Genomic DNA, 124,451 nt, shown 5'->3' on the forward strand with positions numbered 1-124,451 from the left:
GCCCTTCCAGGCTGGGGGTGATCCTGGCCTGGAAGGGACTGTGGTCTGGGGATCACATGAGGCTTCTTGATGGGATGAGAAACACACCAAAAAGTCCTTCTCAGCTGCCTCTGTCATTAAAGCAGTTTTGTATGAATCAGAAACCAGCTTGTTTCTCCTTAAATGACCTGTCACCTGCCTTCTGTGCCCACCACCCAGGCTAGTGCTGCTCTTGGGGTGATGGCTGCTTGGTGCCCCCCAAGGCTGGTGCTCAAGGTGGCTGGTGTGGGGCACCAGCATCCCTGGGAGCAGAGCAGGACAGCGCTCTGGCCCCTGTCACAGCTCTGCAGCAGGTGGCAGGGGACATCCACCACCATGCAGCCGTGGTGGCTGGGGGCTCCAGCTTCCTCCAGGAGCTTCCTTCCCCTAAGATCCAGCTCACTGCTTCAGCCTGGTCTTGGCTGACTCCCCCAGGGTCATCCTTGCTCTGAGGTCTGGGCTCCCTCTCCTTTGGGAAGGAGGGCAGCTGCTCGTTAGCAGTTAACGATGGGGGCTGACCAAGGGGGGGTTTGTGTAGCATTAGAAGGGACAATCCTGCTGGTGGCAGCTTGGGAAGGTGCTGGGGTGAGCAGGAGGAGCTGGTGGGTGGCTGCAGGTGGGCTCCAGGCAGTGAGAGGGTGAGGAGGTGGGATGGGAGGGCAGAGGATGGTGGCATGGAGTGGGGTCTACAACCAAAACACCTTCTCCTCTGGCCTGAGGGATGCTTGAGACTTCTCCTGGAGCTGGAGCCAGACCTGGCAGTGTCCTGTCCCAATCCTGGTGGGGAGGCAGATGTGTTTGGCTCCTCTTCCTCCATCAGCTGCTGAATCCTTTCCCTCTCCCTTTGGGAAGTCCCTGGCAGAGGGGGTAACGCTCCCCCTGCCCTTGAGTGGGATGTTGCCCAGGGGGAGATGAGGAGCCCTTAAAACAGAGGAACTTGGGCATCACCTGGGCTGGAGGTGAGCACAGGGAGGAGCTGGAGTGAGGAGAGCCTGGAGTCATCTATCCTTCAAGCTTCTGCCACTGTGAAGCTTCTGTCATCAAACAGCTCAATAGGCAGCAGCACCAACTCCCAGCTCCTTGTGAAGGTCTCAACACCATGAGTAACTCTTTAGGAAGAGCAGTAGTATATTTAAGTAGCCTCCAAGATCAGGAATCTGCTTGATCAGAGATCCAGGCTCTGCCAGTTTCCACAGTGCCCTGGGGATGAGGAGGGATGCTCCTTGAAGTTGGGAAGAACCAGCACGTGGATGACCAGCCTGGCCCAGGATAAAGGTCTCAACAGAACTGGAGGCCAAAAGGCCAAGAGTTAAGTGCAGAACTTCAGCCTCTGCCAGAAGAGAGACACAGACCTGAGGCCAGGAGAGGGAGCTGGAGAAAAGCCCTTGATGAGGACACCACAGCTGAAACCCAGGTGAGCCAGGAGCAGTGGGGTGCTGCAGGAGTAGCCATGGAGGAGGAGGAAGAAGAGGATGATCTCCAGGAGCAAAGGGTTTCTGCTCCCCAAGCTCTCAGCTGGAAGCCCAAAGTTGGGGGGTTGGGGGGCTGTAAAACCTGCACAGCCAAGGGTCCCAGCTTTATGTACTAAGGGGAAGGAACACCAGCACTACAACCAGCTGCCACCACCACCTTTTGTGGTCCAAAGCATCAGAGAAGGCTTCAGCTACACTACCCAAGCTTTATTTGTAATGGGTTTTGGAAAAAAGGAAAAAACACCCCAAAAAAACCCTCCCAGCAACTGAAGTTGGGGGACAGTGAAGGGGGGGGACACCTTACCCTTGAGGCAAGTGGTACCATGTCACCTGAACAGCTCCTGGAGCTGGGGTAACAGTGACTCAATCAGCTGGTGGCTGGTCAGATGAACAAGGTGAGGACGACGTTGTGGTTTATTTAGAACAGAAATTAAACCTCTATAAGAGAAACTAAACCTCTGTAAAAGAAACTAAACCTCTTAAAAGAAACTAAACCTCTTAAAAGAAACTAAACCTCTGGTGGAGCAGGGAAAAGATGATCAGGCAATAGGAAAATAATCATCAAGGCACTTAAACCCAGAAAAGGATCCTGCAGGAACCTCCTGCCAGCCCTGTGGAGCTGCTCAGTTTGGTGGCTGCTCCCCCATGGTCCTGATTTCCCAGCAGAGACAAGAGGCAGCTCCCCCCCCTCCCTTCCTCTGCTGCCAGGGCAGAGCTGGCTGAACGACATTCCTGCCTTCTCCCTTTTTTTAATTGACCTTGATTGCTGATGAGCAATCCACAAGCTCCCAAGGACCTGCAGTACAAACCACCCACCCCCAGCAGTAACATCCCCCATCCCCACCAGGACCACGAAGCCACCACAGAGCCAGGCCAGCATGTGATGTGTGGGAGGGAGCCAAACAAGCAGCTCACAGGCAGCATCAGGTGCTGATAACCAGGGCTGAGCCAGCACTGGTGTCTCCCACCCAAGCACACACTTGTGAGGGTTAAAAAGCAGCAGAAAGGGGTTAAAAAAACACCTGAAAAGGGTTAAAAAGCAGCTGAAAAGGGTTGAAAACCAGCTGAAAAGGGTTAAAGCACAGCTGGAAGGGGTTAAAAACCAGCTGAAAGGGGTTAAAAAGCAGCTGCTAAAAGGGGTTAGAAACCAGCTGCTGAAAGGGGTTAGAAACCAGCTGCTGAAAGGGGTTAGAAACCAGCTGAAAGGGGTTAAAAATACCTGAAAGGGGTTGAAAACCAGGTGAAAGGGGTTAAAAACCAGCTAATAGGGTTAAAAACCACCTGAAAGGGGTTAAAAATACCTGAAAGGGGTTGAAAACCAGCTAATGGGGTTAAAAACCTTCCCCAACCCCTTTTCCCTCCCCTCCCCACCACCCCCCTCCCCAGTAAACTACACAGTAGTCCATTAAAAGTGGTAACTTTTAACCAGTCTTCCAGGAGAACCTTTCAATATGAAAAGGTGAGGGACACAGACATGTGGGATGCTTCAAATCACTGCACACTGCACTGGGAAAAGCTGTACAGGCAAAGAAAGCTTCGCTCCCCCCCCTGACCCCAGGGGACGTTCCAGACGTCTCCTGAAGCTCAAAGAGGTGGGGAACGTGCCCACAAAACACATGCAAAGCCTTCAAGCAGAAGTTCTTAGGGGGGGGGCTGTTATTTTTTAGAGGGAGAGCTCAGCCAAGGTGGTTTTGGGGTGGTTGGGGGATGAGTCTCATCCAAAGAGGGGTTGGCTGTTGGTCTCTGTTCAGATACACCCCATGAAAGCTGAATGCAGCACGTGGGAGCTCAGGTGGGCTCTAAGCTCCCCACCCATCCCTCCAAGTCCTAAGCATGATGACAGTGCTGGTTATGGATTAGTCCTAGAGAGGAGTTTGGATTAATGGTGTCATTTAGAGCTCCATAAATAAGAAGCAGGGGGGGGGTTGTTTTTCCTCCAACTTAAAAGTAGAAAGTTCTAGAAAGGCATCGATGTATTTGCTGAGTAAGGCATTGAGCAGGTTCCTCCACGTTCTTAGCAAGACCATCTGTGGTGTATCCATAAATAAAGGGGGGTGGTAGGGGGGGGAGGGTGTGGGGGAGAAGGGGGGGGGGAAGAGGGGGGTGCTGCTTGCACAATAGTGTGTTTTGGCTGGAAGCAACGGGAGATCTTCTCATTTTAGTCGCTCCACGAGTCCCTGTGTCAGTCCAAGGTGCAAAAGTTGAGATCTGGAAAGAGTTGCTAGATGAGGGAAATAGCCCAGGAGCTTCTCCCAGGAGAGTTCCAGCAGGCTGGGTACCACCAGCCACATTTTAAAGAGGGAGCCAGTCCGTTTGTTTTCGTGGATGTTCACCACCCCTCCGTGAACGTACATGCAGCCAGCCTAGAGAGGGGGGCAAAGGTTGGGGGTAGGGGGAGGAAAAAGGGGAGTTACACTGGGAGGAAAAGCAAGATTGGACTCTCCAGCTTCCCCAGCTGGTGATTCCAGGGGTGAGATTCATCTCCCACACCTTTACGTGCTGGGGAGAGGTGGTGCTGCCTCAGCCAGTCACCCCCAGGCTCCTCTTGTAGCCAAGGGGAGGAAATTATGGTGCTGGAGGAGACATCCCATCCTAAAGCACATTATCTGCTCCTCTTGTAACCACCAAGGGGAGGAAATGATGGTGCTGGAGGAGACATCCCATCCTAAAGCACGTTACCTGCTCCTCTTGTAACCACCAAGGGGAGGAAATTATGGTGCTGGAGGAGACATCCCATCCTAAAGCACATTACCTGCTAGATTAGGGTGCTTTCCTCTGTGTTTATGGTGAGTTCTACCCCATAAAGCAAGTTATCTGCTAGATTAGGGTGCTTTCCTCTGTGTTTATGGTGAGTTCTACCCCAAGAAACCCATCTGAGGAGCACGGCAGAGCATTATTAAAGTAGCATAGAAATATTTGGGGTTTCAGCTAAAAATAATAAGGTTTTGGGTTTTTTGAAGCAAACCCCACACCACACAAAGTCACGCTGCTGGCTCAGCACATCCCTGCTCTGGGAATGACATGGGAGTGGAGAGACAGGGAGAGCTCAGCCTCTGGCCCAGTCTGAGAGTGGTTTTCATGTGGTATAGAGAAAAAGAAGAGGCATTCCTGCTGTCCAGACACCCTCCTGCAGACATCAAGCTCCCCAGGAACCACCTCTATCAGGCCCTCAGGTTTTTGGGGAAGAGCTGCATTTATGGTGATCCTCAAACTAGGTGACACCTTCTTGTGACCAAAGAACCCCAATTCCTGCCCTCACAAGTGATGAGCAGCTGAAGGAGGCTGAAGCCACAGCTCAAGGCATTTCTTGCTGCTTATTCACCAGAGGTCTGAAAGGTTCTAGACCTGGCAAAAAGCCTCCAGCCATTTTAGGAGATGAGGGGCTGGAGAGCAGCCCTGAGGGAAAGGACTTGGGGGGATTGGTGGGGGAGAAGCTGGACATGAGCTGACAATGAGCTCTCACAGCCCAGAAGGGCAACCCCATCCTGGGCTGCACCCCAGGAGTGTGGGCAGCAGATGGAGAGGGGATTCTGCCCCTCTGCTCTGCTCTGGGGAGACCCCACCTGCAGTGCTGGGTCCAGCCCTGGAGCCCTCAGCACAAGAAGGACATGGAGCTGTTTGGGCACATCCAGAGGAGCCACAAACATGACCCAAGGGCTGGAGCAGCTCTGCTGTGAAGCCAGGCTGGGAGAGCTGGGCTGGGTCAGCCTGGAGAAGAGCCCCTACAGGGACTTTCCAGTCCCTGAAAGGTGCCTGTAGGAAGCTGTTCCCAGGGCAGGGAGTGATGGGAGAAGGGGTGATGGTTTAAACTGGGAAAGGGGAGATTGAGGTTGGGGATTAGGGAAAAGTTCTTCCCTCTGAGGGGGGTGGGTCACTGGATGCCCAGAGACGTGGGGGAGGCCCCATCCCTGGAGACACCCAAGGTCAGGGTGGGTGGGGCTCTGAGCACTCTGCTCTAGTGAAGATGTCCCTGCTCCCTGCAGGCTGGGATGAGGTGGCTTTGGAAGGTCCCTTCCCACCCAACACATCCTGTGATTCCAGGGGTCTATACCCACCTTCCCATGAGCAGTGGTGTGCTGGGAGCAGCCAGTGGTGGGAGCAAAAAGAGTCCATGAGGTGACCTCACACCAGCCCTCAGCCTCCCTAAAGATTCTGTATCCAGTGGAGATCACCTCCTTGGAAACATGGGTCTGGCAGCCCCCCAAAATGTGTTTGGACAACTGGGATGAGCTTCAGCTATGTAAGAAAGATCTCAGCTGAGGCACTTACTGGTGTGACAGCAGCACAGTGGAAATACACTGGTTCTGGCATGGCAGCTGGGAGCTTGACCCACTGGAAGGTCTGCAGATTCAGCTTCCAGACGTCCCCCAGGATCACTTCTCCGTTGTAGCCTCCACAAACAAACACATCTGGAAGAGAGGAAACCCACAGGGATCACAGGCCCAGCCACCAGTCACTCAGCAGCTGCAGAACCTGCTCTGACTGAAGGACACCCTCCTCTCTGCAGGAGACAGTCTTGGGATCAACACCCACCCCACCTCAGCACGAGCTCTCAGCACCTCCCAACCCAGTTTCAGCTCCCTGTTCATCATCACAGAGGCCCAAACTCCAGACTGGTTTGGGTTGGAAGGGAGCTCAGAGCCCACCCAGTCCCACCCTGGCAGGGACACCCCCCACCATCTGACTCTCCCCACGGCATGTCCCTTCCCTGAGCACACATGGGGACAGCAGAGCAGGTCACAGCTCTGCAGCTCACAGCAAGCACAGGGCACAGCACCACAGAATGCTTTGGGTTGGAAGAGATCTCAAAGATCATCTGGTTCCAACCCCCCTGCCATGGGCAGGGACACCCCCACCAGCCCAGGGTGCCCCCAGCCCCATCCAGCCTGGTCTTGAACCCTGCCAGGGATGCAGGGACAGCCAGAGCTTCTCTGGCACCTCTCTACCCTCCTCATAAAACTTGTATTGATGATGTCAAATCTCAACACTGAGATGAACTCTTTCAGTTTAGAGCCCTTACCCATGTCCTGTCCCTACAGGCCTTGGGAAGAAGCCTCCCTCCAGCTTTCCCAGTAGCTTCTGCTGTGTACTGAGAGGCCACACTAAGGACCACGGGTGCCATACAGCTCAGTGAGAACCACAGAAGCACCAGGTTAGAAGAGACCTTTGAGATCATTGTGTCCAACCACCCTCTGATAACCCAGATCCCTGAGCTGACCCTGCCCTGGGGCAGCTTGAGCCCATTGCCCCTTGGCCCAGCTCCTGGCCCCTGGCTGCAGAGACCATCGCCCACCTCTCTGCACCCTCCTGGCAGGGCAGGGGAGGTGGGGAGAAGGTCTCCCCTCAGCCTCCTCTTCTCCAGGCTCAACACCCCCAGCTCCCTCAGCTGCTCCTCACAGGATTTGCCCTCCAGCCCTGGAGGCTGGAGCCAGCACTGCTGGCTCCTGGTCAGTCAGCTAAGAACTTCAAGAACATCTGGAGGATCAAAGTGAAGCCCAAGAAACTCCACTAAGCTCCTTGCAGCTCCTGACACACGTAACAGCCCTCACTTTACCCCAGAGCAGAAAGCCTCAGGTACTCACTCTGCTCCTGCCTCAGTGCATCTGCTCCTCCCTACGAGCATCTCGGATTTACTACACCACAAAAAGACCCATTATGAAAGGAAACCTCAAATAAACTCGTCCATGAAGGACTTGGCTTCCAGGATTTGGCCCCACAGCACACTAAAGCTCACAGGTTAGTGAGTGAGATGCAGCAGGAGCAGCATTCATACCTGTTTGTGAGCTTGCAACCAGTAAGGTGCAAAGTACCAAGGCCAGAGTCACAGAGCTGTAGGGGCTGGAAGGGACCCCCAGAGATCATCAGGTCCAACCCCCTGCCAGAGCAGGGTCCCTAGGACAGGGCACACAGGTTGGTGTCCAGATGGGGCTGGAATCTCTCCAGAGAAGGAGACTCCACACCCCCTGGGCAGCCTGTCCCAGGGCTCCCTCACCCTCACTGGCAAGAAGTTCTGCCCCACATTGGGGGGAACTCCCTGTGCTCCAACTTGAGCCCATCGCCCCTTGTCCTGTCCCCACAGACACTGAGCAGAGGCTGCCCATGGCCCCCTGGGTCCCACCCTTCAGCTCTTGAGAACCAGTGATCAGATCCCCTCTCAGGCTTCTTCTCTCCAGGCTGAACAGCCCCAGCTCCCTCAGCCTTTCCTCCCAGGGGAGATGCTCCAGGCCTTTCAGCATCTCTGTCCCTCCTCTGGACTCTCTCCAGGAGATCCCTGGCTTTTTTATCCCAGGGAGCCCAGCACTGGACACAACACTCCAGGTGGGGCCTGAGCAGGGCAGAGCAGAGGGGGAGGATCCCCTCCTGTCACCTGCTGCCCACACTCCTCCTGATGCCCCCCAGGATCCCATTGTCTCTCTCAGCCCCAGGGCACACTGCTGGCTCATGGCCACCCTGTCACCCACCAGGACCCCCAGGTCCTTCACAGAGCTCCTCTCCAACAGGCCATGGCTGAATAACATGGTACTTCACACCACAGCAGCCACATGAGATTCACACATTGCATAAAACACTGTGGAATTCCAGAGAGCTCCAGGACCCTGCAGTGCAGAAGGAAATCTGCCTACAGCAGCAAGATCCCTCAGACCAAGAGTGTTACCAAGTGGGCAGCTTAAGGCCTGTTAAGGAGAAAAGAAATCCTCTCCCAGAAGAGACATGTGTGCCCTGCAGTCCTCTCAGGCATGGTTTGGAGGCTGGCATCTCTCAGGCTGAAGGATGAGGGTGTCACTGCTGGGTTGTGTAATGATACCCCAATTTTCCAGAGAGAGATCTTACCATTCCTTATCTGGACGCAGCTGTGGCACCTTCTGGCTGCTGGGAAGCCTGAGAATTAAGGAAAAAATGTATCAAGCATAAAATACATAAAATGGTTGTTTGGGCAAGTGGTGATGAGATCTCAGCATCTAATCATGGAGACAAGTCATCTGTTTTCATTTACAAGGGGCTTCTGCTTTCCTACCATCACAGGGATGACATCCCCAGTTCAGCAACAAGTTGTTCATAGAATCCCAAACTGGTCTGGGTTGGGAGGGACCCCAAGGGTCACAGAGCTCCAATCCCCCTGCCACAGGCAGGGACACCAACCTCCAGGCCTGGAGCTACACAAGGCTGCCCAGGGCCCCAGCCAACCTGGCCTTGAACACCCCCAGGGATGGGGCACCCACCCCCTCTCTGGGCAGCCCCTTCCAGCCCCTCACCACTCTCTCTGCAAAGAACTTTCCCCTAAAGGGTCTGACTCCCTTTTGTTCTGGTCTGACTCCTCCTTGTTCTCCAGGGAAAGAAGAAATGTGCTGGAATCTCATCCCCCACAGCCTCCAGCTCTCATCTCAGGCTTGCAGTGAAAAGCAGAAGCCAAGGGCCTCCAAGGCTCCAGGGAATCCCCTGCTGTGAACCAGGTCAGCACGTGGTCCTCTGAGGGAGCAGAGGTGATGAGTATCTTCTTGTGGGAGGAGAGCCAACCACTATCACCTTTCCCAGCCAAGGGAAGGAGAGAAGCCAGACTGCTACATGTGCTTCAGATGGGTTAGTCCTCACTGCCAAAGCTCTGAAGAGGGGTCCTGAGGCCAGTGTTAAGATCCACATAGTGTAAGGTTGGGAAGAAGGCTCTCAGCCCACCAGCAAAGGGCATCTTTGAGCCTCTCAGCTACTCTGGCTGACAGAGGACACATGAAATTCCAGACTCACCAACTTTTTCATGAGGTTTTGTGGCAATTTCCTCCCAGGTGTTGGTTTCAAGGTTGTAAGCATGGATCTGAAGGGACAAAGAGGAGCCATTAGTTGCTCCTGGCTCTCAGCACTGATACAGTCACAGACCCAGGGAGCCACTATAAAAAACCCTTCTTTTTCATTAAGTGTGAAAACAAAACATGCTAATCACAGCCAGTGAGTAAGCAGGTAGAAAATCACCCCCAAAGCATGGCAGCTTACTAAAGCTTTCAGCTCAGGCTTTGCTATCTGAGCCCTGCAGCTGAAGAGAAAGACCATTGGCTTTAAAAAACCTGGACCAATTCATATCCAGACCCTCTGGTTCCCCAGGTTAGAAACACCCATCTCCTACTGCATGTGAGGAGAAAAGAAATGCTGAGCATGGAGAGGCAGAGGGTCATGTTAACTGCTGTGGTTCCAGTGTTTCTGGAAGCAGAGGATTAGGTAAACTCTCCTCATTTAACATTTTTGGAATTCAAGATGAATTTGTTGTTCCCTCCCCAATTTGTGGTGGAGAAAAGGAAAGAAGAAAGGAAACTAAACCATAGGATTAAGGGAGAAGACAAGAAGAGTTCCCACACCAATATCTGCATTTAATGTCAAGGAATTCCTCCCCTTGGTACCTTTCTGTTTTGGCACAACTACAGCATGTGGGAAGATGTTGGAAGGGTTTTTACATGAGATTCTTTGGTAACAGGTTGACAGAGATGAAGTTGTTTCACAGACCAGGATGGTCACTGGGTACCACAGATCACAGAGCCACCAGGTTGGAAAAGACCTTTAAGATCATCAAGTCCAACCAATCCCATCCTGTGCTAAACCAGATCCCTGAGCACCTCATCTCCCCTCTGTTCAACACCCCCAGGGCTGGGGACTCAGCCCCCTCCCTGGGCAGCCTGTGCCACAGCCCCACAACTCTGCCAGGGAAGAACTTTGCCCTCCCAGCTGAGCTGACCCTGCCCTGGGGCAGCTTGAGCCCATTGCCCCTTGGCCCAGCTCCTGGCCCCTGGCTGCAGAGACCATCGCCCACCTCTCTGCACCCTCCTGGCAGGGCAGGGGAGGTGGGGAGAAGGGCTCCCCTCAGCCTCCTCTTCTCCAGGCTCAACACCCCCAGCTCCCTCAGCTGCTCCTCACAGGATTTGCCCTCCAGCCCCTTCCCCAGCCTGGTTGCCCTTCTCTGCACTCACTCCAGGACCCCCATGTCCTTCTGGTGCTGAGGAGCCCAGAACTGGACCCAGCACTCCAGCTGCAGCCTCCCCAGTGCCCAGCCCAGGGGCACAATCCCCTCCCCAGCCCTCCTGGCCACGCTGGCTCTGACACAAGCCAGGCTGCCCTTGGCCTTCCTGGCCCCCCGGGCACACTGCTGGCTCCTGCTCAGGCTGAGCTCACCCCACACCCCCAGCTCCTTCTCCCAGCAGCTCTCCAGCCGCTCTGCCCCAGCCTGTAGCTCTACTGGGGGTTGTCATGTCCCATGGGCAGCACTCTGCCCTTGGCCTTGTTAAACCTCAACCCCTTGGTCTCAGATCCATCCTCTGCACGTCAAGAGGACGTGTGTGTGACCACATGAGATGTCACAGAGACAGGAGAACAATCTGCTCCCATTAATGCATTCTGCTTTCCAGCCAAGGCCAGATGAAGAGACTCTGCTGGTTACACTTTGCTGTAGAAAAGCTCCTCCCCAGAGAAACACTCCCAAGGCCTGTGATCTCCTCACCTTATCTAAGGAATAAGCTGTCCAGGAAGTTCCACCTCCCAAGATATAAATCCTTTGACCATCATGTGCGATTTCATGTCTGTACCTGCAGAGAAATGACATTTAACAGCACAAGAAATCAGTGCAGCAGCAAAAAGCTTTCTGGAAATGCTGGTAAATGTGAGAGGTTCAGGCAGACCCCCCCTAGGTGTGGCTATGCTGTTCCAGTCCCCCAGACTGGGAGCATTTGGAAGATGTGGGAGCTTCCCTGAGCAATCTAAGCAGCACCCCAGAAGAGTGAAAGGTATTTATTGAGAGCAGAGCAGCACAGAACTTAAATACCAAGGTTTATGGAGCACTGTGATGGCTGTCAATATTCCAGCCCCTTCTCTCACCAAGGTGGCTTCTGATTGATCTCCCAGTTTTTCTTCCTCCATGCTTTGCCACCAAATAGGACAAGGGACAGGAATAAACCACATCATCTTGCCCTCCTCAGTACTCACCAGCTGCCCCATGTTCCCAGCTCTGTCCTGGCATCCCAGATTCCAAATCAGCATCCCAACAAAGGCTTCACACCTCCTTCCTACATCCCTCCCTCACACCAGACAGCTGGAGCACCGACTGCACAAGGTTCACAGCCAAAACCCCAACTCTAAGTGTCCTGCCTGTGCCCTCTCAGCTTCTCACTCCCAGTAAAGGTGGTGACTTCCCACTGCAAAAGCCCTCTGAGACCACCCAGCTTCTCACCTCTCCTCTGGCATGTCACAGGACATGTTGTTTGGTTTCAGCTGGATCCACTCTCTAGTGTTGAGGTCTAGTTTATGTAGGTCTGTGCTGTAAATGTAACCAGTGGTTCCTCCAAACACGTAGAGACAACCATTGATGATGGCCATGGCCTGGAAGGAAACAGAGGGAAAACAGTTGGAAAGGATGTGAGACATCAGAGACTGAAAAAGGGAGAATTCCTACTCTCCCAAGCAAGACACAGCTTGCAAAGCTCAACCAACAGCTACAAAACACGTTCAGGAGGAAGGTGAAGGATAAACAAGGATGATACACAAAAGATGGGGGGCAGGGGTGTCTGTAGGTAACTCCAGTCATAAGATGAGGACCTAGAAGTGGAGCTGCTGCATTTCAGAGATCAGGCAGAATCACAGGGTTGCAAAAAGACCTTTAAGATCACCAAGTCCAACCATCCCTGTCCTGTGCTAAACCAGATCCCTGAGCACCTCATCTCCCCCCTGTTAAACACCCCCAGGGCTGGGGACTCAGCCCCCTCCCTGGGCAGCCTGTGCCACAGCCCCACAACTCTGCCAGGGAAGAACTTTGCCCTCCCAGCTGAGCTGACCCTGCCCTGGGGCAGCTTGAGCCCATTGCCCCTTGGCCCAGCTCCTGGCCCCTGGCTGCAGAGACCATCGCCCACCTCTCTGCACCCTCCTGGCAGGGCAGGGGAGGTGGGGAGAAGGGCTCCCCTCAGCCTCCTCTTCTCCAGGCTCAACACCCCCAGCTCCCTCAGCTGCTCCTCAGAGGATTTGCCCTCCAGCCCCTTCCCCAGCCTGGTTGCCCTTCTCTGCACTCGCTCCAGGACCCCCATGTCCTTCTGGTGCTGAGGAGCCCAGAACTGGACCCAGCACTCCAGCTGCAGCCTCCCCAGTGCCCAGCCCAGGGGCACAATCCCCTCCCCAGCCCTCCTGGCCACGCTGGCTCTGGCACAAGCCAGGCTGCCCTTGACCTTCCTGGCCCCCCGGGCACACTGCTGGCTCCTGCTCAGGCTGAGCTCACCCCACACCCCCAGGTCCTTCTCCCAGCAGCTCTCCAGCCAGTGTCCCCCAGCCTGCAGCTCTGCTGGGGTTGTCCTGTCCTTGTACCTGGCCATAGATGCGGTTGGGTTTCTTGCCCCGGCAGCTGAGCAGGGCCCATCTCTTGTACTTGACGTTGCAGACGTGGACGTCGTTGCCGTTGCTCTCCCCAAAGGGGATCCCAGTGCCCCCAAAAACAAGCAGGTTGTTGCCATGCAGTACAACTAGAAGAGAGAGAGAGAGAGAGCAGATATGGATGTTGCTGTGAGACATGGTAAACCAGAAGGACTCCCAGCCCTGGAGCCAGCAGGCAGCGAGTGTTTGATAATGTCTGAATATCCTACAATCCACACGGTGAGTTTATGGCTTTGAAATGCTCTAGAAGAGAAAGAATGCAAGCTAAAACCATGGTAACCAAAAGCCTACTTTTAAAAAGGACTAGTGAACAAAGGGATCTATTTTTGGAGGCTTTTAAAGACATCTGATTGCACTGAGCACCTCGCTGCTCAGGTACCTTCACAGAATCCCAAGGTTGGAGAAGACCTTTATGATCATCAAGTCCAACCATCCTGTGCTAAACCAGATCCCTGAGCACCTCATCTCCCCTCTGTTCAACACCCCCAGGGCTGGGGACTCTGCCCCCTCCCTGGGCAGCCTGTGCCACAGCCCCACAACTCTGCCAGGGAAGAACTTTGCCCTCCCAGCTGAGCTGACCCTGCCCTGGGGCAGCTTGAGCCCATTGCCCCTTGGCCCAGCTCCTGGCCCCTGGCTGCAGAGACCATCGCCCACCTCTCTGCACCCTCCTGGCAGGGCAGGGGAGGTGGGGAGAAGAGCTCCCCTCAGCCTCCTCTTCCCCAGTCTCAACACTCCCAGCTCCCTCAGCTCCCTTTGCCCTCCAGCCCATTCCCCAGCCTGGCTGCCCTTCCAACTACCAAACTAAATACCTGAAGATCACCTCTTACAGTTGACATTTCTTTCCCTCTGCCTCAACCCAAGGAAAAAGGGGCAAGAAAAAGCACAAAAACCAACCCAAAGCCAAGGCCCACTTAGAGAAGAGTTGGCAACAGGATCCAGATTTCCCAGGTCTTGCCCTGTTTCACATTCCAGCAGGGACAGTGATTAAAATAGCTTCAGGAGTGGGCGCACAGGAATTGAGTTTCCATACGTACGTGACATGGAAGCAAGCTCCCTGGGCATGTAGCCTTCAGTGCCCATCTGATGCCAGGTGTCTGTAGCAAAGTTATACCTCCAGAGTTCCCTGAAGAGTGGGTAGTCTTCATTCTCTGGCCCACCAGACTCATCATAGTCAGGGTTGTAACCTCCAAAGACGTACAAGTTGGAGTTATCCGCCACGCAGCGATGGCCACTTCTTGCTGGTGGAGATCTGTGGCCTGCAGCAAAAAGAGAAGGTGGAACAGCTTCAGAGGAGAGGAGCTTGGCTCTGAGGGTCAGGACTACACCTGCTGTTGTGGTTCTCCAAGGAGAGCAGCTGGTGTTTAGCTGTAGAGAAGCACCATCTGTAGCCAGGGGGAAGCAGCTCCACCTCTTCAGGCAGGAACGGGGTGAGTCTCTGTGTGTCACCACCTCATTCAGGTCCATCCCAGCCCCCTGACCCCCAGCTGCCTTCCTGCAGGTAGACACAGGACAATCCTTTCACAGGACAATCCTTCTGTAAAAGCTACTTCTGAGATACCTCACAACCCCCCCCATCTGTCAGTCTGTCCAGCAGATTTCACTCAGGAAACTGTTTCAAAATGTTTATATTTAAAGCTGCCCCGTGGGAACAAAGATGAGAAGTAATGATTTGTCCTCCCTCCTACACAAACCTTCTCCTTGTTTCTCCTCTTTTGCTCCTGGTGCCTTTTACCTCAAGTGGGATCTTTCACCTTGGACACCCCTGGACTTCCCAAACGTTAAGCAAGGCAGGTCTGGTGCACCAAGTACCAATGAGCCTTTATTCACAGGTAAAGGCATTCACACCAGGAGGGAACACAGCAGTGAACCCACCTGAGATCCTACAGGTTGAGCTTGGCAATTGGCAGAAGCAGCCCTTCTGCAAAAGAAACCCTCTGCCTACCCACCTTCCTCCCAAAAAGCCAATGGAAATCAAAGCAGGGAGGATAATTCAAGCTGAGACCTCAACTGGAATAGACAAAAAGACAGACTCAGTCCAGGGAAACCCAAACAGAAGTGTTCTTGCTGGTCAACAACTTGAAGTCTCAGCTGGTAAGTGATCAGAAAGTCATTCCAAGCTTGCTTGAATATGATGCATGGCAAGAGTCAAGCACAGTGCCAGAGGTGAATGTTCTTCTTCAAGGAGACAGGAAGCCAGGTAATGACTGAGACAGATGGATGGAACAGAAAACAATCAGGTCCCTGAACAAAGGAGCTGGTTGCAAGAGATGTGTAGAACATCTCAAGATGACTAACCCAGGAAATCAATTTATTATTGCAATGCAACAGTGTTTTGGTGAGAAGAACTCTTGAGCTTCCTCTTGAGAAGGAGGATACACAGCAGTTCCCTAAAATGTAGAATTTCAACACAAAACCATCCCCTCCCTTCAAGCACATCCTCTGCTTGTTGCACCTCAAGACAGGTCCTCTTTAGACCAGCTGCCAAGGAAGAGCTACACAAAAAGCACATTGGAAGAAGACCCACAAAGACCTTCACCCAAACAACCTGGAGATCACAGAATCACAGGGGTGGGAAGGGACCTCCAGAGATCATGGGGTCCAACCCCCTGCCCAAGCAGGGTCCCTAGGACAGGGCACACAGGTCGGTGTCCAGAGGGGGCTGGAATCTCTCCAGAGAAGGAGACTCCACACCCCCTGGGCAGCCTGTCCCAGGGCTCCCTCACCCTCACTGGGAAGAAGTTCTTCCCCACATTGGGGGGGAACTCCCTGTGCTCCAACTTGAGCCCATCGCCCCTTGTCCTGTCCCCACAGACACTGAGCAGAGGCTGCCCATGGCCCCCTGTGTCCCACCCTTCAGCTCTTGAGAACCAGTGATCAGATCCCCTCTCAGGCTTCTTCTCTCCAGGCTGAACAGCCCCAGCTCCCTCAGCCTTTCCTCACAGGGGAGATGCTCCAGGCCTTTCAGCATCTCTGTCCCTCCTCTGGACTCTCTCCAGGAGATCCCTGGCTTTTTGATCCCAGGGAGCCCAGCACTGGACACAACACTCCAGGTGGGGCCTGAGCAGGGCAGAGCAGAGGGGGAGGATCCCCTCCTGTCACCTGCTGCCCACACTCCTCCTGATGCCCCCCAGGATCCCATTGTCTCTCTCAGCCCCCAGGGCACACTGCTGGCTCATGGCCACCCTGTCACCCACCAGGACCCACCACACGCTATTACAACCCTTCTATGGACTTTATGGGACCTGGTGAAGCATCTAATTAAGACACATCACATTTACTTCTTCAAGCCTGTTACAATTACCAGCGGTGAATCAGATGTGTGGACCAACAACAAATGAGACATTGAGCATCTTCCTGACAGGAAAGGTGAAAGAAATCATTTCTCCAGACTGAATAATGAATTTAAACTCAGCACAAGCAGCTCTGCTTAATCACGTTCCCTGTTTGCTCCTGCTTTAAGCACCAACCCTTGTCCAAAATTAAGCTGCTCTACAGGGTTCAGACAAACTCTTTCTGGGTAAGTTTTGACAGATTTGGGTTGTTTCATGTAATAATTGTGCCTTGACACAGTCACAGAATCCCAGCCTGGTCTGGGTTGGGAGGGACCCCAAGGATCACAGAGCTCCAACCCCCTGCCACAGGCAGGGACACCAACCTCCAGGCCTGGAGCTACACAAGGTTGCCCAGGGCCCCAGCCAACCTGGCCCTGAACACCCCCAGGGATGGGGCACCCACCCCCTCTCTGGGCAGCCCCTTCCAGCCCCTCACCACTCTCTCTGCAAAGAACTTCCCCCCAATATCTCATCTCACCCTTCCCTCCTCCAGCTTTAGGCCTGGAGCATCTCCCCTGGGAGGAAAGGCTGAGGGAGCTGGGGCTGTTCAGCCTGCAGAGAAGAAGCCTGAGAGGGGATCTGATCAATGGTTCTCAAGAGCTGAAGGGTGGGACCCAGGGGGCCATGGGCAGCCTCTGCTCAGTGTCTGTGGGGACAGGACAAGGGGCGATGGGCTCAAGCTGGAGCACAGGGAGTTCCCCCCCAATGTGGGGAAGAACTTCTTGCCAGTGAGGGTGAGGGAGCCCTGGGACAGGCTGCCCAGGGGTGTGGAGTCTCCTTCTCTGGAGAGATTCCAGCCCCATCTGGACACCGACCTGTGTGACCTGTCCTAGGGACCCTGCTTTGGCAGGGGGTTGGACCCCATGATCCCTGGAGGTCCCTCCCCACCCCTACCATTCTGTGAGTCTGTGAGACTCTGTCTCGTATCCTTAAAATTATTTTTTTCAGGATATTTTCAAGACACAGAAGCAAGAGGTGGTGTTCAAACAGGTACTTGCAGTCCCCAACTGAGATGGCCCAACCAGATCACCCTTCCCACACAGCCATTCCTGCTACAAACCACTTCTGCCACCAGTTCCCTGCCTGTTCCCACTACTCTCACCAACAACTCAAAGGGTTCTGTGAATAGAGGAACAATTTTGTTTAATTAAACACTCATTCTGTCCTTTTTTGGAAGCTAGAGATGCTCACAGCAGAGCTAGGAGGAGAAATCAAGCCTTTCCCTGGGCACACATTCACAACTCAGCTGCTCAGGGGAAATCCAGCGTTGGGTTGAACACCAAATTATGGAGAAGAGGAGCCAAAATGCTTCTTCCCACTGTGCCCACTAAAGAGCAGTGACTCCCAGGGAAAGGAGGGTTGGAAATGCCAACCAGGGCAAGGTTTCCAAAAGCTCAGGGCCAACCCCTGGAGCTACACAAACACCAGCAATTTCATGGCACTTGTTTCAAGAAGAGCTGATTTTCTGCTCTATTCAAGCAGAGCACAGCTGTGCTCACTCACACCCTGCTCCAGATGTGAGGATGACTTCCCTCCAAAGGCTTCTGTCAGGCAGACAAGGACCTGGGGGTGTTGGGTGAGCTCAGATTGACCATGAGCCAGCAGTGTGCCTGGGTGGCACAAAGCAGGTATCAAAAATAGTGTGGCCATTAGGTCTGAGGAGGGGATGGTGCCCCTGGACTGGTCCAGTTCTGGGCTCCTCAGCATCAGAAGGACATGGGGGTCCTGGAGCGAGTGCAGAGAAGGGCAACCAGGCTGGGGAAGGGGCTGGAGGGCAAATCCTCTGAGGAGCAGCTGAAGGAGCTGGGGGTGCTGAGCCTGGAGAAGAGGAGGCTGAGGGGAGCCCTTCTCCCCACCTCCCCTGCCCTGCCAGGAGGGTGCAGAGAGGTGGGCGATGGTCTCTGCAGCCAGGGGCCAGGAGCTGGGCCAAGGGGCAATGGGCTCAAGCTGCCCCAGGGCAGGGTCAGCTCAGCTGGGAGGGCAAAGTTCTTCCCTGGCAGAGTTGTGGGGCTGTGGCACAGGCTGCCCAGGGAGGGGGCTGAGTCCCCAGCCCTGGGGGGTGTTTAACAGAGGGGAGATGAGGTGCTCAGGGATCTGGTTGAGCACAGGACAGGGACGATTGGACCTGATGATCTCAAAGGTCTTTTCCAACCTTGTGACTCTGTGATTCACATTTCCACCCTGCTGGTTTTACACTTCACTCTTCACTTACCCCTTTGTCCCAAAGGACTTAGATCCTCCTGCTCACAGAGGCTCAGAGATGACAAATCTACCCATAAAACAGAGGAAAATAAGCTATCTCCCACATCTTCCTGGTCACCTCTGCAAACTCATCAATGAACTTAGGGGTACAATGTTAAACTGAGTTAAACCAAAACTCTTCTTTTCAGAATTGAAGTGACCTCAATTCACTTTAAGACTCCTCTAGTTCTGCCTTTCTAAAGAAGGGCTCAGAAGCCGAATCTATTCAAGAGTTAACTCAGCTTAGTTTCTCCAGGAGACAAAATCCAGGACTTGCACCTCCACTAAAAGAGCTGAATTCTGTTTGATCAGAGGATTCAGATCTCCTCCTTAAACTCTTAAGGCCAGTTTCAGTTTTGATTCTGCTCCAGTGATGTGCAGTGAGCCTATCAGACACGTGCAACGTTGAGATGGTGCAGGAAGATGGAAACACCCAAGGCTTTGCTAACTTCCTCCCCTAGTTAGCCAAGCCCAGATGCCAAAGATCTGAACCTGCCTGAGATGAAAGAAGAGCCCAGCATGAAGTGAAGCCCCATCACCATGAAAAGCTGGAAGTCACCAGGCCTTACTATGAATTTTGGAGGGGGGACATGGAATGTAGCAGCACGATGTACTGAGTCAAGAGAGACCTGTGGGAAAGAGGTGGAAAAGGTAGTTATTAGAAAAGGGCTTTAAAGTGGATGGATATGATTTGGAAAGCACTTGTTTTCCCCAATTTAAAGACTCTAAAGTGGAGCAGGAAGGAAGGTGCATTCACAAGGAGACTCCCTTTTCCTTAGTCCTGAGGGTAGAAATGGGAAGAATAAACCATAAGGAGAGTAAGAAGCTCCACAAACAGAATGAAGCTGAAACATCACAACAGGGACATGATTAAAGTCCTAATTTAGGATTAAGCTGATTGAAGCTTGCTTGTCCTCTGTCGTTACACACTGACCTGTTTACACCCTGTTAAGTTCACCCTGCTCAAGTGATTCATGAAGTGACTTCAGAGGAAGCTGGGATGGCCCAGATTGACTTTATTAGCACGGGCTCCTAATTGAATGCCTCTCCTGCAAGAGGTGTTATTAGCACAGAAGGGGAGTAAGCAAAAAGGCAGCAGAAATATCTATTCACAGAATCACGAGGTTGGAAGAGACCTTAGAAGATCATCAAGTCCAACCAATCCCATCCTGTACAAAACCAGATCCCTAAGTACCTCATCAACCCTTTTTTTGAACACATCCAGGGAAGGGGACTCAACCCCCTCCCTGGGCAGCCTGTTCCAGCCCTGACAACTCTTTCAGTAAAATTTTTTTTCTAATATCCAATCTGACCCTGCCCTGGGGCAGCTTGAGCCCATTGCCCCTTGGCCCAGCTCCTGGCCCCTGGCTGAAGAAACCATCACCCACCTCTCTGCACCCTCCTGGCAGGGCAGGGCAGGGCAGGTGGGGAGAAGGGCTCCCCTCAGCCTCCTCTTCTTCAGGCTCAACACCCCCAGCTCCCTCAGCTGCTCCTCAGAGGATTTGCCCTCCAGCCCCTTCCCCAGCCTGGTTGCCCTTCTCTGCACTCGCTCCAGGACCCCCATGTCCTTCTGATGCTGAGGAGCCCAGAACTGGACCCAGCACTCCAGCTGCAGCCTCCCCAGTGCCCAGCCCAGGGGCACAATCCCCTCCCCAGCCCTCCTGGCCACGCTGGCTCTGACACAAGCCAGGCTGCCCTTGGCCTTCCTGGCCCCCCGGGCACACTGCTGGCTCCTGCTCAGGCTGAGCTCACCCCACACCCCCAGGTCCTTCCCCCAGCAGCTCTCCAGTCACTCTGCCCCAGCCTGGAGCTCTGCTGGGGGTTTGTCATGTCCCATGGGCAGGACTCTGCCCTTGGCCCTGTTGAACCTCATCCCCTTGGGCTCAGCCCATGGCTCCAGCCTGGCCAGACCCCTCTCTAGACCCTCCCCACCCCCAGGCAGACCCACACATCCTCCCAGCTCAGTGTCACCCCCAAAATGACTGAGGGAACATCAGATCCCCTCACCCAGGTCACTGATAAAGATGTTGAACAGAACTGGCCCCAGGACTGAGCCCTGGGGGTGCCACTGGTGAGCAGCCTCCAGCTGGATGTGGTTCCATTCCCCACCCCCTTTGGGCTCAGCCATCCAGCCAGTTTGTAACCCAGCTGAGGGTCCCGCTGTCCAGGCCAGTGGCAGCCAGTTCCTCAGTCAGAACCCTGTGAGAAACTGTTTCAAAGGCTTTCCTGAAGTCCAGGTAGTCCACATCCACAGCCAACATTCCCAACATTTGATTCCTTCCTCTCCAAAAATCTTGATTACCAACTAGATTTAGGGTGAGGAGAGGACAGAGATGTTGAAGAGACCCTTTGTTTTAGAGGAGGAAAGTGTACTGGTCTTGAACAGCATCCAAAAATCCCACTCAGAACGTCCCTCTTGCTGGGACAACAAAGCCAAATTGCACCTGTTAATCCATAAAGGTTGTTCCTATTCTGACTGAGACAAAAGTTCTATTAAATTCCAAGTCTGACAGCTAGAGAAATCTAGGGAAAGCCTGGAGATAAATAAATAAAGCCAACACAAAAATCCCTTGGCATCAGCAGATTTCAAATAATCAAATAATACAGAGCAGATGAAATGCTACCAAGCATGCCCAGAACCCCAGCATGTGTCACATGCTTAAGTCTACTGGATTTATCTACTGGTTTTTCAATAGCTCTGTAATAAAATTACAGAGAAAGCAAATGAAACTGTGAAGTACCAAGTGGCTGGGCTGAATCACATGTTAAGGAGAGAGCTGCTTCAAACAGAGAGGCACAAAGACAGGTTTTGAAGAACAAGGGTGTTTTCTTTCCATTCAGTTATTCTGCCTTTCATGGCTGGAGGAAAAAGTCCCAGCCCCACTGGCATCATCTCCCTGGGTAGGTTAAACAAGAGGGGAGTACCTTGCTACTCCAGTTGGTAAGGCAGCCAGCTGGCCCTTTTCCTCTCTTTCTTGCACAAGAGGGGAGAGAAAGTTCTCATTAGCTGAATGCATTTGTTAAGAATACAAATAAACAATGAAGGAGTGGAATATGAAGCTGTTTTGGGAGGCTGCCTGTAACTGTCCTTTTCTTACTGTGATCACACTGCCAGGAAAGGAAAAAAACCACCATGAACAAACACTCAGCAGAGTACTGGGCACTGGGGAGGCTGCACCTTGAGTGCTGGGTCCAGTTCTGGGCTCCTCACCATAAGAAGGATGTTGTGGCCCTGGAATGAGTCCAGAGAATTCCATGAGTGCAGACTATTCCATGATTCCATAATCCTGTGCTCCTCAAGTAACCTGAAATAGGTCAGTGTTATGGACCTATGTGGGAGCAAAATAAAAGCAAGGCTGCCATCCTGCCAGGGAAACTCAGTCAGAATCACTTGCTAGAATGAAAAATCAGGTCCCTGGGCTGCAATCAAAGCACTGGTGGTTTTAATACTCTGGATTTTCATTCTAGTTAAAGACTTACAGCTAGAGAGATGTTCCTCCTAGAACTACAGGACCATTTGCTCCTGGCATGTGTACTGGTGAGAACTAATTGTGGGTATGCCCATGAATCCTCTTCATTTTCTATGTGGCTCCAGTTGGGATTTGATGACTATGGTGAAGTATTTTATATCAAACCCCTCTTTCCCCCCTCCACCAGACAGCCTGGCACAAAGCATTGTTTTATTTAGTCTATGGGCATAACCACCAAATGCCCAGGTGTAGCCTCAAACAGCTCCCAGAACAGCATCCCCAGCACCACCCTTTATAAGGTGCCTTTTTTCTCAGTCTGTCTGAACCCTGATATCCACCTGAGGGTCATTTGCACATGAAGGGTGCAAGAAGGTGGTGTGACAGAGCTCAGGGTGAGATCTTGCTGAAGAGGAGGGTGATTTTATCACAGAATGACCAGGTTGGAAAAGACCTTTGAGATCATCAAGTCCAACCAATCCCACCCTGTGCTCAACCAGCTCCCTGAGCACCTCATCTCCCCCCTGTTCAACACCCCCAGGGCTGGGGACTCAGCCCCCTCCCTGGGCAGCCTGTGCCACAGCCCCACAACTCTGCCAGGGAAGAACTTTGCCCTCCCAGCTGAGCTGACCCTGCCCTGGGGCAGCTTGAGCCCATTGCCCCTTGGCCCAGCTCCTGGCCCCTGGCTGCAGAGACCATCGCCCACCTCTCTGCACCCTCCTGGCAGGGCAGGGGAGGTGGGGAGAAGGGCTCCCCTCAGCCTCCTCTTCTCCAGGATCAGCACCCCCAGCTCCCTCAGCTGCTCCTCAGAGGATTTGCCCTCCAGCCCCTTCCCCAGCCTGGTTGCCCTTCTCTGAACACACTTCAGGACCCCCATGTCCTTCTGGTGCTGAGGAGCCCAGAACTGGACCCAGCACTCCAGCTGCAGCCTCCCCAGTGCCCAGCCCAGGGGCACCATCCCCTCCCCAGCCCTCCTGGCCACGCTGGCTCTGACACAAGCCAGGCTGCCCCTGGCCTTCCTGGCCCCCTGGGCACACTGCTGGCTCCTGCTCAGGCTGAGCTCACCCCACACCCCCAGGTCCTTCTGAGAGCTGTCCAGCCATTCTCCCCCAGGCCTGTAGCACTGCATGGGGTTAAGGCTTTATAAAGGTGGTTTTGATATTATTTTCCCTCCTCACCTAGTGTTTCAGCACAGCAAGTTTCAGTATCTCCTTTCTCATTCAGGATTTCAGCAAAACTTCTGAAGGACACTTGGGTCAAGGGCTGGAGCCAAAGCACTGCTAGCTCGTGAGAGAGAGAACAGCACAAGTCAATATTGACTTTGACTCCAGTCTTCAAAGCTTCATCTCTTTCATACCAGCCAGACAAAATAAGTTTGTCATTCATGTAATTAGAGCCCCTTACAGAAGTTTAGGTGCTCAGGAGAGTCAAGGAGAACAAGGTTTAAAACCAGTTCATCATCCAGCTGTGTTCAGCATCTCCAGATCATGAAGTTCCCTTCCATGGCAAGCTGCCCATGCCTGAAAAACACCCAGGAGAGAAAGCAGCTGCTCCCAGGTCCCTGACACTTGGATAATGACTCTGCCCAAGGCCAGTGGCTGCTGGAAGAAGCCAGAGGATACAGCCAAAGAATCCAAACACAACCCACAGGCCACTGGCCAAGAGCCTTTCAAATGCCTGAAGTCTCTAGAGCAGGGTTTCTAGGAGAATGAGCATCTTCCCATCCAGCCATGAGAGCTTTTGAGTTTGGATCTACTTCACAGAATCACAGGGGCTGGAAGGGACCTCCAGAGATCATCAGGTCCAACCCCCTGCCAAAGCAGGGTCCCTAGGACAGGTCACACAGGTCGGTGTCCAGATGGGGCTGGAATCTCTCCAGAGAAGGAGACTCCACACCCCCTGGGCAGCCTGTCCCAGGGCTCCCTCACCCTCACTGGGAAGAAGTTCTGCCCCACATTGGGGGGGAACTCCCTGTGCTCCAACTTGAGCCCATCGCCCCTTGTCCTGTCCCCACAGACACTGAGCAGAGGCTGCCCATGGCCCCCTGGGTCCCACCCTTCAGCTCTTGAGAACCAGTGATCAGATCCCCTCTCAGGCTTCTTCTCTCCAGGCTGAACAGCCCCAGCTCCCTCAGCCTTTCCTCACAGGGGAGATGCTCCAGGCCTTTCAGCATCTCTGTCCCTCCTCTGGACTCTCTCCAGGAGACCCCTGGCTTTTTTATCCCAGGGAGCCCAGCACTGGACACAACACTCCAGGTGGGGCCTGAGCAGGGCAGAGCAGAGGGGGAGGATCCCCTCCTGATGCCCCCCAGGATCCCATTGTCTCTCTCAGCCCCCAGGTCACACTGCTGGCTCATGGCCACCCTGTCACCCACCAGGACCCCCAGGTCCTTCTCCTCAGAGCTCCTCTCTAACAGAACAGTTTTGCTTCTTTATCCTACTCCTCAGAGTTTTTTGTTTTCAAACTCCTCTGTAACAATCACATCTCTGACACACTCCTGCAGGCATGGAACTGATGTTCAATATGTTTGGGGGTTGGATTCAATGATCTCTTGAGGTCCCTTCCAACCCCTACAATCCTGTGATTGATTCTACCACCAGTAGTAAGACAGGAACAGGATTGTAAGAGAGGAGGCAGCATCCCAGAGCAGAGAATGAAATAAGGAGCCCTAAGTTATGAGCTGTCCTTATTGAGAAACCAGAGCAAAAGGGGGAGATGTTTGCCCCAGAAGCAGAGGCTGTGGTGGGCTTCTCCACCACTGAGTGTTCCATGGATTGATTGGTTTGGGGGGATTTTATGTGCAAGGAAAAGAAGGAAAGGAGTTCTGGAAAATGAGAGCCAGTGGCTGCTCTCACTGGAAAAAGCATCAGTCTTTCCCCAAGATGAAACATCCCTTGTTTGTCTTCTTCATGTAGCTCCTTGTGAAGAGAGAACCTCCAGCTTCCTTGTAGCTGGAAAACCCTGGTGAGGTCTCCCCTGATCCTTCAGTTCTGCAGGGAGAAGAGACTTGACTCCTCCACCTCCTGTTGCTGACAACCACCACAGCTTCACTGAGGGCAAACTGTGCCTGAGAAACCTGGTGACTTTCTGTGAGGGGGTAACAGAGCTGGTGGACAAGGGATGGGTGACAGACACCATCATCCTGGAGCTGTGCAAGCCACCTGACACTGTCCCACATCCCATCCTTGTCCCTACATTGGAGAGACACAGATCCAATGGCTGGACCACTCAGTGGAGAAGGAACTGGCTGGCTGGGTGTAGGCAGAGTTGTGGTTGGTGGTACAATGTCCACGTGGAGATCCATGATGAGAGGGGTGTTCCTCAGGGGTTGGTACTACAACTGGCACTGTTCAGCACCCTTGGCAGTGACACAGAGGGATCCTGTGCACCCTCTGCACGTTTCCTGGTGATACTGAGCTGTGTGGTGAGGGTGACATGCTGGAGGGAAGGGATGTTGTGCAGAGGGACCTGGACAGGCTGGAGAGGTGGGACCTTGAGAGCTGCATGAAGTTCAACAAGGCCAAGGGCAAGGTCCTGCCCATGGGTTAGGGCAACCCCCAGCACAACACCAGGCCAGGGAGGGGAGGGATGGAAGGAAGGATGGAGGGATGGAGGGAGAGCAGCCCTGAGAAGGGCTTGGGGGTGCTGGGGGATGAGAAGCTCAACCTGACCCAGCAGTGTGGGCTGGCAGCCCAGAAAGCCCCCCATGTCCTGGGCTGCATCCCCAGCAGGGCTGGGAAAGGGGGATTCTGCCCCTCTGCTCCACTCTGGGACACAGAACCCCCTGCTGCTGCCTCCAGGAAACACATAAGAGCTGTTGGAGCAAGTCCAGAGGAGACTGTGAAGATGACCAGGGGCTGGAGCATCTCTCCTATGAAGCCAGGCTGAGAGAGTTGGTCTCCTTCAGCCTGGAGAAGAGAAGGCTCCAAGGAGACCTAATTGTGGGGCACCAACACTTAGAGGGGTCCTGCAGGAAGGTGGGAGAGGGGCTGGTCCCCAGGGGGTGCAGGGACAGGACACAGGGTGATGGCTTCAAGCTGAATGAGGGCAGGGTCAGGTCAGACATCAGGAAGGAATTCTGTACTCTGAGGGGGGGAGAGGCCCTGGCACAGGGTGCCCAGAGGAGCTGGGGCTGCCCTGGGACCCCTGGCAGGGCTCAAGGTTGGGTTGGATGGGGCTGAGGGCACCCTGTGCTGGTGGGGGGTGTCCCTGTCCATGGCAGAGGGTTGGAACCAGATGATCTTTGAGTTCCCTTCCAACCCAAACCACTCTGTGATTCTATGACTCAGCCTTTCCACATGGGGCAGGTTCTCCCACCTTCCAAGCAGCTCCTTTGGACCCTCTCCAGTCTGCCAACATCTTCTTTGATTTGCAGGGCCCAGAGCTGGACACAGCACCCCAGGGGCAGCCTGACTAACACTGAGTAGAGCAGGACTATCCAACCTCTCTCCCTACTAGCAATGCATCCCTGGAGATGCAGCTCAGGGTCTAATTTGGCTTCAGGTTTGCTCCCCCAGATTAGAACCTCTCAACCTGCACACACACACACACCCAGAACCCCTCTACTATCACCAGTACACTGGGGAAATTAGAGCTCAAGGCCAAGAGCATAACTGCTGAGGGTGCAGGAGGCACCCTCAAGGTCTCCAGACTGTTTCTATCCATTTAACCCCAAGATTCTGATGAAAACACTGAAAAAAAAAAAAGAAGATGCAGACAGGGAGATTTCCAGTGAGGAGGAGAAGAAACCACACACCACCTATCATTGGCATTTTTCATCTTTCTAAAGCTTAACACCTAAAAACCAGCTCCTTCCTTTCCCTTACCCCACACAAACACAGTTTTACCCCTCAAGAGGCAGCAAAACCACAAACAAAATAAGTAGGTTTTAAAATATATATATATTTAGCTTTTAAGACATCTATTGGGAAAGCCTCCCTAGAAATACTCCACTTGGGAAAGGAAAGAGAGCAACACAACCCTGGCAGCAGCTCCTGCTAACCTCCTGCTTGCTTTTCACAATCATTTCCCCAGACAAATTAAATCCTCCAGAGGGCAAAAGATGATGAAAGCTGAAAAAATCCCTTCTACAAGCAGGTGGAAAGGGAGGAGATGGCAACAGCAGCACCTAAACCAAGGCAGGTGCTCTCATTTTTAACCAAGAGAGGGATCAGATCTATGTCAGGCAACACAGAGCTTAGCAGGAGCAGAAGAGCTCAGCAGGGAGGGATGGAGCAGACACATCCAATGTGTGCTCCAAGCTCTCTGCACGCTCTGACAACAGTAATTAGTTAGAAGAACAGGATTAAAAGGGAACAGCAAGCTTTACAGAAGCAGTTCAGGGTGCTGAGGGGTGGGAGGGAAACGAAGGAACACCTCCTGAAGACTCTCAAAGGGAATTGGGAGGTGAGAAAACAAAGCTGGTTGGAGGAAATGAGAGAAAAGAGGGGGAAATATTCCTTTCTCTCTCAGCAGTTGCATAAGGGGATCTATAAATAGGATGTTAACAGGTGTGAAATGGGGAGAATACTCCAGAAATCAAGTCCAAGGGGATTTTTTTTCCATCAGGTAGATTGTTAGCAACAGTGATAGTCAGGTGTAGGGTTGTTAAAGCCAGGCTTAAAACACTAAGGCTGGGCTGAACAGGGGTAGTTTGCCACAGAACCTGCTCCATCAGAGGTGGCAGAGAGAAGGATTCCACATCTGGACATAACCCACAGCCAGAAGGATGGTTATGAGCCTGTCAGGGGGATGTGCTACCAGTTAGCTCAAGCCAACCATTAAAATTCAGGAACAAAGTTAATCAGATCTGGTGTTAACCAACAGAAAAACAAACCACCCCTGATCACAGAAGGAAGGAAGGAACCACATTTGAGACTCTGCCCAAAAATAGAAGGTGTGGAGCCACTCAGCAAATTTGCAGCAGCCTTGGGTGAGGCTCAGTGGTGTCCCTGCTGCAGAGCCAGGTCAGGACAAGTGTCACAGGGATGGGAACACAGACCCTGCTCTGAAAGGCCATTCCCAGCTGCTGCTGTCACCATCCTGGGATGGGGCTGACCCCCCACCCCTCCTCCTCCACCAGAGACTGTGGGGTACCCTGTCCTCCCCAACACCCTGCATCCATGGGGATGGGGATGTGCTGCCCATGAGGGATGCAAGCATCCCCAAAGAGCTGAGCCCAGCAGGATGGGGAGGGGAGAACCACCATCCCTGCAGGGTGTAGGAGGTGGGGAGCAGGGTTGAGCCCCCACCTCTGAGCCTGTGGGTCCCCATCAACCCCCAAAGAGCTTCAGGAAAGAGGTAACAGCCTCACATCCTGGAGCTGTTTAGGTGGGAACATCCCTGCTCTCCCCACACGCCCTCCTGGAGCCTTAACACACACCACCCCCACCATACCCCGGGTACAGGGGGTAGCCTAGCCCCCCCCTCCAAAAAAAGCCCCCCAACCAGAGGCAGGGGGGTGCAGGCAGCCCCCAACAGCAGGTTATTCATCCCCTCAGGGCCTTGGGGACCCAGCTTCCCACAGGCTGAGGCCTTCAGGCAGAGATCGCACCACAGACATGCAGCCCACCTCAGCCCCCCCCCCAAAACAAAGCCCCCCAACCAGAGGCAGGGAGACACAGGCAGCCCCCAACAGCAGGTTATTCATCCCTTCAGGGTCTTGGGGATGGGGGGCGACCCAGCTTCCCACAGGCTGAGGCCTTCAGGCTGGGATAGCACCTCACACACACAGCCCCCCCACCCCCTCAGCACCCCCCCCTCCAAAAAAGAGCCCCTCAACCAGAGCCGGGGGGGCACAGGCAGCCCCCAACAGCAGGTTATTCATCCCCTCAGGGCCTTGGGGATGGGGGGGGCGACCCAGCTTCCCACAGGCTGAGGCCTTCAGGCAGGGATGGCACCTCACACACACACAGCCCCCTACCCTTCCCTCAGCCCCCCCCCAAAAGAAAGCCCCTCAACCAGAGGCAGGGGGGCACAGGCAGCCCCCAACAGCAGATTATTCATCCCTTCAGGGCCTTGGGGATGGGGGGCACACGGCTTCCCACAGGCTGAGGCCTTCAGGCCGGGCTGGCACCTCACACACACAGTTCCTCTCAGGCCCCCCCAAAAGAAAGCCCCTCAACCAGAGCCGGGGGGTGCAGGCAGCCCCCAACAGCAGGTTATTCATCCCTTCAGGGCCTTGGGGACATGGGTTCCCACAGGCCGAGGCCTTCAGGCAGAGATCGCACCTCACTCACACAGCCACCCTCAGCCCCCCCAAAAAGAAAGCCCCTCAACCAGAGGCAGGGGGGTGCAGGCAGCCCCCAACGGCAGGTTATTCATCCCCTCAGGGCCTTGGAGACCCGGCTTCCCACAGGCTGAGGCCTTCAGGCAGGGATGGCACCTCACACACACAGCCCACCCCCCAAAAAAAACCAGCCCCCCAACCAGAGGCGGGGGACACAGGCAGCCCCCAGCAGCAGGTTATTCATCCCCTCAGGGCCTTAGGGATGGGGGGCGACCCGGCTTCCCACAGGCCGAGGCCTTCAGGCCGGGCTGGCACCTCACACACACACACAGCCCCCCCCCCCCCAGCCCCCCCTTCACCCCCGGGACCGGCCGCCACTCACCGGCCGCGCGCGGCCTGCACGGCAGCAGCACGAAGCGGTTGAGAAGGCCGCCGCCAGCACCCACCGCGCCTCCCGGCCCTTCCTTGAGGCCCTCCCGGGCACCGCCAGCCGCCGACATGACCCCCCCACCCCCGTCCGCTCCTCCTCAGGGCGAGCCGCCGCAGACACCCGCCCTCCCCCCGCCTTCCCCGCCGCCGCCCAATCAGCGCTCAGCTTCTAGGGCGGCGGCCTATGAGACGCGAGCTTCTTAGCAGGTCAGGGAAGGCCGCGGCGAGAGCGTTGTTGCTGTGAGCGCCGAGCGATCGCTCGCTTTGCCCGCCGCGCCTGCGCCTCGCCAGGCCGGAGCAATAGAGCGCCGAGCGCGGGGAGGGGGGGTGTCTGTGTGCGGGGGTTTGGGGAGGGGTTTGGAGCCCCGCGGTGGGACCGGCGGGTGTCGTTGACCCTCCGTGGGGAGGAGGGGGCTGTGCGGGACTTGCGTAGGGTCATGGTCAGCCTCATCGCCGGGCCGGAACGGTGCTGCGAGGCCGCGTTTCCCTCCCCCCCCCCCCCCCCAATCCCCATCCCCCCGGGGCCGTGACGGGCTGAGGGACCAAGATGGCGGCGCCCAGTCCCGGGACAGTGGGGGGGGCCCGGGGGAGGCCGCCCCCCGTCACCCCGCAGCAGATCCGCGACCTCATCGACGGTGGCATCGCCAACGAGGGCTCCAGCCCCGAAGGGTGAGCGGGGCCCGCGGGGGAGAGGCGGGGGGCGGCTGGGGAGGGCGGGGGAGGGCGGGGGAGGGGCCCTCGGTGCTGTCGGGGGGTCACTGGGAGGCGCCGAGGGGCTCTGGGAGGTGCCGAGGGGCTCTGGGAGGCGCCGAGGGGCTCTGGGAGGTGACAGGAGTTGTTGGGGAGGGGCTGGAAGGTGTTAGGAGCTAATGTGGGGGTGGGATGCTGGGAAAAAAGGGTGCTGGGAGGGACTGGGAAGCACTGGGGGGCACTGGGAGGGTATCCCCGCTGCCTAAGCCAGCTGGGTGGGTCACATACTGGGGGTCTGCCCCAGAAAGAGGAGGGGGTTGTACCCCAGGGGGAGGCACTGGGAGTCCCAGGACTGGTGTTGGGCTCTTCTCCCAGCGACTGGCAGCAGGAGGAGAGGGAACGGCCTCAGGCTGGGCCAGGGGAGGCTGTGATGGGAGATGAGGGGAAAATCCCTTCCCTGGGGGACTGGTGAAGCTGGACTGGGCTGCCCAGGGAGCTGCTGGAGCTGCCATCTCTGGGGCTGCTCACACAAGGAGTAGACGAGGCCATCTGGGGGATGGGTTAGTGCTTGTGGTGCTGTCGGGCTGACTCGATGATCCTGAAGGTCTTTTCCAACCTTGATGACTCTGTGGGGGTGATGAGGAGCCTGGAAAGTGCTGGGAGCACTGGGGGGCTGAGCTTTGGGAGTGTCTGGCTGGAGCCAAGCAACTGCAGTCAGCCCTGAAGGTGCTGCATGTCCTTGATCCAACCTCCCCCCCCCCAGATTTTGGGGTGCTGGGGAGAGGCTGAAGGACAGCAGAAACCAGCGCTGGGAGCTGGTGTTCCAGGTGCTGCCAGAAAAAACCAGTGCTGGGAGCTGGTGTTCCAGGTGCTGCCAGCAGAAACCAGTGCTGGGAGCTGGTGTTCCAGGTGCTGCCAGCACAAACCAGCGCTGGGAGCTGGTGTTCCAGGTGCAGCCAGCACAAACCAGTGCTGGGAGCTGGTGTTCCAGGTGCTGCCAGCAGAAACCAGTGCTGGGACCTGGTGTTCCAGGTGCTGCCAGCAGAAACCAGTGCTGGGAGCTGGTGTTCCAGGTGCTGCCAGCAGAAACCAGTGCTGGGACCTGGTGTTCCAGGTGCTGGGAGCTGGTGTTCCAGGTGCTGCCAGCAGAAACCAGTGCTGGGAGCTGGTGTTCCAGGTGCTGCCAGCAGAAACCAGTGCTGGGACCTGGTGTTCCAGGTGCTGGGAGCTGGTGTTCCAGGTGGTGCCAGCAGAAACCAGCGCTGGGAGCTGGTGTTCCAGGTGCTGCCAGCAGAAACCAGCGCTGGGAGCTGGTGTTCCAGGTGCTGCCAGCAGAAACCAGTGCTGGGAGCTGGTGTTCCAGGTGCTGGGAGCTGGTGTTCCAGGTGCTGCCAGCAGAAACCAGCGCTGGGAGCTGGTGTTCCAGGTGCTGCCAGCAGAAACCAGTGCTGGGAGCTGGTGTTGCAGGTGCTGCCAGCAGAAACCAGCGCTGGGAGCTGGTGTTCCAGGTGCTGCCAGCGGAAACCAGTGCTGGGAGCTGGTGTTCCAGGTGCTGCCAGCACAAACCAGTGCTGGGAGCTGGTGTTCCAGGTGCTGGGAGCTGGTGTTGCAGGTGCTGCCAGCAGAAACCAGCGCTGGGAGCTGGTGTTCCAGGTGCTGCCAGCAGAAACCAGTGCTGGGAGCTGGTGTTCCAGGTGCTGCCAGCAGAAACCAGTGCTGGGAGCTGGTGTTCCAGGTGCTGGGACCTGGTGTTCCAGGTGCTGCCAGCAGAAACCAGCGCTGGGAGCTGGTGTTCCAGGTGCTGCCAGCAGAAACCAGTGCTGGGAGCTGGTGTTCCAGGTGCTGGGAGCTGGTGTTCCAGGTGCTGCCAGCAGAAACCAGTGCTGGGACCTGGTGTTCCAGGTGCTGCCAGCAGAAACCAGTGCTGGGAGCTGGTGTTCCAGGTGCTGCCAGCAGAAACCAGTGCTGGGACCTGGTGTTCCAGGTGCTGCCAGCAGAAACCAGTGCTGGGACCTGGTGTTCCAGGTGGTGCCAGCAGAAACCACTTCTGGGACCTGGTGTTCCAGGTGGTGCCAGCAGAAACCAGTGCTGGGAGCTGGTTTTCCAGGTGCTGCCATCAGAAACCAGTGCTGGGAGCTGGTGTTCCAGGTGCTGCCAGCAGAAACCAGTGCTGGGACCTGGTGTTCCAGCTGTGGCTGCATGCCTGACTTCATAGATGTGCCATGATCATGGATCTGGTTTCTCTGGGCTTGGAAAAGGGGCTCCCATCTCCTGCTTGTCACATCAAACCACCACCTGCCACTGGTGTTGGTCATCCTGAAATGTTTAATGTTTTATTTAATTGATTCATTTAGTAAATTAATTAAAGCCAGGGCTTTGGAGCTCTGCTGAAAGGGCTCTTGTGAGGGTGAGCCTGAAGGATGAGGAGGTAGGAGGTGGCCTGGGTGGGTTTTGTTAAGGAAAAGCTTTCTGGGAAGGGACAGATGCTTCTCTGGCTGACTTGCTGTTCCTTTTAGGAAGGACAAATCAGACTGGTCAGAATCAGCTAATGGAGCTTTGCAAATGGATGCTCTGTCCTTGGAGTCTGCCAGCAAGGAAGCCTACTTCAGCAGAGTGGAGACATTCACCATATCCTTTCTGGTGCTGAGCTTCCAGCTGTGTCCCCCCACCCACCCACACACCCTATTTTACCCTCCCTGTGGCTTCCCCACGAGCTCAGTCTTCTCCCAAGCTTTTCTTCTTTGGCCAGACTAAATCTAGCTCAAGTTTCCCCTGGTTAACCCAGAGTTTCTTGGTTTTTAGCCTTAACACAAGCACCCCCTGAAGTGGGCAGGCAAACCCCATGAGCTCTCACCCCTGGTTTGTGCCAAGTATGGCTGGACCAACGTGGAGTGTGACATGCTGAAGTGTTCCAGCTGCCAGGCCTTCCTCTGTGTCAGCCTGCAGCTCGCCTTTGACTTCAACAAGTGTATGTGTGCTGGGGTTCTGGGGGGGCAGGGGGGGAACTGTAAGGTTTGGGGGGGGTTGGGTTTGCCTTGTCTTGTGTGTAAACAGCTCCTGCTGTCTTCTTCTGGGTGGTGCTGAGACTGAGCCCAAGGGGATGAGGTTTAACAAGGCCAAGGGCAGAGTCCTGCCCATGGGACACAACAACCCCCAGCAGAGCTCCAGGCTGGGGCAGAGTGACTGGAGAGCTGCTGGGAGAAGGACCTGGGGGTGTGGGGTGAGCTCAGCCTGAGCAGGAGCCAGCAGTGTGCCCGGGGGGGCAGGAAGGCCAAGGGCAGCCTGGCTTGTGTCAGAGCCAGCGTGGCCAGGAGGGCTGGGGAGGGGATTGTGCCCCTGGGCTGGGCACTGGGGAGGCTGCAGCTGGAGTGCTGGGTCCAGTTCTGGGCTCCTCAGCACCAGAAGGACATGGGGGTCCTGGAGCGAGTGCAGAGAAGGGCAACCAGGCTGGGGAAGGGGCTGGAGGGCAAATCCTCTGAGGAGCAGCTGAGGGAGCTGGGGGTGTTGAGCCTGGAGAAGAGGAGGCTGAGGGGAGCCCTTCTCCCCACCTCCCCTGCCCTGGCAGGAGGGTGCAGAGAGGTGGGCGATGGTCTCTGCAGCCAGGGGCCAGGAGCTGGGCCAAGGGGCAATGGGCTCAAGCTGCCCCAGGGCAGGGTCAGCTCAGCTGGGAGGGCAAAGTTCTTCCCTGGCAGAGTTGTGGGGCTGTGGCACAGGCTGCCCAGGGAGGGGGCTGAGTCCCCAGCCCTGGGGGTGTTGAACAGAGGGGAGATGAGGTGCTCAGGGAGCTGGGGCAGCACAGGATGGGATTGGTTGGACTTGATGATCTCAAAGGTCTTTTCCCAACCTTGTGATTCTGTGCTGGGTTTTTGCCTCTGAAAAGAAAGGGCCAGTTGAATAAATTTCCTCTGGGTTGTGAGAATGTGGTAAAACCTTCTGCTTCTGTTGTCAGAGAGGAGTTGGAATCAAACAGTTCCAGTTGGAGGGGATCTTTGGTAATCATCCAGTCCCACTGCCTGACCTCTTCAGGGCTGGCCTGGAGTTGAAGGGTGTTACAAAGGGCATGATCCAAATCCCTCTTGAGCACTGATGGGCTTGGGACATGGATGACCTCTTGAGGAAGCCTGTTCCAGCATTTGACCATCCTCTTGGTGAAGAAACACTTCCTCATGCCCAGTCTGACCCTCCCCTGGGGCAGCTCTGAGCCGTTCCCACACGTTCTATCCCTGGATCCCAGGAAGAAGAGCTCAGCACCTCCCTCTGCTTCCCCTCCTCAGGAAGCTGTAGGGAGGAATGAGGTGGCCCCACAGCCTCCTTTTCTCCACATAAGCCAAGCCTGAAGTCCTCAGCTGCTCCTCACAGGGCATTCATAGAATCACAGGGGTTGGAAGGGACCTCAAGAGGTCATGGGGTCCAACCCCCAAATTCCAGCCCCTCTGCCAGCTCTGTTGCCCTCCCCAGGGTGCATCCCTGGACCTCTTTAAAGTCTTCCCAGTTTCCAGTTGCTCAGTCTGCTGCCCAGATCCTCCACTAAATTTGAATGTGGGCTGCTGCTCACCAGTTTGTTCTGTTTAGATGATCCCAGAATCACAGGGGTTGGAAGGGACCTCCAGAGATCATGGGGTCCAACCCCCTGCCAAAGCAGGGTCCCTAGGACAGGGCACACAGGTCGGTGTCCAGATGGGGCTGGAATCTCTCCAGAGAAGGAGACTCCACACCCCCTGGGCAGCCTGTCCCAGGGCTCCCTCACCCTCACTGGGAAGAAGTTCTGCCCCACATTGGGGGGGAACTCCCTGTGCTCCAACTTGAGCCCATCACCCCTTGTCCTGTCCCCACAGACACTGAGCAGAGGCTGCCCATGGCCCCCTGTGTCCCACCCTTCAGCTCTTGAGAACCAGTGATCAGATCCCCTCTCAGGCTTCTTCTCTCCAGGCTGAACAGCCCCAGCTCCCTCAGCCTTTCCTCACAGGGGAGATGCTCCAGGCCCTGCAGCATCTCTCCAGCCCTCTGCTGAACTCTCTCCAGGACATGGCTGTGATTTGGCTCCCACAGCCAGGATGGAGGAGCCAGAGTTAGCCAGGGCTGAGTTTTACCCAGGAGGTAAAACTGGTAAGAGCAGCTGGTCCCTGCACCCATGCTTGGCTTGAGCTGTGTTTCCTCTGCACCACCTTCCCTCTGCAGGATCTGCTGCCCTGGGGGGGTTGTCCCCAGGGATGCTGGAGGTGCAGCAGCTCCTTTTGCTGGGCAGGGAGATGAGTCTGAGGTGAGAACTTCAGGCTGTGAGACCTGCAGCCTCAGGTGGCACCCCTCACTCCAGCCACACCGACTGGGAGGAGCAGGGAAACCCTCTTAGCATGGGGTCTTCCCCTTTATGCTCTGGGTTTTCCCAGCTGTTCCCTTGAGGAGGTGGCTCTGCAGGGGAGTAAGAGAGTGAACTTTGCCTTTGCAGATAAGGAGCACTGCCTGGAGCTGAAGAAGGCCTTGTGCACTGCTCATGAGAAATTCTGCTTCTGGCCAGACAACCCCTGCCCAGGTTGGTGTCTCAGAGCCTGGCTGATCCCCATCTGCCATTATTCCCTTTTACCCTTCACTTTTATACCCCTTCTCTTGTCTCAAGCTTCAGGAATTGTGGTTTCTCTTCCAAGTTCTCACAGCCTGTGGTGGCATCCCAGATCCCTTTCTCCCTGCTGGGGATGAGGAAGCACACAGTGGCAAAGCAATGTCTCTGAGCAAATAAACACCTGAGCAGTGGCTGGAGCCCCAGGCTGGGCTGCACACAGCCTCTCTCCATCCTTGAGTGCCTCAAGGGCAGTTAAAAAGCTTTTTTGGGGTGGAAATGGGAGGGGATGGGAAGCTGGACCACATGGAATGCTCAGAGAGTGATGGATTTCATCTCCAGAGCTGTGTTGCACGCTGGTGCTTGCAAAGCAAAAACACTGCTGAGGTGGTTTCTTCCACTCCAAAGCTGAGACTGTTGTGGGGAGGTGTTGGCTGGACTGGTGTCCTCTTGCCCCAGGGGATAAGGAGGGGGTGGGAATGGTGGTAGCACAGCTCAGGCCTCCCTTGTTTGCTTTCACCAGATCGTTTTGCCATGTTGCTGGTGGATGAGCCCAGAGTCCTTCTCCAGGATTTCCTGGACCGTTTCCAGAGCCTGTGTCAGCTGGAGCTGCAGCTGCCCTCCCTCAGGCCAGAAGACATGAAAACCATGGTGAGTTCCCATCTGTCCCCAAAATCAGGTCCCCAGCCACGGTGGGAAGCAGGTCTGTGCAAACCCTGAGTGAAACAGGCTCCAGCTTGCCAGGTTGGGTAAAGCTGAGTCCTGGTTGTGTTTGAGAGTGATCTGTCATCACCTTGGCTTTCTCCTCCAACGCTCCCTGCTTGGTGATTTCATCTGGTGCTTTTGGAAGCAGGTGAAAAGGAGTTGGGAAAAGCCTGGCTTGACCAGCACAGGCACAACTGGCTCATGTCACCGTGATGTTGCCAGTGGGAAGTGTCTGATTTCCCCTCTGTACCTTTGCTGGTGTGTGTGGTGCTTTCTGGTGCCTGGCAGAAGCGATTTGGGGGTCCCACAGACCCCTTTAGGAGCTTTCCCACCTCTATTTCTTACTTCCAAGCACTCCCTGAGATGCAGAAGGCTGTGGATTGTCCCTCTGAGCAGCCAGGATCCCACCACAGACAGTCATTGCTCTAAGGGGGACAGGAATTTGGGGTGCCAGTGGCTGTCCCACAGCAGAGGTTGAGGCAGAGGCTGTGAAGCTGAGGAACCCCAAGGAATGCAGTTGAGGGGGGGCTTCCTCTCATGTGAGGCAGGAGGGAAGAGCAGGAGCTGCAGCCAGGAGCAAGTGTGGGATTGCCTCCTCCCAGGGACCTGGCCAGGCCCTGCTCTACTTCAGCCAAGTCTGGCTTGCTGGGCACTCTCTTGCCAGGAAACAGATGGCTCTGGGCAGGGAGAAGCCGTGTGGGAACCAGGGAACTCTTCATCCATTCAGCAGAAGTCACAGACGGGCTTTCTGGTGGCTGCCATGGGCTGGCTGAGCTGTGAAACCCAGCAGAGCCTCCCTGAGAGGCCATAAAGCCAAGGGATGTGTTGTAGCTGCACTTTGAACTCCCCAGCTTGTCCCACTAGGTTGGGACCATCAGAAGGACATGGGGGTCCTGGAGCGAGTGCAGAGAAGGGCAACCAGGCTGGGGAAGGGGCTGGAGGGCAAATCCTCTGAGGAGCAGCTGAGGGAGCTGGGGGTGTTGAGCCTGGAGAAGAGGAGGCTGAGGGGAGCCCTTCTCCCCACCTGCCCTGCCCTGCCAGGAGGGTGCAGAGAGGTGGGTGATGGTCTCTGCAGCCAGGGGCCAGGAGCTGGGCCAAGGGGCAATGGGCTCAAGCTGCCCCAGGGCAGGGTCAGCTCAGCTGGGAGGGCAAAGTTCTTCCCTGGCAGAGTTGTGGGGCTGTGGCACAGGCTGCCCAGGGAGGGGGCTGAGTCCCCAGCCCTGGGGGTGTTTAACAGGGGGGAGATGAGGTGCTCAGGGAGCTGGTTCAGCACAGGACAGGGACGGTTGGACTTGATCTTAAAGGTCTTTTCCAACCTTGTGACTCTGTGAGGGTCTGGAGCCTGGCTGACAGGCTTTGGGGACTTTCTCTTCTCACTGTGCCTCAGTGGTGACCCCAGAAGTGCTTGTGGTTTGCAGAGACAGACACAACCCCTGCTGCTTCCCAGGGATCAGAGGGGTGAGTTTGGACCCAAGCATAACTCCAGGCTGTGTGGAGAATGGATGGAGAGCAGCCCTGGGGAGAAGGACTTGGAGGTGCTGGGGGATGATGACAAGCTCAGTGTGAGCTGGCAGTGTATACAGGCAGCTCAGAAGGTCACCCAGGTCCTGGGCTGCAGCAAGATGAGTGTGGCCAGCAGGTCAAGGAGGGGGATTCTGCCCCTCTGCTCTCATGAGACCCCCCTGCAGCTGCCTCCAGCTCTGGAGTCCCCAGTACAGGGAAGATGTAGAGCTGTTGGAGTGAGTCCAGAGGAGGCTGTGAAGATGATCAGGGGCTGGAGCATCTCTCCTATGAAGCCAGGCTGAGAGAGTTGGTCTCCTTCAGCCTGGAGAAGAGAAGGCTCCAAGGAGACCTAATTGTGGGGCACCAACACTTAGAGGGGTCCCACAGGAAGGTGGGAGAGGGGCTGGTCCCCAGGGGGTGCAGGGACAGGACACAGGGTGATGCCTTCAGGCTGAATGAGGGCAGGGTCAGGTCAGACATCAGGAAGGAATTCTGTACTCTGAGGGGGGGAGGCCCTGGCACAGGGTGCCCAGAGGAGCTGGGGCTGCCCTGGGACCCCTGGCAGGGCTCAAGGTTGGGTTGGATGGGGCTGGGGGCACCCTGGGCTGGTGGGGGGTGTCCCTGCCCATGGCAGGGGGGTTGGAACCAGATGATCTTTGAGATCTCTTCCAACCCAAAGCATTCTGTGGTGCTGTGCCTTGTGCTTGCTGTGAGCTGCAGAGCTGTGACCTGCTCTGCTGTCCCCATGTGTGCTCAGGGAAGGGACATGCAGTGGGGAGAGTCAGAGGGGCACAAGGCAGGAGGAAGCCTTTGCTCTGTGTGGCTTCTGCCTGTTAACCAGGAGTGCTGAGAGCTCTGACTTGGGCACCCAGCCCATTCAGCAATTGAAAAGGGACTTTTTACTCCATGTGGGATGCAGTTTGTGAGTAGAAGCAGTGTTATTTTACCAGATTCTGCTCTCTTTCTCTCTCTCCTGCAGTCCCTGACAGAGGAGAAGATCACCCACCTTCTCCAGCTGATCGGGGAGGAACTGGAGCACAAAACTGAGGGAGAGAAACCACCCATGAAATCTGCCACAGAAATCCTCCAAGTCCATGTTCCTGCCTGTGTCCTGGCTCTGTGTGGCTGGACTTGCAGGTGTGTAGTGCTGAAGGACCAATACCAAGGGGTCTGCTGCATTTCATGGCTGGAGTGGAACCTGCCAGAGGCTGGAGGAATGTGGAAACATCCAGGATCCCCATTTCACTCCAGCCATTAAATTTGACAGGGAACACCAGCACAAAGCTACCTACATCTAAAATAGATTCTCCCTGAGATGGCAAAGCATCTGGAACTCAGCTTGTTGCTGCTTTTAGATGTTCCAAGTCCTGAAATGTCATCCTCTGTAACGTTTTCATTGCTCATTGAGCCTGTGGGAAGGGAGGGAAGGTTTGTGACCTGAAGGTTCATGGCTTCCCAAAGCTCCTCCTGCTGTGAGCAGAGGCAGCTGAGCTCTTTGTGCCTGAGGCAGCTTGCTGAAGGTGAAGTGATCTCTTATGGAAAAGGGGCTTATGGTGGGGAAGAGCAGAGAGGCTGCTGCTGTGGTTTGGGCAGTTTGGTGATTGATGCAGGCAACACTCTCAGCTGATAAGCTGTTAACAGAGTGTCCTTCTGCTTGATGTCAAGCCAAAATGTACCTGAGGATGTTTAAATCAACAACCCACGTGGGTTTGAATGGGTTTGTTTTACTACCTAGTACAAAAAGGTACAGAAATGGTATGTCTGTGCCTCAGCCCAGGGTTCTAATGTCTTGAAACAGTCTGAATATGAGCCAGCAGTGTGCCTAGGTGGCCAGGAAGTCTAATGGCATCCTGGCTTGTATCAAAACCAGTGTGGCCAGTAGGTCTGGGGAGGGGATTGTGCCCCTGGGCTGGGCACTGGGGAGGCTGCAGCTGGAGTGCTGGGTCCAGTTCTGGGCTCCTCAGCATCAGAAGGACATGGGGGTCCTGGAGCGAGTGCAGAGAAGGGCAACCAGGCTGGGGAAGGGGCTGGAGGGCAAATCCTCTGAGGAGCAGCTGAGGGAGCTGGGGGTGTTGAGCCTGGAGAAGAGGAGGCTGAGGGGAGCCCTTCTCCCCACCTCCCCTGCCCTGCCAGGAGGGTGCAGAGAGGTGGGTGATGGTCTCTGCAGCCAGGGGCCAGGAGCTGGGCCAAGGGGCAATGGGCTGAAGCTGCCCCAGGGCAGGGTCAGCTCAGCTGGGAGGGCAAAGTTCTTCCCTGGCAGAGTTGTGGGGCTGTGGCACAGGCTGCCCAGGGAGGGGGCTGAGTCCCCAGCCCTGGGGGTGTTGAACAGAGGGGAGATGAGGTGCTCAGGGAGCTGGATCAGCACAGGATGGGATTGGACTTGATGATCTTAAAGGTCTTTCCCAACCTGGGGATTCTGCGAAATGTCCCAGGCTCATCCTTGACCTTCTCCCCTGGTTTGGCTCTGTCTCCACAGCCCTGCTCCTGGCTCCCTGCACCTCTCAGTGATCACCTGCTCCCGCTGCATGAGGAAGGTGGGACTGTGGGGCTTTCACCAGCTGGAGTCTGCGGGGCCAGAGCTGGATTCCTGTGGGCTGAGCAGCACCCTGGCAGCGCCCGCTGAGCGCTCGCCGCTCCTCGCCACGTCTCCGCGCAGGATGCTCACGCGCAGCCAGGACAATCTCCCTCCAGGCTCTGAGCAGGTATGGCCCAGCTCAGCCAGCCTGGGAGGGAGCTTGGGGTGTTGGGGTGATAAAGGGGCACAGGGGAGCCAAGGCTTGAGGTAGTTTGGGTGTTGAAAGGTGATTTCAAGGTGAAAGAGGCTCAGGCTGGTGCTGGGTCTGGGGGCAGCGTCCAGCAGATGTGGGTTGGTGCTGCCTGTGCCCTTTGCAGCTCTCTGTCCTCCACCCTAACTTGGCTTTTCTGTAGGAGGACACAAAAAAGGGCCTTTCCAGACAGCATCCTGGGGCTTTCTAACTGGAGGTGCTGCCTCTGCTCATGGCAGGATGGCAGGACAAGGGGGAATAGACTAAAGCTGGAGGAGGGAAGGGTGAGATGAGATATTAGGGGGAAGCTATTTCCAGGCAGAGTGGTGAGGGGCTGGAACAGGCTGCCCAGAGAGGGGGTGGGTGCCCCATCCCTGGGGGTGTTCAAGGCCAGGTTGGCTGGGGCCCTGGGCAGCCTTGTGTAGCTCCAGGCCTGGAGGTTGGTGTCCCTGCCTGTGGCAGGGGGGTTGGAGTTCTGTGACCCTTGGGGTCCCTTCCAACCCAGCCCAGTCTGGGATTCTGTGTCCAACCAGCTGCATCAGAGATGCCTCTGGTGTGCAGGGAAGACGACATATCTCCTGCCAGGATAGCTGGGAAGGCTTTGATCTCCTGTTTGAGCTGGGCAGGGCCCCCTCACCTCATTCCCTTCAGTCAAGAGGCCTTGCTGGTGACCAGAGGAGCTCTGTTTAATTCCTTCTCTTTTCCCTTCTGGCAGTTTGACAAGAGCCAGTCCCCAGCAGTCTCTCACCCACGGGGTTGGGACTCTCCCATCCCAACGGATCGGGCTGAACTGGAGCTGAGCAGCCCCAGTCTGAGGAGCCGTCCTGTCACCCGCAGCATGGGGCAGGGGGAAAACATGGAGGTGCCATCGAGTCCCCTGCGCAAAGCCAAGAGGGCACGGCTCTGCTCTTCCAGCACCTCGGTGAGTCACGTGCTGGGATAGCCTGGGTGGGAAGGAGAAGGCTCTGGGCAGGCTGCTTCTGATCCAGGGACCAGTGTTGTCCAGTTCAGTGCTGGTGTTTTAGGGTTTTAATGGACAAGGGGAAGGCTGTGGATGTGTCGACCTGGACTTCAGGAAAGCCTTTGACATGGTTTCTCACAGGGTTCTGACTGAGAAACTGGCTGCCACTGGCCTGGACTGGGGGACCCTCAGCTGGGTTAAAAACTGGCTGGCTGGATGGGCCCAAAGGGGGGTGGTGAATGGAACCACATCCAGCTGGAGGCTGCTCAACAGTGGCACCCCCAGGGCTCAGTCCTGGGGCCAGTTCTGTTCAACATCTTAATCAGTGACCTGGGTGAAGGGATTGGATGTTCCCTCAGTCAGTTTGGGGGTGACACTGAGCTGGGAGGAAGTGTTGATCTGATTGAGGGTGGGGAGGGTCTTCAGAGGGGTCTGGCCAGGCTGGAGCCATGGGCTGAGCCCAAGGGGATGAGGTTCAACAAGGCCAAGGGCAGAGTGCTGCCCATGGGACACAACAACCCCCAGCAGAGCTCCAGGCTGGGGCAGAGCGGCTGGAGAGCTGCTGGGAGAAGGAGCTGGGGGTGTGGGGTGAGCTCAGCCTGCCCAGGAGCCAGCAGTGTGCCCAGGTGGCCAAGAAGGCCAAGGGCAGCCTGGCTTGTGTCAGAGCCAGCGTGGCCAGGAGGGCTGGGGAGGGGATTGTGCCCCTGGGCTGGGCACTGGGGAGGCTGCAGCTGGAGTGCTGGGTCCAGTTCTGGGCTCCTCAGCACCAGAAGGACATGGGGGTCCTGGAGCGAGTGCAGAGAAGGGCAACCAGGCTGGGGAAGGGGCTGGAGGGCAAATCCTCTGAGGAGCAGCTGAGGGAGCTGGGGGTGTTGAGGCTGGAGAAGAGGAGGCTGAGGGGAGCCCTTCTCCCCACCTCCCCTGCCCTGCCAGGAGGGTGCAGAGAGGTGGGCGATGGTCTCTTCAGTCAGGGGACAGGAGATAGAACAAGGGGCAATGGGCTCAAGCTGCCCCAGGGCAGGTTTGATTGGATATTTGAAACAATTTTTTTACTGAAAGAGTTGTCAGGGGCTGGCACAGGCTGCCCAGGGAGGGGGTTGAGTCACCTTCCCTGGATGTGTTCAAAAAAGGGTTGATGAGGTACTTAGGGATCTGGTTTAGCTCAGGATGGGAATGGTTGGACTCGATGATCTTCAAAGGTCTCTTCCAACCTGGTGATTCTGTGATTCTGTTTTATCATGTCATCAGAGTCTGTTTCTAAACCCTGGTGTCACTGTCCTTCTCTGTCACCCTCCTCCCTTACCCAGGACACTTCTTTGAGGAGCTTCTTTGACCCCAGCTCTCAGCATCGTGACTGGTGTCCCTGGGTCAATGCAGTGGAGGGAGGAGAAGCTGTGGAGGATCCAGAGGAGCAGCCTAGGAAGGCAGAGCCTGGCTGGAGGGTGGTACTGAACACGCTCCTCACCACCAGGAAGTGTGACAGAGTGCCTGAGACAGAGCCTGTGGTGAGTCTGTGGGAGCCCAAAACCCAGTGAGTGCTTAAACCCCACTGCCTCCAGCCTTGCCTAGGACTGGAAAGCCTTTGGTGCACAACTTGGGGAAGGTGGGGGTTTTGTTCAGGCTGAATCCAAACCCAGCAGGGTGGCAGGGACCAAGAGTGAGTGTGCAGAGTCACAGCTTCCCCTCCAGCTGCACTGGAAGCCTCTGGGCCAGGTCTCCTCTGTTACCATGACATGTTGTTGTGCACAGATCTGCTCAGGGGCTGCTATAAATAACAGCCTTTCCCAAGCAGCTCAGCGCTGCCCGAGATCCAGTTTCACTCCACGTCCTGACAGAGCTCCCAGCCCTCCCTCCCTCACATCCTGACCACTGGCTCCAGTACCCACCAGCCCCACGCTGGTGGTTTGCTGAGCTGAGGCCACAGCCTCCCTCTCCAAAGAGCTGTGGGGCAGCCAGGACCTGTCCCTGCCTCCTCAGACCCCTCCCTGGGTCCTGTTACCTGCTTGGATTCCTCATGCCTGCTCCCCCCTGCTTTGCTTGGGGCTGAGCTGCTGTGACTGATGGAGCACACTCCTTGTCTTGGGGACTTTGTGTTGTGACCCCAGCAGGCTGATCCCTTCTGGCTGTGCCCCATCAGCAGGGCTAAGGATAGAGGAGGAGTAAATCGATGTCCTGGCAGCTAATGAGGAGATTTTAAATGGGAGTTTGGTGGGGTTTGGCTGTAGTTTCTCCTCACAAGCTTCAGAGGCAGGTTGGTGGTGGTTGTAGGTCCTGAGACAAGTGCCTTAACCCCTGGTTGTTGCTTTGCTCCCCTCTCTGCAGAGTCTCTCTGAGAAGTCCTCCAAGGTGTTCCGCATTTTCCGGCAGTGGGAGTCCATGAATCCCTCCTGAACCACAGGGACCAGCAGCATGTCAGCCTGGCAGGGATCTGCTTCATGGCTGCTCCCATGGCAGCTCCATGCCAAGGAGGAAAGGGGAAAGCAGGGGTGAAATGCAGCCCCCCCCCAGCAGTATTTGGGACCCCCTCCTCCTTGACAGCTTCCCTTGAAGCCCCCTCCCTTCACCACTTGCTGCTGTGGCCCTTGGCTCCAAGGGCTTTGATACCTCTGGAGCTGCTGGGATGTGCTGTGGGTGCTCTGGGGGGGGAGAAATGAGGTGGTCACAGGGGTGACCACCTTGTCCAGCTGTGACCTGCCACCCTTGGCATAGGGAAGTGATGCCAGGTGGAAATAAACATTTCATTTTTGGGGTTTTTTTTTATAATTAGTGCTGGTCTGGTGCTTCTTCCCAGCTTGGGGTAAAGCTGCTTTATCCCTCAGGATGCTTGGCACTCTGGGATCAGTGTCTGGCTCCTTCCCAGTCCTTGTTTCACACTCTCCTGACACAGGGGGTTTTTTTGCCCCTGTACCCAGAGAGATGCCCCCAGCCTCATACCCTGATGCCCCCCAGCATCTGACCTGGTACTCAGCTGCCTGAAGCAGATTGAATTTGGGGGTTGGTGTCCTCCCCAGGGTGACAAATCACCTGGGCCAGAGTATGGAACCCTGGAAGATGGGGGTTAGTGCTTCCCATGGCTCGAGGCAGTGAGGTTGGGTGCTGGGCAGGGGCTGGTCTCTCTGAAAGGGGGTGAAGAAGCCAAAGAAGGGGAGATCTGTCACCCTAGGACTGAGGAAAGGGGCCATGAGGAGGCTTAGACACCCCCCCCAGCCAATGCTGACACTCAGATCTCAGCTCTGGGTGAAGGCACAGGGACATGTCATTCCCTTTTTGCTTGCTTTTTTGGAGCAGGAGGAGCCCCTGCCTCAGTTTCCCCAGCCCCAGTTCTGGGGTTTCTTCTACATTTCATCTTGCCCCATCCTTTTTGGGGTGTTTTCTGGCCACCCTGTTTCTGGGAAGGCAGGGGTTGCCTTAGGACTGACCCCTGCTCTTTCTGCACCCCAAAACTTGTGGGTGCCCCATCTGGGCTCCTGCAGGAGCCACCCTTTACCTACCAGCTTCTTGGGGGGGTGTTGGCAGGAACCCCCTGGGGAGAAGGGCTGGAGTTCAGGTGGGTCACCCTTCTTTTCTCAAGGGGGTTCTAATTTTGTGGTCCTGATGCTGAGCTGCTTCACCCCATGGCCAGGACAGGGGTTGGGGGTCGAGATGGGGGTGTCACCCTCTGGCTACCCTCAGACCCATATCACCCCTTGTCCCCACCAGTCCTCCCCCAGCTTCTCCTGGCTCTGAGGAGGGACTTCCCCCTTAGGCAGCTTGCTCTGCCTCCCTGTGCCCCCCTAAACTCCTCTGGTTTTCCCCAGCTCCCCATATTCCCCAATCCTCAGGGGTCCCAACATGCCTTAAGGCACCCCAAAGGGACAGGTCGCTGGCATCACCCCCGTTTTGCTGCATAACCCTACACTCTTATACAGATTAAATTGAAGAATTTAAAGAAATTAAGATAAAAACCCCCTGATTTTTCATTTTTTCCCCCCATCTCCTGTTCTCCCAGTTACCTGGAACTGGTCAGGGAGTATTGAAGATGGGGAAATGAGACGACCTCTACCCCCCATCTCACCCTGTCCTTAAATATAACCCAGTTCCCCATTTATCTCCCCAAATTCTTCCCAGCACAGCTCACTGCCCCCCTCTCCCCTCAGGTGTGTTACCCCCTCCTCCAACCAGGCCTGAGGGGTGTGTTGTGTCATTAAATGGAGGAAATAACCCCCCCACACACACCCTGACACACACACACACCCCTGTGGGGTGAGGTAACCTTTTCCTGGGCCTTTTTGGGGTTGGTCAGCTGTGTCTCCTCCCTTGTGTGGGGAGGAAGCGTCGAGGCAAAGTTTTGGGGGGGGTGATGGCTGGGGTGAGGAATGCGGGGTGTCCACCTGCCACGCCAGAGCCTCCTCGTCAGCTCCGAGACACCCCCCGGGGCACCATCGTCATCATCATCATCACCACGTGTTGTGCTGTCACACACGGGGGGGTGCCCGCCCTGGCCTGTTGGGGAAACTGAGGCAGGGGGAGATGCTTTCCCCCTGGCGCAGCGGAAGGCAGGCCGGTGACTCGTGAGGCCTGGCTGGCTGCCATGAGCCTGTTGTCATCTGGGGGGTGGTGGGAGGGAGGGAGAGGAGCTGTTTAATGGTGGCTGCTCCGCCGTGACGCTGCCTACACACACCCCCCCCCCTCCCCTCCACCACCCGCCATGAGCAGCCGGGGCGCTAGGCCGCCGGGGTGGGGTCTCGAACCCGCGACCCACCCCCCTCCCCACACACATAGATCCACCTTCCCCCCCCAACCATTCACCCCAGACTACAACTCCCAGCATGCCGCGGGGCGGCGGGCGGGGCGTACGCGGCGTTCCCCGCGCAGCCAATAGCGGCGGGTGCGGGGCGGTGAGGTCACTGTGGGTGACGTCAGGGGCCCAGAGAGAGGCTCCGTCAGAGGCGGCCGGAGCGGGGCTCGCGGCGGAGGGAGCGCGAGGCGGCGGCGGTAGGGAGGGAGGAGGAAGGTGGGGGTGGGGGGGGCGGCCCGGGCGGCGGCGGCGGCACCACCGGAGGAGGAGGAGGAGGAGGGCGGCGGCGGCGGCGGGGGGGGTCCCAGCGTCTCCGGAGCCCGGCGCCCCCCCGCTCCCCTCGGTACCGGGCGTCCCCGGTCCGTGGCGGCGGCGGCGGCGGCGCTGACAGCCCGCCCGGAGCAGCGGGGGCGGCCGCGGCCACCATGTCCTCCCCCAGCCCGGGCAAGAGGCGGATGGACACCGACGTGGTCAAGCTGTATCCTTCCCGTACCGCCTTCCCTTCCCCCCCCTCCCTTCGCTGGCAGACCCCCGGGGTTTGGGGGGGGATGGATGGGGGGGGGGGGCTCCTCGCTTAGGCCTGCGCCGGGGTGGGGGGTGGCGGGGGACAGCGGGGACCCCCCCTTTGGTGTCGTTCCCCTCACCCCCCCCCCATCCCGGGCGGCAGCAGCGCCTCTTCCTGAGGCCGGGCCTAGGCCTCAGAGCTGCGGCTTGGACCTTCCCCCGCGGGGTGAGGGCTCCCCCCCCCCCCCCCACCTTCCCTCACAGGCCTTGGGGGGGCTTTTCCCCCCTTTGTGGCTTGACAGCCACCACCCGGGGTGCCCCTTCAGCCCCCCCCTCAACCCCCTTGTTCGCTCCAGCCCCCCCCCCCCCCACCCCCTTGGGCTGGGTGCCCTGCACCCCCCACCCCTTTGCCCACCCCGACTTTCAGCCCAGCCGCCGGGGATGGGGTGGTGGGGAGGGGGTGCTGAGGAGGGGGAGCACAGCCCCATCGGCCACAGCCCAAAGAAAGGCTTTTGTGGTGTTTATTATTACTATTTACCCCCTGATTTCAGCCTGTGGTTCACGAAGCTTCTGGTGCTGGCTTAGGGATTTAATTTGGGGGGGGGTTAACTAGGGTGGGGAGGGGTCCCTATGGGGACTGGCTCCCAGCAGACCCGTGTTTGGGAAATGGGGGGGGGGGTGGGTGAAAGGCTCTGGGCAGCGGGGCCGGGGCCTAGAGCTCCTCTCAGAAGCAGTTCTGTTTATGTAACGCTCTGGGCTCGCTTGGGCTTTATTATCTTTGATTTTTTTCCCCTTTCCCTGCTCGATCCGTGTCTGTTTTTCCTCCTTGTTTTTATTCCTGGCCCTTTATGGGGTTGGGGGGGGGGGGGGGAGCATGGAGGAGGTGGAGGGAAGGAGGGAGGGAGTGGGGGGGGGACACACACGACACACGAATCCTCTTTTCTCTCTGTCTGGAGTGTGGGTGGTGGTGGAAAAAAAACCCATCCTTGGGAATTTGGGATTGTTTTATTAATATTTCTCTGTTGTTTACGAGGCGGCTGCGTGTGCCCAGAGAGGGGTAGGAACAGGAGTGGTTGAAACAGGGGGTGTGGGGAAGAAAAGAGGGGGGGGGGGTTCATTTCTGTTGACTCAACGTGCCTGACGTCCCTCAGCAGGACTTGGGGAGGGGGGGCGGTTCTGGTGGCTCTAACTTGGTGGTGTTGAGGGGCTGAGAAATAGGTTTGATGTCGTTTCCAGAGAGAGATAAACAAACTTAGTTGGATTTTGTGGGTTTTTTTTCTTTTGGAAAGGGGGGGTGAGGGGTTGGGGGGGGGGAAGAAGAGGGGGAGGGAGGAGCAGCAGCTCCTGTTTGTGGCGTGAAGGTGGCTTATCGAAGGAAACTTCTGTTTGACGTTCAGCCTGTGTGTTTCTCTCTACAAAGCAGCTCTTTCTTTATATATATATATATATTTCTGGTTTTTCACCTTGTTTTTGAAGCAGATAGGAAATGACTACCGATTGGGGAGCTATTTTTATCCCAGGGGTTTAAAGTTACACGCATGTCATGCTCTTCCCCGACGCCCATGGCGATCGATGGGTGATCACACAGGGAAGGAAGGGTCGGGAATCCCCCTCTATTTTATGTGTAAAAAATACAACCCCCTTTCCTAGGGATAGTCCAGAAAGAGATCTGAGCCAGAGAAGGGGCTGAGGCCCAACCTGATCATCTGCTGCTGCTCTCCTTTCCCTTCTTCCCCACCCCCCCGCACCTCTTTCTTTTATATTTTTTTTTTCCCCTTTTTTTGTTTGATTTGTAGCCAGAATCTCACAGCATTTTAAGAGACAAAGAGGAGGTTTTCCTGAAGTGGCTTCACTCTGTATTTCTACCGTGTGCCTGGTAGGTAGAAAGCCCTGAATATCTGGCATTCCTCCCAACGCTGGGTAGTTTCCGCTCTGCTCTCTTTCTCTCTCTTCCCCCCCCTCCACCCCACTCCTCATTCCCCTACAAAAGAAAACCCAAATTCTTTTTACCAACAACAACAGAAACAAGAAAAATCCCCCCCCCCCCTCTCCCAAAGCTCTTGTTATTGTGGGAACAGCCTTTCCTGGTGGTTTAGAGGGGTGAGGGTGAGAGCGGTCGGTCTCCTGCGGACAACAAACTTAGGAAGTTGGATGTGTCAGATGACTCCTCTCACCACTCCTCCCTCCCCAGCCTTGGGTGGGTGGTGGTGGTTTGTTTTTTTTTTGTTTGTCTGCCTGACTTGCCTCTCCTTCCCCTGGGTGAGCTGCAGCTCACTAGGCCTCTGGCTCCCTGGGACGCTTCCCTAGGGAATTCACCCTCTCTCTAGGAGCTGGGTTTGAACTAAGGGTCTGCTTTTCAGACCTGTGGGTATCAAGAGAGTCGTGGTGGTGACCAAAGGAAGACAGGGCTGCTCTGAAGGAATGTGCTTTGAAGGCTGCTCCTCCCTGGGGCTTTTGAGGGTTTTGTTGTGTTGGTTTAGGGTTGGGTTTTTGGGGAGGGGGGTGTGTGTGTATTTTTTCCCCTTTTTGCTGCCGTTTTTCTTCCAGTTTCCCCTTTTTTCAGCCCCTTTTCCTGGCTGGGATGGAGAATAATGGTGTGGATTTATGGCCTGCCAAGGGCTACCTTTTCGTGTAGGGAGGTGTGGGGTGTGTGTGGGGGGACAACACCATGGCCAGAGTGAATAACACCGCTGCCTTCTCCTGCTCTGACAGGTTTAGGAGCTGAGTGGGGTCTCTTTCTCCTTCCTATTCTCAATCCTAACACGTCCGTGTCCTTTTGTGGACGCCTCTTTGTGAGCCGGGAAGGGGAGAGGTTGTTCAGCTCTCTGGGGCTGGAGGAGGAGGAGGAGGAGTAGAGGAGGGGGGAGTGGAAGGGGCTATGTGTGTGTGTGGAGGGAAGGGGGGGGTGTTGAAGCTCTGTGTGTGCACGTTAATGTGTTGGAACCGATGTTTAATAATCGCCTGGCCGAGGATGTGCTGAAACTCTGAGTCACTCATTGTTTCCCTCCTGATCGTGCTCGCAACGTTGTGCAAAGGCTGGGGAAGGGCCTGCAGTGGGGAGACATGCTGCCTTCCTGCCCCCCACCACCCCTTTTTTGGGGGGATAGGGGGGATTCTGACCCCCTTTACCCCATGCTTGCTGAGGTTTCCTGCCTGCTGTGTGTCCCCGCAGAGTAGGGGGCACTGCACCCCAACCTGCCAGCGTGGCTTTGTGGGGAGGCTCTATGCCACCCCCCACCCCCAAAAAAGCCTCAGCACCCCTTGCCAGTGCCCTGGAAGCGATGGATGTCCTGTGGGTCTGCTGGGAAGTGCTCAAGCTGGGAGCTAGCCCCTTCCTGGTAGCCCCTAGCCCAGGTACCCCCCCCACCCCACACCCCAGGGACTTCAGGGTTTTTCGGGGAGAGGGGATCCCATGGCTGGTTCCCCCCAGGTTTGTGGCGAGCTGCCGGCCTTTGGAGCTGTGTTTGCAGGGAAGAGGCCTCGGGCAGAGCTCACAACTCCATGGATTGGCTGCTCTGTTACTACCCGGAAACCGGGGCCGGGGCGGAGCGAGCCGGCAGCTGATGGGGGTGCCCCAACCAGGGTGTTTACACCCATGGAGAGATGCACCCCAACACCCCACACCCCTTTTCCTTCCAGACCGTGGGGCTCTTTGCTACCGGCAGCGGCTCTTCCAAGCCTGGAGTTTATTGTTCTGAGCCGGAGAGCAGCCCGGAGGCTCCAGGCTGAGAGCTGTTTGCAGCCTCCCCTCTGCCTGGAGTTTATTTTGTGCTGATTTATTTCCCTCCTTTTGTGGATAAGATGCTTCTGGCTGGGTCGTAGTTCCCCCCCAGCTCTATTTTTAAAGCGTCAGGAGCTGGAAAAAGGGGAAGTGTCACCCCTGTTCTCTGCATGAAAGGAATTATAAATAGCACCCAGCACTCAGCTGCATCTCCCCGTTCTGACCAGTTTACAGAGCCCAAGGTTTGCAATTCCCCTCCCAAGCTACCAGGGAAGGTAACACATGGAGCGTTGCACCTCCCTTCTAATTTTAGGCTTGTCCTGAGTCAAGGAGAATAAAAGGTCCAAAGCTCCTTTAGTTTACCTGCAGAGTGTTTTGTAACCACCAGCCCTCTCCCCGTGTTTGCTTCGCCCGGGATCGGCTGAGGCAAAGGGTAGGACAGAGTTTACATTTGGGTTGGATTCCTTTTCATGTTCGTTACGGGCTTGGGCTGCACTTATCATCCTACTTGAACACCTTCCAAGAGGCCTGTTGAGCAATAGGGCTCTGTCACGTGGCTTTGTTCTCTTTGGCCTGTCCCCAGGGGAAGAGCGTGTGCGCTGGAATGTCTTGTTTTGGTAGGGTTTTGGTGTGTTTTCTGCTTGTTTGGGGGGTGGTTTTTTTGTTGGTTGGTTGGGGTTTTGTGTTTGGGTTTTTTTTTTTTTGTGTTTGGATTTTGTTATATGTTTTTTTTTGTTGTTGTTGTTTTTTTTTAAAGGATAGATATTTCTGGAAACTTTGACCAGTTGGAATATAGATTTGAGGATGTCACGCTCGGCTTCTTTCTGCTCTACTTCTGGGGCTGGGATTTAATGAGGTCTCCAGGGAGGAGGGGAAATTGCCTGGTGGTACTTCAAAAAAAGAAATGCACAAAGAGGTGGCAACAACCCCCGTTTTAGAACTGGGAGAGAGCCTACCCCCCTCTCCCCTTCACCCCCCTCTGCCTCCCCAGCCCTCCTTTCCCCCCACCACCCCAGAGCAGCCAGAAATGCTGGCACAGGTTGTGGGATACAATGAAAAGCCAGTGAAATGCCACACAGGATGTATGGAGCTACCTACTGGTAGGAGAACTTCACATCCACAGGTCGCTCTGCCAACAAAACCCAACCAGAGGAAAAGAACTAACATAAATCATCCCTGTGACCTAAATGACAACATCCAAGGGGATCATCTTGCTGCTTTTAGAGCTGAATGCAATGGCTTTGCTGGTGGCTGGATGTTTCCCCCCCCCCCCCCTTCTCCTTCCTCTCCCCAAAAGGACGGGCTCTTGGCTGGAACTGTAAGTTCACTCTCCCATTGTTGCCTTGTCAGTTTGATGGTGGAGCCTATTGAGGCTCAGGCTTGTTGAACAGACCTGAAAGCTCCATGCACCTGCTTAATCATATAATTGCTGTGGTCATTGAGAGGAAAACTGGAGATTATGAATTTGGTTGAGGCAGCTTGGAGGAGAGAGCCTGTTCTAGCTTCATCCCAGCCCTGTTTGCAATAAGAAAGGCTTTGTATCACTCTGCCTTTGGGTGATTTTTAACTCTTCCTCTGTCTCATTCCTTAGGCTCAAAGTGGTGATTTTGTGGTGTTCTGGATAGCGTGGTGGTCATCTTTTAGGATCTTCACAGAATCACAAGGTTGGAAAAGCCCTTTAAGATCATCAAAAGCTAAAGGAGGGAAGGTTTAGATGAGATATTAGGGGGAAGTTTTTTACAGAAAGAGTGGTGAGGTGCTGGAACAGGCTGCCCAGAGAGGTAGTGGATTCCTCATCCCTGGAGGTGTTCAAGGCCAGGTTGGCTGGGGCCCTGGGCAGCCTTGTGTAGCTCCAGGCCTGGAGGTTGGTGTCCCTGCCTGTGGCAGGGGGGTTGGAGCTCTATGATCCTTGGGGTCCCTTCCAACCCAGACCATTCTATGATTCTATGATCAAGTCCAACCACACCTGTCCTGTGCTAAACCAGCTCCCTGAGCACCTCATCTCCCCTCTGTTAAACACCCCCAGGGCTGGGGACTCAGCCCCCTTCCTGGGCAGCCTGTGCCACAGCCCCACAACTCTGCCAGGGAAGAACTTTGCCCTCCCAGCTGAGCTGACCCTGCCCTGGGGCAGCTTGAGCCCATTGCCCCTTGGCCCAGCTCCTGGCCCCTGGCTGCAGAGACCATCACCCACCTCTCTGCACCCTCCTGGCAGGGCAGGGGAGGTGGGGAGAAGGGCTCCCCTCAGCCTCCTCTTCTCCAGGCTCAACACCCCCAGCTCCCTCAGCTGCTCCTCAGAGGATTTGCCCTCATATGATTCCCTGCTTTGGCAGGGGGTTTGGACCTGGTGCTATCTTGGAGTCCCTTCCAACCCCTGTGATTCTATGATTCTGTGATTACAGTACCCAGTTCTGAAGTCTGAACTGGCATTACATTACCCAACACTCATTGACTGAATCGTGGAGCTTGTTACTTTGTAGTAAAGGGTTTGTAAACCAACAAGCACCTGCAGGGTTTCAGTGAAACAAGTGGTTTGCCTTGTAAAATGGTGTCCTGCTCTCCTTTCTGCTGCTCCACCTGGCAGGGTGTGCTCAGTGTTCCTTCCCTCCTTCCTAGCGATCCGGTCGGGCTTGGATTTGTAGTAGGTGATGGGTGTGAAGTGTCATCCTGACTCTCTCCCAGTCCCAGCAAGCTTTTGGGAACACATCTTGCTGAGAGCACTCCCACGGGTTCAGCATCTCTCTAGCAGTGCCAGCCAATAGATATTAGCAGTGAGCGTGGCTGTGGATCTCACAAACCCTGTTAAAAGTCTTAATATGTGGGATTAAGCAGAAGATCCTCCCCCTGATGGGGCTCTGCATTGTTTCCTTTGCTGGGGAAATTTCACATTTAATCTTCCACGTGCAGCTTGTGTTTTGTCCTGGGTCTGGTTATGGCTGTGTGCTGGCATTAAAATTAGGTTTGTGGGTTTTATTTTTTCTAATATAAAACCATAAAACCAGTATTATGAAAAGCTTGTAAGCCAAGCCTTTGGGTTGCTGGGCTGTTGCTTTGTTGATACCTGTATCAACCTGTGTATATACCAATATCCCTGTACTGAGCACTGGGGAGGCTGCAGCTGGAGTGCTGGGTCCAGTTCTGGGCTCCTCAGCACCAGAAGGACATGGGGGTCCTGGAGCGAGTGCAGAGAAGGGCAACCAGGCTGGGGAAGGGGCTGGAGGGCAAATCCTCTGAGAAGCAGCTGAGGGAGCTGGGGGTGCTGAGCCTGGAGAAGAGGAGGCTGAGGGGAGCCCTTCTCCCCACCTCCCCTGCCCTGCCAGGAGGGTGCAGAGAGGTGGGCGATGGTCTCTGCAGCCAGGGGCCAGGAGCTGGGCCAAGGGGCAATGGGCTCAAGCTGCCCCAGGGCAGGGTCAGCTCAGCTGAGAGGGCAAAGTTCTTCCCTGGCAGAGTTGTGGGGCTGTGGCACAGGCTGCCCAGGGAGGGGGCTGAGTCCCCAGCCCTGGGGGTGTTGAACAGAGGGGAGATGAGGTGCTCAGGGAGCTGGGGCAGCACAGGATGGGATTGATTGGACTTGATGATTTTAAAGGTCTTCTCCAACTTTGTGATTCTGTGATACCTGAGCAGAAAGGGGCTGCCCTGTGTTGTGCTGCTGCCATCCTCTCTTGAGCTCCCAGGAATCAGAGGGGTGCTCCTTCCAGAGTGTTTTCTCCCTTTTATTTTTAGAAATACATCCCTTAAGCCTGTGTTTGAAGGAGTGGTCAATTGCTGCCTCACCTTGTGCCCACCTGTTGGACCTGGACCCGGCTTGAGCAGACTGTTGAATTTGGAGGCTGAGGAAATCAATCCTGCATGGTGCTGAGGGCCTCCTTCAGCACCTCCTGCCTCACTGCTGCGTCCCTCTGGGAGAAGGTGGTGGTGACTTGCTCCTTGGAGGCTCCAGGTTTGCTGCCAGAGGCGAGGAGAGGGGATGCCCAAGGACAAGGGGGGGCTGCTGGAGGGCTGAGGTGCTGGTTGGCAATCCTGCCCTCCTCCCAAAGGGGCAACACACTGCACAGGCGTTTACTTCTTGGGCAGGATCCCGTTCTTGGATCCCTCTGTCCTTCTCTGTATCACCTTACAAGCAAAGAAGCACTTAGGAGGGCTGATAAACTTCTGTTTGGTGGGTTTCTTTTCCTTCAGGCCAGTCCAAGCAGCAAGGAATCCCTCTGTTCAGAAGGGAAGGGTGCATCTGAACCCACCCCAGTGCAGACTGATTGCTGGTTGTGCTGTAACTGAACGTTCTCAGCACCTGTTGGTGCTTGGTGCCCTTCTTAAACTGTGATTTAATCAGAGTCATACCCAGGATAAACACAGAGCAGGTTGTTGTTAGGGGAGGAAGGTGCCTGCAGTTAAAGCAACAGGCTCCCTTACAGAGTGGATTCCCAGATAAATACCTATCTGGTTTACTGTCTGCTTAAATTAGAGGTGACGTGGTGCTGAGAGGGAACTGCCTGCTTCACTCTCCTGCCATTCTGGACGTTGATCTGGCAGCAAAGCTGAGAGCTTGCTGAATAATCATAGAATAGAATCATAGAGCCATAGAATGGCATGGGTTGGAAGGGACCCCAAGGGTCCCAGAGCTCCAACCCCCCTGCCACAAGCAGGGACACCAACCTCCAGGCCTGGATCTCCACAAGGTTGCCCAGGGCCCCAGCCAACCTGGCCTTGATAACCTGTTTTTTTTAATGATAATTAACACTTTTAAACATCAAATACACATTACACAGGTGGGTGTGCATATAGGAGTTCAGGGCTCCATTGTGTGTCTTACTGTGTGCATTCAGCCTCCCCTCCTTTCACTCCCTCCCATTTCCCTGTGGATTTGGTCTGTGGGTTTCTGGAATCAGGAACGTGGAGCGTTGCTCTTTGTTTTTCCTCACCAAAACAGAGCTCCCGTGACTGAAGGATCGTACGACCTTCCCATCTCTGGTTTCTACTAGGTCACACAGCCTGTGTGCCTGGTGATTCTAGCAGGGAGCTTGTGAACAAACTGCCCTCACTGTTTGAAAATGCCCTGTCTGATGGACCTTCTACAGCATCCCAGGGACAGGGTCTGAGTGAGTTCTGTTGCTGGTGGAACTCTGTGGGTCTCACTTCCCCCCAGTTTTTATTTTATCTTTTATTTTTTCCCCATTCTTGTGGTGTTTGGAGTTATTACCTCTCCTGCCAAGAGAGGCTGGGATTGTCCCACTCTGCTCTGCCCTGTGAGGCCCCAGCTGGAGTCCTGTGTCCAGAGCTGGGGCCCCAGTACAAGAAAGATGTGGGACTGTTGGAGAGGGGTCAGAGGAGCCACAGAGATGCTCAGGGGGCTGGAGCAGCTCCCCTATGGAGAGAGGCTGAGGGAGCTGGGCTGGGTCAGCCTGGAGAAGAGAAGGCTGTGGGGGGACCTCATTGCACCTTCCAGTCCCTGAAGGGAGCAGAGGAACAGGAGGGGAATGGGCTTGTTAGAGGGCAGAGACTGGGCAGGACAAGGGGGCTGGAGTGAAGCTGGAGGAGGGAAGGGGGAGAGGAGATATTGGGGGGAAGTTCTTTGCAGAGAGAGTGGTGAGGGGCTGGAAGGGGCTGCCCAGAGAGGGGGTGGGTGCCCCATCCCTGGGGGTGTCCAAGGCCAGGTTGGCTGGGGCCCTGGGCAACCTTGTGTAGCTCCAGGCCTGGAGGTTGGTGTCCCTGCCTGTGTCAGGGGGGTTGGAGCTCTGTGACCCTTGGGGTCCCTCCCAACTCATCCCAGTCTGGGATTCTGTGATTTGCTCTTGGTTACTCAACACAAAGGCGATTGGGGGGTTGGACCTGATGCTCTCTTGAGGCCCCTTCCAACCCTTGCGATGCTGTGATGGTGATTTCTCTTCCCCATCCTGTCCCAGCTCCCCCACCCCTCAGTGCTATCTCCTCATCTTCCATCTCCATCTTCTTCCCATGTCCCTCAGCCCCTCTCATAACAATCTGTCTGAGGTTGAGGGTGGATTTGGTGTCTGGGAAGAAGGTGATTTCGCTGCCTCTTGGCCTTGTGGCGCCGCTAACGATTCTCCCCAAACTGGGTCTGGTGCTGGATTCAGGACCAAGGTGTTAATATGAACCAGTTGCAGCTTCCAAGAGCTTCCTCCAGTCTTAAATCGTTTGATTTACTCCCCAGAGCAAATGGATTCAGCCTTCCAACAGAAGCCACATCACTCACAGAGCCTTTTCTTGGTGTTAAAGTGTTTGAAACCAGGTAGAGGGGTGGATCTGCCTGTGTCAGATTTGAAGTGAGGTGGTGGTGGTGGTCTGCCAACCCTCACCCCATTTAAAACTGGGAATTACAGCTGGATATTCAGCACAATCCACATACAGGGAAGTGTGGGGGGGTGCTGTGGACTCCTGGATATTAGTGGGTGTGTGAGGAAGGGGTTATTTTTTAGGATAGGCCTTTTCAGTGGCTTTTCAGAGGGTCAGCTGCTGTTTCCTGGGAAGGATTGCATTTTGCTGATGCATACTTCCCTCATCCTCAATGCTAGAAGAAAGAAACATAAAATACTTTCCTTGAGATTGTACAGACAGAGCATCTGGGTGGATTATTCTGAAACATTTTACACCATCCAGTTATATCTGGCTGGAATTTTTATCTCTCTTTTTTTTTGTGTGTGTGATGCTCCCTTAAAAATGAATGGTTTAAATTTGGCTTAATGTTTTCATTAGGAAAAAAATCTGCAGTTTATGACAGTTGCTGCCCTTTAGGAGGGAGCTTAACCCTGGAGGCATTTGTCCTCCCCTGTGAAAGGTTGAGGTTAAAAGCTGATGGCTGATTGTTAGATAAATTTTGCATTATTCCCAGATTCCAGAGGGCTTTTCACCTGGCCTGGAGCGCTCTCTCCTGTGAGAGCAGCAAGGTGGGGGACTTGGTATGTAAATTGGAGATGGGCAAATCATTGCTGCCTTCCTGAGTGTCAGGGTTCTCTGTGTGTAGCAGCTGATGGTTTCTGGTCAGGTATCTGTGGACCTGCTATTAATGACTGGGTTGGGATGGGCTGTATTCAAAGGGAGGTGGTGTGCAGCATGAACAAGGGGTACTGAGAGAGGGTGAGTAGTGTGGCCTGCTCCCAGCCCCTGAGCAAGGTATGGCACTACAGGCAGGATGTGGAGATGCTGGAGTGCATCCAGAGAAGGGCAACGAAGCTGGGGAAGGGTCTGGAGCACAAGTGCTGTGAGGAGCTGCTGAGGGAGCTGAGGGTGTTTAGTCTTGAGAGAAGGAGGCTGAGGGGAGACCTTCTCACTGCCTGCACTGACCTGATGGGTCACCAGGGGAGATTTGGGTTGGATATCAGGAGGAATTTCCTCACTGAAAGGGTTGCCAGGCACTGGGACAGGCTGCCCAGGGAGGTGGTGGAGTCACCATCCCTGGAGGGGTTTCCCAGGCGTGTGGATGAAGTGCTTAAGGACACGATCTAGAGATGGGCTGGGCAGGGTTAGGCTGTGGTTAGACTTGATGCTCTAGAGGGTCTCTTCCAACCCAGGTGGTTCTACAATTGAAAGGTCAGCTTCATCTGCAGAGACCCCAGTGGTCCATAAAGTCTGGGATTTGACCAAAACCTGACCTGATTTAGGACAGGATCAGGCACTTAATGCAGATACCAAGCACGCGCCCTGGTAAAGATAAAACCCAGCCTGTAATACTAAAGCCAGGCTTGTGTGGCCCTGGTTGGCCTCTGGTGTGGTAGATGAATAGATGCAAAGTTGAAAACACTGATAAATGATTAACTGCAGCTCATTAACGTTTCTTGGTGGGCTGTGGTACTTTGTTTTGTCTTGATGTCTTCTTCTCTCCAGGCTGAACAGCCCCAGCTCCCTCAGCCTTTCCTCCCAGGGGAGATGCTCCAGGCCTTTCAGCATCTCTGTCCCTCCTCTGGACTCTCTCCAGGAGATCCCTGGCTTTTTGATCCCAGGGAGCCCAGCACTGGACACAACACTCCAGGTGGGGCCTGACCAGGGCAGAGCAGAGGGGGAGGATCCCCTCCTGTCACCTGCTGCCCACACTCCTCCTGATGCCCCCAGGATCCCATTGTCTCTCTCAGCCCCCAGGGCACACTGCTGGCTCATGGCCACCCTGTCACCCACCAGCACCCCCAGGTCCTTCTCCTCAGAGCTCCTCTCCAGCAGCTCCCCCCAGCCTGTCCTGATTCCAGCCCTTATTCCTTCCCAGGTGCCAGACTCTCCACTTGCTCTTGTTGAACCTCATCTGGTTTCTCCCTGCCCAGCTCTGCAGCCTGTGTCGGGGTAGGGGTGAGTTCTGTTGCACGATGACAACATAAACTCAGAGGTCTGATGGGAGCCTGAATCTAATCTTGTTCTTCCAGGTGTCTCTGGACCTAAACATTGTTTTGAAACCGGGCTGTGAAGCTGTTGTTTGGCTTCTGATCACTGTCAAGGAGGTGGCTGCAGAGCTAAAACTAAACGTGGTTTTAGGGGCAAATGAAGCTGCTCTTTTGAGTTGTGGTCAAGTGGTAATGGTTTGGAGCCAGATCTTTATTTTTATTTTGCAGATAAACCAGGTTTTGTTTTTAAATATTTTGAGGGGGGGGGAGGGGGCTGTTGACTTTTCTTAAACCCAGTTTCAGCCTTGGGACATCTGCAGTGAGAGGAACAAGGTGCTTTTGAAACCTGAAGGAACAGAACGTGGTGTGGAGTTGGTGATGGGTGAAGTTCAAAATGTGCTGTTGTGTCCTGGTTGTTCCCAAGCTCTTTTGTTTGGGAGAAGTCCCTTTATTTTTTTACTTTTAGAGTGGGGAGAGTTGGGGTTTTGTTTTTCTCCCTAATGTTCAATCAGAGCATCTTCATCAGATGGTCTCTTCAGCCAGGGGCCAGGAGCTGGGCCAAGGGGCAATGGGCTCAAGCTGCCCCAGGGCAGGGTCAGCTCAGCTGGGAGGGCAAAGTTCTTCCCTGGCAGAGTTGTGGGGCTGTGGCACAGGCTGCCCAGGGAGGGGGCTGAGTCCCCAGCCCTGGGGGTGTTTAACAGAGGGGAGATGAGGTGCCTAGGGAGCTGGTTCAAGCACAGGACAGGGATGGTTGGACTTGGTGATCTTAAAGGTCTTTTCCAACCTGGTTATTCTGTGATACTCACTCCTTGGTCCCACTGAAGCCATCTCCTACTTCATCTTCTTAGGCTTCTAACCTGCTGCTCTGTTGGTTGTGAAATGAGGGAAGAGAGGTGAAAATAAGGAAGGTTAAATGATCAGGGTTTTGTTTTAACTGGTCTGGCATCATAGGTAACTTAATACTTCTGGCCCAGGGGAGCAATCTGTGAATCTGTGTGTGGTTATTGGGGTGAGCTTGGATCCCAGGAGGAGAATGTGGCTTTGAGAGGCTGCAATCAGATCCTTGTAACTCAGTACCAGAGTCCCCCATTCCTTGAAAGGGAAGGTATGTGAGGAGGTGTTAACTCCCCCTTCTCATGGTGGACAGGAGCTGCTGCTCCCTGCAAGTGAGCTCATGGCTGGTGCTGCTGCTTCGTGCTGGTTGAAAACTTCTGGGCACTGTAAGGAGCTCCTGTGTCTTGTGTAGAGCTCTGAGATCTTGGATTTAAACAGATTCTGGTGGGCTTCAAGTGCTGAGAAAGTTATTACTTGGTCATAATCCAGGGTTTTGTTGGGTTTTTTTTATTACTTGATGGTTTCTGCCTTGATTTCTTTGGTTTGATGTTGGCAGAGTGACCAGAAGGTGGCCCTGAAAAGGTAAGCTTAAATCCTTGCCTTGTTAGGATTAAGGAGGAGGAGATTTCACCAGGAAATAGCCACTTTCTGCTAACTCTGTCGTAGGCAAAAGAAGCATGTTTTGCCTGTGGAGGAGACCCATGGTGGCAGCAGTGACTGGGATGAGGAATCTCAGAACACTAGTTGAGGTTAAGCACAAGGCCAGGCCCCACCTGGAGTGTTGTGTCCAGTGCTGGGCTCCCTGGGATAAAAAAGCCAGGGATCTCCTGGAGAGAGTCCAGAGGAGGGACAGAGATGCTGAAAGGCCTGGAGCATCTCCCCTGTGAGGAAAGGCTGAGGGAGCTGGGGCTGTTCAGCCTGGAGAGAAGAAGCCTGAGAGGGGATCTGATCAATGGTTCTCAAGAGCTAAAGGGTGGGACCCAGGGGGCCATGGGCAGCCTCTGCTCAGTGTCTGTGGGGACAGGACAAGGGGCGATGGGCTCAAGTTGGAGCACAGGGAGTTCCCCCCCAATGTGGGGCAGAACTTCTTGCCAGTGAGGGTGAGGGAGCCCTGGGAGAGGCTGCCCAGGGGGTGTGGAGTCTCCTTCTCTGGAGAGATTCCAGCCCCATCTGGACACCGACCTGTGTGACTTGTCCTAGGGACCCTGCTTTGGCAGGGGGGTTGGACATGATGATCTCTGGGGGTCCCTTCCCACCCCTGTGATTCTGTGGTCTGTGATACTGTGAATAGACTCTCCTGTGGCTTCAGTGAGTTATTTAAACTGTGAACCCCATTTTAATTACTGGCTGCTGCTTGAATTTCCCCAGCATAATGTTGAAACTTGTGTCGTGCCAAACGAAACCCACAATGACAAAACCCCCCTGAAGTGATTAGCAATAACATGCTTGTGATACTAACCCCCCACAGCCCTGAGAAGTTGGTGCTTTGCCTTCAAACACAGACCACAAATGGGCTTCTGCTCTGAAATGAGAAAATTTGCTGACCTCTTGAATCTCAGAGTGTTGGGAGTTGGAAGGGACCTTGAAAGTTCATGTAGTCCAACCCCCCTACCAGAGCAGGGTCACCCAGACTAAATCACACAGGAACATGTCCAGGACCATGGGGTTTGAATATCTCCAGAGAAGGAGACTCCACACCCTCTCTGGGCAGCCTGTCCCAGGGCTCCATCATCCTCATTGGGAAAAAGTTTCTCCTTATGTTCTCATGGAACTTCCTCTGTTCCAGCTGCACCCATTGCCCCTTGTCCTGTCACTGCCATCCCTGAGCAGAGCCTGGCTCCATCCTCCTGACTCTCACCCGTTACATATTGATAAACATTACTGAGCTCACCCCTCAGTCTCCTCTTCTCCAGGCTGAAGAGCCCCAGCTCCCTCAGCCTCTCCTCATAAGGAAGGGGTTCCACTTTCCTCATCACCTTAGTGGTCCAGCACTGGGCTCTTCCAAGGAGTTCTGTGTCCTTCTTGAGCTGAGGGGCCCAGAACTGGACACAATATTCCAGGGGTGGTCTCACAAGGGCAGAGCAGAGGGGGAGAAGAACCTCTCTTCACCTCCTAACCACCCTCCAGAATGCCATCAGCCTTCTTAGACACAAAGGCACGTTGCTGGTCATGGTCACCCTGCTGTCCCCCAGGATCCCCAGGTCCCTCTCCCCTACGCTGCTCTCCAGCAGGCCAGTCCCTGACCTATACTGGTCCCTGGGGTTGTTCTTCCCCAGATGCCAGACCCTCTGCTTGCTCTTGTTAGTGAGATATAAACTTCTCCTCACCCAGCTCTCCAGCCTGTCTCAGTCTTGCTGAGTGGCAGCCACCCCTCCCAGCTCTGTGTCGTCAGATGAACTTGATCTTCAGCCCTGCAAAGCTTATTGACCACTGGACAGTTAAACCATCTGCCCATCCTCCATTGCTCAACTGGGTTTTAGAGATCTAGAGGGCAGATGGTTTGGGCTCAGGGTGTGTTTGGTTCTCTGCATACACTGAAACTGGAGGACCAGACTCTTTGAGTTAGGATTTGGAGTGATGCTTCATACTGGTTCCTCTGAGCACATGTTGGTTTGTGCAGGTCCTTGGGTACAGTCTCTGGACTCACCTTGACAGTGACTTCTTCATGCTGAAAATTTGTACCCTCCATGCTGACCTGCTGCAGCTTTTAAATGTCACTTCTCTGGAAAAAAGAAGAGCAAAAATCCCCTTTGTCACTTCAGCTCAGTGTGTGGAAAGAAGATTCAGGGTTAAGCAAAGAAAATTTGCCTGTTGCACCCGTTTAGTCATAGCAAGAAAGGTGTTTGGTGGGGTTATTGTCTGTGTGGGGATTCCAGAGAAGCCCATTCCAGGCTGTCCTGCCAAGTTGTGTGCTGGGTGTGTAAGCAGAGATTGGGGATGAGATCAGCTTACGTTGGAACCGGCTGGTTTGAGCCTGAACCAGCTTCTCTGTCCTGGCAGAGCCAAAAGCTTTAGTCCTCTGCTGCTGAATAGTGCATTTCATAGAATCCCAGCCTGGTCTGGGTTGGAAGGGACCCCAAGGGTCCCAGAGTTCCAACCCCCCTGCCACAGGCAGGGACACCAACCTCCAGGCCTGGAGCTACACAAGGTTGCCCAGGGCCCCAGCCAACCTGGCCTTGAACACCCCCAGACACGGGGCACCCACCCCCTCTCTGGGCAGCCCCTTCCAGCCCCTCACCACTCTCTCTGCAAAGAACTTCCCCCTAATATCTCATCTCCCCCTTCCCTCCTCCAGCTTCACTCCATCCCCCTTGGCCTTTATTTTTGGCCTTTGGTGTATTTCTTTGCCAGGGCTTCCTGCTCGGGGTGGCTGGGGTGCAGTGGAGCTTCATCAGGGTCAGGAGTTGAATCAGTCAGAAGTTGTGGGGGTTGTTTTTCTTTGTAAAAGGGTCCTTAAATTGTCCTCTGTGCCTTTTGGACACTTCCAAAGCAGCAGGTTTCTTCGCTGCTGACTGAAGTTCGCTGCAATTAGGATGCTCAGAATATCCTCCAGGCCTGGAGGTTGGTAGCCCTGCCTGTGTCAGGGGGGTTGGAGCTCTGTGACCCTTGGGGTCCCTTCCAACCCAGACCAGGCTGGGATTCTGTCATTCTATAATCCTGCGGGCAGCTCACTCACTCTCGCTGATTTTCTGCAGACTAGGAAGGTGCAAGAAGTGAGTTGCAGGGTAGGTGAACTTCATAATCCTCTGTAGGTTGTGTTTTATTTCAAATAGCAGCTGGGGATCGGTTCCTGGGCACCCAGGGAAAGGCTGCCTGCTTGTGTGCTGTGATGCTCAAGGCTTTTACTCTCCTTATTGAGGCGCTTCAAGCAGCAGAAAAACCCTTCCAGAGGTCCTGGAGTGCAGAGAAGGGCAACCAGGCTGGGGAAGGGGCTGGAGGGCAAATCCTGTGAGGAGCAGCTGAGGGAGCTGGGGGTGTTGAGCCTGGAGAAGAGGAGGCTGAGGGGAGCCCTTCTCCCCACCTCCCCTGCCCTGCCCTGCCAGGAGGGTGCAGAGAGGTGGGCGATGGTCTCTGCAGCCAGGGGCCAGGAGCTGGGCCAAGGGGCAATGGGCTCAAGCTGCCCCAGGGCAGGGTCAGCTCAGCTGGGAGGGCAAAGTTCTTCCCTGGCAGAGTTGTGGGGCTGTGGCACAGGCTGCCCAGGGAGGGGGCTGAGTCCCCAGCCCTGGGGGTGTTGAACAGAGGGGAGATGAGGTGCTCAGGGAGCTGGGGCAGCACAGGATGGGTATGGTTGGACTGGATGATCTTAAAGGTGTTTTCCAACCTTGTGATTCTGTGAGCTGGCAGCACGTGTCTGCTGAAGTGTGTGCACTGGTCACTGGTGTGAGTTCCTTAATACACAAAAACTGTGGTCAGGAGCATGTAAAATACCTTGGGGGGGGGGGGGGGGTGGAGTGTTCCCCCAGCTCCTCAGCAAGACAGCGCGTGGGTCAGACCTTGAAACTGCTTGGCTTCCTCAGAGCTGTTGTATATAGGTGTATATATCACCGTTGGTTCTCCCCAAGTCACCCAAAAGGCATCAGGACTTGGCAGTGTTGCAGAGTCTCCTCTTAAGAGCTGAATGGAGCTGACTGGGCTGCCACGCGCGTCGCAGGAACCCACATCAACTGTGTTTAGGTCATTACCAAACTGAGCTAAATTTAGTGGATGAGCCAGAAGTGTGAGGCTTTGGATCCAGCCTCCTGCCCAGTCCCTATTCCTGCTCTGTCTGTTTGCACTGTGCCATGTAACTGGTTGTACATCACCCTGTCAGGAGGCAGGGGGTGAATTCATGGAATCCCAGCATCTCCTGAGCTGGAAGGGACCTGCAAGGACCACCCAGTCCCACTCCTGGCTCCACACAGCCCCAGCCCAGTCAGAGGTGGCACTGAGGGCATCGGCCAGGCGCTTCTTGCCCTCAGCCCAGCTCGGGGCTGGGACCCCTTCCCTGGGGAGCCTGTGCCAGTGCCTGACCCCCCTCTCAGCACAGAACCTCTTCCTAACAGCCACCCTGACCCTCCCCTGGGGCAGCTTCACGCCGGCCCCTCGGGTTCCAGCCCTGGGCCCCAGAGAGAGGAGAGAGATCGGCGCTGCCCCTTCGCTCCCCTGGGCAGGAAGCCACAGACCCCAGGAGGTCTCCCCTCAGCCTCCTCTTCTCCAGGCTGGACAACCCCAGGGCCTTCAGCCTCTGCTGGGGAGACTTCCCCTCCAGCCCCTTCCCCATCCTGGCTGCCTCCTCTGGACACTCCAGTTCCCTGGCTGCTTTTTAATCACACAGATTAGGTACTTTGCTGAGGTGTGTTTGCAGAGTTCCTGAATAACACCAATCCTGTCTGGCTTGACAGCAGCTCTAGATGGCCAAGAGAACCTGGATGAGGTTTTTGGTCCCCCAATGTGACTGGGTGGCTGCCTCTGCAGCCCAAAAGCCAGTTTGGGGATTGGAACAGCTCATGCTCGGAGTGAAGGGGGAAACACTTTTCTCATTAACCTTAAAATACATCTGCTCCCTCCCCCTTTTCTTTTGACCCCCTCATCTCTGCTAAAATTGTCAAGATGAGTAAGGGAGGGTGGGGAGAAATAAGTCACCCTGACAGTACAAGGGAAGATTCCAAGGCCTCTGGGAGTGATGTGCTGGTTCTGCAGCTCCAACATTCCCTTTGTTTTAACTTCCTCTCCTGTCTCAGGATTCTGGTTTTATTTTCAGTAGGATGCTGGTTAACTGGGGGGGTTTTCTATGGATTAGTAATATTGTCAGCCAAAATGGCTTAAAGCATAGTCAGGCCTGCTTAATTCTGCTTTATTAAGGCAGGCTGTGGTAAATAATGTGTCTTTGAAACTCTTGCTGGGTCTGCTGGAGGTCACCTGTAATTCAGAGCATCTGGTGGGGGTCAGTGCCAGGCTTTTTGTTCTGTGGAGGGGGTGGGGGGGTGTAAGCTTTGGGTTTGGTTGTGATTTTTTTTTTTCAGCTCATCTCTGAAGGAGGAGACACTTGAACCTCCCTGACAAAATCCCACTTCTCAGGCAGCTGCACTCACTAACGACTAAACCCTGTTAATTAGTTTTTAGTGCAGGGCTTGTGGGAGTGTTCTTTTGTCCCTTCCAGAATGGTGATCCGAGCAGATGATGTCAAGGAATCTTGTGTTTTGGCTGAATTCAACTCATTATAAGAAAGCTCTGCCTTCCCTTGCCAAAGCCCAGTCCTAAAAGCTGGGACTAGCAGTGGTCTGGCAATAGTGTTTATATTGACAGTGTGGCTTGTCTTACAGTGATGGGTGTGAAACTCCATTACAAAGCTCAGTTTTAAATTGGCTGGGGGGGGGGTTGAGGGTATTTTGGGGGGTGGTTTTCTTTGATCCACATGACAGATTTCAGGTATTGTTATTCCTGCAGGAAACCTTGAGGCAAGTGCACTCCCTGCAGCTATCAGAAAGAGGTGGATGGAGATTGGGATGGCTAATTTGTAAAACTCCCTTGGGCTCTGTCGTCTGGATAACTGATGTGCCTCTCGTTAGGGAGCTGAGAGGGAAGGGAAGGGGAGGGGGGGTAATTAAGCCTGAGCAGATGTGCTAGAACAAGCTCTATGGATCAGAAGTGGCATCAGAAGGGTTGGGTGATGAGCTTTTCGGATCATAAGGGTTGGGTGATGAGCTTTTTGGATCAGAAGGGTTGGGTGATGAGCTCTTTGGATCAGAAGGGTTGGGTGATGAGGAGCTACCTGGCTCTGGCAGGTGCAAACTTGCTCCTCTGTCCTTGTTCCCCTCTCAGAGTGGATTTGGTGCTTCTGCAAGGTAGGAGCTTTGCTTCAGAGAGCTTTTAAAATGACCAGTCATGAGAGCACCATCCAAACCTTTCCAGGGGGACTTCCCAGTCTCTCTCCAGCCCTTCTGTGTGTATGGATTGCTCCAGAGGACACCAGCCACAACAATGAGGACTACATCTGCTTGTGTTTTACCAACACCTGCTGGTTGTCTTCTAAAACCCCCCACTTATTTTATCCCTTCCCCTGCCTGTAGCTTGTGCCAGGGTGGCTTTAACGATGCTGTGGCTTTAATGACTCTCTGCCTTCCCACAAGATGCTGAGGCTGGAGGTTTTTATCCCCACAGCCCTTGAGAAATCCCCCTGAGCGACTTTGCTTTTCCTTCTGGTACAGCTGCTGAGCGAAGGCCTGCTCTTCAAAACCTGGAAACCACCAGAAAAAGAAAAGAAAAGGCAAAAAGAAGGTATTTGGCAGAGCTGAATGCAGCATGGCAGGTGTCCCAGGGTGAGGGCACCCTCCGTTCCGGGCACTGCAGCCACCCTGGCTCTGCTTTGCTGTGGGTTTGTTGGTGTCTGGCAGGCTGAGGGCTGCTGGTGCTTTCACAGCTGAAACAAAGCCCCAGATGCTTTGTTAAGGCTCCTTCCTTGGCAGGCTTTCCTCTGCCTCCCCAAAGCTTGCCTTTCTCTCTTGCCCAAGGAAGCTCGTGTGGGGATTGGTGTTAGTCTCCCAAGCAGGGCTCTTTCACGTCTTCCTCTCTTTATACCTCCAGCTTCAGGACAATCCTGTGCAGTTAATCCTTTGGGAAAGGCCAAACCCCCCTCGGAAGCGCTCAAGACTCTTAATAATACTCATTAGTGGGCAAGTATTTTAACTTCTTGGTGCCAAAGCCAGTGGTAGGAACCAGATGAAAGAGGAATCATTGAGGGATCGTTGAGACTTAACGGAAGCACCAGCCTGGTTTCTTAAGTTTTGGCTGATAAAGCAGTGAACTCCTTACAGATGGTTTGGGGATGGCCTGACAAAGCTGTGCTGGGGCTGTGGTTAGAGTCAGCAACTTGATAGATGGGAAACAGCACATGAACTGGGGGGAAGTGTTGACCTGCCTGAGGGTAGGGAAGCTCTTCAGAGGGATCTGAGCAGACTACACTGATGGGCTGAGACCAGTGGGATGAAGTTTAACAAGGCCAAGGGCAGAGTGCTGCACATGGGACAGAACAACCCCATGCAGTGCTACAGGCTTGGGGAGACTGGCTGGAGAGCTGCTGGGAGAAGGACCTGGGGGTGTTGGGTGAGCTCAGCCTGAGCAGGAGCCAGCAGTGTGCCCGGGGGGCCAGGAAGGCCAAGGGCAGCCTGGCTTGTGTCAGAGCCAGCGTGGCCAGGAGGGCTGGGGAGGGGATTGTGCCCCTGGGCTGGGCACTGGGGAGGCTGCAGCTGGAGTGCTGGGTCCAGTTCTGGGCTCCTCAGCACCAGAAGGACATGGGGGTCCTGGAGCGAGTGCAGAGAAGGGCAACCAGGCTGGGGAAGGGGCTGGAGGGCAAATCCTGTGAGGAGCAGCTGAGGGAGCTGGGGGTGTTGAGCCTGGAGAAGAGGAGGCTGAGGGGAGCCCTTCTCCCCACCTCCCCTGCCCTGCCAGGAGGGTGCAGAGAGGTGGGCGATGGTCTCTGCAGCCAGGGGCCAGGAGCTGGGCCAAGGGGCAATGGGCTCAAGCTGCCCCAGGGCAGGGTCAGCTCAGCTGGGAGGGCAAAGTTCTTCCCTGGCAGAGTTGTGGGGCTGTGGCACAGGCTGCCCAGGGAGGGGGCTGAGTCCCCAGCCCTGGGGGTGTTGAACAGAGGGGAGATGAGGTGCTCAGGGAGCTGGTTTAGCACAGGACAGGGACAGTTGAACTTGATGATCTTAAAGGTCTTTTCCAACCTGGTCATTCTGTGATTCTGTTGGTTTTTTTTAAACCCAGCATTGTGTGTAACACCCTCCCTGAACTGCTCCTTTAAAACATCATTCCTGAGGTGCCTTTTAACAAAAAGGAGGGAGGGAGGAAGCAAATCTGATCCCTCCAGAAGTTCTGGCAGGCTCCAGGACTCTTTGCTGCAGCACAGAGAAGAGGACAAATCTGATCCTCCTGGTTTTGCAAGCGATCTATAGAAGTCATAGTGCCCTCAGATTCCCCATCCCTGGTGTCAGATGTGCCCTTACACTGTGGCTGATGTATCAACAGGCTGGTTAATGACAGGAGTTCGTTAACAAATGTATCAGTGCAGCTCCCTCTGCATAGGGGAGAGGTAGGTGATGTTCACCCTGATCATTTGTCCTCCTGGTCTGCTCGTTGTGTGCTGAACCTGAGAAGCAGCAGAAGAGCAGAACTGAACTTGTTCTTGAAAAACCCCACCCCCTAACCACCAAAATAATTCTGATAAAGTGACCTGAAAGGAACAGAGAGTCACAGGTGCCTCAGGGTCCACCTTGAAACCACAGGTCCACCTTGAAACCAACACCTGTATCTGGTAGAGCATCGTGTGTTACTACTTCTTGGGCTCTTGGACTTGGTGGGGAAGACTAGATTGAAGCCACACAATAACTTATCCCCTGTGTTCCTTGATGTCCTGAGAATTGTGCTAAGCTCTAGCTTAATTTCCAGGAGGGCTTTGCTTTTATTTCCTACACCCATGCTGTAGCAATAGTTCTTCTGAGATTTGATTTTTAAAGCTCATTTCTTTGAGGGCTGGCAGGTGATAGTCCTTCTCCTCCAGGAAGGCTCAGGAATAACTGGAGCTTCTGGCTCAAGTTGCAAAGTATTCAGGTGACAAAGAAATCAGAGTTGTGCCCTGTTCTTCAGAGGGAGAAGTCGTTTCCAAAATGTCTTTGAGAGACCTTCTCACCTTTCTGGTTGGTACAGAAACCCCCTGGATGGGTGACAGGTCTGAACTAGGATTCTGGCTGTCAAGCATGTAAGCTCAGGAGGTTAATCCTTGTAGAAGAAGCTTCATGAGGACCAGTGCTGCTTAATTTTCACCAGCACTGTCCATTTCAATGCTTCCTCTGAGTCTTACTCACAGTTTAAGCACAGCTTGTTCTGGTTGGCATCTCAAAGAGTTGTTGCTGTCTCAATTCTGAAGATCATGGTTTGCAGATCCCTTTAAAAAAAACCCTAAATAACCAAAACCTCAGTGCAGGTGTGACCTCAGTGAGCAAGAAATACGTCATTGAGTAGTTCCAGGTACTCTCACATCTGCTGGTGTGGGCTTGGAAGTAGCTCTGCAGAACAACAGCTGTAGGTAGCTCAGTATCCTTGGAGTAAGAGGTTGCTTAGGGAGCAGCCTGGGCTCTTGTTGCTGCTGGGATGTTTAGGATACCCTGCTCCAGCTGTTGGCTCTGTTAGGTTTATAGCAAAGCAAGCCTCTAGCATGGATCTGCTTTAAAGCAAGTGGAGGCAGTGTGTCTAAGTAGATGTCCCACAGCTGTCTTTCCAAACCCTTTCCAATCCTCACGTTGCCAAACCCTTCTGGACTGGGAAGGAGAGCAGCCTGAGCAGCTGACAGTCTTGTTCTCATCACATCTGCTTAGCACATGGGCCAGTTCTCAGTGTGTTGCCAGGGTTTTTGGGCTAAACCTAATGAGTCTCACCTCTACTATGCTTGTACCCCAAAAAAACCCAACAAAAATAAGGAAGACAACCCACTGAGTTGTGTTCCTGGTGAGCAATGGAGAGCTGTCATGATATGTTATCCTGATTCCAAGGGAATAGGATCCTGGACAGGAATTCAGATGTGTTTCCTTCTCCTCCCTTCAGTGTTCTAAGCTCAGGCTTGAGTTTGTGTGAAACCTCGTTCAGAGAGGACTTCAGGACTGTTGCTGAAGAGATATCCAGTGTGAAGTGTTTATTAAATCAATTCTCAGGCTTCCCATGTTTAAGGCACTCTCAAATCAGGGTTAGGATGTAGCTCGAGGTGATGTGTCAGCATCCCCTTGGTGAGTGGCCCAAACCAGCATCCCTTACAGGCAAGAAAAGATCCTGGTAATGGGAAGCAGAGAGGATGAGGCTCCTGTTTCAGAACTGGTACCTGCTCCATGCCAAAGCACATTACAGTTAAGCTTATGTTCAACAGAATGTAACTCTGAATTTACCAGAATTAAGCTATTTGCTTTGACACTTTCTCCTTCCCCCATTAATCTGGTTTAATATCAAGAACTTCAGATACTTTTAGATTACTTCTTTTCCTAAATAAAATCTCTCCCCCAAAGCTCAGCTGCTGACCTCCTCTGCATCCAGCTGCTTTGATAACAAACACATCATGTCCTGAGGGCTTTACAGCCTTGAGAGATGGTTGGTTGTAGGTTGGGGGGGTTTTATGTCGCTGTTGCTGAGGTGCCTTGACGTGCTCACGGTTTCTAAATGACTCTGTAGGTTTCTGGGAGTGAAAAAGCATTTCAGTAAAGTCTGTGGAAACCTAAACCCAGTTTCACTTGAGGAAAAAGGCCACATCTTAAAATAATCACGTGTCTTTGGGAAGGCTGAATGGGCTGATTATTCCAAGTGCTTTAACATGTGGAAAGGGTTGTGCTTTGAACAGGCCTGGTGTGGTCTTGTAAAAGGTCCAGTGGGGCACAGCCCCTGAATCTGTGGCCATGATCTGTGGCCATGTAGTGCTGCAGGCATGGGGGAGACTGGCTGGAGAGCTGTCAGGCAGAGAAGGACCTGGAGATGTTGGGTGACTGCAGGATGAATATGAGCCAGCAGTGTGCCCGGGGGGCCAGGAAGGCCAAGGGCAGCCTGGCTTGTGTCAGAGCCAGTGTGGCCAGTAGGGCTGGGGAGGGGATTGTGCCCCTGGACTGGGCACTGGGGAGGCTGCAGCTGGAGTGCTGGGTCCAGTTCTGGGCTCCTCAGCACCAGAAGGACATGGGGGTCCTGGAGCGAGTGCAGAGAAGGGCAAGCAGGCTGGGGAAGGGGCTGGAGGGCAAATCCTCTGAGGAGCAGCTGAGGGAGCTGGGGGTGTTGAGCCTGGAGAAGAAGAGGCTGAGGGGAGCCCTTCTCCCCACCTCCCCTGCCCTGCCAGGAGGGTGCAGAGAGGTGGGCGATGGTCTCTGCAGCCAGGGGCCAGGAGCTGGGCCAAGGGGCAATGGGCTCAAGCTGCCCCAGGGCAGGGTCAGCTCAGCTGGGAGGGCAAAGTTCTTCCCTGGCAGAGTTGTGGGGCTGTGGCACAGGCTGCCCAGGGAGGGGGCTGAGTCCCCAGCCCTGGGGGTGTTGAACAGAGGGGAGATGAGGTGCTCAGGGAGCTGGGGCAGCACAGGATGGGGTTGGTTGGACTTGATGATCTTAAAGGTCTTTTCCACCCTGTGATTCAATGTCTCTGAAGCACAGCTAACTCTTCACCTTGTGTCAGGTCTAGCACACGTTTGGTGTCACACTCTCAATCCTGTGGTTTTACAATCAGTGTTTCTCTTCCAGAAGCGTTTTGTGCTTCTTGAATCCTCCCAGAGAAGAAACCCAACTCTACCCAACACAACTGGTAAAAGAACCGGTCGTATTTTCTCCTCCTGGTATTTCACTTGAAAAGACACTTGAAATTTCTTGCTGCTTTGAGGAGTTTGTTGTTCGTTGGTTAAATACCCCGGTCCCACCAGTATGTACAGTCACCATGGCAACAAACTCCTCTGGATGGAGGCTGTAGCGATGCAAATAGTAGAGCTGGTGGTGTAGCTTAGAGATGGATCTGTGGCTGTGTGAACTGCTGCTGTTCTCTTCAGTGCTTCTAGATCTGACTTAGGTTTCCCTTGTGATTGACCATCAGCATGCTGAAGTCGGTGGCTTCTGGCTTAATGTCCAGCTGAGTGCAGGGTTCACAGAATCATTGGGGTTGGAAGAGACCTCCAGAGATCATCAGATCCAACCCCCTGCCAAAGCAGGGTCCCTAGGACAGGTCACACAGGTCGGTGTCCAGATGGGGCTGGAATCTCTCCAGAGAAGGAGACTCCACACCCCCTGGGCAGCCTGTCCCAGGGCTCCCTCACCCTCACTGGGAAGAAGTTCTTCCCCACATTGGGGGGAACTCCCTGGGCTCCAACTTGAGGAGGTTGGAGGTTCCTGATTATATCCACCTTGTTCCCATCAGGTGAGCAGCTTGTATTGAACTCTTCTGGGAGGTTCAAGCATCAGCTTAGAGGAGACCAGTGCAGTTGCATCAGACCTTTTCACCTCTCCACTTCTTGAGAAGCTCAGGGCTTTAACGCTCCTGCAACACAGCTCTGTGTGTTGTCTTCCTTGATGATCCCTTCTGGTAGGATGCCTTCCTGAAACTGCCCAATCATCTCCAGTAGGATCAATTTGAGGAGTTTGCTAATTGGCAGTTGCTTATCATTACATGCTAATTGCATGTAAATTCTCTTGGCTTCTAGTGTGTCCTCTTCCACTGAGATTCCATGGGGTCTCATGCTTCTGGTGGCTGTGTTGTGTTACGGTCACACGCGGGAGCATCGCTTGAGCCATATCAATCACAACTTCATTCCAGCTCCCTCTCACAGAGTCCAGCCCCTTCTTTTTATGTTTAAAAACCTGTACCAGCTTCTCACCTTGACCAGTGCAGCTCCACACCTTTCTTGAGCAGCATTTTCAGTAGTTCCAAGCTGTTTCCATCCAACATGCTGCCTTTGGGACTGCCCAGTGCCAGGTGTAGCCCCGAATCAGTCACCTCACAAGCAGAGCTCTGCTGCAATGCAGATCAGGAGGCATCAGCCCTGGGCCTGTACATGTTCTCCTCCTGAATCGCTCTTGGCTAATGATGCCCAGTAAAATTTAGAGGCCCTGCTGCTTGTATGTGTTGTGTGCTTCCTCATCTTTACATGCAAATGAGTCGTGCAGTAATCAGCGCCGCGCAACTGGAGTTGGACTGCAGCGCTCGTTAGCTCCTCTCAGACTGACACTGATTGTGTTCCCATCTCATCTGATTGTGAAGGAGCTCTTGGTGGAACTGCTGCAATTAAATGTTGACCCATCCAGTGGAAGCTTAAGAGATGTAAATAGGTTTATTCTCTTTTCTGTATGGCAAACCCAACCCTGTATCCATGTGCTGTCCCCCTTCCTAGACCAGCTGAAACTTTTCAAGGGAACACCAGGGAGTTTGGGGGAGCAATGAATTAGTTTCATGAAGTTAAAGGGCAGTGTTGCTCAATCTAGCATGGTATGACACATGCCTTGGTGTCTTCTCATGGTGGCTCCCTTTGCTTTTGGTGAGGACAGAGCAGGTTTGAAGCTTGGAGTATCCTCTCTGTAGGAAAAACCCTGACTTAATTTCAGCTGGGTCACAGCACACAACTCGTATGTGAAACCTTCTCTGGGGAAAGCTGTTTTTTTCTTCTACTTTCTCCTCAGTATTCCCCTTTCTTGGAACAATCCGTAGTGGAGAGTGGCCAGATCATAAAATCATGAAATGGTCTGAGTTGGAAGGGACCCCAAGGGTCCCAGAGCTCCAACCCCCCTGCCACAGGCAGGGACACCAACCTCTAGGCCTGGAGCTACACAAGGTTGCCCAGGGCCCCAGACAACCTGGCCTTGGACACCCCCAGGGATGGGGCACCCACCCCCTCTCTGGGCAGCCCCTTCCAGCCCCTCACCACTCTCTCTGCAAAGAACTTCCCCCCAATATCTCATCTCCCCCTTTCCTCCTCCAGCTTCACTCCAGCCCCCTTGTCCTGCCAGTCTCTGCCCTTTAACAAGCCCATTCCCCTCCTGTTCCTGGGGTCCCTTCAGGGACTGGAAGGTGCAATGAGGTCCCCCCACAGCCTTCTCTTCTCCAGGCTGACCCAGCCCAGCTCCCTCAGCCTCTCTCCATAGGGGAGCTGCTCCAGCCCCTGATCATCTTCATGGCTCCAGATGTACATCATCATGAGCTCCAAAGCAAGCAAGCCAAAGCAGAGGGCTTGCTGGAGCAGCAGCTGCTTCTCCCTATAACCCTGATCATGTTCATGAGGTGTCTTGAGGAGATGTGGCTGTTCTTGGGAAATGCCTTTTAATGGGTTTGCTGGAGATGAGGGTGTTTCATCTTGAGGAAACTTGCCATCCCTGATGTGAAACCCAGAAGGGTGTGTGCAGAATAACTTCAACAGGCTCTTTTTTTGTGTGATTTTTCTCATCTCAGTTGGTTTTAAACCTGGTAGAGAAGCAGTAAGGTTCATGTGGGGTGTTTTTTTCAAAGCAAAACTACATTTCCTACAGGAAAACACTTTTATGTGCAATCAAATAAAAGCTCAGCAACTAAGAGCAGGTTGCTGTTGGGTTATTCATCTGTTATTCCCTTGCTGCCAGAGCTTTTTTAGCTGCAATCAGAACCAGCCATCGTCTTGCAGTGAGTGAAGCCACCTCAGTGTAATCCTGGCCCCGGTTTACCCCGTCGCAGCAGTAAGGAAGGTGGAGGCCTGGGAAAGCTGGTCATCTTCAGAACTATCTGTGAGTGACTTGCTGTCCTTCCTCCTTTATGCTGTAGGATTTAAGGGAGTGTTGTGCCTCGTGGAGCTGTGGTGTTCCCAGACAATCCCAGGGAGATAATTGCCCCACTGGTCTCTTCCCATCTTGGGAATCCACAGAGCTGTGGATACCACCAGAAATTGTGCAACACAACATCCTTGGCCAGTAGCAAACCTCTTTTTGGTGCTAGAAACCCCCTTTTGCTTGAAGCTGGAAACTCCCATGTTGCCCTGTGGCAACAAGAAGAACCATCTGGGGGGAAATCAGTGGATTTTAATAATCTGGATGGGTTTAGCTTGGAGATCTCAAGTTTGCAGCACACAGGGTGACTGGAAAGTGCTGCCTCTTGCCCCTCAACAAAAATCACAAGAGTGTGTGGGGTTTTTTCCCTTTATAACCTTTTTTTGCTTCCAACCAGGTGTCCTTGGACTCTTGGGGATAGGACAGAGAAGCCTGAGGGAAATCAAGCATGAGTAAAGGGTGAGGAATTTATGTGGGGGAAAACAAGGTGAAACAACCCTGATGCTTAAAGCATCAAAGTTCTGGTGGTGGCTGTGGCTCCATGTGTGTGACTTGGCACCTCAGGTGACTTGTGTCAGGTAAAGGCAGGGGATTGAGAGGAGGTGAGGAGCCTAAAGCAGCTCAGAGGCAGGGAGGTGACTGAGCTGAGCTTGTCCTTTTGCTGCCTGCGTGTCTGTGTAACCAGTAATGCTGCTGAATCATAGGGCTCCTCACAGGTAACCACAGGTTGTGCAAGTGCTTGGAGTGGAACTCGTTGGCCTCTGTGAGAAAACAAACGTGAGTAACCATCAGTCCTGATATTAGAGGGTATTTCCATTGCAAAATTCTGCTGTGAGTACGTTGGAAGAATTCATACCTCTGAGCCAGCAGTGTGCCTGGGTGGCCAGGAAAGCCAACAGCATCCTGGCTTGTGTCAGGCACAGTGTGGCCAGTAGGGCTGGGGAGGGGATTGTGCCCCTGGGCTGGGCACTGGGGAGGCTGCAGCTGGAGTGCTGGGTCCAGTTCTGGGCTCCTCAGCACCAGAAGGACATGGGGGTCCTGGAGCGAGTGCAGAGAAGGGCAGCCAGGCTGGGGAAGGGGCTGGAGGGCAAATCCTCTGAGGAGCAGCTGAGGGAGCTGGGGGTGCTGAACCTGGAGAAGAGGAGGCTGAGGGGAGCCCTTCTCCCCACCTCCCCTGCCCTGCCAGGAGGGTGCAGAGAGGTGGGTGATGGTCTCTGCAGCCAGGGGCCAGGAGCTGGGCCAAGGGGCAATGGGCTGAAGCTGCGCCAGGGCAGGGTCAGCTCAGCTGGGAGGGCAAAGTTCTTCCCTGGCAGAGTTGTGGGGCTGTGGCACAGGCTGCCCAGGGAGGGGGCTGAGTCCCCAGCCCTGGGGGTGTTGAACAGAGGGGAGATGAGATGCTCAGGGAGCTGGTTCAGCACAGGACAGGGACGGTTGGACTTGATGGTCTTAAAGGTCAAACCACTTAACCCTGCAAGCCATCTGTTGGCCATGGCATTCATGTGAGATTTTCGGGAGATTTGGGTGTTTTAAGTTGAATCCTAACAATTTTTTTTGTTATTACAGCAGGGAAGATCCAGCCCTACAGTGGTGGGTGGCCCTGCACAAGGGTGAGGGAACAGGAACTTGACCCCAGACTAATTAAATCCCCTGTGGCCAGTCTCTTTGGGCTGGGCAGTCTCTTGCTCTCCAGCTTTGAAAGATTTTTTTGGGGAGGGTGGGTTTTTCATAGGTGGTTTGGGGGGCGGGTGGTTTGCCCTGGAATGGGCAAAAGTGCTTTAAATCATTTTTCATTCTGACCAAAGAAACAATTTCCTCCCAGCTTGACCCTGAACAATGGACCCTTGATCCTGGCAGGGGGCTGTGGGTGATCCTGGCAGGGGGCTGTGGGTGATCCTGTGATGCTAATCCATGGCACCGCTGGCCTCTGTGCTCCTGGCATGTTTCAGGCACTATGCAGGGACTCTGTAATCAGCTGCAGGGAAATTCCCTCCTGTCTCTCTCCTAGCAACCCCTTCTGATGTGATATTTGAAAGTAGACCTGCTTTCCAGACCATCATCTAAATATTTTTGACACTTCCTATCATTAAAATTCTCTTTAATAGTCTTGGGATTAAGATAAATTTGTCTTCAGGTCCAGGTGAAGCTTTTGAACTTCACACCCCTTAGAAAGCTGACTTGGGTCCAGGTTTTGCTCTTTCCTCTTGACTTCTGTGCTGCCTGTATTGGACACCCAGTCAAATTAGTGTACTGAGCTTATAAAGAGATAAAGGCAGCAGGGCCACAAGTCACCTCAACTAGCAGGAACAAGCTGAGAGCTTTGAGAGGGATTTGGTTGTGGGTTTGTTATGTTTTAGCTCGTGTGATGTGTTCCAGGCTGGGTTTGTAGTGCTCTAATCTTTACCCTGGCATGTACCCAGTGTAGCTGTGTGTCCTGCTGTGGAAACAAGGCAGGCTGCTTGTACCAGTACAAACCACTGGATCACCACTGGAATCAAGAACATCTGGGGGGAGCTGCTGGAGGGGAGCTCTGAGGAGAAGGACCTGGGAGTCCTGGTGGGTGACAGGGTGGCCATGAGCCAGCAGTGTGACCTGGGGCTGAGAGAGACAATGGGATCCTGGGGGGCATCAGGAGGAGTGTGGGCAGCAGGTCACAGGAGGGGATCCTCCCCCTCTGCTCTGCCCTGCTCAGGCCTCACCTGGAGTGTTGTGTCCAGTGCTGGGCTCCCTGGGATCAAAAAGCCAGGGATCTCCTGGAGAGAGTCCAGAGGAGGGACAGAGATGCTGAAAGGCCTGGAGCATCTCCCCTGGGAGGAAAGGCTGAGGGAGCTGGGGCTGTTCAGCCTGGAGAGAAGAAGCCTGAGAGGGGATCTGATCACTGGGGATCAAGAGCTGAAGGGTGGGACCCAGGGGGCCATGGGCAGCCTCTGCTCAGTGTCTGTGGGGACAGGACAAGGGGTGATGAGCTCAAGTTGGAGCACAGGGAGTTCCCCCCCAATGTGGGGCAGAACTTCTTCCCAGTGAGGGTGAGGGAGCCCTGGGAGAGGCTGCCCAGGGGGTGTGGAGTCTCCTTCTCTGGAGAGATTCCAGCCCCATCTGGACACCGACCTGTGTGACCTGTCCTAGGGACCCTGCTTTGGCAGGGGGTTGGACCCCATGATCTCTGGAGGTCCCTTCCAGCCCCTATGAGCCTGTGACTCTCTGGAAAGTCTTTCTCTGTCACCTTTGCTCATCCCCTTTCTGTAGATCTGAGTCAGGAGAGCGCTGTGACGCCGAATGGAGGAATTCATCTGGACAGAGTAGGCTGAAGGAAGGTGAGGGCTTTGTGGTCTTCACTGCAAAGGCAGACTGTGTGTTTGAAGTCCTGAGCACACACAGGAACCCCTTCTGTTCACGTTGCAGCTGATGAAAGGATGTTTGATGGGAATCCTAGACATCAGTGTGGATATCCTAGGAGAAATGGGCTGCTGGGAACAGTTGGGGCACCTTAATCATGGAAATCCTGCTCTTTTCCTTAGTTTGCTAAAGTTCTTGAGCCTTTTTCCCATCCTGGGAGACACTCATGCTTGCTGCAGGATACTGCACCAGACCCTGTTGGAACACAGGAGGGGAGGATCCTGGTGCCCTGGGCACAGCTGGTTTCCTTAAGCCTTTTGTGGGTCTTCAAACTGGCAGCTGTTTGTTTGGATCCAAGGCAGCTGATGGATTGCTGCAGTGTTTGGAATGGGGTCCATTTGGGATTTGGTTGTTAAGGCTTAAAATTTGCCTGAGCTAAGAAAACAGTTGAGTTGGAACCTGTGTTCTCTACTATGAGGTGTGATGCCATGGTCTTTGGTGCAGATTTCTCTGGGAACATGGTCCAGACGGTCCTCCAAACAGGTCAGGTCCCTCCTTGTGTTCCCCTGTGCTTCTCATGGGTTCCCTGGTACAGCTTTGAGGGATGGAGAGGTCTTGGGATCTGCCTCATGTTCCTGGTCTTCCAGTAGTCCCAGCTTGTGAAATAGATGTCTCCTATTCTGAAGGCTTCCTGGAAATGGAAGAAGCTTATAGGATGTAGATGTTCTTTGTGTAATTGCTCCATGCACTTCTCCTACTAAAGCTATGGCTCTGTTAGTGGCATTTTGAGATGTCAGATTCCTGGGCACCTCTTACCTTTACAGAAAGCTTGGTGGAGAAGGGAAAGGGAAGATGGTTCCCCCCCATGCCTGTTATAAAGTGGGGCTCACATGGAATTCACCTCATCCAGCTTCCTCAGTCCTGCTGAAGCATTTCCAGGTATTTTCCCAGTGTCAATCCAGGGGCTTTAGTGCTGAAATTCACTTTGAATCATAGAAGCATGGAATGGTCTGGGTTGGAAGGGACCCCAAGGGTCCCAGAGCTCCAACCCCCTGCCACAGGCAGGGACACCAACCTCCAGGCCTGGAGCTACACAAGGTTGCCCAGGGCCCCAGCCAACCTGGCCTTGAACACCCCCAGGGATGGGGCACCCACCCTCTCTCTGGGCAGCCCCTTCCAGCCCCTCACCACTCTCTCTGCAAAAAACTTCCCCCCAATATCTCATCTCCCCCTTCCCTCCTCCAGCTTCACTCCAGCCCCCTTGTCCTGCCAGTCTCTGCCCTTTTAAAAAGTTGATTCCCATCAGATAAGCACTTGGAAAGGGAATTAAACTCAGCCCAGTCTATATTTAAACCACTATCATGGTACCAGGTGACATGAGAAGACCTGGGGGGTGAGCATCCCTTAACACCAGCTCTGAAACAAGCTGTGATACTTGGATTCTGAGCCTCTCTCTGCAAACCCAGAGGGATGGAGCTTTTCACAGGGCTGCCCATCAGCTTTTAGCAGAGGAATGGTTTGTGCTTGGGGCAGCTCAGGCATCGATCCGCCCTTTGTGAGCTGCTCTTGGGTGGCTGCCAGGTCCAGCGAGCTCCTTGCCATTGAACTGTAGGGCAGAGCAGCTTATGCTGAACCAGGAAAACTCCTGAGCCAAAACAAACTGCTGTAAACTTTTCTCCCTCCCCATGAGAATGAGGGGAAGAGGGTTATTGCATCCAAACTCTCTTGGAGCTGGCACTGTGGGAACGTTCTGTCCAATCTGGGAGTCATTGTACTTGAGGAACTGTAATAAATCCTGATGGACCTTGCAGATGGGACTCTGATCTCCTGTGTGCAAGGACACATGCAGGCTGCTGTGATTGTGGGGCCTGCAATGCAAGAAAGATGTGGGACTGTTGGAGAGGGGTCAGAGGAGGCCACAGAGGTGATCAGGGGGCTGGAGCAGCTCCCCTATGGAGAGAGGCTGAGGGAGCTGGGCTGGGTCAGCCTGGAGAAGAGAAGGCTGTGGGGGGACCTCATTGCACCTTCCAGTCCCTGAAGGGACCCCAGGAACAGGAGGGGAATGGGCTTGTTAAAGGGCAGAGACTGGCAGGACAAGGGGGCTGGAGTGAAGCTGGAGGAGGGAAGGGGGAGATGAGATATTGGGGGGAAGTTCTTTGCAGAGAGAGTGGTGAGGGGCTGGAAGGGGCTGCCCAGAGAGGGGGTGGGTGCCCCATCCCTGGGGGTGTTCAAGGCCAGGTTGGCTGGGGCCCTGGGCATTGAACACCCCCAGGGATGGGGCACCCACCCCCTCTCTGGGCAGCCCCTTTCAGCCCCTCACCACTCTCTGTGTAAAAAAAACCTTCCCCCCGATATCTCATCTCCCCCTTCCCTCCTCCAGCTTCACTCCAGCCCCCTTGTCCTGCCATTATCTCCCCTTTTAAAAAGTTGATTCCCCAGTCCATTAACCCTGATTTATACCAGAATTCTTCATCAAGCTTGGCTGCCAAAACATCTCTATTAACTGTCTTAACAGAGCCTTGCTCAAAGTGAAGCTTCCCTGCCTTTCCATTCATATTCCCTCCTTCCCAAAGCACCAGCACTTTGATTCTTTCTTTTAAATGTTGGGAAATCTGGTGGTTCTTTTCTCACTGTACCAAAGCCTCAGAATCTCTCCCCCCTTCTGCCATCTCTCTGAAGACTGGGAGTTTTTTTGGTGTTGCAAGTCAAATTACCATGAGATTGCTGTGATTTGCATCGTCGCTGTGGGAGGCCATCTGACAGCACCGAAGGCAGCCAAGGAGAATTGAATTTATCAATGCTCCTGTTTGTCAGAGCAGGGGCTGGGGTGAGCTCTGCTCTTCTCATCTGAGCAGGGGAGTCAATGTTTCATGTGAGCAGTGAGTATCTGCTTTGTAACTCATCATCTGAGAGCTGGAAAGGAGAGAGAAGTCTCCCAAGTCCTGGCCTCCCCTCTGAGCTTTGCCCCTGGGGCTCATATCTCTCTGCAGTGAGATGTTGATGTTTCTGGGTTTCAGCTCCCCTCAACACTCCCAAGTGTGTTTCCAAATACCTTGCTGATAGAGGGACTTGGTGTTTTCTGGAATCAGGAGCTTACACTCTGGAGAGAAGTAGATGGAGAACTCAAAGCAGCTCCGAAGGGGAAGGAGGAATCATCATCTCCAGGTTGCTCAATGCAGGGGGGAGGGATCCTGCATTGTGGTGGTGGGGTCACTTGGATGTGTCCAGGCACTTAAATTGCATGCTGTGGGATATTTTGGATATTTGGGTTTAAACTATTGGGTTTGACAGGCTTCTAGCCTGTATCCAAGTTCAGTGGGTCTTGTTCCCCTGGCCTAAATGTTTTCCTTTACTTGGTGCATCAGTATTGAGAGCAAACACGAAGTCACAATCTTAGGAGGACTCAATGAATTTGTTGTGAAGTTTTACGGACCACAAGGAAGTAAGTATACAACCCAGCCCTTCTACAGAGAGAAACCACTGGTTCCTGGTGGGGATGAAGGACCTGGCACCTTCTTCTGGTGTAGAAGGAGCAAATCTGAGCGGGGTGGGGGAGAAATCGAAGGGTAGCAGTGTTGGAGGAGCTGGGAGGAGATTAATGCAGGTAAACCACACCTCCCTTGGAGCTGAGCAGAGCTGGGTAGTGCCCTTTGAATGATGAAGCCCTCTGCTACAGCCTTCAGCACATAGCTGATCAACTCTTGTTGATCCCTAGCTGTTCTAGACCTGGCTCCTCAGCTTTCCATCAGTCACCTGAATTTTTGTGGAGCTGCTAACTAAGGTGGCTTTTGGAGTGACTGGATCAGGAGTCAGGTTTCCAGCCTGCCTTAACTTAGTAACATCTCTAAAGGTAAGTAGATTATTCTAAAGTCTCTGTTTTTAGTAAGGCTCCTGTGTCTTTGTGCTGAGATCTTCTGCAGTATCACTTCAAATCATGTTATTTCTTGTCAGGCAGCCCAGGAAAAAGCTTTTTACTGTAGGAGGTTTGAGATGAAGTCTTACCCCCCTGATGGAACTGAAGTATTCTTCCACAGATGTGTTTTGCTTAATGCTGTAGCTCTCTTGATTCTCTCCTGAGTGAACAGATGTCTAATATCTGCCTTTCTTCCCTTGCAGCACCATATGAAGGTGGAGTATGGAAAGTTAGAGTCGACCTGCCTGATAAATACCCTTTCAAATCCCCATCTATAGGTATGTCTAGTCAATATCATGGTACTGTTTAATGCTGGAGAGATACTGCTTGTGGTGGTGTTGCAGGTGAAGTTGTGCCAACCCTTGGTGTAGTTCTGTCAGGTGCCAAGGGGGAAGGAAGTTTGGCCTTTTGACTGAAGGGCCTGGAGCCAATGATTTGGTCGTGGGTTTTGGTGTGTTGGTGAGCTACCTGTGTCCCCCAGGGCTCAGTCCTGGGGTCAGTCCTGTTCAACATCTTTATCAATGACCTGGATGAAGGGATAGAACGCTCCCTCAGTCAGTTTGCAGGTGACAGTAAGCTGGGAGGACACGTGGATCTGCCTGAGGGTGGGGAAGGTCTTCAGAGGGGTCTGGCCAGGCTGGAGCCATGGGCTGAGACCAACGGGATGAGGTTCAACAGGGCCAAGGGTAGAGTCCTGCCCATGGGACATGACAACCCCCAGCAGAGCTACAGGCTGGGGGCAGAGTGACTGGAGAGCTGTCAGGCAGAGAAGGACCTGGGGGTGTTGGGTGAGCTCAGCCTGAGCAGGAGCCAGCAGTGTGCCCGGGGGGCCAGGAAAGCCAAGGGCAGCCTGGCTTGTGTCAGAGCCAGCGTGGCCAGGAGGGCTGGGGAGGGGCTTGTGCCCCTGGGCTGGGCACTGGGGAGGCTGCAGCTGGAGTGCTGGGTCCAGTTCTGGGCTCCTCAGCACCAGAAGGACATGGGGGTCCTGGAGCGAGTGCAGAGAAGGGCAACCAGGCTGGGGAAGGGGCTGGAGGGCAAATCCTCTGAGGAGCAGCTGAGGGAGCTGGGGGTGTTGAGCCTGGAGAAGAGGAGGCTGAGGGGAGCCCTTCTCCCCACCTCCCCTGCCCTGCCAGGAGGGTGCAGAGAGGTGGGCGATAGTCTCTGCAGCCAGGGGCCAGGAGCTGGGCCAAGGGGCAATGGGCTCAAGCTGCCCCAGGGCAGGGTCAGCTCAGCTGGGAGGGCAAAGTTCTTCCCTGGCAGAGTTGTGGGGCTGTGGCACAGGCTGCCCAGGGAGGGGGCTGAGTCCCCAGCCCTGGGGGTGTTGAACAGGGGGGAGATGAGGTGCTCAGGGAGCTGGTTTAGCACAGGACAGGGACAGTTGGACTTGATGATGTTAAAGGTCTTTTCCAACCTTGTGGTCCTGTGATACCTCTGTGCTTTTTTCAATAGTACATCCATTTGGGGGGAAGGTGTGGGATACCCCAGTGGGTGCTGGAGTTTGTTTACCTAAAACATCTCAGCATGGGGAGCAAAGCCCACAGTGCCTGCTCACAGACTTGGGGTGCACGTAGCTTTTGGGACCTCTGACCTATGAATCGATTGAAGTGAAAACAGGAGCTGAAGCCTCCTGTCCCCTTGGGCTGGGTAGCACCAGAAGAACACAGAGGCAGGAATCTATCACCAGAAAAATAGCAGCTGGCTGGGCTGGTTGGGCTTGTTTAACCTTGGGGAGGCAAATATGAAGCTGGATAAGGAAATGTTCTTTAGATAGTATCTGTCCTATCTTTGTCCTTGGGTAACGGTGAGCTCACTTGGATGCCTCCTGGTACTGAACTCCCTTCTGATTGCTTCAGCTTTAAATAAAAAAAAGCCAATATTACTTGGAAAAAGTGGAGCAGATGGACAAAGTTCCATCATCTCTATTCCAGTGCACAGAGTAAGTGTTGGGAGCTCAGTGACGTGGCGCTTCTCCATCACAAGGGTGTGCCTGTCCCTCAAACCACCAGAGGACTCTAAAGAATGGAGAAAGCAGCCCCAGGAGGACCAATGTGGAAACGTGACTGTAGGAGTTGGATGAGATGGGTCCTTTCCAGTATCAACATCCTGACTGGGAGTTGATAACTACTGGTTGCTTTCTTAAAATAGACTCTTATGCCAAGAGTGATTTCTATTTAAGTTATCTCTCTCTCTGCTGTGAGAAATAATCTGTCTGGTTCCAAATGTGTTTTGTGCCTTTTGGGAAAGAGCTACTCTGCTTTTACACCAGCCTTTACTTTTCTGTCTCTTTTTTTCTTCCTCCTGTGGAAACCTTAACTGACCCCCAGTGACGTGCACACAGCTGAGTGACAACGTGTTACAGCTGCAGCTACATGAACCCTTCTCCTTCCTCTTGAGTCAGCTCTGAAACTTGCTATAAACCTCTTGGGTTAGAGGCAGTTTGAGGTGCACAGTATGTTATTTGGTGGCCATGGTAGTTTTTATTTTCCTTCTGAAGAGCCTCAAACTGATGTGGATCAGGGTGCTGTCACGTTGGCAGTCTTAAGTGTATATAAATCCATTTCCTTGTTGCTTTGGTGCTGAGAATATTTTGGGCTCTTGGCATTCTTCCTGTGTGTATCTGAAATCAAAACTGCTGCCTTAAAGCAAAAGGAGGGTGCAGAGAGGTGGGTGATGGTCTCTGCAGCCAGGGGCCAGGAGCTGGGCCAAGGGGCAATGGGCTCAAGCTGCCCCAGGGCAGGGTCAGCTCAGCTGGGAGGGCAAAGTTCTTCCCTGGCAGAGTTGTGGGGCTGTGGCACAGGCTGCCCAGGGAGGGGGCTGAGTCCCCAGCCCTGGGGGTGTTGAACAGAGGGGAGATGAGGTGCTCAGGGAGCTGGTTCAGCACAGGACAGGGACGGTTGGACTTGATGATCTTAAAGGGCTTTTGAAACCTTGTGATTCTGTGAAAACCAAACTTTGATTTCCTGTGAAGCCAGCTCAGCTAAAGCTTGACCAGGCCCTTGTGAATTCATTGTGGTGTTGGTTTGGGCTCTGGTTTAGGTGGTAGGTTTGTCTGTTCAGTGCTGGTTGGGCTGGAAGGGAGGACAAAGCAGCCTGGAGGCTGAGTTGACCCAGCTGCATTTCAGAACTGACACCACCAGGATGGCCTTTCTCCTGGTGAACTCCTCCTCCCCTGTGTAGGTAGGTGTGTCAGGAGTTGTTTTGTGTGCTCAAATCACTCTTAATTCCTCTGCCCCTTCTAAGGTTGCTTTTGCTCTTCCTTTTAGCACAGCATCTCTCCATCCATCAGCTTCCTTACACCCCCCACCAGCCGTGGTGGTTTTATTCCAGACTCATCAGTGTCCAGAATAAAACTGGGGTGTCTGAAAAGCCACTGGAGTGGCTGAAAAGCCACCTCTCCTCTTGCTGAGCTCCCCAAAAGGCTGCCTCTTGCTCTAGGGCCTGTCTCACTGCTGGGTGAGGGCTGCTGGAAGCACAGGTTACCCCCTGGGTGAAGCAAAGCTGAAGCTCCAGCTTGAATCAAGAGCTGCCACCAGACAAGAGCTGGCTTAGCACAGCAGAGCTCAGCTCTGCTGCAGGGAGAGAAGAGCTGAGGAGTGGAAATGCCAAGGGCAGCACTAGGACCTGGGGAAGCTCCCAACCAGCTGCAGGAAGAAGTTTGTTTTTCTTTGTCTGGTTCCCATTTCTGCTGCTCTGGCTTATCTGGGCAGCCAGGGCCGAGTGACGTCTCAGCCCCTTCCTCTGGGCCAGCCTGATCTCCTCTCTGCTGCTCCCCCAAGGGCAGACTCAGTGTGCAGTGCCTGCTATCACTGGTTTTGGCATTACAGACAGCTCCAGAGCAAACCTTCATCCCAGCTGAACTGGGAGAGTTCACCAGCTTGTAAAAGAGACCAGATCCTCTCCCATCTCTTCCTGGGACCCCTGAGCATGGGTGTCCTAATCCAGCGTCCCTCTGGGTAGGAATTAGCAGGGAAGAAACTTGCTGTGGCCATTCCTGATGTGTAAAGAGGTGGAAGTGAAGGATTTCAGTAGTGCTGGAGCTTGGAAGTGGACAGAAGGTCATCCCAGTCCCACATGTGGCTTGTTTGCAGCCCTTTCTGTTCTCAGCACTGCGTAGCTCCCACCACGTTGGTGACACAGAGACTCCAAATCATCTGTGTAAACATCTGGCTTGCATATAGAACCCAGCAATTTCTTTTCCTTTAAGAAATTACATTTTTATGCCAAAGCTTAAAGCCAAGACACTATTCTTGCCCCTTTCCTTGTGCCTCTAGTACCATAGGCTAGGACTTTCTTCCCATCTTAGAAAGATCTTAATGCAGTCTTGAACATGGCAGAGGCTTTTTTGCAAGTAACTTGCTGGCTTGAAGCATATCCATGTGTTCTAGGAAGGTACTTCTGAAAAACAACTGCTAGTAGTTGCTTTCTAATCTCTTCTGAACCACTTTTATCCCAGCGTGGCTTGGAGTAGGTGTACAGGAAAACTTGGGTGTTCTCTTCCAGGGCACAACTGCCAAACTTGAGTAGAAAAGGGTTTTAAGTTGGGTTCCAGATTGGTCATCTGGAGAAGTGTGGACCTTCTCCTAATTATTGATGGTCCTCTTTGGCTTTGAGGGTCTTTAGCAGAAGCCTTTGCTTGGTATGGTGGCTCTTCTCCTACCAAATCTTTGCTCCCTCATCCCAAGCACAGCTCCCTTCTCAGACATGCATGGTATTTGTTTCCTGCCCTTCTCAGGTCGTTAATTATTGCTGTAGCCTAATAAATGATGCTGCCCCAGGGACAGTGCTCACCTGATGATACAGGTAACACCTCTGTTTAAAGACCTAAACCTGGGATCTGTGTGAAAAGAGCAGCTCTGGGGAGAGCTTCCAGTGCTTCATCCTGTCCTGTGGCACCTTTCTGGTATTCCTGTCCTTGCTTGGTCTGTCTGTGTGTTTGGAAAGATCCCTTCTTGGTGCAGGATGATTTTATTTCCCAACAAAAGCTCCCTAAGCCATGATCAAAAGGGCAATTCACATCCTAGAACACCACAAACCTAACCAGAGCTGGCTGTAGGGCTGCTGGCTCCAGGCTGGAGTTCTCATGCTTGCGAACTCCCCTCGTGAGCCCTAAATATCCAGATCTCCAGGGTTGAAACAAACCTCCTGAACTGGAGGAGAACAAAACCTCCTCCTGAAGAATACCCCACTGCCTTCTGAAGCCAGGGAATGCTGCTGCTCTTCATGCTTTTCTCAATCAGTGTAAAGAACCCTGTGTGCTAATGAGGACCCGAAGCGCTCCCCTGACAGAACCTTGGTTCTGTTTTTCCTCTCTCCTAGACCATAAGTTCTGAGCTGTTTATGGTTTCAGTGCTGGCACTGCTTCCTTACTTTTCCCCCTGGGATTTAATGTCTTCCAGGGGAGCTTTCTGCCTAGTGTGTTCCTGCTTTTTTTCAGAGGGGAGCTGTGAAGTACTTGAAGTGCTGTTTGGAGCTCCCAGCTCACGGGAACGCTCTGTGTAAATTTGATGTGGTTTTCATCAGTCCAAGAGCTGGAGATGAATGTTCTTTGATGCCATAAACACAGGAGGAAGTGCAGAGTGTGAATGTCCTGCCCTGCTTAGATGATAGGAGCAGTAGAAACATGGGAACCTGGGGCCTTGAGCTCTTACCTGGATGCCCTGTGGCATTTATTTTATGGCTAAAATCTGCAGCGATACTGGGCTGGCACAGAGTTGGTCTTGTTTCTTGATGATCAGGTCCTGGAGCGAGTGCAGAGAAGGGCAGCCAGGCTGGGGAAGGGGCTGGAGGGCAAATTCTCTGAGGAGCAGCTGAGGGAGCTGGGGGTGTTGAGCCTGGAGAAGAGGAGGCTGAGGGGAGCCCTTCTCCCCACCTGCCCTGCCCTGCCAGGAGGGTGCAGAGAGGTGGGCGATGGTCTCTGCAGCCAGGGGCCAGGAGCTGGGCCAAGGGGCAATGGGCTCAAGCTGCCCCAGGGCAGGGTCAGCTCAGCTGGGAGGGCAAAGTTCTTCCCTGGCAGAGTTGTGGGGCTGTGGCACAGGCTGCCCAGGGAGGGGGCTGAGTCCCCAGCCCTGGGGGTGTTGAACAGAGGGGAGATGAGGTGCTCAGGGATCTGGTTTAGCACAGGATGGGAACAGTTGGACTGGATGATCTTAAAGGTCTTTTCCAACCTTGGGATTCTGTGATACCAGGAACAATTTCTTTACTGAAAGGGTTGGCAGATACTGGCCCAGGCTGCCCAGGGAGGTGGGTGAGTCGCCATCCCTGGAGAGGTTTAAAAGAAGAGCAGATGTGCCTGGTGACATGGTCTCATGATGGACCTAGTAGGGCTGGATAGATGGTTGGACTTGATCTTGAAGGTCTTTTCCACCCAAAACCATTCTCTGGCTTTATGAAGCACGTGTGTCTGTATGTTTATAATGAGACATTGCAGCAGCCAGTACAGGGATGAAGCCGTGTATAACCCCAGCCAGGATTTGCCAGATGTCTGCTGGCCTCTCTTAATTCTTCTTTTTAACTCCAGCTGCCAGTTTGCCTTGCAGCTCCTCTCCAGGGTGCCTTACCTTTTGCTACTTAGAATTTCATGAGTCGCTTATCGCCTGTGACCGTCCGGAGCTTGTTCTTCCCCGTGCTCCTCCATCCTCCTTCTGACCTATAAGTGCTGTGCAACTGCCTCCTCTTTCAGATCCACTTAGCTTTGTCTAAAAGGAAAGATGAGCCACCTAAAGGTAACTTGTATCCCTGTCTCCTCTCCTCTCTGACGCACAACCGGGCACCCTCCTGATTCCCTGCTACAATCGGAGAACGGGAACGCACGGACAAAGAGGAGGGGGGGGTAGGTGTTTTCAGCCTGACTTGGCACATATTCCCTGCCTCCTGTGCCAGTGTCCCAAAGCTCTCAGGCATCAGGTGATGCTGGAGCACCTAAGTGATGAGACAAACTGATAATTGGGTGCTTGTTTTGTGTTCTGGATGGGGTTTGTTGGGGTGTTTCTTCCAGGGACCGCTCGGCGATTCCCTCGGAGAGGTTTATAGCTCTGCCACTGTTTTCCATCAGCTCCAGCCTTATTTTTCCTTCTCCTGATCTTTCCCTCTTGAAGCTGCCATGGAATTATTTATGGCATTGTTTTGAAAAGCTACTAGAAATTGAGGATGGTAATCTAAACTGTTCTCCTTGTGGCAGCGAGCTGACGTTACGCAGCGCCTCCCGCCACCGCCGCGCGACGGATGCCTCCGCGGTGAGCGCAGGGTGTTATATTTGTCCCCAGGATTAGTGCTCTGAATGGGGCTCCCAACCTCCACATCTCATTTATAAAAAGAAAACCCTTGCCTTTTCTGAGGAGAGTTTATTGACCTGAGTCTGCTGGATGAGGTGGCCAGATCCTTCCCCCTTCAGATTGGGGGGGAACAGCCATGCGCTGAACCAGTTGTCCCAGTCTGTGGAGGGAAAGAGGTGGTGTGTTGAGGACTGGGGCAGAGGTCCTGCTCTTGTGCCCTCTCCCCCATCTCCTACTGTGGTTTCTCAACCAATGTGGTGCATGGCAGGCTCGTGATCGGTTACACAAGAAGGCAGTCCCTGAAATTAGTGCAGTGTGGGGGTTTTAAATAGAAAATGAAATGCCAGGTCCCCTTGCAGGTGTTTGGGGAGGGCAAAGTAATAAATGTTAAGTTTAGACTAATCTTATCAGGCTCTTTTTGGCAGGACCTGGGAGATCTTTTTTCCATTAGGTAGGTTGTCCAGTGGTTATAAAAAGCAGAGGAAGAACGTGGCTCCCAGTCTCTCTGTGCTGTATGTGAGCTCTTCTGTGGCCAGATCTCTGAGCAGGTAGTTCTGCCCGAGCCTTGTGTGGTCATGTTGATCTGGTGAGGTGTTTGGTTATGGGATGAAGTTTAACCAGACCAAGTGTGGAGTGCTGCACGTGGGTCAGAACAACCCCCAGCAGCGCTACAGGCTGGGGCAGAGCGGCTGGAGAGCTGCTGGGAGAAGGACCTGGGGGTGTGGGGTGAGCTCAGCCTGCCCAGGAGCCAGCAGTGTGCCCGGGGGGCCAGGAAGGCCAAGGGCAGCCTGGCTTGTGTCAGAGCCAGCGTGGCCAGGAGGGCTGGGGAGGGGATTGTGCCCCTGGGCTGGGCACTGGGGAGGTTGCAGCTCGAGTGGTGGGTCCGGTTCTAGGTGGGTTCAAGAGAGCTGGTCTGTGTCCCAGGAGCCAGAACAAAGAGTTGTTTAATTCAGCAGGTCTGCACATTACAGAGCATAGGCAAAGGGTGGTGGTCAATGGGTCTGTGTCCAGGTGGAGGTTGGTAACAAGGGGTGTCCCCCAGGGGTCTGTCTTGAGACCGGTGCTCTTTCCTTCATCAATGTCATTGATAAAGATGTTAATTGAGTGCACCCTCAGCAAGTCTGCAGATGACACCAAGCTGGGTGGTGTGGTTGACGCAATAGAAGGAAAGGAGCTATCCAGAGGGATCTTGACAAGCTGGGAAGGTGGCCCTGGGTGAACCTAATGAGGTTCAACACTGGGAAGTGTCAGGTGTTGCACTTGGGCTGGAGGAATCCCAGCCATGGATCCAGCCTGGGAGAAGAGCTCCTGGAGAGCAGCCCTGCTGAGAAGGACCTGGGGGTTCTGGTGGGGGAGAAGCTTCCCCTGAGCCAGCAGTGGCTCTGGCAGCTGGGAAGGGCGATGGGATCCTGGGCTCCATCAGCAGAGGGGTGGCAGCAGGGACAGGGAGGGGATTGTCCCTCTCTGCTCTGCCCTGTGAGGCCCCAGCTGGAGTCCTGTGTCCAGAGCTGGGGCCCCAGGACAAGGAAGATGTGGGACTGTTGGAGAGGGGTCAGAGGAGCCATGAAGATGCTCAGGGGGCTGGAGCAGCTCCCCTATGGAGAGAGGCTGAGGGAGCTGTGCTGGGTCAGCCTGGAGAAGAGAAGGCTGTGGGGGGACCTCATTGCACCTTCCAGTCCTTGAAGGGAGCAGAGGAACAGGAGGGGAATGGGCTTGTTAAAGGGCAGAGACTGGCAGGACAAGGGGGCTGGAGTGAAGCTGGAGGAGGGAAGGGGGAGATGAGATATTAGGGGGAAGTTCTTTGCAGAGAGAGTGGTGAGGGGCTGGAAGGGGCTGCCCAGAGAGGGGGTGGGTGCCCCATCCCTGGGGGTGTCCAAGGCCAGGTTGACTGGGGCCCTGGGCACCCTTGTGTAGCTCCAGGCCTGGAGGTTGGTGTCCCTGCCTGTGTCAGGGGGCTGGAGTTCTGTGATCCTTGGGGTCCCTTCCAACCCATGCCATTCTATGATTCCTGTCCTATTCTTGTTACCTGGTGCCTTCTCCCATCCCCTTTTCTATCCTGCTTCATCAGAAACTCAACTTCCCTTGCTCTCCCAAGAGGAGTTGGGATTGAGAACCGAGCTGGATGCTCACTGCAGCTCTCCAGTGCTGGCATAACAGATCCATGACCCGATTTAAACCTGTGAGAGCTGCTGTAACGTAAATATTTGATGGAACTACAGCTTCCCTTTTTAAGCCTGCTTCAGTTTTTCAATCTAAACCATGGCAAAGTCTTCCTGAAAGACACTTGTTCACGTTGGAGGTGTTTACACAGCTCCTGGATCTTCTTTTAGTGATTGTTCTGGCTTCGGGCATCGTTTCAGCCTCACATTGTGTTTATGCAGAATCTGAGGGGTACAAGTAAACATGGAATTAGATTTGTGTCATAATACATGGAAAGAAAGGGTGTTAAATCCATATGTCAGCTCCTAGCCCAGATGGGGATCCGTGCTGTCACTCAGATCCCCAGTGCTCTCCCTGTGTGGGCAGGGATGCTGGCGCGGTGCCTCTCCTGGCCTGGCTGTGGATGTGAAGGTAGGAAAGGTGGGGAATGTGCTGACCAGTAATGAGTGATGTGATTCCACACTTGTTTGGGGCTCCTCTGGAGAGAAAACATGTGGAGGTGAAGGAGCTTTTGAAATGGATTGAGTCAAAACCCCAGTCTTAACTTCCCTCCCCCTTGTCAGAAGGGATGGTTGTGAAGTAGGGTTCTGCTTCTTGCAGGAAGGCACCATTCCCTCTTGCTTCTCTTGCTTGGAGGACCTTTCAGGCTGCAGGGTGGTGGTACAGAGAGGAAAGAAGGTTTTATTTTCAAGTTCTGAGGACAAACATGCCCCCTCACCCCCCCAACACCCAAAGTGGAGATCTGGAAGCAGCTAAACCTGGCACTAAACCAAGAGCTGCAGCAGCCCAGCTGGGCAGAGCCCAAATGATTCAGCAGAAGCCTACAGGAATATGAGGACCCCATTTAGCAGCAGAATAACCAGAATACCCCTGTTCCATGGCCATGCTGCCCTGGGAACGTGTCCCACAGCTGGGTATTTGGGTTCTTCTTATGGGAAGGGAAGAATTTGGAAGCCAAATTCTGCATCACCTCACACTGGAACATCTAATTCTGCTTCTGGGCTGGTTGTGCTTCACTTCTGCACAGCCCATGGTGGTGGGTGTGGTGGGATACAATTCCTTTAATACTTTTATTTTATAAACTGTTTGTATGGGAAAAGAGGGGGGGAGTGTTTTTGAGGTGCCATCTGTTCTGAACTTGAGGTCAAAACACGCTTAACCTCTACCTGCTGCTATGGGATGCAGTCTTTAAAGTGCTGGGGCATCTTCCACCATGATGTCCTCAATCTGGAAACCATGGGATTAAGTGGGGGGGGTTTAAAACAATTTGTTTGCAAGTTAAATAAATAAAGCACTGTGGAGTTTAGAGGTCTGAAACACAGACAAAGCCACAATGAGCTTTCTCGTTCTAGTCCTCATCTTGGAGCTGTTCTCTTTTTCTAGCAGACCAGAGGTACCAACTGATGAATTAATTGCTGTATTGATGCAAAACTTGACATATTAGCTTGTCTCCAGTGGATTCAAGTCTCTATCTACGTTCAGTCTTTATCTACATTCACAAGTGTAGATAAATGTTGCAGTTTCTGCAGACTGAATATGAGTCATCAGTGAGCTCAGGTGGCCAGGAAAGCCAATGGCATCCTGGCTTCTGTCAGACCCAGCATAGCCAGTAAGGCTGGGGAGGGGATTGTGCCCCTGGGCTGGGCACTGGGGAGGCTGCAGCTGGAGTGCTGGGTCCAGTTCTGGGCTCCTCAGCACCAGAAGGACATGGGGGTCCTGGAGCGAGTGCAGAGAAGGGCAACCAGGCTGGGGAAGGGGCTGGAGGGCAAATCCTCTGAGGAGCAGCTGAGGGAGCTGGGGGTGCTGAGCCTGGAGAAGAGGAGGCTGAGGGGAGCCCTTCTCCCCACCTCCCCTGCCCTGCCAGGAGGGTGCAGAGAGGTGGGTGATGGTCTCTGCAGCCAGGGGCCAGGAGCTGGGCCAAGGGGCAATGGGCTCAAGCTGCCCCAGGGCAGGGTCAGCTCAGCTGGGAGGGCAAAGTTCTTCCCTGGCAGAGTTGTGGGGCTGTGGCACAGGCTGCCCAGGGAGGGGGCTGAGTCCCCAGCCCTGGGGGTGTTGAACAGAGGGGAGAGGAGGTGCTCAGGGAGCTGGTTTAGCACAGGACAGGGATGGTTTGGACTTGATGATCTTAAAGGTCTTTTCCAACCTTGTGATTCTGTTTCAAGTTCATAGAAAATCTTTGTTGGGAAACATTAAAAAAAAGTCATAATCTTAAAGCAAATGATGAGCTTGAAGATTTGGGTTTATTCAGAAGATCCTCCCAGCTTCTAGAAACACTTCATCAGACGTAGCAGCTCGCTTGTGCTGATGTCATTTAGAGGTAACACTGACCCACACAACCTTTTCATCAGGGGTTGTGCTGTGAGCAGAGGTATTGACTGAATTTCAAGGGGATGGATGAGGACCCCAGGGTCAGAATGTTGTCTGTGTGTTTTAAAGGTTAACGTTGCTATATATAGCTAAGGCTGGGCTTTAAAACAAGTTAGGTGAGTCCTTGTTCAGTGAATTCCAGGCTGCTTTTGTACAAAAGAAAAGAAAAAGGGGAAAAAAGAAATAAGGTTTGGCTGGTTTTTGTTATTTACCACTGTGTCTCTTTGCAGGATTCATGAATAAAATTTTCCATCCCAACATTGACGAAGCGTAAGTAAATCCCAGTGGGTGGGGTGGGGTGAAGGGGGGGGGGTCCCTAAGATTTATCTAATTGGAACAGTGTTTGGGCTCTGTGATAATGTGAATAATGCTTCCATCGATCTAAGAGCCTGGGATGATGGCAGGACAAGGGGGATGGAGTGAAGCTGGAGGAGGGAAGGGTGAGCTACTGGGGGGAAGCTCTTTGTAGAGAGAGTGATAAGGGGCTGGAAGGGGCTGCCCAGAGAGGGGGTGGGTGCCCCATCCCTGGGGGTGTTCAAGGCCAGGTTGGCTGGGGCCCTGGGCAACCTTGTGTAGCTCCAGGCCTGGAGGTTGGTGTCCCTGCCTGTGGCAGGGGGGTTGGAGCTCTGTGATCCTTGGGGTCCCTTCCAACTCAGACCAGTCTGTGATTCTATGATGATTTGGGGGGGTTGATAGAAATAGATGTTGATGTGAGTTAACTTTCAGGAGTGGGTCAGGCTGTGGGCAAAGACCAGAGAGCTGTGTGCTGCAGACTCTTGCAACATGCTTAGCTTAGAGAAACTTCAGCATCCTTAGTCCCTCTCCTCATTGGCATCATGCTGGCTATCAAGAAACAAGGGCTGGCTGCTAAGCTCCAGCTCCCTCTCTAGCTGAAGTTTCACTTCCCTATGAAAATTCTTCAAAACACTTTTGCTGTGTTTTTCTCAGGTAAGGATGTTAAGAGGAGCCACCTCTGCATCAGGCTTTCCAGCAAAGCCCCATATGGACCAACTAATTCAGTAAAAGCTCCAATTCACTCAATTTTTGTGCACACCATGAAGATTCACATAGCTGAAGGCTGCCTCTCTGTTAACCACAAGATAGGAGTAAATCATAGCTTATCCAAAATGCTGGGGCAAAGGCAGGGCAGGGGAAGGAAGGGGGGTAGATGATATTAAATCCCTAAGAGTGTTTTTGAGTGTTGACTGTGTTTTAATTCCATCCTCTCCATATGTTTCAGGTCAGGAACTGTATGTCTAGATGTAATCAATCAAACTTGGACAGCTCTCTACGGTGAGTTTGGCATTTCCCTGAAAGCTGATGGGGTGAACAACACCCGTTGTTTGATGTGCTAGCAGCTTGCTGGAGGCAGAGGATCTCAGCCTGACTTTTGGGGTTGGTTTGGTGGGGTTTTTGGGGGTTATTTTTCAAAGTTTTGGCTTCCTCATTGAGCCAAGATCACGTGAAAACTAAGGCTCTCATGTGAAAATACTCTTGTAACCTCTTTTCATGCCAGAGAAGCAGAAAATACTCTGTGAACTTAGGATTCTAAGTTACTCTGTGAACAGAGTTCACATTAATTAATTAATTCTAATTAATTAATTAATTCTCAGTCACTCTGTGAACAAGGGATTGCTGAATCCATTGCTTGGTGTTGTCTGGCAGCTGCTCAACAGCACCCCCACCACAATTCAGCATTGAAAGAGAGGAATGACCTTATCTAAGCCAAAACCTGGTTCTAGCTATCCCATCCATCCCCATTTAGTACCAGCATTGGAGCTAGCAATTCTATGAGCACAGGGCTGTGATCCCACTTCTGCAGGAGAGGGCACCCCAAAATGTTCCTGTTTGACAGGGCAGCATCACTTCATCACAGGCTGAGAGGTGGTGGTGTAGCTGAGGACTGCATTGCTTGCTGCAGAATGTTTTGGGGTTCCCATTAGGTCATTTGTGGTTATAACTCCTCTTTAGAGGTATAGAAAAGATGGGGTGGTAGCTGAAGGCCTGTTAAAATAGCATTTAGGGCAAGCTGATATTGTTGGAAGGGATACAGTTGAGTATCCAGTCTAGGGTGGTGGGTTTTCAAAGTGTGAACTTCTTCAGGTGTTCCACTCAGGCATTTCAGAAGGGTGTTCAGGGCATCATGTGCATCAAATTCTTCACGTTCTCCCATGAAGAAACTGATTTCTACCTATGCAAGTTGAAGCTTTGAAGCAGTTGCTGGAGGTACAACTACTTCACCTTCCTCACAAGCACAGTTTGGAAGGAGGTGCTGGACTTGGTGAATGCCAGGTGGAGAATTGCTGTAGCAACTTGTTGAACTTCACTCCTCAGGATGCCTCCAGTCCCTCATGTTGCAGAGATGGGGTGCCCAGTTCACATGGTTTTGTTGTGAGAGATCAGCTTAGCTGTGACCTAAGTGGTGGTGGTAATGGAGGAAGAGGATGGTGTTGTGTTCTGGGGTGCAGGGTGAAGGAATTAAAGCTGCTTTAGCAAACCCAACCAGCACGATTTGGGCAGCAGAAATCCAGCTCAGCACAGTGTGGGCAGCCTGAAACATCACCTGCAGATCATGGGGATGGCTGGAACGAGCTCAGAGGGTGGTGATCACTGTTGCAGAATCTGACTGGAGGCCTGTGACCAGTGGTGATCCCCAGGGCTCAGTGTTGGGTCCAGTCCTGTTTAATATCCTCATTGATGACCTTGATGAGGGAAAAACATCCACCCTCAGCAAATGCCAATGGTACAGAGCTGGGAGGAGTGGGTGCCACACAGGACACTGTGCTGCCATCCAGAGAGACCTGGCCAGGCTGCAGAGCTGGGCAGGGAGAAACCAGATGAGGCTCAACAAGAGCAAGTGGAGAGTCTGGCACCTGGGAAGGAATAAGGGCTGGAATCAGGACAGGCTGGGGGGAGCTGCTGGAGAGGAGCTCTGAGGAGAAGGACCTGGGGGTGCTGGTGGGTGACAGGGTGGCCATGAGCCAGCAGTGTGCCCTGGGGGCTGAGAGAGACAATGGGATCCTGGGGGCATCAGGAGGAGTGTGGGCAGCAGGTGACAGGAGGGGATCCTCCCCCTCTGCTCTGCCCTGGTCAGGCCCCACCTGGAGTGTTGTGTCCAGGTCTGGGCTCCCTGGGATCAAAAAGCCAGGGATCTCCTGGAGAGAGTCCAGAGGAGGGACAGAGATGCTGAAAGGCCTGGAGCATCTCCCCTGGGAGGAAAGGCTGAGGGAGCTGGGGCTGTTCAGCCTGGAGAGAAGAAGCCTGAGAGGGGATCTGATCACTGGTTCTCAAGAGCTGAAGGGTGGGACCCAGGGGGCCATGGGCAGCCTCTGCTCAGTGTCTGTGGGGACAGGACAAGGGGCGATGGGCTCAAGTTGGAGCACAGGGAGTTCCCCCCCAATGTGGGGCAGAACTTCTTCCCAGTGAGGGTGAGGGAGCCCTGGGACAGGCTGCCCAGGGGGTGTGGAGTCTCCTTCTCTGGAGAGATTCCAGCCCCATCTGGACACCGACCTGTGTGCCCTGTCCTAGGGACCCTGCTTTGGCAGGGGGGTTGGACCCCATGATCTCTGGAGGTCCCTTCCCACCCCTACAATACCCAACCAAAACCCCACAGTGAGCACTGCTCTGCCTGTATCCACATCTCTTCAGAGGTTATACCAAAACCTGGCACACAGCCCTGAGCTGGGGGTTTAATCACTGTGTGGGTGCCTGTGGTCCTTCTGAAACCCCTGAGGAGAAACGATGACGTGTGGGGCTTGTTTCCCAACACCCCCCACCCCTCAAGCGTGGTACTTTGTCATCTTGGGGATGTGGGAAGAGGGGTTTGTGTATCCCCAGTTACTCATCAGCACCAGAAGGGAGTTTTCCTGCTCTGGATTATTTCATGGCAGATGCCAACTGGCACCAAGGTGTTAACATGAGCTCTCCACATTCTGTGAATTGTTGGGAGCTGGAGGAGGGACTTGGTTGCTCTTTCTATTAACACAGTCATCTGAAGTGCTTTGGAAGATGCTTTGTCCTTGAGATAGGTCAATCTAGACACAGAGTACAAGACTTTTGAAGATGGCAATGGATGGAAGGAGGCTGAAGGAGGAGAATTGTGAGGGGTGAAGCACAGGGGTTTACTTTCCTTTCTTATTTTTAAAGCCAGGGCTGAGCCCTGGTGGGAAACAAGATGTTTGTGTCCTTCCAACTTATTTGCTTAACCCACTTCTCTCTGCACTGTTGGGATGCCAAGGAGTTCATGCAGGTAGCTGAGGAGCTCCAGCATCCCTTCAGCTCTTCACCACCATGTAGGTGCTTTCCCTGATGCCATTTCCTTTAGTTGCCCAGATGTTCAGGGTGTTTCTCCTCAAAGCTTCGTGCTGGTGCTTGTGGGACGGTTAAATCCAACTGTCTGGGTCTGTGACAGTGGAAAAAAAAAACCCAACCCTGTTTGTTTTGCTTGCAGATCTCACCAATATATTTGAATCGTTCCTGCCCCAGCTGCTGGCCTACCCTAACCCTATAGATCCTCTAAATGGTGACGCTGCAGCCATGTACCTCCACCGACCAGAAGAGTACAAACAGAAAATCAAAGGTATGGCTGTAAATAACCTATTGTGCTGTGGCCTGGACTGGTTTTGCTGCATCTTTGTGTGCTGGTTCCTGTTCCTCCCCGTTACAGGGGCCATGTCTGTATTAAGTGGGAGGTGGTAGAGTGCTGCACGTGGGACATAACAACCCCCGGCAGCGCTGCAGGCTCTGGGGAGACTGGCTGGAGAGCTGTCAGGCAGGGAAGGACCTGGGGGTGTTGGGTGACTGCAGGCTGAATGTGAGCCAGCAGTGTGCCCAGGGGGCCAGGAAGGCCAAGGGCAGCCTGGCTTGTGTCAGACCCAGTGTGGCCAGTAGGGCTGGGGAAGGGATTGTGCCCCTGGGCTGGGCACTGGGGAGGCTGCAGCTGGAGTGCTGGGTCCAGTTCTGGGCTCCTCAGCACCAGAAGGACATGGGGGTCCTGGAGCAAGTGCAGAGAAGGGCAACCAGGCTGGGGAAGGGGCTGGAGGGCAAATCCTGTGAGGAGCAGCTGAGGGAGCTGGGGGTGCTGAGCCTGGAGAAGAGGAGGCTGAGGGGACACCTTCTCCCCCCTGCCCTGGCAGGAGGGTGCAGAGAGGTGGGCGATGGTCTCTGCAGCCAGGGGCCAGGAGCTGGGCCAAGGGGCAATGGGCTGAAGCTGCCCCAGGGCAGGGTCAGCTCAGCTGGGAGGGCAAAGTTCTTCCCTGGCAGAGTTGTGGGGCTGTGACACAGGCTGCCCAGGGAGGGGTTGTGTTTAAAAAAGGGTAGATCAGGTACTTTAAAGATATGGATTAGCATAGGACAGGAATAGTTGGACTTGATGATCTCAAAGGTCTTTTCCAACCTTGGGATTCTGTGGTGGTCTGAAGTTAAGGGGTGGATGAACCATTGCTGGGGCGTGCACAGTATGTGAGGCAGGGCTTGAATATCAATTCTCAGCCCCAAAGCAGGGAAGGCTGTCAGCAGGTGAGGTTGAGATTCAACATGGTGTTTTGGGCAATTGGAGTGATTATTTGGGAGAAAAGTTGGGATACTGAAGAAGGGGTGAGGGAAAGTGTGGGATGGGAGCATCCAGCTGTACAGTTACTGGGTAGGAAGCAGCTTGTTAGCAGCTCTGTGGTAAGTGATCTGTGATTAGCAATCGAAGAATCAGCGATGCTGTTGAGGAAAGCACTTGTGTCCTGTGATACAGCAGGAATTTTCAGTATATATCACATAATCTTGCCTCACTGCTCCCTGGTGAAGCCAAGACTCAGTAATGCTGTGCCTGGTTTGGGGGCTGCCCATTAGGAATCCTGCAGACCGGTTCGTTGTGTCTCAAAGGGTGTAACGAGGGCAGGTGGTCCTGAAGAGGAGAGATGGAAGAATCAGAGGGGTTTAACCTGCAGGATTGAATAGGGTTATGAGCTTTGACCTGCCAAAGTTGCCTTCCTAGAGGAAGGGAATGATTTATCCTGTGAGAGGGATGCGCTCACAGACGTGGAACCTGGCTGGGGGAGCTCAGGCTAGACATGGACAGTCCTAGCAAGCTGATGAATGAGACACGAACTGAATTAGTCTTGCAAACCTAAGAAATAAGATTAAAAATAAGAATTTCACTTTAAATTTGTGCTTTGCTCTGCCTTCCCTAGAATCAGCTTCCTCCAGGCAGGAGCAGGGCCTGGAATCTGCTGGGCCTGGAATCCGCTGGGCCTAGAATCAGCTTCCTATGGGCAGAAGCAGGGCCTGGAACAGGCTGCCCAGGGAGGGGGCTGAGTCCCCAGCCCTGGGGGTGTTGAACAGAGGGGAGATGAGGTGCTCAGGGAGCTGGTTTAGCACAGGATAGGAACGGCTGGACTCGATCTTAAAGGTCTTTTCCAACCTTGTGATCCTGTGATTTCCGGATGCGACAGGCCTGTGGCCTTTCTCCCCCAGTACAGTAAAAACAGTTGGCATTTAATCCAGCCTTTGGCCCACATTTGGTCTTCAACTGAGTTTTTAAGAGACCGTGACCGCCAGATTTTTCTGGTTTGTTTTGTTACTGAATAACCATTAGCCTTGGTTGTCCCTGGGAGCACTGCCAGAGAGCTTTGTGGGGCCTGTTCAGCAAGGAAGAGCCTCCACATGTGACATGATATAGTTGTCTTCCCCCTCCTGAGGTGGGATAGCACCTTTCCTGACAGAGCTTGGGTTCAGAGAGTGCAGGAATCCCAGAAAGACAGGGGATTTGGTGGTGGGGTCCTTCCATCAGCTGTGGAGTGGTTAAAACTCAAGTCACTTTGTTCTGATGAGAGTGGGGCCTGCTCCTGCCTGGAGGAAGCTGGAGGAGGGAAGGGGGAGATGAGATATCAGGGAGAAGTTCTTTGCAGAGAGAGTGGTGAGGGGCTGGAAGGGGCTGCCCAGAGAGGGGGTGGGTGCCCCATCCCTGGGGGTGTTCAAGGCCAGGTTGGCTGGGGCCCTGGGCAACCTTGTGTAGCTCCAGGCCTGGAGGTTGGTGTCCCTGCCTGTGGCAGGGGGGTTGGAGCTCTGTGATCCTTGGGGTCTTTTCCAACACAGGCCAATCTGTGATTCTATTATATGATTCTATGAAATGACTCTTCATCAGCTGCAGTTTTTGGTTGAGGGTGGAACTACAAACAAGGCCAAACAAAGCTGTGATTGAAGTACCGAGTTACTCAGCCCAGTTCACTTGACTCCTCTGACAGCTGCCTACAGGATCATAAAAATTACCCTGTAGATCTGCCCTGCTTGGGATCCTGAAGCCCATTGCCTCTTCTTTTTCATATGAACAAGCTTCCAGGCAAAATGGTTTGTTGGATAACATCTCTTGAGGCCAACATAAGGGACACTTTGAGTGTCCTCAGTGAAACAGGAATGAAAAAAACCCCAACAGAACAAAGTAACCTGATGCTGGCCAAGAGCAGGTGCTTCCAGGAAGATCTGAGGACATCCCTCAGGGAGGCTAAATAGGATACTTTGCTCCCTCTTTTCCATCCTGACAGCCCAGGTACAACCCATGCAGATGATCTGGAAGGAGTTTTAAGTGCTTGCAACGTGTCTCATGGTGCATATACCCCAGAGTCCTGCTGTCTCTTCCCAGGCTTGCGTGACAAGGGGAAGATAGAGCTAAAGGCTGTCACTCCTCATGCTGTAGAACTTTTAAAAATAGCCTTGGACATGTTAAAATTGATGGCAATGGATCGTAGCAGCTTCTCTGCTCCAGGAAACTCAGTGGTGCAGATTAAATAATTTATGGCTGCTTTGCTTTCATTTTTTTTTTAAGCTGTGAGCATGTAGAACGGTTGGTTGACATCGTGGTAGCAAAGAGGTGGGTGTAGGCTGAAAGATGTGGCCCTGAGGTTTGTAGTTCCTGTGGTTCTTGGTATGAGACCCAAACTAGTGAGGATTTATGGTGGAACTTCTAAATGTCCATCAATATTCTTGATACACAGCTGGAGGTGTGATTCTGAGTGTTGGGGCCTTTGGGTGGATGAAGTAGCTCATGGAACCAAGTGCTCCTTTAAAAGATGACCCTTACAGACCTTACCCCACTGGCTGGCAGAGCACTGGAGGGTGTGCTTCAGGTGTACAAAAAGAGCTCAGTGTTGGTGTTGACCTGTTGGGATTTGGTGCTTTGCTCCCAAGTGTGGTGCTTGTCGTCTTCTTGGGCAGATCTACTATGAAAACTTCTTTTGGGAGGGTGGGAGTGGTGAGGAACAGCAGCTGAAGGATACTGAGGGGCAGGCTTGTTGCTTGCTGGGAGGAAAGGCCATCTCTGGGAGCAGTTCTTCCATCCCACGTGTCTGCTCTGAAGGGATGTTGTCCAGAGGGACCTGGGACAGGCTGGAGAGGTGGGACCATGAGAACCACATGACGTTCAAGGCCAAGGGCAAGGTCCTGCACGTGGGTAGGGGCAATCCCCAGCACAGCTACAGGCTAGGTGGAGAGTGGATGGAGAGCAGCCCTGAGAAGGGCTTGGAGGTGCTGGGGGATGAGAAGCTCAACCTTACCCAGCAATGTGGGCTGGCAGCCCAGAAAGCCCCCCGTGTCCTGGGCTGCATCCCCAGCAGGGCTGGGAAAGGGGGATTCTGCCCCTCTGCTCCACTCTGGGACACAGACCCCCCTGCTGCTGCCTCCAGCTCGGGGGTCCCCAGGACAAGGGGCACATGGAACTGTTGGAGCGAGTCCTGAGGAGCCACGGAGATGATGGGAGGGCTGGAGCCTCTCTGCTCTGGAGCCAGGCTGGGAGAGCTGGGCTGGCTCAGCCTGGAGAAGAGAAGCTGCTGCTGGGGAGAGCTTTGAGCCCCTTCCCATCCCTTGAGGGGCTCCAGGAGAGCTGGAGAGGGGCTGGTGCCCAGGGCAGGGAGGGCCAGGCCCAGGGGAACAGCCTTCAGCTGCAGGAGGGGGATGGAGAGGGGCTGGGGGGCAGAAATCCTTCCTGGGGAGGGGGGAGGCCCTGGCACAGGGTGCCCAGAGAAGCTGGGGCTGCCCTGGGATCCCTGGCAGGGTTCAAGACCAGGTTGGATGGTGCTTGGGGCACCCTGGGCTGGTGGGAGGTGTCCCTGCCCATGGCACTGGGTGGGCTTTAAGGTCCTTTCCCACCCAAACCAGTCTGGGGATGCTGTGATTCTGTAAGAAGCACTGCTGGCCTCCTGTGCTGTGGCTGTCCTTGGCTTCTGGATACCACGTCTGGGGGCTCCCAGGGGATCCCCAGGTGCACTTGGGGTAGGTGTGGAGGGAACATACTCCAAACATGCCCAGTAAGGAGTTCTCCTTTGTCATCCAAGGACATCTGAAGTCTTACAGCAAAGAACCTGGGTGTCCTTTGATCTGTGCAAGGAATACAGATTGCTCTGGGTAGACACCCCTTTTCCAGGGGAGCTGAATCCTTGGCAAGCTGTGAGTAGCCACTGCAAGGATGTGTCATGTCAGCATCCAGTCTCCTTAGTTCTGTTTGTCATCTGCTGCCAGCCCTCCTGGGTAAGCTCTCTGGGGACACAGAGCTTTCTTTGGGTCCCTCCTTTCTTCAGTTGGTCCCTCTCATCTTTAAAGCATTGAGTCTCTCACGGGGATTCCTCTTGCCTTGTGGTGTCCCATCTCATGGGAATGATGCTCCCTGCCCCAGCCTCTGCAGCTCCTGTTCTGTGCAGGCAGGAGACATCATCCATCAGGGTCTAAGCAGCATGGGGACACCCCCCAAGAAGGGGTTCCTCAGTGCTTGGGACCTGAGGATGGGGCACCAGGGTCCTTTGCTGTTGATACCATATTGGCTCCAGCAGCCTGAAGGAAACCTGAGACCTTGAGGGCTCAGAGCTGCCTTCAGGGTTCTTAATGAGCCCCTGTCAAACAGATTGGAGCAGCTGCCTCTGGAGTGTGAGTGAGCAGGTTAATAATGGGTGTCAAACAGGTTGGAGCTGCCTGTGTCACTGGGTGGAGAAGCTGAAGCTCCCTGGGTTCAGCTTCACCTTCCAGCCAACTCTCAGAGCTTTTCCAGGTCTGCCAAGGCCACCAGCTGCTCCACAGGCTCTCTGTGTCCCTACTCCAGCTCCTGAAGTGTGGAAAAACCCCATGATGCTGCTGCAGAGCTCTTGGGGAATATTGTCCCTTCCATCTGAAGGATGGAAGCACAGAGGGGCTGTAGAGATGCTCTTCAGGACAACCAAGCTCTGCAGAGCATGGTCTTGAACGTGAAGCCCTCAGCTCTCTGGCATTAGACATGTCCTTTAGCAGTGCATCCACCTGTGGTTGTTGTAGGGAATAACCAGCAGTGACTTGTGCTCTGGGAGGAGAGATGTTCCTTGTGGACCTGGTTCCTTAGGAGGAATTCAAGAAGCAGACAGCTGGGGCAGCTGCTGAGCTGGGACTGGGGTGTGGCGTCCCCATTTCCATGCAGGAGCTCACCTCTGAGCACAGAGGGATGGTGCTGGTCCCTCTTCCTTCACTTCCTTTAATCCAGGGGAGGGATGTGGCATCTCAGAACCTTCATACCTGGAAAGATAACAGGTTTGCAGCTGAAATTCCCCAACAGCCCCATGAGCAGGACACTCCTCCACGTGGCCTGCAGTGTGGAGGATATCCATCAGGAATGCTGAGGTTGGATTGCTTCTTCCCACAAAATGAAGCTGCTTCCTCAGTGTGAGGTGGGGAAGAGGAGATAGGGAGAGGAAGACCTGGAAAGTGAGGCTGAGCACCCCTTCCTCAGCCCAGAGGTGACCGTGGAAGCCACACAACCCACACCTGGCACCAGTTCCTCTACCTGCCTGCAGGAATCCCAGTAAACCAGTTTGCTTTCTTGCTGGACAGCCTCCTGCTCGCTCCTGGCTGCAGTGCAAGGTGTTGGTCAGGGCATCTGGACCCTGTGTGGTTTGGGCCCTGCTGTGAGACACTTTCTGTGGGTGACCTGCAGTGTGGTGGCCTTCCTCCCCACGGAGGGGTCCCTGTGGGTCCTTCTCAGCTCAGTCTGTGATGGTTGTTCTGCTCTACTGGTTTAAATTCTCAGGCCTTTGTTTCTTAAAGTCAGGCTGTGCAGTGGTGGCATCCCAGTGGTGGCATCCCAGTGGCTTTTGGGCTCTAGGTCACCATGGTACTTTGGCAGTAAATCCAATCATAGAACAGTCTGGGTGGGAAGAGGGACCCCAGGGGTCACAGAGTCCCCCTGACACAGTCAGGGCCACCAACCTCCAGGCATGATCCAGACAAGGCTGCCCCTGTCCTGTTAAGTGAGATACACCATATGGGGGAGGATGTAGGTCCTCCAGCTATGAGCATGGGTGATGTTGGTGGAGGAGCCTTGATATCATACTTGGTTTGGTGAGTCTTGCCCATCACCGTGGTGTCACATCAGCTGCTTTCACACCTTGGTGGATACATGCTGCCTTGGCAGGACAAGGGGGCTGGAGTGAAGCTGGAGGAGGGAAGGGTGAGATGAGATATTAGGGGAAGGCTCTTTACAGAGAGATTGGTGAGGGGCTGGAAGGGGCTGCCCAGAGAGGGGGTGGATGCCTCTCCTGTGAAGAGAGGCTGAGGGAGCTGGGCTGGTTCAGCCTGGAGAAGAGAAGGCTGTGGGGGGACCTCATTGCACCTTCCAGTCCCTGAAGGGACCCCAGGAACAGGAGGGGAATGGGCTTGTTAAAGGGCAGAGACTGGCAGGACAAGGGGGCTGGAGTGAATCTGGAGGAGGGAAGGGGGAGATGAGATATTGGGGGGAAGTTCTTTGCAGAGAGAGTGGTGAGGGGCTGGAAGGGGCTGCCCAGAGAGGGGGTGGGTGCCCCATCCCTGGGGGTGTTCAAGGCCAGGTTGGCTGGGGCCCTGGGCACCCTTGTGTAGCTCCAGACCTGGAGGTTGGTGTCCCTGCCCTGTGGCAGGGGGGTTGGAGCTCTGTGACCCTTGGGGTCCCTCCCAACCCATCCCACTCTGGGATTCTTTGCTCCCGGCACCACCGTAACCAATGACATCCCAACCACCACCCAACCAGCCATCATCCCTAACTCACCCACCCTCTGCCTGCTGAATCCATCCCACTTACCCTGTCTCTCTTTCCTTTCCCACCACAGAATACATTCAGAAATATGCAACAGAAGAAGCACTAAAAGAACAGGAAGAAGGCACCGGGGACAGCTCGTCCGAGAGCTCCATGTCCGACTTCTCGGAAGACGAAGCTCAGGACATGGAGTTGTAGTAAAAGAGGCAACCTGCTTTTCAGAGAGACTCTTTAATTTCCTAACCATGAGAAGCAGACTATAATATTCATATTTAAACAAAGCAATTTTTTTTATTACTAAACAAGGTTTTTATGAATAATAGCATTGATATATATATATATCACCCTTTAGATCCTGATTTTTTTTGTTGTTCTCTCTCTCTCTCTCTCTTTCTTGGTCATTTCTCAATCCTGAGGTGCATTAAGTGCATTCCCACATTCCATTTTGGTAGCAATATGCAGCCTGAATGCATGCATTCAAATTCCACTTTTGGCCAAGTCAACTTTGTTGTGCTACTGAACTTTTCAGCTACAAACAAAACGAAACAAAAACCCCAACCAAACCCAACCAAACCAGCTGCCCTGGTTAGGTAGGGAGCTAGCAAAGAGATACTCACTTTCCTTTGCTCCATGTTCCCAAAGATGCCACCTCTTGGAATGATAGGAAAGCTTCTGAGGGGGAGAAATGATGCATGGATTGGTGTAGATCTGAGAGTGGAATCAAAGGTGTTCCTTCAGGTCGACCTTGCTGATGGTGTTTCACATGGAGTCACATTGGAAAAGGAAATAAAAATGAACTGATCCTAGAGCTGCATGGAGCTCCTCAGAGCAGTTGAAGCTTCAAAGTTTTGACTTGGATTTTAAGTCTGATTTTGGGTTTTTTTTTGGAGATGTGGACTCCTCCTGCCTGCCCTTCTGTGAACCTGGAGGGACTGACAACCACTGGTCTTACTTGCTTCTTTTGTTTTTGGGGGGGGTGGGGGGACATTTTTCAGAGCCTTCAGCTGGATGTTCTTCAGTTTTGTTTCTTGGGCTGGATTATGAGCTGTTCCCTTTTTTTTGGGGGGGGAGGAAAAAAAAACACCCTGAAATGCAAAAAAACCCCCAAAACAACCCACCCACCCTACCAAAACCCCCCAACCCCCAACTGATGCTCTCCTGAACGCTGCTTTGATTTAGCTGGAGCACATAATGAACTCAAAACCCCCTCTTTACTTTGCTGATAGCTTTTTGGAGACTGCCACCCTTTAACAGCTTCACCTTGGCTTGGGTTCCTCTTGCTTGAAGTTCAAAACACCTCACAAAACACTCTTCCATCTCTCCTAAGAGGCTTCCTCTGACCAGATGGATTAACCTTGCTGAGAGCTTCAGATCCAGGAAGATCAGCCCCCTTGGCTGTAGCCCATGAATCCATCAGCACTGATGTATCTTTATTATTATTATTATTTTCCTTATAATTTTTCCCTTTTCCTTCCCTTTTCCCTGCCAGCTTTGGTAGCCATCTGCTTGTGTGTGGACAACAGGATTAAGATTTCTTTAAAAGTTAATGGAATATGATCTAGAAAGGAAAAAAAAATGAATAATAATAATAATGAGATGAATAAAAGGAAAAAAAAATACAACAAAACCCTAAAAGCACCAACTGAGGAAGCAAAATGAATTGGCTCTGGTTGGGTTGCTTTGTTCTCCTGCTTGGGGTTGGGTGGGTTGGGGGGTTGGTTTGGTGGTTTTTCTCTTTTCCTTTTCCTTTTTCTTTTCCAGGATGCTTCCAAACTGAGGTATTTTTGGGTTCTCCTGGTGTCTTTCCAGCTGCCTGAGGTTTTTTTTTTCCTTTGGTGTTTCTTTTTAACCCTATGAAATCTTAACCTGGGAAATCCCCCCCTACCTGGGATGGATGCTGGGATACTTGAATTTGGGGAAAACTCTGTGGTGGAGATTGAAACTAAGATGGAATTTTGGTTTTAAAGCTGAATGTTACCTGCTGTATTGTATTTTTTGGGGGGGGGGGGGGTTGGTTTGTTTTCTGAGGGGTTTGGACAAGATTTAAACCATAAATCTGGTGTGGGATGGGGAATCAACCCCCCCATCCTCCCCCTTGGCCATCCTTCAGCAGACTTTGGAGACATCAGGCTGGTCCCATCATGGTTTGCCCTGGAATTGGGGGGGGTTGAGTGGTGGGTTTGGGTGCTGGATGGAGGGAAGGATGATTTCTCTTTTAATTTCACCTGTGGAAACACCACCAAACGTTGAGTCACTGGGAGGGGGGTTGGAAGGTTACAATCCTCTTATTTTCCCCCCAACTCATAAAGCACAATCAACTTGATTCCCTTCATCATTTCTCTTTCCTTTGGGGGGGAAAAATAAACCTAACCCCCCAAAAAAACCCTCTCAGAGCCCCCTTTTCCCTTCAGCACCATTTTTCCCCCTACCAAACCCATGACACCATTTCCCTTCCCATTAATTACAGGCAAGAAACAGGTTTTTCCTTCCCCCCCCCCCTTAATTTTCATTTTAAAGCAGTAATATTTAGGGCTGTGGCTAGTGACTGTGCTGAAGTTCTCTATCTAGCATTTGTGGCTTGTTGGGAGGGTGATATTAACTATTTAACATGTAATGATGTACTTAACTCTTATCTAGCACGCTGTTTTATTTCCTCATTACTTTTGGGGGTGGGGAGGGAAGGGGAGGGCAGGGGAGGGGGGGGGACACCCACGTTTTAACTTGCTTACCTGCTGACCTAGCAGTTTGCTTGTGCTATAACCTTTACTTGTAGGTGCTACTTTAGGAGTAGAGTTAAGTGCTGGGTGGTGAAATCAATTTAAAAGAAAAAAAAAACAAAAAAAAAGAGCAAACCCCCCCCCCAAACAAACAAAAAAAACCCCAAAAACACAATAAAAATTTGTATTTTTTCAATATTGTATAAAAAAAGTGTTCTAATTACCTCACACACACCCCCTGCCCCTTCCTTTGCAGGGTTTTTCCATCCCATAATGTGGATTTAGTTGATCCTTTCCCTGTTACAAACAGGGATCCCCATCCCACCCACCCCCCAAAAATAAATGAGAGAGCGGAGCCAGCCCATGGTGTGAGGATGGGGTGAAGCTCAGGGGGCTTTGGGCAGGATGGTGGCTCCACAAAACCAGCCACAGCCCCCTCCCCTCCCCTGGCTCTTCCCCACACTCCCCAGGGGTAGCACTGGGGGGGGGATGAAGATTCACCACCCCAGCACCCCAAACGCTGCCTGCAATGGAGACATCCCTTAAAGATGCTTCCAGGGGATGAGGTGGGATGGGGAACACTTGCTCCTGGCTGCCTTGCACCCCTCTGCTCCCCCTCCATCCTGTTCCACCTCCCCCTTTGGTTTTTCCCCCCATGAACCCCCCTTTCTTTCTCCCAAAAGAACCCCCCAAACCTCCTCCCCAGGCAGCTCCTAACTAAAACTCCACTGCAATAGGCTGCAAGAGAAGGTGGGGCCATGGTGAAGCGAGGTAGAGCTTGGGGAGAGGGGGCTGTGGTTTATTTTGGGGTGGGATTTGAGGGGTTTTTTGGTCATCTTGAGGGTTTGGGGGGGGTCAGAAACCGGCGCTGGGGTCACCTCAGGTGCTCTCAGGGTGCTGGGATGTTCCTCAGCCAGCTTGAGCTGGACCCCAAGTTGAGTTCCCCGCTGCCACCACTCGCCACAGCCCCTTGGCACCGGTTTGGAAACAACCTTTGGCTTCTCTCCCTGTAGTCCCCCCCCTTCCTTGTGTGACAAGCCCAGTTGCCACCAGTGTCCTGTGGAGGTCAGTTGGCCACTCACCCTCCGAATTTTCCCTCCAGGACGAGTTTTCCCCGACCCCACAGGCTGGTTTGGTGGATGCAGATGGCTGGTGACATGGAGCTGGGCTGGAGCAGAGCTTTGCCCTCATCTGGGGAGAACACACCCCCATCCTCCTGCCTCCCCATGTCCATGGTTGACTCCCACCCCATCTTCACACGTCCCCCCCATCCCTTACAACACCCCAGAGAGCCGGGGCTCCCCTTCCCATCCCCACCACCAGCAGGGACCCTCCTCACAGGCCACCAGGAAGCCTGGGAGGTGTTGAATTTTTAACCTCTCTCCTTTTTTTTTTTGCTTGTTGCTTCTTTTCCTCTCCCCCAAGTTCTGCTGGGACTTCAGCAGGGGTGTTCAGAGCATGAGAAATGGCCACGACTTCACAGCCCGTGTTTGGTGTGATGCTTGAAGAGAGCGGGGTGGTTTCTTTGTACCTTCCTTTGAGTCAGCTCAGTCTTTTCTTTGATTTCAGGGGTTTTGGGGTTGGTTTTTTTCCTCCTCCTCCTCCTCTTTTTCTTCTTGTGGCGTCGCTGTAGTGGGCGCATCTGCCACCCCTGAGGAACGGGCTCTTCTCCACGAGTAGAAACTTCCCCCATAGTTGTGTATAATTAAAGAACTGTAAACTTTTTTTAAAATAAAATATGTATATACCTTGAGGCTTGGCTGGTGCTTGGGCATAGAACCACAGACTGGGCTGGGTTGGGAGGGACCCCAAGGATCACAGGGTTCCAACCCCCCTGCCACAGGCAGGGACACCAACCTCCAGGCCTGGAGCTACACAAGGTTGCCCAGGGCCCCAGCCAACCTGGCCTTGAACACCCCAAGGGATGGGGCACCCACCCCCTCTCTGGGCAGCCCCTTCCAGCCCCTCACCACTCTCTCTGCAAAGAACTTCCCCCCAATATCTCATCTCCCCCTTCCCTCCTCCAGCTTCACTCCAGCCCCCTTGTCCTGCCAGTCTCTGCCCTTTAACAAGCCCATTCCCCTCCTGTTCCTCTGCTCCCTTCAGGGACTGGAAGGTGCAATGAGGTCCCCCCACAGCCTTCTCTTCTCCAGGCTGACCCAGCCCAGCTCCCTCAGCCTCTCTCCATAGGGGAGCTGCTCCAGCCCCCTGAGCATCTCTGTGGCTCCTCTGACCCCTCTCCAACAGCCCCACATCTTTCTTGTCCTGGGGCCCCAGCTCTGGCCACAGGACTCCAGCTGGGGCCTCACAGGGCAGAGCAGAGAGGGACAATCCCCTCCCTGTCCCTGCTGCCACCCCTCTGCTGATGGAGCCCAGGATCCCATCGCCCTTCCCAGCTGCCAGAGCCACTGCTGGCTCAGGGGAAGCTTCTCCCCCACCAGAACCCCCAGGTCCTTCTCAGCAGGGCTGCTCTCCAGGAGCTCTTGGCTACTCTCCAGGAGCTCTTAAGCTCCTGGTCTCACAGGAGAGACCCCAGACCCTTGCTCTGTTCCCTCTGCATCCCACCAGAACTTCACCCGTGGCCCATCCATGCCAGAGCCAAACCATTCTGGGGCATCTCCTGCCTGGAGATGATGTGCTGGAGGTGGAAGGAGAGGTTCTTGCACACCCCCGATGTGCTGAGGGCAGCACTTGGGGTCCCCAGCTCCTCCTGTGCCAGCAGCTGGCTGATGTCCTTCCACATCTGGTCCTTCCATCTCTGGTCCTTCCATGTCTGGTCCTTCCATGTCCCGTGACCGTGGCCAGGCTGTTGGATCCAGTTTTTAGGGTCTTGGGCTGGAAGTGAAGGCTGAGTGTTCCCCATCCCTCCACCCCTGTCCCCCCACCCATGCAGCCCCGTAGGGTGAGTTCCTCTCAAGGCTTCTTCTTGCAGGGGACAAGTCATCCCAGATCCTGCTGCCTCCAACGCCACAGCCACCCTGGGCCTGTCATTCCAGAGGAGGTGGCTGCTTTGCCTTGATGTGACCTGGGGCTCAGGGTGATGTATTGAGGGGGGGTCACCAGGAGTGGGAGCAGTTGGAGGACCCCTCAGCTGACGTGTCTGGGCTGTGCCTGGGACAGGGGACACCAGCCCAGCGTGTGGCTTGTCCCCATCCTGCTTTGACTTGCTGCTGTCCCGGGTTTGCTGGAGCTGGGCGAGACCTTCCTCTCCATCCTCCTCCTCCTCCTCCTCCTCCTCGCACCTTTCCCCCCACCCCAGCCAGAGCTGTTGGTCACCCCGGGGACCCAGTTTGGGGATGAGGCGACTGGACCACGTCGTGCCAGTGCCACCTGCTGCCAGCACCCAGCCCGGCAGCCCCGGGCACCCTCGGCGGGGGGGTGCTGGGTGCCGGGACACGCGCCCTGCCCCGGTGCCACCAGCCCCCGGCTCTGCCCCTTGCCCCGGGAGGGGAGCAGGGACGGGGCGGGGGGAGCCTTGTACCCCTCCCTCCGTGTCCCCACTTTCGGGGGAGGGTGCAGGGCCGGCTGTGGGTGGCACTGTCCCCTCTGCCCAGCAGGTGGCCCCCGTGTCCCACCAGTATCCTCCCACTCTGCCCAGTACGGGGTAGCGCTGGCCCCGGTGCTGGGTTCTCTCTCCCTGTCCCCTGGGTGCCAAGGGCCACCCACCGCCCTCCCTCGGAGGTTGGGGGTCGGCTCGGCCTGGCCGAGCTCCCGTGGGACCCCAGGAGGTGGGTGCTGCTTGGGAGGGGGAGTGTCAGTGCTGAGGTGACGTGGGGGACAAGGAACCCCCCCATGGGTGCTGCTCGGTGCTCCCGGGAGCACCCAGAGGCTTCGTCCTGCCCCATCTGTGTCGGTGCCAAAGGGCATCAAACACTGAGCCTGGGTCCCCCCGGGCTCTGGGTGCCGTCCCCGGGGGGCTCTGGGTGCCACCTCACAGGGCTCTGGGTGCCATCCCTGGGGGGCTCTGGGTGCCACCTCACAGGGCTCTGGGTGCCACCTCACAGGGTTCTGGGTGCCATCCCTGGGGGGGCTCTGGGTGCCACCTCACAGAGCTCTGGGTGCCATCCCCGGGGGACTCTGGGTGCCACCTCACAGGGCTCTGGGTGCCATCCCTGGGGGGCTCTGGGTGCCATCTCACAGGGCTCTGGGTGCCATCCCCATGGGATTCTGGGTGCTATACCCAAGGGGCTCTGGGTGACACCCCCTTGGGACTCTGGGAGCCATCCCTGAGGGGCATTGGGTGACACCCCCATGGGACTTGGTGCCATACATGAGGGGCTCTGGGTGCCATCCCCAAGGGGACCTGTGTGCCATCTCCATGGCAGTCTGGGTGCCATCCCTGCAGGGTGGGTGACACCTCCATGGCCCCACAGTCCCTGTGACGGAGGGGACAAGCCAGCACTGGCAGGTCCTGGGGCTGCTCACAGCGTGTTTCCTCCCCTCCCACCTTTGTCCCATGCCAGGTGCCAGGACCTCTCATGGTGGGAACCACTCCCTATCCCCCTCTAGGACCCAAAACCCTTGAGGACCGCCCTAGCTGAGGGGTGCTGCTCCCCCAGCTGGAAGTGACCCCAAGGGATGCCAGCCCAGACCACCAACCCCGGTGGGTGGGTGGGGAGGAGGACGGGGGGGTGTAACATGCACATCCGAGCCCCAGGCGGGCACAGAGCTGGTGGTGACCCCGATGGCCACGGGGGACACCTGAGCCCTCTCCTTCTGCCCCGTGCAGGCTCCAGTTACGGCCTGAATTGTTCCCCCTGGCTGGAAGAAATGCCGTCAGCGCCGCGGATCGGTGGCCATTACTAATGCATGATGCTCCGGCGGGACACGGCTGCGCCTCACCCCCCAGCAGGCTTGGGCAGCCCCCCCGTCCTCCTCCAAGCCTCCTGTACCCATTGTGGGGGTTAAAGAGGGACAATTCTAGCTTTGGAGAAGGGTTTTGCTCCCTCCAGGCCTCAAACGCTGGTGTGGGCTGGGGCTGGAGGTGGTGGGGCTGGAGCCATGGCCAAAGGGGTCTTGGGGGTCTTGAGCAAGAAGGGCCCTGATGTCTCTGCTGGGTGACCAGGAGCAGACCTGCAGAGGACACCCACAGCTCAGCACATGTTTGCTGACCCATAGCTCAGCACCAGTGACCCCGACCCTCCTGCAGACACAGGCTCTTGCTCCCCCAAATTTCCTCCTGCCCAATTTTTCCCTCTTTTTTTTCCATATTAGAAGTTTTCCCTCCTCCCCTCCAGCCCCACTTTTCCTCTCCCCAGCTGAGCACAGTGATGCTGAACCTGGCAGCATCACCCCTCTCCCGCTCTAGTCCAACCCACCAGGGTGGGATGCTCATGATGCTCATCCCTGCACATCCCACCTTAGAGGGGGGGGGGGACACCCACTGGGATGACCGATGCTGATCACCTCCCCACCCTTGAGCTTCAGCCCCAGTTTTTAAGCCAGGATCTCATGAGGTGGGGGGGTGTGGGGGGTATGGAAGGGGGGGGTGAAGGGGATGGATTTTGCCAGCACCAGCCTCACTGGTGCCGTAAAACATATTGGGGGGGGGGAGGGGGAGGGGGGGGTGTGTGCTCCCTGGCTAATGTACTTGGGTTGTGCTCCCTCATCCCTCCACATCAATATTGCATTATCCTTCCCAGCTGCATCTGAGCCCAAGCAAGGAGCCAGGGAACAAACCCACCCCAGCCCCAGCCGAGCCCCCGCACCGAGTGCCGCCAGGTCTCAGCGCCGGCACGGCGGCTTTGCCAGACCCTCTCTGCCTTCCCAGAGCCTCTTCCAGCTCCAGCCACATTAACTATTCACTTGAGGAACACAAGATGCCCATGTAAATTTTTAAATGGGGCCACTTTGCTCAGTTTCCACAGGCTGAGGCCCTGCTGGAATTTTGGCTGTAGCCTCCTGGAGCCAGAAATGGCAGTGGGATGAGTCTGGTGCTGAGGGGACCGATGCCATGCTTGGGTTGGCACCATGCTTGGTCATCCATGGTGCCTCCTGGCTTGGGGAATCATCCCAGGGTCTCAGGATGGGATGTGGGGCAGAGTGGTCCCCAAGGTTTTTGGGTCCTGGAGGGGGACAGGGAGTAGTTCCCACTGTGGAATGTCCTGGCTCTCAGGGATGATCCCTGGGTATGAGGATCATCCTAGGGTCCTCCTTTCTTGGGGACCATCTTGAAGTCTTGAGGACCACCCAAGGTGCCACCCTGCTTGGCACCTACCCCAGGTCTCAGTGACCATCCCTGGGCATGGGAAGCATCCAGGAGGCTTGGGGATCATCCTGCCTTCTGGGGATCATCTGGGGGTGCTTCTCTTCTTGGGGACCATCCTGCACTCTCTAGGACAATGCTGGGCTCTTTGGGACCATCCTTGTACCTGGGGATCATCCAAGGTACCTCCCTGCTTGGGATGGATCCTGGAGTCGGGGGACACCATCCCTGAGCATGGGGACCATCCAAGATGCCTCTCTGCTTGGGGACCATCCCAGGATCCCAGGGGCCATCCTGGGGTCTGAGGACCATCCCTGCCCCTGAGGACCATCCAAGGTGTCTCCCTGTTTGAGGCCCATCCCTGAGCTTCATCTGGGGGCTCTTGGGGACTATGTGAAGCATCTCCCTGCTTGGAGACCATCCTGAGGTCTCAGAGACTGTCCCAGGGCCTGAGAACCATCCATGGTCCCTCCCAATTTGGGGACCAGCCCAGGTCTCAGGGACCATCACAGGCCATGGGGACCATCCAGGGTCCCTCCCTGCTTGGGGACCCTGGGGACCATCCAGTGTGTCCCCCACTTCAGGGGGGGCTTCAAGCTTTGGAAACCATCACAAGAGACGCCCCAGGGTCCCTCCTTTCTCCAGCACCACCCCAGGGTGCCACCAGCATCCCAAACCCATCCCCATCCCTAGCACAGGGCAGAGCTCAGCCCCATCCTGGACAGTCACCCCAAGATCCAGCCCCCTCACCCCCACTCCCAGCCCTCTCCTCCTCCCCTTGTCCCTCTCTCCCCACTCTCCCCCATCTGTCTTGGGGTGCTGCCCCCCACTAACACCCCCCAACCCCCAAATGTGCTTCACAGCCCCCAAAACCCCCTTCCCAGGTGGTTTGGACCCCCCTCAAAAACCCCCCACCCGACTCTCCCACCCTCCATCCCGGTGGCCTGTGGCAACCCGATCCCGGTCCCAGCGGGCAGCCTGGCCCCAAACTGGTCGGGCTGGTTTGTGGCTCTGGAGCCCAGCGCTGCACACGCACTTTCAGGGGATGAGGGGGGGGTGCCCTGCTGACACCCCCCCGCCCCCCCATATATATATCTCTCTATATAGGATTTGCATCTGTGCAGTTGCATGGGGGTATTTGGGGTGGGGGGATTTAATATGGGGGGGGGGGTGGGATGTGGGGGTGGAATATAATCAGTGGGGCAGGGGATGTTTAATTTAAGGGTGGTGGGGGCACCCTTGAGGGTCATCCCTTCAAATCCAGGGCTGGGATAGGGGGACCCCCCACCCCACCCCAGAGGTACCAACCTGGGGAGCCCTGAACCCCCAACATCCACACCCCCTTTCCCATCCATAACCAGCAGCGGGGTCGTGCGGCACCCCCACCCATCCCTCCTACCCCCCACCCCTCTCCTACCCCCCAGTATCCCCAAATCCCATCCCCATCCCCTCGGGGGGGGGGGGGGGGGGAGGCTCTCGGGTTGTGAGGGGGGGGTAGTTACCGGGGGATGGGATGGGGGGGGGGGTCAGGATCATTTTCAGCCACCCAACCCCCCCTTTCCCCCCTCTCGGGGGGGGGTTCAGGGAGCGGGAAACCGGATCGTCGGCGCGGCTCAGGTGCGCGGCCGCGGTGCCTCCGCCCGCCGGTGTCCGGTGTCCGACAGCCGGTGAGCGGCCCCGACGGCGGCCCCGGGGCGGGACGGCCCCGGCTATAAAAATCCCCCCCCTAAAAGGAGAAAGAACGGCCGCTTTGGGGACTCGGTCGTCTCTCGGGCTGCTTCTCCCATCCCAACCCCCCCTGCCCACCCCCCTACATCCCCTTCCCCGCCTCTCCGGCCGCCGAGACGGAGCCGCCCGCCCCGAGGCCGCGGTGATGGGCGGGCGCCGCCTCCCGTCCCATGTAAGGAACGTGAAGAGCTGGGAAGGAAGGAAGGGAAGGGAAGGGAGTGGTGGTGCTGGTGATGGTGGGAGGGGTGGGGTTGGGGTTGGGGTTGGGATTGGGGCGGGGGGGGGGCGGGTGGTGCTTTTCTCTTCGTCTTGGGACACCAGCCCCCTCGCGCTGGGGTGGGGGAAACTGAGGCAGGGGGAGGGGGGAGTCCCACCATCACACCCCCCCACCCCCTCCCAACCTTCCCATCCCCGGGGTGACGATACCATCGCCGGTAGCCCCGGCGGGGCGGCCCCGGGGGTGGTGTCCAGGGAGGTGGGGGGTGGCCCAAGGTGAGCCCGGCCCCCCTCTCCCTCGCTCCCCCCCCTTCCTTCCTCTATCCCCCCCCCCCCCCCTCCGCCCCAGCCCCGGCTCCACCTTCCGGGGCACCTGGGCCAATTGGGAGCCGCAGGGGGGGTCCCCCCGGCCGGGCTAAGGCCGCCGTCGCCGCCGCTCCCCGCCACTTGGGCGAGCGCCGGGGCGGCGGGAGGTGGCGGGGACCCCCCCCCGCTGTCTTCCCGGGGCGGGGGGGGCGGGGGGTGCCGCGTCCGTCCCCCTCCCCGCAGCCCCGGGGTGACCCCCTCACCCCCCCCCCCGTCGGGTCGCGCTTTGGCCGCCCGGAGCCGCGGCAGCGCCCGGAGCAGAGGTAAGTGTAACCGCCTCTGCCCCCCCCCCCCCCCCCGGGGGGGGTCTGGTCTTGTTGGACCCCCCCCCAGGGCTCAGGGACCTCCCCCCCCTTCCTTAGCCGCCCCCTTCCCTCGGTCCCCGCACGCAGGATGCGGCCTCGGGGCAGCGTGTCCCCCCTCTCCCCGCTTTTCCTCCTCTTGCCCCCCCGCCCCGACCCCGATGGGGCTGAGTCCCATCCCCCCCCCTCCCCCCCCGCCGTTTCCCCCCCCTCCCAGCGCCCCCCATCCTTCCCGGGGTCCCCCAAACCTCTGCCGTCGGAAGGTGGGGGGGGTGTCTCAGCGGTCGCATCCCACCGGCTCGAAGCGGATGACAACGAAATCGGGGTCCAGCCCCATCGCCCGCAGCCGCAGCACCCCCCCGGCTTCGGGGGGGTTACTTTGGGGTCCAGGGGTGCCCCCCCAGCCCTCCCCCGCGGCGATATGTCGCCGCTTTTGAGCCCCGATGGCAGCTCCGGGGCCGCCGAATAGTCCCTGTAACGAAATCCTGGCGGGGGGGGAACCCCCCGGCCTGGGAGGGGGGCTGCTTTGGGGGAAGGGGTCCATGTTCCCCAACCCCGGGGGTAAATCCCCCCCCCGTCCACCCCTCACAGCCGCCTGGGGCTGTGAAGGGCGGAGAGACCCCCGGGGAGGGTCGGACGTGTGTCCCTGCGCAGGGACAGGCTGGGGGGGGGGGGCAGGGTGGGGTCCTGCCCCGGGCTGGGGGATTCGGGGGGCTGGGGGTGTCCCTCGGGCGCTGGGGCAGCCGGTGGGGCCGTGACAGGTGCCACCAGCGCTGCGGCACGAAGCTGCTCGGCTCAGCCCTGGGTCGGGGCTGCTGCGCTCGGCAGCTCCGTCCCCGTCCCCGTCCCCGGCTCCTCTGCAGTCCTGTCCCCATCCCAAGCCCCGTCCTCGTCCCGTCTCTGTCCCTGAGTGAGTCAGCTTCCTGTCTCCAGCGGTCTTTATCCCCGTCCCCATCTCTGTCCCCGTTCCCATCTCCATCCTTGTCCCCATCCTTGTCTCTGTCCCCATTCCCATCTCCATCCCTGTCCCCATCGCCATCTCCGTCCCCATTCCCATTCCCATCTCCATCTTCACCCCTCTCCCCATCCCCATCCCCGTCCCCATCTCCATCCCCATCCTTCTCCTCATCTCCACCATTCTTGTCTCCATCTCCATCCCCGTCTCCAATCCCATCCCCATTCTCATCTCCATCCCCATTCCCACCCTCCTTCCCATCTCCATCCCTAAGTCTGTCCTGTGTCCCTCTGTCCTTCCCCTCCTTGACCTTGTCCCCATCCCATCCCACCCCATTGCCGCTCTTGTCCCCTTCCCCATCCCCATCCCCATCCCATCTCATTCCATCCCATCCCTATCCCCATCCCATCCCCATCCCCATCCCCATCCCCATCCCATCCCCATCCCCATCCCCATCCCCATCCTATCCCCATCCATATCCCCATCCCATCCCCATCCATATCCCCATCCCCATCCCCATCCCCATCCCCATCCCCATCCCCATCCCCATCCCATTCCATCCCATCCCCATCCCCATCCCATCCCATCCCCATCCCCATCCCCATCCCCATCCCCATCCCCATCCCCATCCCCATCCCATTCCATCCCATCCCCATCCCCATCCCCATCCCCATCCCCATCCCATCCCATCCCCATCCCATCCCATCCCCACCCAGCCTCTCCCCAGACACACTGCCGATGCCCATGGCGTGGGATCCTGTGGGATCCTGGGGTGTTGGACACGGGCGGACGCCGACCCCACCGCACCCCGTGGCAGGGGAACGCCATCAGCAGCGGGCAGGGCGCTGAGCCGCCGCGGTGCCCGTCCCTCGGCGCGGCAGAGGCGGTGGCCGAGCACCATCTGGGTGCTGTCGGTGCCACCGGCGTCCCTTGGGTGACATCAGTGGCGTTTCGGGGCCTCTCTGCCCTTCTGGGCCTGTAAACGCAGCTCGGGGACCAGGGGACCCCCCGTTTTCCCGCTCCGAAGGTCTCGGGCCTTGTGGCAGAACCCTTGGAGGGGGCCCAGGGGTGGTGGTGGTGGGGGTGGGGGGGGTGGGGAGCCCTTGGGGGGGGTGGAGGGGGGTGGGGGGGCCGCATCCGCAATGCGGCAGCTCCCAACGTCATGAGCCGGGGTGCGGCGGCTCTGCAGAGGGGCCGGCCGGGCCCTGGGCTGCCGCAGTGGCCTTGGGCGGAGGCAGGAAGGGGGGAACAGGGACAGGATGAGGGGCGTGGGGCACCCCTAAAGCTGCCTTTACCCACCCTCTGCCCCAAGCCGGGTGGGATCCAGCACCCAGAGGGGTGGGGGGTGCAGGGGTTCGGCGGGGGCAGAGGGCCAGGTGCTGCCTGGCGCGGTGCCGGGCCCACGCGGGCCCACGGCGGGGATTAGGCGAAGCCGTCGGCGTCAAAGTCACGCCAAGGATGGCGGCGGGTTCGGCCTCACCCACACTCCCCCCACCCCAGGGACCCTGCAGCCCCCAGGCCACCCCGGCGCCCGGGTTGGGGTCCCCAAGGTGAGGACGGCGCTTCCCTTCCTGGGGGGGCTGCTTGGCTGAGCGCTGGGGGCTTTGCGGGGGGCTCCGACGGGCTTTCGGGGTGCTTGGCTGGGGTGGGGTCGGGGGGGGGTGAGGGCTTTGCTGATGGAGCCCTAAATTTGGGTGAGGGTGTGGGGGACACACACCTGTCCCCACTGGTGTTAACACCCCCCCTCTGTGCGTACCACTCCCCAAAACAGGGGGATGGCTGAGCCAAGCGGGCGCCGCTGCTCCGCTTCGGCCCCCCCAGATTTGGGGGGGGTACAGGGGGTGTCAGTGTCCTCAAGGTGAGAGGAGAGGGTGGGGGGGTCATCCTGGGGCACCCCCAGGGCTCGCTGGCTTAGCTGGGGGCCTCGTCTTTGCCAACACAAAGGAGACTTTGTGCCTTCCTCCTCCTCCTCCTCCTCCTCCTCGGGCTGTGCCGCTGCCACGGCCGCTTGGCACAGCCCCACGGGGACGGTACCAGGGCCAGACGGGGGGTTCACAGGCACCCCGGGGATGGGGAAGGTTGGGGGGGGGGTCCTGCAACATTTCAGGGGGGTCCCAACCACTTCCAGGGGGTGGGTTGCAGCCGCCCAGCTGGGCTGTAACCTTCTGGGGGGGCTCTGCAGCCAGCTGGGGGGGGTTGTAGCCAGTCAGAGGGTCAGCAGCATTTTGGGGTGTTGCAGTGGTTTTTGGGGGGGGTCCTGCCCATAAGGACAGTGTGTGAGGGGGGTATGGAGGGTGTGCAGCCATCCAGGGAGTTTTGGGGAGTTTGCAGAAGTCCTGGGGGTGGGGGATGGGGGGGGTTGGGGGGGTTTGCCACCTTCCAAAGTCAGTTCTGATGGGGGGAGGGGTGTATGGGGGGGGGGGGCTACAACCATTTATGGAGGGGTTGTATGGGGAGGGTCTGTACAAACAATTGGGGGGGGTTGCAACCTCTTGGGGGTGGGTGGTGCAACTTCTTTTGGGGGGGGGGTTGCAACCATTTGGTTTGTAGCCATCTGGGGGGGGTGTAATGGGTGTTTTTTTGGGGGGGGGGGAGTGGTGGAACCATCTGGATGCTTTGCAATCACACAGAGGAAGTTGGAACCTTGTTTTTGGGGGGGGGGCTTCAACCATTCAGGGGGGTTGCACCCTTCTGGGGGACGTGGTGCAACCATACAGGGTATTTGCAACCTTTAAGGGAAGGTCATAGTAATTTGGGGAGGGGGGGTTTGAAGCCATCTGGGCAGTTTGCAGTGGGATGGGGGGTGTTGCACCCCTTTGGAGGGTTTACAGCCTTTTTTTGGGGTGGGGGGTGCATCTATCCAGGGGGTTTTCAACCATCTGGGGGTTGTGACTTTTTTGGGGGGGGGGGGGCTTGCAGCTGTCTGGGGGGGGGGGGGGGGGGGGGGGGGGGGGCGTTATTCCAGCTGGGAAGTGGCTTCTAGTGCTGAGCACCAGCAGCACCACGGCCACAGCCACATCCACAGCTGGGCTGGGGGGTGAGGGGCAGCTTTCCCCAGCCTCCCCAGAGAGGTGGCAATGGGGGGGGAGTGGGGTGGGGGGTGGGGGGGGGGCAATCTCCCTTCCCCTGAAGCTTCCCAAAGCCTTGGAGGACAATTTATTCCCTTTCTTTTTATGATGCTGGGGGTCCGTCCCCCCCCCACCACCACTGCTGTTCTGAGGCTGGATATGGGGCTGGGGGTTACAGAGGGGGGGTTTTGGTGGGGGGGGGGGACTCAGGACACACCCCCACAGCCAACCCAGCAAGGCCAGTGTGAGCTCACTACTCCTGTTCTGTGTATGGCACTGGTAGAATTCACTGTGCAACCCCGCGGTCAGTGAATTACCATAGGGCCATAAACAGAGCAGAGAAAGACCCCCAGCCCCGCGGGGCCGGCGCTGGCACCGGCACTGGCACCGGCACTGTCATCACTGGGACTGGCACTGGCACCGTCTCTGTCGTCACTGTCACTGTCCCCTGGCCCCTTTTGGCACTAGCACATTTTTGCTTTTATTTGTAGGTTTTGAGCAATTATGTGTAGTGCCAATATGGGAGAGGGGGGAGAGCAGCATGGGGGGGGAGGGAGGGAGGGAGGGATGGATGGAGGAGTGGGGGGATGGAGGGATGGATGGATGGATGGATGGATGGAGGGAGGGAGGGTTGGATGGATGGATGGATGGATGGATGGAGGGAGGGAGGGAGGGATGGATGGATGGATGGATGGATGGAGGGAGGGAGGGTTGGATGGATGGATGGATGGATGGATGGAGGGAGGGAGGGAGGGATGGAGGGATGGATGGATGGATGGATGGAGGGAGGGAGGGAGGGATGGATGGATGGATGGATGGATGGAGGGAGGGAGGGTTGGATGGATGGATGGATGGATGGATGGAGGGAGGGAGGGAGGGATGGAGGGATGGAGGGATGGAGGGATGGATGGATGGAGGGAGGGAGGTAGGGAGGGAGGGATGGATGGAGGGATGGGGGTGGATGTAGGGGTGGATGGAGGGATGGGATAGATGGATGGAGGGATGGATGGAGGGAGGGATGGATGGAGGGATGGATGGGGATAGATGGATGGAGGGATGGAAGGATGGGGGATGAATGGCGTGATGGAGGGATGGAAGGATGGGGGATGGATGGGGTGATGGAGGGATGGAAGGATGGGGGATGGATGGATGGATAGGTGGAGGGCGAGATGGAGGGAGAGATGGAGGGCTGGCTGGAGGGAGGGCTGGCTGGAGGGATGGATGGATGGAGGGATGGATGGATGGATGGATGGATGGATGGATGGATGGATGGTAATTGGTGCTGGGGACATGATTTCAGCAGGGGGATGCTGCTGGTGGGAGGGCACCACCTGAAGGTGGGAACCACCCCGAAGCTGCTGGGGTGATGGAAGCAGATGTCAGACCCCTCCCCATCCTGGAGGTGTCCAGCCCAGCACAGTGTCCCAGGCTGTGGAGACCTTTTGGGCAGGTCCTGTCCCCGCAGTGACCATCAGGAGCAGGATGGGACACCCTCCTTCCTCCCACCCCCTCCCACCTCTACCCTTGTCCCATCCTGGGCCAGGGTGGTGGCATCTCCCTGGGGTTGAGGCCACACATGGGTTTTTTCTGCTCAGACAGCTGAAATGACACTGGGGGGGGTTTTTTGCAGCTTTCCAGGCCTGGTGCCACAGCCACCCACCCTCCCCCCCCACCCAAGACCCCCCCCAAACCCCATCCCTGGCTGCTGGGAGGGTGCTGGTGGTGCCTGGCCCTGGGGCTGCCTTTGGCAATGGTAGAACTCACACTGGTGCAGTAGCAGGATCCGGTGGTTCTAGACTTGCCAACTACAGCCCCAGGGAAGCGCTGCAGACACGGGCCCCTGGCACCCATGGGTGCAGCTCCAACCCCCTCCCCATCCCACCCCACCCTGGGCTGGGAGGATGCTCATGGGGTCCTGATATGGATCTGGGGGGTGGGGGATGGTGGATGTGGGAGGGGGTGGTGATGGTGAGCCCCCCCTTTCAGGAGGGGGGGGGTGCAGCACCCCAGGGTGTCTCCATGGGGGGGGGGGGAGGGGGCAGGGACATGCTGGATACAGGTCATTGGGGCAGCGTGGCCACGTGTCCCCGTGTGACTCTGGGTGTTAAGGGGACACCCAGATCCTGGGTGTGGGGACTGATCCTGCCCCACGACCTGGTTGGTGGGTGGGGGGGGGGGGATTAGTTGTCTGACTCCTGCCCCCAGACCTGAATCGAGCCCCGGATCCACCCCCCCAGTTCCTGGGAAGGGGGGTAGGGACACTGAGGCCCCTCTGGAGCAGCTTGTGGTGGCAGCTGCCACATGTCCCCAGCCTGTCCTCGGGCACCAGAGGGATGCTGGCAGCTTCTGAGGGGGGGGGGGACCACACCAGGGATCCCATGGGAAGGGGCATCTCTGGGCTGACATGCTGGGAAGGGGCTGGGGGTAGGGGTGGGGGGTTGTGCACACCCTCTTCACCCCCCCCATCACCCCTGGGGTGCAGGGATGTGCCCCCCAAGGCTGGGGGGGGGCTGGTGGGGGTATGTAGGGCAGCGCTGGGTGATTATGGGGCTTTGGGAGATGGGATCACGCTGGATTAGGCTGCGCTCAAATCATCCTCCCAGCGCCGGGGAGGGGGGGGCTGGGGAGGGGAGGGGTGGGGAGGGGAGGGATGGCCGGGGGTC

The 124,451-nt window shown here is 55.1% G+C and overlaps 3 protein-coding genes across 4 annotated transcripts; 2 read left to right on the forward strand and 1 right to left on the reverse strand.

Moving 5' to 3' along the window:
* Nucleotides 1-2,897: 2,897 nt before the first annotated feature.
* KLHDC10 (kelch domain containing 10) lies at nucleotides 2,898-29,646 on the reverse strand (the record flags this gene model as incomplete). The annotated part of the gene is made up of 9 exons (XM_084267011.1): nucleotides 2,898-3,853; nucleotides 5,760-5,899; nucleotides 8,322-8,369; nucleotides 9,231-9,297; nucleotides 10,966-11,050; nucleotides 11,692-11,840; nucleotides 12,813-12,967; nucleotides 13,913-14,134; nucleotides 29,529-29,646. The coding sequence occupies 9 exons, from the start codon at nucleotides 29,644-29,646 to the stop codon at nucleotides 3,644-3,646; spliced, it is 1,194 nt and encodes a 397-aa protein (XP_084123137.1). The 3' UTR covers nucleotides 2,898-3,643.
* Nucleotides 29,647-33,156: 3,510 nt separating this feature from the next.
* On the forward strand, nucleotides 33,157-44,516 carry ZC3HC1 (zinc finger C3HC-type containing 1). The gene is made up of 8 exons (XM_084261623.1): nucleotides 33,157-33,233; nucleotides 35,712-35,795; nucleotides 36,343-36,470; nucleotides 39,007-39,164; nucleotides 40,504-40,729; nucleotides 41,508-41,714; nucleotides 43,061-43,258; nucleotides 44,076-44,516. Exons 1-8 carry the CDS (start codon nucleotides 33,164-33,166, stop codon nucleotides 44,142-44,144), a joined length of 1,140 nt encoding a protein of 379 aa, XP_084117749.1. The 5' UTR covers nucleotides 33,157-33,163; the 3' UTR covers nucleotides 44,145-44,516.
* Nucleotides 44,517-46,790: 2,274 nt separating this feature from the next.
* On the forward strand, nucleotides 46,791-107,917 carry UBE2H (ubiquitin conjugating enzyme E2 H). 2 transcript variants are annotated; one of them, XM_084279039.1, is made up of 7 exons: nucleotides 46,791-47,008; nucleotides 81,876-81,952; nucleotides 82,627-82,701; nucleotides 94,452-94,491; nucleotides 95,462-95,514; nucleotides 98,672-98,800; nucleotides 106,305-107,917. In XM_084279039.1, the coding sequence occupies exons 1-7, from the start codon at nucleotides 46,956-46,958 to the stop codon at nucleotides 106,427-106,429; spliced, it is 552 nt and encodes a 183-aa protein (XP_084135165.1). In that variant the 5' UTR covers nucleotides 46,791-46,955; the 3' UTR covers nucleotides 106,430-107,917. The 2 variants fall into 2 exon arrangements, with proteins under 2 accessions (XP_084135165.1, XP_084135166.1); XM_084279040.1 differs by lacking the exons at nucleotides 46,791-47,008; nucleotides 81,876-81,952; nucleotides 82,627-82,701 and adding an exon at nucleotides 48,816-48,910.
* The last annotated feature ends 16,534 nt before the right edge of the window (nucleotides 107,918-124,451 follow it).

This window comes from Gallinula chloropus, assembly GCF_964237585.1.
Source record: "Gallinula chloropus genome assembly, chromosome: 1".
In the NCBI taxonomy this organism is placed as follows: Eukaryota; Metazoa; Chordata; class Aves; order Gruiformes; family Rallidae; genus Gallinula; species Gallinula chloropus.

Bases quoted from the DNA above. Each gene is read 5' to 3' on its own strand.
- ZC3HC1 (XM_084261623.1), top strand. From the start codon at position 33,164: ATGCTGAAGTGTTCCAGCTGCCAGGCCTTCCTCTGTGTCAGCCTGCAG. The intron at 35,796-36,342 runs GTTGGTGTCTCA...TGCTTTCACCAG, and splicing joins GCCAGACAACCCCTGCCCAG to ATCGTTTTGCCATGTTGCTG. The intron at 36,471-39,006 runs GTGAGTTCCCAT...TCTCTCCTGCAG, and splicing joins CAGAAGACATGAAAACCATG to TCCCTGACAGAGGAGAAGAT.
- UBE2H (XM_084279039.1), top strand. From the start codon at position 46,956: ATGTCCTCCCCCAGCCCGGGCAAGAGGCGGATGGACACCGACGTGGTC. The intron at 47,009-81,875 runs GTATCCTTCCCG...TTGGTGCATCAG, and splicing joins GACACCGACGTGGTCAAGCT to TATTGAGAGCAAACACGAAG. The intron at 81,953-82,626 runs GTAAGTATACAA...CTTCCCTTGCAG, and splicing joins GTTTTACGGACCACAAGGAA to CACCATATGAAGGTGGAGTA.